This window comes from Chionomys nivalis, chromosome 5, assembly GCF_950005125.1.
Source record: "Chionomys nivalis chromosome 5, mChiNiv1.1, whole genome shotgun sequence".
In the NCBI taxonomy this organism is placed as follows: domain Eukaryota; kingdom Metazoa; phylum Chordata; class Mammalia; order Rodentia; family Cricetidae; genus Chionomys; species Chionomys nivalis.
The window spans coordinates 64,530,312-64,641,064 of NC_080090.1; the positions used below are offsets into that span (position 1 = coordinate 64,530,312).

The window sequence follows — 110,753 nt, forward strand, 5'->3', positions numbered from 1 at the left end:
TTTTCCTTATTGTTACGACGCACGACAAAGATCACACAGAAAAAGCTAGATAGTGTAGCGATTGTTCTATTTGTCTTTTCTTTTGACGGCGCCGCCGGAGGCAGCCCGGACCACACGTTGCTAGGACACGGGGTCCTGCGTTGCCATGACGACGCAGGGCGTTCCAGGAAAGGGGCTACCGACCGAGGCCTGGCGGGAAACACAGTTTGTGGGTACAGCTGCGGGAGTCAGTGTCCACAGGCCTCTGCTGAAGGAACCGTGGGAGCCCTGCCTCACTCGAGCCCGTGGAGCTGGGCCGCGCTGACCCGCCCGCCCGCCTGCCGTCTGTAGGGCAGCGGACCCTGACTTTTCGGGGCTAGGCCCTGACTCTGACCTATCCATACCCCTCTCTGTCACGTCGGGTCGTCGGAGAGAACAAAGAAGGGAAACCATGCTAGATGAATTCCGAATTCCAATCTGAGCATAAACTCTCAAGGGGTCCTCTTTGTTCATTTGCCTTGTTTTGCCTACAGAACCACGGGGAGCCTAAAGTTCCCAGCACGATTTTGATTTGTTTCTGAACTAATTTTCTGGAAAAATAGTTTATTATGTCTCTCCAAAAAGCATCCGGAACTTCGCTGAACTCCCCGTCAACATCTGAGGTCAAACAGTCAAAACTTTCTCTAGTCAAGGAGGAGACCAAAGGTAAACTTGAGCGATGCTGTGGACAGAGCCATCATGGCTACTGGCAGAATCCGCAGTCCATTCTCCCCTTCTCCTCAGACAACCTGGCCATTACCAAGTCAGAATTCTCTTTCATCTTCGTTTAAATACTAACAGCTGTCTGAAACAACGCCTGTTTGGTTCCTTGCTCTCTGACTTTAAGGGAACAATGTGGATAAGATAAACTCAGCTTAATATTGTATGTCTATTTGTAGAAGATTCAAGACTTTTTCTGAGAATTCTTAAAACTTTCATCCTTGGTGCTGGGCTTTGTGGCTGATGCCTTTAGAGGAAGGTGAATCTCTGTGAATTTGAGACCAGCCTGCCCTACAAAGTGAGTTCCACCACAGTAAGAGTTACATAGTGAGATGAGACTTTGTTTCAAAGAAAATGTGATAAATGTGGACTTGTAGTAGGACCCGGATCAAGTACAGACACCGTCCATCCTTACTCTGAGACTGAAATGTCCTCCGGTCTTCCTGTCACCGAGGGGTTTTGTTTTGTTATGTATATTTAGCTACAGTTCCATCAAACCTTTTACTATTTAGGAGGTACAGATGATTCAAGCCAGGGACTTAAACACACTAAGCAAGGACTCTGCCCTGAGCTGGCTCCCTATTCTCTTTCTACGTTGAAAACGGGAGTCTCGCTCACCTGTCCAGGCTGGCTGTATGCTCGCTCTGTAGCCCAGTCATCTTATTTGTGTCTCTCTTCACGTTCGCATACTCTGCTTCCTCTCCTTCTCCACCTTTCTGTGTACTGGATGCTCTTCTGTGCTTTAAGGACTCTGTTGCGTGCCTGCCTGCTAGAAGCGCTCCTCCTGTTAGGAACACACATGAGGTTGGTAAGGCAGGCGGGGGAGCTCTAACTCCCCAGGACACGCCACTTGAGAGTTTTTCTTTCCTCTTACTTTCTTAGGACTTCCTGAGCTAAAGGAGAGAAAAGTCATGCTGAACCATCTCAAACCCCTTCCTCCTTCCCTTCCGAATGAATTCATCCCCGAGGAAGTCCTTCTCTCTCTGAACTATGCAGCCAATGCTGGTCCATGTCCTGAAAACTTACTGCCTTCTAAGAAACTTAGAGCCCCAAAGGTGCGTACACACATGCCTAGAATGTTTGGGGTCATTATCTTTTTTTTTAAAATTCACTTTATTAAGTGTTTGGTGAGCAAAGTTATATATTTCAGATGCTCTTTTAAAATTCAGATTTAAATTTTTTAAATTATTAGTTCATGTATGAGTTTGGGCACAGGGTCAAAGGACATCTTCCAGGAGTAGTCGGTTCTCTCTTTCCACCATGGATTCTGGGGAGAAACACAGGTCATCAGATTGCCAGCTCTTTCAGCTGCTGAGACGTCTTGCCAACTAGAAAATTTAGATCTTGCTGAACATGGTGAATGGCACTGACAAATCCAATATCAGAGGCTGAAGCAGGAGGATTATCATGAGTTCCAGGTGAGACTGGACTACCCAAATGAGATCCTGTCTCAAGAAACAAAACTAAAACAACCAAACCAGAAACAACCAAAGTAAAAAAGCTTCAGAGCTTTTGAGCAAATGTTTCCATTGCTTGATTATTTCTCTTAACCTACTTTATGTAAATTTACCAAGCATATTATTGATGCTCTCTTAATATTCTAATTTGCCTTTCAACATGTTCTTGAATCAAGAGTTCCGCTCCTCAGTAAAGCATCCAAATGCCCTTGATGTAGATTTAAATTGGTAACTTTTCTTTGACTAGAGTGCCCTCTGCTGGACGTTTGTGTTTTTTCCCCACAGGGTGCTCTTCCGCGTATTGTAGACCATGTCTGGCAGCACCCTGTTCGAAGGAATAAATTAAAATATCTGATTGATCATCCTGTTTCCCTAACCGGAGCTGGAAGGTAAAGAAGGAAGAGAGTGGGATATATGCAGATAGATAGAATTATTTTCTCATTTTGAATGACAGTCTAGGGAGGGGGCAGAATGGCAGCGCTAGAATTATGGATTGTGAAACTGCAGTATCTTTGGTAAGTGATAATTCTGAAAGGATATATGTATGGTTATTATCAGTACAGTAGCTGTGAATTCTGAGTTTTTAAACATTATCTATGTATTGTATGTAAGTGTGCATATATGCCATGTCCCACGTGTAAGATCAGAGGACAGCTTGTAGGAATCGGTCCTCTCCTTCCACATCCGGGTCCTGCAGGTTAAACTCAGGTCATCAGTTTTGGTATCAAGATCCTTTATCCACTGAGACTTCTTCCACGTCTGGTTCTTTCTTTTCTTTTTTTTTTTCTTTTTTTTTTTTTTTTTTTTTTGGCTTGATTTGTGTACTTCTTCCTGCATTCACACTTAAACATCGAGTTGTGGTTTGAGATGCTCTGATCGCTGTCCTCTCGTGTCTGCTTTTCTGTACCCCTAAATGCACCTAAAACTGAGCAACTCTATCCATCCCTTTTCACCCATGAGAAAAGTAATTTCAATAAGATCAAATATCCTACACACTTAAGTGCAGATAAACCGCTGTATGATCATGGCATGTAAGCAAGGCATGCAGAGAGATTTTGGTAAATGGAAAATACTTTCAGATGAATAAGGCACAATCTTCATGGAACACAATTTGACAGAGTATTTCTGGGAATGATATAAAGCAATAAATACTAATTATATCTGCGTGTGGTAGTAAACTGGCACTTCCGAGCAGAAGTTCTTAAACTGTGGCCATCAAGTATCAGCACCTCCAAATCTCACTGTCACCCCAGAACCCGTGAATACAGATCTCAGCACCCCCATCCTCACTGTCACCCCAGAACCCATGAATACAGATCTCAGCACCCCCATTCTCACTGTCACCCCAGAACTTGTGAATAGACCTCAGCAGCAGGAAACTTTTCAGAGGAAGGTTAGAGACAGGGAAATCACGCCAGATGTGAGCCCAGCATAAGCATGGGCCCTGAAAGGAAGGGGACTGAGTGGATCAGGAGATGGACCAGACAAGAACGGAAGAACGGAAGGACACAAGTCAAGAGATGTATGGGTGACTCAACTGATGCCCATCAAGGAAACAGTCCCAGTCCTGTGACCTCCAGGAAGGAATCCTGTCAATAACCAGAAGAGGTCTCTCTTGCTGTGATAAAACACCCTAACCAAAAGCAACTCAGAGAGGAAAGGATTATTTCATCTTACAGCTCTCGGGTCACACTCCATCACTGAGGGAAGGCAGGGCAGGAAGCTGGAGACGGGAGCGGAAGTAGAAGCCATGGTTGAATACTTGCTCCCTATGGCTTGTTCAGTTTGCTTGGTTTTTCTTATGTGTGTGTGTGTGTTGAGACAGGGTTTCTTTGGCTATCCTGGAACTCACTCTGTAGACCAGACCAGGCTGGCCTCGAACACGCAGAGATCTGCCTGCCTCTGCCTTCCCTCAATCTACATCGTGCACACCCACATCACAGTCCCACATCATACACCTACATATCCACATCAAACATCCCCATCACACATCCATCACACACACTCCCACATCACACCCACCCACGTCACACCCCACACCCACCTCATACACCTGTATCACACATATTCACATCACACATCCCCATCACACACCTATTACATACACTCCCACATCACATGTCTCTCCTCACAACATTCCACATCACACACGCACCACACACCCATTTCACACAGAGTCACATTACACAAACCCACATCACAGACAGCCACATCTCCACCAATGATAAAGACATAAAATATTTTTTGAAAGCCGGGCGGTGGTGGCGCATGCCTTTAATCCCAGCACTTGGGAGGCAGAGGCAGGCAGATCTCTGTGAGTTTGAGACCAGCCTGGTCTACAAGAGCTAGTTCCAGGACAGGCTCCAAAGCCACAGAGAAACCCTGTCTCAAAAAACCAAAAAAAAAAAATATTTTTTGAGATATGGACTTATTGTATAGCCCTGGTTAACCTGGAACTTGGTATGCACACCAGGCTGGCCTTGAATTCATAGAGATCTCCCTGCTCTGCCTCCCAAATGCTGGGATTAAAGGTGTGCCCACCACATCTAAGTAAGAATATAGTAGATGTAGAATTGTGCATAATTGTATGACTATATAAAAAGGTAAGGAGAACATGAAACCTGGCGCTTTTATGAATATAGTGCCCACTGCTCCTCTCCTTGACATGAATATGACATTCACGTGACCAGCTTCACAGAGACATTATACATACTTTCTGCTAGCAAAGGAAAACATTTTTTTTAAAAATTAAGTTTCAATATGACACTTTCTCTCTCTCTCTCTCTCTCTCTCTCTCTCTCGCTCTCGCTCTCGCTCTCGCTCTCGCTCTCTCGCTCTCTGTGTGTATGTGTGTGTGTGAGACAGGGTCTCACTGACTCCTTAGCTTTGGCTGGCCTAGAACTATGTAGCCTGGGCTGACCTCAAGCAAAGATCCACCTGTCTGTCCTCAGAGCTGAGAGTAAAACGTGTGCAACCACACCGGGCTCATTAGCATGTTTTCATGTGTGTGTGCATTAGACTTGTTCTAATTTGTCCCCTTCTATAGTGCCCTCCTCCATGCTTTGGGTGTTTTTCTGTCAAATACATTTTTTAAATGTGTGCAGTAATATTTACTATTTTTCTGTTATGACCCGGGCACATGACATATTTTCAATGCAAATGACCCAGGTCACTACTATAACTTCATTTGCTTATTCTTTAATTATTTCACTTACTTATTTATTCTGTGTGTGTGCTCATACCATAGTCTGCATGTGAGGAAGCAGAGGACAACTTTCCTGCATCAGATTTCCCCTTGCGCTGTGAATTCTGGCACTCAAACTCAGCTTGTTTAGTAATTGCTCTTACCACTAAGTAATTTTGCTTTCCCTAGCTGATTTTTAAAATATTTATTTATTATGTATACAATATTCTGTCTGTGTGTATGCCTGAAGGCCAGAAGAGGGCACCAGACCTCATTACAGATGGTTGTGAGCCACCATGTGGTTGCTGGGAATTGAACTCAGGACCTTTGGAAGAGCAGGCAATGCTCTTAACCTCTAAGCCATCTCTCAGCCCCATCCCTAGCTGATTTTTAAACTGTATTTTAATATACTTTATTAGTATTGTATTGTGTATTGGTGTGAGTGTGTACGTGTGTGTGAAAGCTCACTTGTGGTTAAAGGACAATTTTTTTCCCAGTTGATTCTCCTCTTCTACCTTTATTTGGGTCCCACTGGTAAAATTCATGATTTCAGGCTTGTGTGGCAAGTGTCTTTACCCGCAGAACCGTCTTGCTGGCCCCCCAGAATCTCTTTTTGAGAACCTTCTAACAGAGGAGGAAGGCACCTGCTCGGAGGAAAACGAGAGCACTAGCACTTTGATGAGAAGGGAACGGAGAGATACCTGGTCAACAAAATTAACCAGCATCTTCTGTAGCAGCAGCAGTATGGAGGAGAGAGAATGTACAAACTAGAGGCACCTGGGAAGATGGACCGTCAGTTGAGGAACTGCCTCTGTCAATTGGCCTGTGGGCATGTCTGGGGGCTTTTTTCTTGGTGAGGGATCCTCGCACTAGAAGTCTTGCCATCCCTGGGCAGGTGCTGCTGGGTTGTATAAGAAAGCAGGCCTAGAAAGCCATGCACACAGAGCCAGTCAGCACAGCTCTCCCTAGTTCCTGTGGTCCAGAACCTGTAAGCCAGACAAGCCTTTTCCTACCCCAGGTTGGTTTTGGTCAGTATTTATCACAGCAGCACAAAGCAAACCAGGCCAGGGAGTGTCTTAGTGGGGCAGTGGAAGTTCCCTACACAGTTATCGCCGGTGGGATGAGACTGGGGGCTGTGGACCAAGATGGAGTCCTGCGCACATGTGGCAGGAATAACTGTGGGAAAAAGAACTGATTCATCCAAGGTTGGAGGGGAGGAAAGAGTTGATGATGGGAATGAGAAGTTTGGTGAAGAGGAAGAATGTGGGCAGACTCTTCTTACACGGGGTAGGCTGTGCTGGTCCAGATGTCAGCAGGTTCATCCTTCAACCTTGGACGCTGGCCATGGAGGGGCCTCCATCCAATAAGCTGGTGCTGGATGCTAAACCTAAGGTCACCATCCAGGTGAGCGAACCCCATCTCTAGAAGCTGTGGACGCTGTGGGAGTGTCCTACCCAAGCCAGGGCCTTTCTGCCTGCCTTGGTTGCTTCCTCCCCTCTGCTCCTGAGGCCATGGCCGCTGCCATTGTGATTTAAACTGTTCTGCCCAGAGAGTCCCGGCCAAGGACTGATCTATGTTTATTAGACAACCTCTATGGAAGCTTACGGGTTTCCAGAGGAATCTGGGCCTGGCTGTGGGTTCTGACATCTGTGATCTCTGAAGTGTCCATGACAGTGACACTGAAAGTGGCTGCTGGGAAAGGTGGGGAGCAGGTCCTGTGGAGAGATGGGGCTGCAGTTTCAGTTTCTCCAGTGGTGCAGGGCGTGGCTGCCATCACTGGAATCGGGAGAACCGTTTGCTTGGTAAACTGCTCTCATCATCCTAAAGTAATGGATGGACTTGTCTTCTGAAACAGAGCTGTGTGGGGATCACAGGGATGCCTTCAATGGAAATCACACTTCCTTTCCCCATGTTTTTAAATAATTCTAAATAATAAAATTCAGATAAGCAGGGGAAGAAAGAGGTAGTGAGAGCAGTTTTGCTGACCAAAGTTCCTATTTTACCCACTAGTAGAAAGTGTGTGACTGTATACAACCTTAGAAAAAGCTAATTCTAAAACGTATTTTCTTACTTTCAAGGGATATTTCTTTTCTGTATGATGTTAAATATGTAAAAGGCGAGGCCAAGGAGAAGAAACTTTGTCCCCCAAATTTAAACAAGTCACTGCAGCCACAGGACAGTGCCATGGTGCCTCACAGTGTGAGTACTGGAGGGAGGATTTCCTCTCTCAGCTTGTTCGTTTCTTCTCTAAAGCAGCCTCAGGTATAACAACAGCCTTGGGGCTCCATCGGCACCCCAGTAACCCAGTTATTTCTTTAAAACTGCATTTACTGGGAAAAGAGCAAAGACATTCTAGGCCATTTCCCAAGCCACAGTAATATTCTAATGCGTAAAGAGAAGTACAAAATCAGGGAGGAGTAGTTTCTCCGCTGGAAAGTTCACACCTAGAGTTGTGGATGATGGATGACCTCCCCCTCCTGTTCCACTCCTCCCCCTCCTCCTATTCTCCTCACCTCCCCCCTCCTGTTCTCCTCTTTCCCCCCTCCTCCCATTCTGCTCCTCCTTCCTTCTTGCTTCTCTTTCTCCTCCTCCACCTTCTTTTCTTTTGAGATAGGGTCCCTCTATGTAGCCCTGGCTATGTAAATCAGGATCAGGCTAGTCTTCAGTTCTGCCTCCCCAGTGCTAAGGGCATCCCTTATGTTCTTCCAGTGTGGGTCAGGCCACTTCTTAATCTTCTCATCCCTTTCATCATTCCCTGACCATAATGTTACATTTCCTGGCTCTCTTCTCTTCAAACTGTGCATTTTGCATCTCTCTCCACCGCACTTGATCTTTTTCATCATAGACCTGCATGAGAATAATTACTAATAACCACACGACAGAGTCAAGTAGGCTGTCTTGAAATCTCCTCCATCAAAGAAATTAGTTCATTACTTTTAAATTTAACCTCTTAGAACAAGAACAGAAAGCAAGTACAGTCTTTGCCAAAATATCACAGGAGCTCTCACGGTATCACAGTTGCTGATATTGTTTCCGCTCTGACGCCTCTTGATCTGATCCTCCACAGTCCTCATAGCTCTTAGTATTGTGGTCTTCCAAGACCTCCTGGGATGCCTCATAAACTCCCCTTAAGACGTTCAACTGGTTTGCTAATCTGATGTCGCGAAGTCTCCTACATTCCTCCAAAACAACATGGTCAAGTTTTATAGTAATAGCCCACTTCCTGGTTCTAGCTTCTGTCTTAGTAACTTTTTATTGCTGTGACAAAAATGCCATAGCCAAAGCAACCTATTAAAGAAAGTGTTCACTGGGCTTATGGTTTCGGAGGGTTAGAGTCCCTGATGGTCGAGCAGAGGCATGGTGGCAGGAACAGCTGAGAGCTCACATTTTGATTCAAGAGCAGGAGGCAGAGAGAGGCCACATTGGCATAAGTCTTTTGAAACCTCAAAGCTGACCCCAGTGATATTCTTTCTCCAATTAGGGCTGTACTTCCTAGTCCTTCCCAGTTAGTTCCACCAACTGGGAACGCCTGAGCCTTGTAAGGGATATCTCATTCAAACCACCGCAGCAAGAAAAAAAAAAGCTAAAGGATTTATGACTATAGTTGTACCTCTATATTTGAAGGTTATCCATTCATTCACCTATGCCACCAACCACAAGTTCAAAATGCCTAGAAAACATTGTATCTGCACTAAAAAAGTATAAATGCATTTTTGTTATTATTCTATAAAAAATTAGCATGGCAACAATTTACTTGTATTAGGTATTACAGTAACCCAGAGTCAACACAGCATAAATAAATGTATGTAGCTTCTATGAAAACACCAATTTGTTTTATGTAATGGACTTGAATATCTAGACCAGTGGTTTTCTACATCTGGGTTGCAACCCCTTTGGCAAATCTCTATCTCCAAAAATATTATGATTTATAACACTACCAAAATGGCAGTTATGAAATAGCAATGAAAATAATTTTATGCTTGGGTCATCATACATAAGGAACTGTATTAAAGGGTTGCAGTATTAGGAAAGTCGAGAATCACTGATCTAAATTTTGGTATCTTGAAGGATTCTAAAATTAGTCCTTCTCAAATACCAAGTAATGAGGCTGGGTGGTGGTAGCTCATGCCTCTAATCCCAGCCAGTGGGAGGTAGAGACAGTCAGATCTCTGTGAGTTTGAGGCCAGCCTGGTCTACAGAGTGAGTTCCAAGACAGTCAGGACTGTTTCACAGAGAAACCCTGTCTTGAAACCCCCACCCCAAGAAAACCCCTGAGTAATGATTATACCAAAAGAAAAATCTGTCCTCACATTCATGCTTAATTTTACAATATATGTCCAGCTTTTTCTTATATTAATATAGTCATCCTTTTTCTTTATAAGCAGAAGACATTAGCAGACACTCTGGTTCCTGAAGAATTTCATATCGTGTCAAATACAGGAGTTTCGGGTTTGGAGTGTTATGATGAGTGAGTACTGTGATGTTTTGTTGCGTATCTGACCTGCACTGTCTTCTCCTTTCCACACTTAAAGGAACCTAAGAAGATCACACTCATTTTCCTAGTGTGGTGAGGAAACATTTGGGCAAGCTGCCTTGGCAGAGTGTAAGGGTGATTGAAACAAAAACAAAACAAATAAAAACCTAGGGATGGCTCTAAGAGTTTTGGCCTCTCCCCCCCTCTTTTCTTTCCTCCTTCCCTCCCCCTTCTTCCCTTCCATCCTTCCTTCCTTCTTCCTTTCTGTTTCTATCTCCTCCTCCTCTTCTTCCTGCTCCCATTTGATTTTAGAGCAGAGTAAACATAGATTTGTTAAGGTAAAACAAGAAAGAACTCTTGATAGTTAGGGGGACTCCAAGGGAGGAATACAAGAATTTTGGGTTTTCATGATTAAATAGTTCTATAGATTTTCTTGTCATTTAATCTTTAATATTTTAAAAAGTACAATTTTTGGAGCTGGAGAGATGGCTCAGCAGTTAAGAGCACTAACTGCTCTTCCAAAGAACCCGGGTTCAGTTCTCAGCACCCACATGGCAGTTCACAACTGTCTGTAACTCCAAGATCTGACACCCTCACACAGACATACATGCAGGCAAGACACCAATGCATATAAAATAAAAATAAATAAATTATTTTTGAAAATATGTAAAACTGTGAAATTTTAGGGCTGGAGAAATGGCTCGCCACTCCAGATCAGTTGCTGCTCTTGCAGGAAACTCAGGTTTGAGCATCACATAGCAGCTCACAACTTCCTGTAACTCCAGTTCTAGGGCATGTGGTGTCCTCTCTGGCCTCTGAAGGCATCTGCAAGCATGTGGTGCATATACATACACTTGGATGTACGCACATACACATAAAAATTAAATCTTTAGAGGCTGGAGAGATGGCTCAGTGGTTAAGAGCACTGGCAGTTCTTCCAGAGGACCTGGGTTCAATTCCCCACACCCACGTGGCAGCTTACAACTGCCTGTAACTCTACCTCCAGGGGGTCTGACACCCTCACAAAATACCAAATGCACATAAATAAAAATAAATAAATCATTAAAAAAAAATTAAATCTTTAACAAAATGGAACTTCGAGTTGTGTGTAGTAGTGCGTACCTGTAATCCCAGCTCTTGGAAGCTGATGTAGGCAGATTGCAAATTCAAGGCCAGCTTGGGCTATATAGAAAGACCCTTCTCAAAACTCAAACCAACCAAACAGATAAAGCAGAACTTTCTTTCAAATTATTCTTCTCTCCCCCCCCCCCCCCCCGAGCCCCGACAGGGTTTCTCTGTGTAGCAGAAAGAACTTTCTTCTTCTTCTTCTTCTTCTTCTTCTTCTTCTTCTTCTTCTTCTTCTTCTTCTTCTTCTTCTTCTTCTTCTTCTTCTTCTTCTTCTTCTTCTTCTCTCTCCTCCTCCTCCTCCTCCTCCTCCTCCTCCTCCTCCTCCTCCTCCTCCTCCTCCTCCTCCTCCTCCTCCTCCTCCTCTTCTTCTTCTTCTTCTTCTTCTTCTTCTTCTTCTTCTTCTGAGATAGGGTTTCTCTGTGTAGTCCTACCTAGCTGTCCTGAAACTCACTTTGTAGACCAGGCTGGCCTCGAACTCACAGAGATCCTTCTGCCTCTGCCTCCCAAGTGCTGAGATTAAAGGTATTCACTATTGCAAAGTTGTTTTTCTTTTCTTTCTCCTTTTTTGGTACTGGAGTTGAACCTAGGACTTTGTTCCTGCGAGCAAGGGCTCTACCATCGAGCTACATCCCAAGCTCACCTGACCATCTTTGAAAATGCCAAAAGGCACTTTTGTTGTTATAACTGTTGATTGCATTTGTGTGTGTGTGTGCTCAGGGGGTGACACAGAGAATAGCTCTTGACAGCCAATGCTCCCCTTCCAACATGTGGGTCCCAGGCACCAAACTCAGATTGGGTTTGGTGGCACGTGCCTTTACCAGTTGAGCCATCTCAAAGGCCTTAAAAAAGTCTCGTGTGGTTCAGGTAGGAGATGAGTTTATCCTGTCTTCCTGCCTCTGCCTCCCAAGTGTTGGGAATACTGGCATGTCTTTTTTTTTCTTTTTCTTTTTTTTTTTTTAATGAATCAAGGAAATTTTTGTATTTCAATATATCAGGGAATGGAATTGAATATTCTTTACTAACAATGTTCCACATACGACCAGTGTCATTATATCTCTGTGTGGATTTTTATGGATGGTCTCGTATGCACACAAGGGACCTTTTTAAAATCACAACGAAGCTTTTAAATTCCATTCAGGTCTTTGGTTTGTCCTGTTGTAATTTCTTCCATCTCCACTCCTCGGACAACTTCCCAGCAATTTCTCCAGAGAACACGGTTTAGTGGACAATGGCTCTTAGCAACCAAGGTGCTGGGTCTGTGGTGTGCTAACTGATGAACAGGCCAGATACTGTCGGCCCTCTTCTCCCCTCCTCCCCTCCTCTCCTCCTCCCCTATCCTCCCCTCCCCTCCCCTCCCCTCCCCTCCCCTCCCTTCCCCTCCTCTCTCTGTCCCAGGGCCTGTATGCCACCACTGACCTATACTCTTTTGCCCGGAATGTTTTCTTGAAGTAGCGTTTTCTCCTCTGTTGCAGCAAATACACCACCCTGCTGACAGACAGTGAGAACAGGCTGCTGCTCTTCCCGTCCATGTGAGTACGGGGGCTTTCTAAAGTGTCTCTCGGAACGAGTAACCACATGCATGTCTTCCTTTCCTTGGTATTTTATTAGACAAAAACATTCAAGTCATAGAGAGAGTCAAGGTAATAATTGCCTGTAAGAACATAATTCATTAGTTGTAGTCCTGTGGCCATTGCATATTCAGATAGTATGCATAGCATGGCACTCACGCACTGTAATGTGTGCTTATGTTCTGTATATCAAGCATTGGCATCTCTCCGCTGCTTTTCTCTCTTGCACTTGAAGCCTAGTGTTATGGCCCCTCCTTTTTTTCTGTGTTTCTATCACATATAGTAACATATGGCTATATAGCACCTTTGGGGCTTAGAATTATTTTTCTTTTAAGAAAAAAATTACACTATTTTCATTGTTTTAAACCATGTTACTGGTAAATCACTAAATAAGTTCATCTGGGCTTACTCCTTTTAATTGCCTTAGTATTCAGTATCTCATATATTTCCTGAGACAGTTTTAAATTGCCCTTAGTATTCAGTATCTCATATATTTCCTGAGACATTTTTGCTTTCCTCCGAGGATGGCCTGATGAGATGCTCTTCTCTAAGTGTGTCCCTTTGCTATTTAGGAAACCCAATAAAAGAGTAGAAGTCATCCAGCTGGGTGATGTGATGGACACCATGCTGGAGCGGGCTGGAGTAGAAAGTGAGGAGCATGCAGGGCCAACCAAGGTAACTGCCGGTCATAATAGCCCTATGGTGTGCGCTTGGGAGGCAGTGCTTGGTTTGGAATCTGATTCGCCATTTATTGGTGGGTGGCCCTGGGCAAATCATCTCATGTGCTTGTACCTCCATTTCTAATCTATTGATTAGAAGTAATGATAGTACTTGCCTCATGGGGTTGATTGTGAGATGCAATGGCATGTTTAAGTGCTTAAAAAGGGCCTGGCTTAGAGCGAACACCACACCAACAACTGTTAGTATAGTTATGTGTTGTTTAGTTGTGGGATGTGTTCTGAGAGAGGCGTCATTAGGTGGTGTCGCTGTACAAACATGTTCGTAGGGATTTACATATATCCCAGACCCACAAGCCTAGCGGGGATAGACGCTATAACCCCACAGCAGTTGTGGCACAATGGTAAGGATCCTTGTATCAAGACAGAGAAGGTCAATAAAAATATCAGGTCATGGGGATCTTTCAGTTACACCCTAACCTTACAGAACCTTAGTTATGACCTGGCCTGTTGTTGACTGAAGTATTGTTATTTGGCATGTAACTATATTTCTCAAGACTCCATGGATTGATTTTATTATACTTGTTTTTATTTTATTTTTCCTTTTTTTTTTTTTTTTTTTTTTTGGTTTTTTTGAGACAGGGTTTCTCTGTAGCCTTGGAGCCTGTCCTGGATCTAGCTCTTGTAGACCAGACTGGCCTCAAACTCACGGAGATCTGCCTGCCTCTGCCTCCTGAGTGCTGGGATTAAAGGCATGCAGCACCACCGCCCAGCTCTTAGTTTTATTTAATGGACATATTATGCATATATATGGAATACGATGTGATGGTTCTTATACAGTGTGTAGTGATAGGTAAGCACTGATTATCTGGTTTACCTCCGGCAGATGCACCAACTCCTCCATGTATTGAAAAAGGAACAAACCATTTACAACACAGTATTTCATGAACTAATTCGACAAGTCAGCGTGGATTGTATAGATAGAGGAGAGCTACTATCCAGAATCAGGTTAGAAATGTTAACGGAATGTTTCAGGTTCCCCATTTCAAAAATCTGAATTATAAATATTAGTGTATATTAATTATACAGGTTAATAGGAGCCACTGTACTACTGCCATAATGCATCTTTTTGAACATGTTGAGGTGTGCTTGCATCTGCTTTTGAGAAAGCTACAAAAATATCTCTATGAACTAACAGTAAAATCTTCATCTTTGCTAAGATCCAAAAGTCCAAGCTTTTGTTTTCTCACTATCCATTCCTAAACCAGTGGTATTTGTTGAGTGCTTATTCTGTGTTAAGTACTGAGATGCTTGATAGGGCAGGGGAAAGAGTAAATTGATTACTAATTATTGAAAGAGTCTTATGTAGCTCAGGCTGGCCTCGAACTTGTTATATAGCCTTATAGGTATGAACCACCATGCTTGTGGTGAGATTTAAATGAGAATGCAGGGCTGGTGAGTGAAGACAGGGCCAGTGGGTAGAAGTGTTTGCCATGCATACCTGATGACCTGAAATCCACAGCGGAAGGAGAGAGCCAGCTCCGGAACATTGCCCCTGACCTCCACAAGTGCCATGTTGTCGGTGCACCTGTGAGAACACACAGCCCTATCTCAGAGTCAAACGACTCGATTAAAATTGAAATAGAAATAGGTGCTCTGTATATGTGATCATCAATGGTAAAAAGGTGATAAATACTATTGTTACTATGATTATCCTTCTTAGGACTTTGGTTCTTTCCAAAAAATTGAAAGAATACATTGGCCAAACAATATATCTGTATTTCACTCTCTATGGAACCAGGGAAAGTTGTAAGAGCTTCCTGAACATCTCTTTCTATCTTTCTTTCTTCCTTTCTTCCTTTCTTTCTTTCTTTCTTTCTTTCTTTCTTTCTTTCTTTCTTTCTTTCTTTCTTTCTTTCTCTTTTTTAATTCAGCATCTCACTATGTAGTCCTGGCAGGCTGTGTATTTGCTGTGTAGACCATATGAGTGAGTGCATATTATATGTGTAACCCCTTATGAGTGACTACATATGATTATTTATCTTTCTACGTCTGGGTTTACCTCACTCAGGATGTGTTTTTGTTTTTTGTTTTTTGTTTTTTTTTTTTTTTGGTTCTGCCCATTTGTCTGCAAATTTCAAGATGTCATTTATTTTTATCTCTGAGTAAAGTCCATTGTATAAATGTACCACATTTTCTTTATTCATTCTTCAGTTGAGAGGCATCTAGGTTGTTTTCAGGTTCTGGGTATTATGAATAATGCTGCTATTGCTGCTATGAACATAGTTGAGCAAATGTCCTTGGGATGTGATTTTGTTTCCTTTCGGTCATACCCAAAAGTGGTGTTGCTGGGTCTTGAGGTAAATTGATTCCTAATTTTTTGAGAAATCACCATACTGATTTCTAAAGTGACTGCACAAATTTGCACTTTCATCAACAGTGGGGAATGTTCCCCTTCCTCCATAGCCTCGCAAGCATAAGCTGTCATTGCTGTTTTTGATCTTAGCCGTTCTGATAGGTGTTAACTGCTATCTCAGAGTCATTTTGATTTGCATTTCTCTGATGACTAAGGATGTTGAGCATTTCCTTAAGTGTCTTTTGGCCATTTGAGATTCTTCTGTTGAGAATTCTTTGTTTAGATCTGTACCCTATTTTTTAATTGGATTATTTGGTAGTTTGATATCTAGTTTTTTGACTTCTTTATATAATTTGGAGATCAGCTCTCTGTCAGATGTAGGGTTGGTGAAGATTTTCCCATTCTGTAGGCTGTCATTTTGTCTTGTTGACTGTTGTCCTTTGCTTTACAGAAGCTTCTTAGTTTTAGAAGGTCCCATTGATTAATTGTTGCTCTCAGTGTCTGTGCTATTGGTGTTATATTTAGGAAGTAGTCTCCTGTGCCAAGGATACTCCCCATTCAAGGATACTCCCCACTTTTCTATGAGGTTTAGTAAAAATTATTATTATTTTGTGTTTATGTATTGTGTGTATGAGGGCACAGGAAGCCCTTCCCTGCTGAGCCACACCTCCAGTATGGATTTCCTCTTCCTGACCGGTTTGAGGAGGTAAAAGCAAAATCATTAGAGCCTGGTTAGGACCAGGAGAGGAGTAAATAGAGTACTGTGAGGAGTGAGACAGAGAAACAGCGGAACAGCAGCCCATGGGGTCAAACTCGGAATAAAGCCACAGGCGATGATAGAAAAGAAATACAGGACTAAGAGCAAAGAAACAACTGTTTTGGGTGAAAGCATCTGAATGTTTTTAAATAGTTGGTATCTTTTTACGTTTAGTCAGTTTGAGGAAAGTGTCACCTATGAATTCAAGTATATGAAAATCTCACTTTATTCAAGGCACCCTGGTTATTAATATATAGATCATGACATTGTTCCTCTCTCAAGAGTTTATAATTTAGAAGAACTAAAACACATTCTATTTTTGTTAATATCGCAGATATTATTTATATTCCTAGTAGCCATGTCTCCGGTTCTGTCTCATCATAGTTGACTCACTGTGTGTCTGCTGTGGGACAGGAGCCTGGGTTCCTTTTTTCTTTCTGTCCTTTTTCCCATATACAGTTTGTGTCTTCCTATTGGCCATTTATTCTCCTAACAGTACTTTCTTGCTTGCATTCCTCTTCCTGTCTCTCTTCTTTTCCTTTTCCTTTGTTTCTCCTGCAGAGAGAAATATGTGCAAATGCTTGACCAAATTGCTCGGCAGATGATTGATTTCTACAAAGACTTGGTAACTCAGCGGATGATGGACCAGCGCATCTTAGAAGAACTGTATAACTTCAAGAATGTGATTGAGGAGTTGACCAGGTGAAAACCTTAATGCTTCTCAACACAAAGCAGAAGGCAGAGTCCTGTCTTTACCCATAGTAAAAGAGAATCATGGAGTGATGTGGAATTCCCTTCTGTATGCGTGAATTCCATTGGTTAATAAAGAAGATGTTTTGGGCCTGTGAATGGGCAGAATAGAGCTAGGCAGGGAAAACTAAATGGAATGCTGGAAGAAATAAGGCGGAGTCAGGAGACCCCATGTAGCCGCCATAGGGGAAAGATGTGAGCTGTAAGGTAGAACTTTGCTGGTAGGCCACAAGCCTAGTGGTAAAATATAAATTAATGGAAATGGGTTAATTCTAGATGGAAGAGCTAGTTAGCAATATGCTTAAGTGATTGGCCAAGCAGTGATTTAAACAATATAGTTTCTGTCTGATTATTTCAGGAGTCTGGGCAGCCGGAAAATGAACAAGCAGCCTGACAACAATGGAGAGGAGTGGTTAGAGGCAAAGCTTTTGTGCCTTCAGTGCTTAACATGAAAACCGGGAGAGTTGGGTCCTGGGAGAGAGGCAGAAGGATGGCTTACTCTTTTAAACTGAAAACTAAAATTCTGCCTGTGTTTGATAGAGAAGAACCTGTTCCACATTATAGATGCTTAATCATGTTTCCGGAACACACCCAGGATTGTAGATGTTAGTGTGCAAATCCCAAAGAAAATAAATATACTATAGCATTGGCAGAGGGTACCAATTTGTTATTGAAGTGTGCTCGTTCATTCCTGGCTGCTTAGACCTGAAATAATTACACAGAAACTATATTAATTAAAACACTACTTGGCCAATCACTTAAGCATGTTGCTAGCTAGCTCTTATATTTTAAATTAACCCATTTCTATTGTTTTATATTTTACCATGAGGCTTGTGGTTTACTGGCAAAGGTTCTGACTGGTGGTTTGTGTCTGTCTCCTCCGGGGGCTACATGGCATGTCTCTGATTCTGCCTACTCTTTCTATATATCTCTTTCAGCCTGGCTTTACTCAGTTAAGCCATTGGCCGAAAGCAGCTTCTTCATTAACCAATGGCAATAAAACATATTCACAGCATACGTCACCTCCCACATCACCAGAGCAATATGGTTTGGGGCTAACCTTGTATCAAGATGACCAATGGCAAGAATGAAGAGGACAGGCAAAGCCGACCAGAGTGGGCACAGCATCTGCTCCTGCTGAGTTCTAGAAGATGCACCTGTCACATGGTTTGCTTTCCCTGTCAGCCCACGTCCATTGCCAAACCTGACGAGAGCCCACCTAGGATGTACGCTGGAGGTTTCACTTTGGTTTGAGGGTAGAAAACAAAAGGAGGGGGTGCACAGAGGTTATATGCAAGTCTGATTTCTAGGGTCAAAACTTTTTTGGAAGTTTTTGAGTTTGAAATTTCTCTCCTCCCCCTTCCTCCTTCAGGGAACTTTGTCTGGTTCGGGCCCATGACAACAAATTAACAAAGGAGGCAGAGAAGGCCCAGAAGGATTTGGCAGAAGCTATTTTGGAAGCAGAAAAAAATGCAAAGTGAGTTGCCAAAGCTTATAGTACTTGATAATGGAAAGAGGAGATGTTTAATCATCTGACTTTCCTGGGACTGCACTGGCCCATATGTAAAATCCAGGCTGCACCATCGCCTGCTTCCTAGGGTGATTTGAAGGTTAAAGGTGACAGTTAATAGAGTCCTTCAGGTGCCATCTCTGGCTCAGTGTCAGTTAATGAAGTCTTATGGGTCATGTTTGTATCCTACCCCTGACTGCTCTGGAGGAGCCACATCTGTGTCTGTTCCCTGAAGCACAGTAAAAGCACTGGTGTGGCAATGCAGTATTCTGAACTTATTGTTTGCATTTGAAGAGACTGGAGCTCCTGCCGGACCACACAGTCAGACTTCACTTAAGACTTAAGGCTGATAGCCCACTGTGTGCTCATCTGTTAGCTTAACCTGCCTTTAAGAGAACATTATAACAATGAACCTCATGGTTTTATTTAATTTTTTTTTGAGACAAGGTTTCTCTGTGTAGCTTTGGAGAGGTCCATCTGCCTCTGCCTCCCGAGTATTGGGATTAAAGGTGTGCACCACCACCACCTGGCTCCAAGTAGTAAACTTTACAACTTAAGCTACTGCATAGCTACCATCTTAAATTATGTACTCTTTCATCCCCTGGCCCAGAACAATGCATGTGTGCTATGATGTTGCCTGGAAACAGCAAATACAAACATTGAAAGCAATCTTCTAAAACGAATGTCCATTATGGATATTGGCTGATAAACAACAGTGTTTGTAGTACTGTTTGTTGTCGGAGTCACCTGGGTCAGCTGGAGTCAGGAACTTAATCCCTTGTAAAACTGTTAAAGATGTCTGTAAAGTGTCCTTTCCTTCCCCATATGATGTTTTCTGTGCTGTTCAAAGCCTTTTGTTAGGGACACACACAGACACACAACAGACAAACAACACACACACACATTCAGAGAGAGAGAGAGAGAGAGACCGAGAGACCGAGAGACCCTTTGGGCAGGCACAGATTCAGGCTCATAGCACAGACAGACAGAGAATGAAGAAACTGGTGGCATGAAGTAGAGATTTAAATCTTGATTTGCTCTTGGTTAAATGACAACAAGGGGACGTGTTTTATTTCTTTCCTTCATATGACACTGATACATTATTGGTGACTCAGTTAATCACTAATGCATTCAATCAATGTAATTAATATTAATAAATTAAGTCTAAAGACAGCAGTGTGAATGCTCTTCTCATTCTTTCTTGTAAAACTTTCAACTCATTAAATTTTAAAAAAAGTGTGTGATATGGTGCATATGTATGTGTACGTCTGTGATCACCTGGTGTGCACCAGGGGCCGAGTACCTTCTTCCTCTATTGCTCTCCACCTTAAACACATTTTATTTTATTTTATTTTATCTGTGTGGTATTTTGTCTGCACATGTCATGTACCATGTTTGTGCAATGTCTCTGGGGCCCAGCAGAAGGTGTCAGATACCCTAGAACTGGAGTTACAGATGGTTGTGAGCAACTGTTTGGGCAGTGGGAGCCAAATACAGGTCCTCTGCAAGAACAGCAAGAGTTCTTAGTGCCCGAGTCATCTTTCAGACCCCATTTTTGCTTTTTTATAAATTAGGGTATTTGTTATTTTTACAAAATTGTCGTCTGTCAGGCAGAAAGGAAACACACCATGTACCCCAGGAATTTTCCTGTGTGTGCCCACCTAGTGACTTTCCTTTCAATTATTTTGAGCACATGGAAGAAGACATAAAGTGGCAGTTCCTGACTCAAGCCAAGAATATAATTCTGTGTCACTGCACTTTAAGTCTGTTAACAAAGTTAACATTAATGAGGAAAATGCCATTTGCCTGTCTTAGTTAATGTCCAGTAGCAGTGAAGAGACACCACGACCACAGCAACTCTTATAAAGGAAAACATTTAATTGGGGCTGGCTTATGGTTCAGAGGTTTAGTCCATTATTAGCATGGTAGGGAGCATGATGGCACACAGGCAGACATGGTGCTGGAGAGGGAGCTGAGAGTTCTACATCCAAATTGGCAGGCAGTAGGAAGAGAGAGACTGGGCCTATCGTGAGCATCTGAAACCTCAAAACCCATTCCCAGTGACACACTTAATCCAACAAAACCATACCTACAACAAGACCATACCATGCCACTGCCTGGTGATTAATCATTCAAATCTGTGAGTGTATCAGGGCCATTCAAAGGACCACAGTCACTTTGTGATTTCTGTGTTTATTCTTTTCATCACATTTATCTACTCTGTGTGTGTGTGTGCACATGCATGTCCAGGCACACACCTGTGAAGGTGAGAGGACAGCTCACAAGGTCAGTTTTTGCCCTCCACCGTGTTTAAGCCAGGGTCTCTCTTGTTTCTGCCACTGTGCTTGTATACTCCAGGTAACTATTGAACAAACTTCTGGTCAGTTCTCCCATCTCTGCCTCCAGGCTCACTTTAGGAGTGCTGGGATTAGGTACGTGCTACAGCAACTGACTTTTTTATGTTGTTCCTGGGGATCTGAACTCAAGGAGGCATCGAACTTGCAAGGCAAGTGCTCCTACCCATCGAGCCACCTCTTGGGGCTTTTTCTAACTTGCTCATTAGATACAATGATATTTAGAAGGTCCATTGGGTGTATTATTTTTGTCATGACTACCATAATATTTGAAAATAAATTGTGAACTTTTTTATTTGACTCTAAAAGGTATTATCAATCTACCCAACAAGTATGCCAATTACTTGAAGAGGCTTGAAGTAACAGGTTGCTTATTTTCATAACAAAGATTTGTTAAGTATCTAAATAGATACTTCTTAACTTTCTTTCAGAATAGTAGAAGATTACCATGACTTATATACATTACAGAGAGGGAGGATGGAGAACGACATCAAACTGCTGATGTCAGAAAGAGACATTTGGAGCTCAGCCACATACGAATTGGCGCTAAAGGTTTGTTCATCTGGACTTACAACTCGTGCTCTGATATTGACTAACATTTCATTTGACAGTTTTAAATAGTACATACAAAAGGGACAAGAAGAAAGAATATATTTATTGATCAAAACATAGGTTTTGCGGGCACTGAAGATGGAAAGTTTCTTTCCTCTGTTGAGTAACTGAAATTGAAATGTATGCCCTGGCAATGCTGAAGCAGGCATGGGCAGCCTGTATATGGCAGTTCTGTTGAACTTGCTCATACTGGATTTCATGGTCTAAGTTGATGAGGACGACTGACCAGGTCTCTTCCTCAAGAGGGCACCGAATCTCATTACAAATGACTGTAAGCCATCATGTGGTTGCTGGGAATTGAACTCAGGACCTTTGGAAGGGCAGGCAGTGCTCTTAACCACTGAGCCATCTCTCCAGCCCTCTGCTGGGTAATTAGCTGCTGTGTAATTCAGGGCTGTTTTCTTCTTTAACTGGAACCTATAAACTATGACTATAAATTCTTTTTTTTTTTTTTGGTTTGGGCATATATTAACACTTTTTGATGTATGCTAATTTTTAGATATAATATACACTAATCCCTAGAGAAGGTAGTATGGCTGATGTGTACTAATTCTAATGTCTGTAAAAGGTAGCTCTTAGTTGTTCACCTCATGTAACCATAATAGGATCCTTGGCTATCATGTCATGTGGGTTATTTTACCTTGGCAAATGAATGAGGGAACCCGTAGAACATGGTGGTAATGGTTTACAGTGAGAGCAAATCCCACAGGAGTCTACATTTTAAAGACCCATATATGCTGACTCCTTGTTCTGACCCTAGAGACTGAGGTAATAACACTGAGTTCTGACCCATAGAAAATTTAAAACTGTGGCCCGGCTCGATTGGTTCAAAATTCCACTGGTGGCAGGCCACCGGGCTTTCCTTGCAGACAGCCTGCATGATAGAGCTGTGCCAAAGTACTCATTAGTACCATGTAATGGCTTGTCAGTTGCTTGGAGAACATACAGAAGGAATTCTATCAAAATGTGCAGGTGTCCTAAACCTAGAGAGAAAGCTTACGTACTGGGCAGTGGAATCAAAACTTTCTTACTTGGGAAAAATAAGTCCAAGAAAGGATTACATTTTAAAATGTAAAAACCATGATATTACAAATGTATTTGAATCAATTATGAGTATAAGCGAATATTTTATGATACATAGTGAATTCCTGGGCAACCATGGATCCATAGTGAGATTCTGTCTCAAGAAACAAAAACAAATGAACAAACAAGCAGAAAAACTAGGCTTTGTAAAATCTGTATGTATATGAGGGGGTGTAAATGTGGGAAAAGCCTGAAAAACTAGAAAGGAGAATAAAAGAGGGTAAACTAGGTGCTGAGGGAGGATGGGGGAAGGTAAAATGACGTGTGGGATATAAAGGAGGAAAAAAATGGGTGCTGTGTTCTTTAATCCCAACACTTGGGATGCAGAGGCAGGTGGATCTCTGAATTCAAGGCCAACGTGCTACGGAGTGAGTTCTAGCACAGGCCAAGCTGTACAGAGAAACTCTGTCTCTAAAATCAAAACAAAAAACAAAAACAACAAAGAAAAACAGGAAAAGAGACTGGGGTGGTAGGGAGGAGTGGGGTCAAGGCTATGGATGCGGGGAGTAGGGAGATGAGGGGGAAGGAGAATCACAAGAGCCTTGGTGCCACACCCAGCAATACCACTTTTGGGTATATATCCAAAGGATGCTTAATCGTGCCACAAGGACATATGCTCAACTATGTTCATAGCAGCATTGTTTGTCATAGCCAGAACCTGGAAACAACCTAAATGTCCCTCGACCGAAGAATGGATGAGGAAAATGTGGTACATTTACACAATGGAGTACTTACTACACAGCAGAAAAAAAAATGACATCTTGAATTTTGCAGGAAAATGTATAGAACTAGAAAACATTATTTTGAGTGAGGTAACCCAGACACAGAAAGACAATTGTCACATGTACTCACTCATAGGTGGTTTTTAAACAAAGCAAAGAAAACCAGCCTACAAATTACAATCCCAGAGAACCTAGACAACAATGAGGACGCTAAGAGAGACATACATGTATCTAATAATCTACATGGGAAGTAGAAAAAGACAAGATCTCCTGAGTAAATTGGGAGCATGGGGACCTTGGGGGAGTGTTGAAGGGGGGAGGGGAGAGACAGGTAGGGGAGCAGAGAAAAATGTAGAGATCAATAAAAATAAATAAAAAATTAAACAAAACAAAAGCCTTGGTGCCAGCATTAAATTTCCCAAGGCCTTTTCTACCTCAAACTGCACATTTAATATTTCTTTTTCTCTTACTTGCTCATTTCATAATAAACCTGAATAAGAGTGATTACTAGTAACCACATGACAGAGTCAGTATTAGGCTGTCTTAAAAATCTCCTCTATCAAATTATTTAGTTCATTACTTTTAAAATTTAGCCTCAGGCAGATTCTTTGGACAAGGGCAGAAAGAAGCCATAGTCTTTGCCAAAAAAATCACAAGAATATTCTCTACCCCAGTTCTAATAATTTTTCCCTTTAAAACTTCTGGAGCCCTGCCTCTAGTCCACATTTATCTCAGCACTACTGTCTTCCAAACTCCTACTACAATTGCCTAGTAAGCTCTGCTTATAGCATTTGACTGACCTCTTTTCTAGTCAAAAGTCTCAAAGTTTTCCACATTCCTCTAAAAAGAATCGCACGGTCAGGTCTGTCAAAGCAGTAATACACCTCTTGGTACCAACTTCTGACTTACTTGTTTTTCTATTGCTATGACAAAACACCAAGGCCATGCTAGCTTATGAAAGAAAGTGTTAGTTGTGTTTATGGTTTTAGAGGGTGAGAGTCCATGCTGGTGGAACAAAGGCATGGTGGCAGGAACAGCTGAGAGCTCACATCCTGATCCAAAACCAGGAGGCAGAGAGAGGGTGGTGTGGGGCGATGGTCTGTATTCTGTCAATTATATTTTAAATAAATGCTGATTGGCCAGTAGCCAGGCAGGAAGTATAGGAAGGAGAACCAGACAGGAAGTAGAGATGGGTCAATGAGAACAGGAGAATTCTGGGAAGAAGGAAGTCCTAGTCTGTAGTCCTGACCCAGCCACAGAGCAAGCAAGACATAACTGCCCTGCTGAATAAGGTACTGAGCCACGTGGCTAACATAGATGAGAATAATGGGCTAATATAAGTTGTAAGAGTTAATAAAAAGTCTGAGCTACTAGGTCAATCAGTTTATAGCTAACGTAGACCTCCATGTGATTTCTTTGGGAACCGGGCAAAATAGAAACCTCAGTCAACAAGAGGGTACACAGGGAATTGTGTCATTCTTTTGAAACTTCAAAATTTGCCCCCAGTGACATACCTCCTCCGACAAGGCCACATCTCCGAATCCTTCCCAAACAGTTCCACCAATTGGGGACCAACTGCTCAAACATATGAGATTGTGGGGCCATTCTCATTCAAACCACCACATCTGTCACACACAGGACTATGTCATCTGTAGCAGGGACACTTCGACTTCCTCCTGTTGGTTCTTTTCCTTCTGTTACTGCTCTAGCTAAGGCTTCAACCACTGTACTGAATAAGGGTGGTAACACTGAGCACTTTTGCCTTATTCCTGAATTTATGTTAAAATTGTGTGTGTGTGTGTGTGTGTGTGTGTGTGTAAAGGGGACATTAATGGTAGATTCCAATGAAATACAGAGGATTAGGAAATACTTTGGATACTTTAAAAATGACAAAACATGTGGGTCCTGTGTGGGCTAGGGATGTAGCTCAGTTGGTAGAGTTCCTGCCTAACATTCATGAGGTCCTGAATTTGATCCCCAGGACCCCATAAGCTGGGTATAGTGGTACGAGGACCAGGAGTTCAATGTCATCCTCAGCTACAAAGAGAGTTTGAGGCCAGCCTGGACTCCAAGAGACCTTAAAAAAACAAAACAAATGAACTGGAAAAATAAATTCCGAAATGTATACGATTTACCAAAAGTTAAATTAAGAATAAGATTAAAGCAGTACTAAAAAGATCTCTGTGACCAAGTGTGATGGTACACTCCTCTAATCTCAGCACTCACTCAGGAGACAGAGGCAGGTGGATTTCTGAGAGTTTGAGGCCAACCTTGCATAGCAAGTTCTAAGTTAGCCAGGACAACATAGTGAGACCCTATCTCAAAAAAACAAAACAACAACAACAAAAAAAAAAAACAAAAAAACCCCACAAAGATAAACCCAAAAAAGGATGGATTCACTGCCAAGCTCCCAAACATTTAAGGAAGAACTAATACCAACATTCTTCAAACTATTCCAATAATATGAAGGGAATGACACATTCCCAGACTCTCTCTACACTGCCCCTCTTATCCCAAGACAAAGGCTGGGTACGGACACAACAACAGAAAAACTGTAGACCAATTTTCTTGAAAACATAGACACATAAACTTATATTAAAATTATATTCAAGAATACACTAGGATCAAAAATCATGACTAAGTTGATTTTGTCCCCAGTGATTCAAGGTTGGTTTAAGATATACAAACCATATATATATATATATATATATATATATATATATATATATATCCTATAAATAAACAAATATCACAGTTGTCTGATTAGATACAGAAACGGCATTTTAAGAAGTTCAACATCTCTTCATGATAAAAGTCCTCAAGAGACCGAAATAAAAGGAACATATGTCAACATGATAATAGCTATATTCAATAAACCATATCAACCTTTATAAATGGGGAAAACCAGAAATGATTTCCTTTAAAATCAGAAAAGAGGGTCTGGGACAATGGCTCAGTCAGCATAGTGCCTGTCATGCAAGCATAAGGACGAGGTCAGTTCCCAGAACCCGTGTGAAACATCCAGGTGTAGACACATGTCTGTAAGCCCAACCCAGGGTGGTGGCCGAGACAGACAGCATGCTAACCAGGTTCATTGAGAGACCTGTGTCAAAAGATAAGTTGCAGGGGCTAGTGAGATCTCTAACTGGGTGGAAGTACTTGGCACATAAACCCAATGACCTAATTCAGCCCCTAAAGCCCACATAAAGGTGGAGAGGAGAACTCGTCATTCTCAGATCTGCTCGTGTGCACCATGACATGCATCCCCACTATCTTACACACTAATAATAATGTAAATACATTTTTATGAAACAATAAGGTAGAATGACCGAGGAAGATACCCAGGGTAGCCTATTTCTCAGGCACTAGGTCTCAAAATGGCACCCAGTTCCTGTCTCCCAACTCACAGAGAGAGACAGAATGAGATTCTTGTCCTGTACTGATCTGTCTGCCAGAAAAATCCCTGCCTCACCAAAACCTGCAGCAGTTTTTGAGGTTTGTGAACACTGTGGGCTTGTCCTGTGGGTGGACCTGCTGGTCTTCACCAGGGTTACTGGCTTCACCTCTTGGCCGAGTCTTCTGTTTGGGTTGGGATGCAGTGAGAGCTGTGTTCAGATTGGCTCCTTTGCTTTCTTTTAAATTTTTCTTCAGTGTGTGTGTGTGTGTGTGTGTGAGAGAGAGAGAGAGAGAGAGAGAGAGAGAGAGAGAGAGAGAGAGAGAGAGAGGAGAGAGAAGAGGAGGAGGAGGAGGAGGAGGAGGAGGAGGAGGAGGAGGAGGAGGAGGAGGAGGAGGATATAGCATCTACATGCTGCTTTGCTTAAGTGGAGGTCAGAAGACAACTTTGGGCTTTGGTCCTCATCTTCCACTTTGAGAGAGGGTCTCTGTCTCTGTCTTTGTCTCACTCTTTCTCTCTCTCTGCCACTGTAAACACTAGGCTAGCTGGCCCGAGAGCTTCCAGAGACGTTCCTGTATCCAGCTCCCATCTTGCTGTAGATGTACGGGGCACACAGAAGTGCACACTGCTGGCTTTACCTGGGTTCTGGGTATTTGCACCCAGGTCCTCAGGTTTTATCTGTTGGGTCATCTCTCTAGGCCAACTTGGCTTCCTTTGTAGTCTTTCATCATTGTCTTTGTGAAATTCTGAAGCTGTCCTCTCTGTGAGGATTAGTCTGTCTTTTCTTTATCTGGAGGGCAGTTTATGATCTTCCGTCTTACCCGGAAGTCCTGAACGCTAATGTACTTCCAGTTCAGTAGTCCTTAGAAATGTGTAAATTTGTGGTTCAGATTATTAAAGTAAGAAATTTTGATTGAAGTAATGACTGAATAAAAATCAGCATGTGAAAACATTATAAGTAAACTACAGTGTTTAAAAATGTTTTAGATTCCTGATTATAGTACATCTTTTATAGGTAATTGAAAGAAATAGAGTCATACTGGCTAAAAAACTCTACCTCAATGAAAAAGGCTGGAATAAATATGCCAAGCATTTCATTATAATGCTGTCAACTAAGGTAAATTCTGTTACATAAGTCATGGGTAAAATGACTGTGTTATGTTTTGATGCCATAGGCTTTGCTTTGCCAAACTTGTAGATTCTTAAGTACAGTTCTATAGTTATGGGTAGAATGAGTAGCTTTGTTGTGGGTAGAATGAAAATCTAAGGGAAGGAATAAAGATTCTTAATTGCATTGTCTTCCATTGTAATCAAAGCAACACATCTAAGTCTAATAACACTCCAGAGTTTCATAGAGTTATTAATTATTAGTGCTTAAAAGATAATAGAAAAATAAGAGGTGGTGGTTGGTTGTGGTGGTGCATGCCTGGAACCTCAGAACTCGGAAGTGCAGCAGGCTTGCTTTTGGGCCACCAACCAGCTCCTGAACATGACACAGAGACTTATTAATTATGAAAGCTCAGCCTTAACTTAGGCTTGTTCCCCCAGCTCTTATAACTTAAATTATCCTGTTTATCTACATTTTGCCTTGGGGCTTTTTAAAAACCTTTCTTTCATTGTGTATTTCCTACTCTGTGTCTGTCTGTCCCTCTTTATCTCCCTTGTTCTCTTCTCCTGACCCTAGATTCCCTCTCCTACTTGTTCTCTCTGCCTGGCAGCCCCACCTATCACCCTGTTGCCTCCTATTGGCCATTTAGTTTCTTATTAGACCTTAGGAAGGCAGGGTGAAACAGCAACACATGTTTACATAATTAAAAAAATGCAGCATAAACAAATGTAACATATCTTTGCCTAGTTTAAGTAATATTCCACAACACAGGAGGCTGAAACAGGAGAGCCATAAATGGAGGTCAGCCTGGGCTACAAAGAGAGGAGGAAGAAGAGGAAAAGGGGGAGGAAGGAGACATTATTGATGCATTCTTAAACAATTTTATGAGAAAATGTATTGATCACTGTGGTGGTTTGAAAGAAAATGACCCCCAAAAGGAATGGCATTATTAGGAGGTTTGGCCTTGTTGGAGGAAGTGTGTCACTGTTGGGGCAGACATTGAGGTTTCATATGCTCAGGATACCAACCAATGTGTCAGTCAACTTCCTGCTGCTTGCAAGATGCAGCACTCTCAGCTCTAGAACCATGTCTTCCTGCATGCTCACCACCATGATGATAATGGGCTGAACCTGTAAGCGAGATACCCCAATTAAATGTTTTCTTTATAAGAGCTGCTGTGGTCATGGTGTCTCTTCACAGCAATAAAAACCCTAACTAAGACAATCCCCAAGAGAGAAAATAAACTAGTGTTAGTGTGTTTTCATCAAGTCAAAGCATTTACACCAGTCATTAAGCCCCTCCCTTTTGAGCATAGCAAACATAGGTTTATTAAGAAAATGTGAGAAAGAACTGCGGAGAGTAGGGGCTGTGAGGGAGGAACACCTTCCAGTCAAAATACTTATTTTTAAATTTATGTACATGTGTGTGTGCCTGTATGAGTTTATGTGTACCCATGTGTGTGCAGTTGCCCTCAGGCCACAAGAGGGTATCAGCTTCCCTGGAGCTGTAGTTATGATTCACCAGATAAGGGTGCTGGGAATAGAACCCCAGGCCAGCCCTCTGAAGATTAGTAAGCATTCTTAACAACCAAGCCATTTCTCCAATTCTTGTCATCTTACTGTTAAAATAGTCCTCTGAGGTATATATTAGTGTCTTTATTTTATGGATAATAAAAATGAGCTTTAGACTAAATAATGTCATTGTCTAGAATTCACATTCAGTTCTGCCTGGTTTTCCAGTTTCTGTCCTTGCCAGTAAGTCATTTTGCGCCTGCAAATCCCTGTGGGAAAACTAGGTTCTTGTTGCAAAGGGAAAATTCTTGTTCCTAATAATATGTCCCACAGAAAACCCATTGCCGTGATGTCTCTGACAGTGTTCAAAAAGAGAACTATCTTTCCAACTACTTGACCCACTTCCTGTGAGTTCTTCTAGTGATTCAATGGTACATGTCGATCAATGTTTGTTATATGAATAAACTAACACCTTGATTCTGTGTATTTTAGGACACTGCAGACCTTGCAGTGCTGCAGAAGTTGACAGAAAAATGGAAAAGGTTAGTGAACAGATTTAAGCAGGAGGTGGAACGCACGGAGGAATCCACAAAGGAAAAATCTCAAACTGTGAAAGCTGGGATTCTCAAATGGCAGCAGTTCTTCAGTGCTAACATGTGGGTGTGCAAGAATCTTGCTTTTTTGATTTTATTGCATTAGGTCTGGTAATGCAGTCAGCCCCATCATTAATTACTCTAGCACCGAGTTTGCAGGGAGGTAAGAACATCCCTTACTAGGCCTTGAACACAGGGGCTTTCCAGTGCTGAACACGTGTGCAGCCCTCCTGATCGCCCTTGGAGCATCTGGGAGTGAGTTTCTAGAAAGGTGCACAAGAAGACCTGTGCTATCCCATCAGTGCATTGACACAGAGGTACATTTTAAGTACCATTTCTATTTCAAATTTAATGTAGTGGTTTCAGTTTTTCAAAGCCCTTGAAGACTTCCCAATTAGTGGAGGTGAAAATTCTGACAACTGACGTTGATACACCACGAGTGGCTTCGTGCAGCCCACTTGGCAGCGAGGGGAGCCCAGGTGTCTGCTCCCTTGTTCTTCAGGAACTTAAGCATGATGTCACCAGGCTAGCTGTGCTAGCTCTCACCTGTAAGCCCTCATAAGGTGGAGGTAAAGATCACGAGTTCAAGACCAGCCTGCTACATAGTGAGCCCCTGTTTTTATAAATATTCTTCAAGCTGTCACTTGCAGATCTTCATTGCTAAGTATACCTGCTTTTCTGATTTCTAATTTAAAAACTGAACCTTTGGCTTTTCCTCATTTCTGACTCTTTTTCCATTACTAGCCAAGAGCTTCAGGATGCTTTTCCTGACACTGGACTCTGGCACTGTCTTTCTGCACACTGTCCTGCCCTCCCCCGTTTCTAGATTTGCTTGACAACCTCCAAGTCAGCTCCAATGACTTTTTCCTCTTCTTCGTCTTCCTCCTGCCAGCACCTGTTGGGATTTTTGGCTCGCTTGCCTGTAATAAAATGGTCTTCAAGTTCCAAAAAGGGTTATTTTGTTGTTTAAAAAATTAAGCAAATCAGCCGGGCGGTGGTGGTGCACACCTTTAATCCCAGCACTCGGGAGGCAGAGGCAGGTGGATCTCTGTGAGTTCAAGGCCAGCCTGGTCTACAAGAACTAGTTCCAGGACAGGAACCAAAAGCTACGGAGAAACCCTGTCTCGAAAAATCCAAAAATAAGGGTGGGGGAGGGGAAGGGGGAGGGAGGGGGAGGGAAATGGGAGGTGGTGGCGGGGAGGAGGCAGAAATCTCTAATAAATAAATAAACAAATCAATAAAATATAAAAGAATAAAAATAAAACAGCTTTTTCCTTGTACATGTCAGAGAAATGAACGGGCACTTCTGGTAAGAGGTTGGGACTCCTTACCTGATGTTCTCATAATTGTCCATCCAGCAGGCTTCCTGTCTAGTAACTTATTGTTTGCAGGAATTCTTAGATGCCCTGGTCTCGGGTTTTCAAGATGAGAGCTTGTTCTTTAAATAGATGCCCTGAAGGCTTTAAGCCCCATAACTTGTCTAGTTAGAATCAGAGTTTCTTATTTCTAATTGTTAATTTGAAGAGGAATTCCCAGAAGAGAGGGGCTGGGCATGGAGGCTGTCCTGAAAGGTGGTGGAGTTAACAGGCAATGTCGCTGTTCATGTGTGGACTTTTGGGTTTCTTTGTGTGTGTCTTGTTCTGAGACCTCTCTCTTGTTCTTCTTCTTCCAGTGGAAAAGAGATTGTAATCCTTGGTAAGGGGAACCCTTTCACTTCAGTCCTTATCGACTTCAAGGAGTTTTATAGGGTAAGACTTCCTCAAGATAGTCTGCCATTCTACTGGCTGGTGGCAAGTGTGATGGCTGTCACCTGCAGCTGAGCCACATTTTATGAATGACAAAACAAACAAACAAACAAACAAAAAAAAAACCCCAACCTAGCTAGGCTGTATGGTGAGAGAGGCTGAGTCTCAGTTGAATTCCCAGTGTAAGTATCATTTCTGCTCTCCTCATATTGAGCTTTTGTGTAAAGGACAAGCTGCACTTTTAAAAGTAATTACATTTTTATCAATCATGGGAAAATATATATTACATAAATACTGTTTTAACCACTGAAGTGTATAGGTTATGCCATGGAGTGCATGCGCATTGCTACATGGTTGAGCTTTCCATCGGAATTGCTACTCATGAAACAGTAAATCCAGGGCTCGCTTTCCCTCAGCCCCTGAAAAGCATTATTCTACTCTCTGTGAATGCCTTATTTTCCACAATGTTGCCATCAAGGTTCAGACATGTCTCAGAATCAACTCCTTTTTAAGGTCAGACTGTATTTGATTGTGTGTGCCATACATATTACATTCCACACATTATTAGAATGGTTTTTTAAAAAAGTTTTAAGTTTTAAAAATAAATTTTACTAAGTCACCATTATGAGGCCAGAGATATGGCTCAGTGGTGTGGCTCAGTCCTATCCCACGGAGCCAAACGTGCAGGACCAACTACTATTGTGCTATAGTAGTGGGACAAAGAAAAATGTGTAATATACGACATTGAGTTAAGAGGGAATATCAATGAAATCTCATACAAAGCTCAAGAATTGATTTTTTGTGTATGCTTTTGAGACTAGGTTTCCAATAACCCATTCTGATCCTGAGCTCATGATGTAGCCGAGACCAGACTGGAGTTCCTTCCCACCCCTTGCCTCTCAGGGCCGGGACTACAGGTGTGCACTGGCCACGGTGCCCACCACTTCCTCGTCTTCAGACCAAGGATGTTTGCCTTTCTACATAGAGTGTATTTTCTTTAGTGATTTCTTTTTTTTTTTTGGTAGTTTTGACACATATGGATAAAATTGAAAAATACTTAATTAGGGATAATCATTCTTATTTAGTTTATTAAATACCTGTCAGGCTGAAAATGCAATTCATACATTATTGCATTCTTTCTGACAGCTCATAATAGAGGTGTTATGATTCCCATCTTACACTTTTCCAAATCGAAGCTTAGGAAGATAATTAACTGAGTTTTCTGTCAGTAGCAAATGGCAGAATAAGAATTTGAGCCTGAGTATCTTTAACCCCAGAATCTTACAAGAAGAAATGTACAGACAATGACAATAGTGTGATTTTCAGAATCATTAAGAATCACAGGGATGGAGGCTGGGGGCAGACTTGGAATAATAGTGTGCTATTCTCCCCTCTGCTTCCCTTCCTAGCTGATGAGTGAGGAGAAAGAAAATTTTTCAGGGGATTCTCTGTTGGCCAAATACGACTCTCTCAAGATCATTAGGCGCTTACAGGAGAACTGGACAGACATTGGGTTTGCGATATTTAGTCGCCATAAGAACATGGATGGGGTGTTGCCCCCAGAGCACGAGTACATGGAGGAAATGATAAAAAACATTGGCAGGCTCTACAAAGAGTACGAAATAAGAATAAATGGTGACAATGGTAAGCAAACAAGCAAAATGAGATTTCTTGGCATCGTAAAGAATCTTAACAGTAATTACAGTGTTGAATACCATTAAAACCCAAATAGTTCATTAGAAATTAAAATCTTAGAAAAAGACAAGATCTCCTGAGTAAATTGGGAGCATGGGGATCATGGGAGAGAGTAGAAGGGGGTGGGGTAAGAAGGGAGGGGAGCAGAGAAAAATAAAGCCCAATAAAAACAATTAATAAAAACAAAAAAATAAATCTTTAATATATATATATATAAAATTAAAATCTAAGAAATAAGTACAAACCATCTCAGTTTTAAAAATCAAGCAGAAAGGGCACCGAGAAATGGCTCAGAGGTTAAGAGCACTGACTGTTCTTCCAGAGGTCCTGAGTTCAATTACCAGTAATCACATGGTGTCTCACAACCATCTATAATGAGATCTGGTGCCTTCTTCTGGCCTTCAGAAATACATGTAGGCAGAATACTGAGACTAATAATAAATAAATATTTAAAAAAAGATGAAAAAAATCAAGCAGAAAAAGTATTGAGTATCATTTTGCTCAGATATAATTTAAGATATAATACCACCACCTGTTTAAAGTGTGAATACAATGTACACATGTGTGTGCATCCATTTCCACAGGTGAATTTGTAATATTTAGAACACTTCACTAGGAGTCCTGAGTCCTGTATCCTTCAGGTCTTAACCTTCATCACCCTCACCCTATCCTATTCCTCAACCACTTTCTATCCCTATTCCTAAACACTTTCTACAGTTCCATCGGGGCTTTTCATATGAATGAGACATGTGCTTTGTGCCTTTTTCGTTCTTTACATAGCATCATGTCCTTAAGCATCATCTATATTCACAGCATGTACTAATCTTTCAAGCCTTGTCTACCCCCTTATTTTGAGACGGGTCTCTCTATGTCCTGAGATCACTGTATAGACCAGATTGGCCCCAAACCCCTGTCTTTTAAATTTTTTTTATTGTTTTAAAGACATGACTTATCCTCAAACTTGGTCTTCATGCTTCAGCCTCCCATGTGCTGGGGTTACAGTCATTTGCCACCATGGCTGGCCCTCCATCATTTTTATGACCAATAAACTGTCATGTATACACCTAACATTGTATATAGTTTCAGCTGTTGATAGACATTTGGGTTTATCCCTCTTTGCTGTTTTCATTTCTTTTGGACAGAAGTCCTAGCTGTTTGACAGGCTGGTCTGTGTTTAGCTTTCTGGAGACTGCAACAGTGTTTCTGAGGTGGATACAGTTTTACATCCTCAGGAACAGTTACTAGGCTCTGATGTTTCTGCTTCCTTGGTACCACCATGGCCATCTCACCATGACAGTGGGTGTGAGATACTGTTTCTCTGTGGTCTTGATTTGTATGCACCTGATAATAAGTATAGCAAAAATTCTTGTCTATCTTCTTTGGGAAAGTTCCCGTTCAGATTGTGCATGCCTGTGTGTGTGTGCACGTGTGTGCGTGTGTATGCATGCATATGTGCATGAGTGTGTGTGTGTGTGCGTGTGTGCATGCATGCATGTGTGTGTTGTCCTTTTATTGTAGCTACACATCACTTTTCAGACATGTGACCTACAAATATTTTCTCCCGTTCCGTTGGTTGCCTTTTCAAGTTTCCTCTGGTACTGCCTAGATGTATGTCTGTGTAGCACATGTATATGGGGACTGCAGAGACCAGAAGAGGGCATCTGATCCCTTGGACAGGAGTTACAGATGGTTGTCAGTTGCCATATGACTGCTGGGAACTGACTCTGGGTCCTCTGGAGCCATTCCACAGCCCCAGCCCCCTATTTCTTTGTTGAGTCATTTTGTACAATAAGAAACTGGAGTCGGGCTGGAGAGATGGCTCAGTGGTTAAGAGCATTGCCTGCTCTTCCAAAGGTCCTGAGTTCAATTCCCAGCAACCACATGGTGGCTCACAACCATCTGTAATAAGCTCTGGTGGACTTTTCTGGCCTGCAGACATACACACAGACAGAACACTGTATACATAATAAATAAATAAATAAAAAAGAAACTGGAGTAATCTACTGTTGCTTTGGATTGGACTCCTCTGTATGTTGTGGTACTCTGTTAGTCTCCAGTGGTGGCTCCATGGTATCTCTGACTTCACCTTCTTTCTCCCAACATTCAATTTAGTTTCCCCCACCTACCTAAGTTCTGCCCTGTACAGGCCTAAGACAGTTTCTTTATTAACCAATGGTATTCACAGCATACTGAGAGAAATCCCATATCACCTCCCCTTTTCTGTTTAAATAAAAAGGAAAGTTTTAACTTTAACATAGTAAAATTACATAGAACAAAACAGGTATCAAGCAAGAATTACAGTTACAATATTTATATCTACTTTATCTTTTATCATAACTAAGGAAAACTATAATTATAAGTATCTATTCTTCAACTCTATCAAAGACTCCAGAAGGATATAATACCTTAGTTAACAGGAAGTGCATTGTAAGCAACTTCCAAAACTCTGGAATTGACAGAGACATCTCACTGCCTGGACAGTCACCCAAAGTTCTTCTATATCATTGGAGCATCCATCTTCAGCCTGCAGGCCCATAGTATCCAACAGACTTTTCCACAAAGCAGGAAATTTGAAGATCTGTTCTGCCTTGTAATGGCAAAGTCCATCAGTTATTTTCTTCTGTGTCCTGCAGAATGTCTGACAGACTCTTTCACGTAGCAGGAACCCCGAAGGAGTGTCTCATCTTTAGGCAACTTCAGCAGTCATTTCTCTGTGGATCCTGCATGTCTAGTTCATACAACATAGCATCAAGCAGTCCAGGCAAGAACAGTTTCTTGCCCAAATGGCTAGCAAACTCTATAAGTAGCCTCTTCGGTGCCCATCATCCTCTTGAAGTAGATTGGTGCTGCCAGGAGCAGATGGGTCTCATTGTCATGAAAAGTCCTAACTTATTAAAACACTTTAAATGCCATATTCTGTAGTTTTTGAAAGATTGGAAGAATACCTATCCATCTGAAATACATCTCTGTACATCTAGAAAATCTAACTAACATGACTACAAGCTTGACTATTGTAGATGATTATCTATTAACTTATATTTCTTAATTATACATTACATTTTTAAATGAGCTGAACAAACACAATACCTTAATCAAGATCAGAAATACATATACACAGTATAACAAAATTGACCTTAAATTTGTATCAATAAGCCAAGATCTGTACTAATGCAAATCTCTTTGGCACTACTTGTTCCAATACTTTAATTATTGTTCATGTGACAATAATTGTTTGTATCTATCTATCTATCTATCTATCTATCTATATATATATATATCTTCCTTCTTGTAACTAGTGCCTGTTAGATGGCATGCTCTCAAGAAATATGATTAACTTTTAACCCTTAATTAAGCCAAAAGTAGTAGATGAAAGGTGTTGTGGAATATTCATTTAACTATGTAAAGTTATGTTACATTAGTTTATGTTGTAGAATATTACTTTAACTATGTAAAGATATGTTGCTGTTTCACCTAACCTGCCTAAGGCACCTGATTGGTCTAATAAAAAGCTGAATGGCTAATAACTAGACAGTAGAGGGATAGGCATAGTTGGTAGGGAGAGAGAATAAGTAGGAGGAAGAATCTAGGCTCAGGAGAGAACAAGGGAGAAAGAGAGGGAGACTCCTGGGGCCAGTCTGGCAGCTGCCAGCCAACCAGACACCAAGGAAGCAGGAAAGTAGGACATATAGAATGCAAGAAAGGTAAAAAGCCCCAAGGCAAAACAAAGACAAAGATAAACAGGTTAAATTAAGTTATAAGAGCTACTGGAACAAGCATAAGATAGAGCTGAGCATTCATAACTAATAGTAAGTTTGAATCATGATTTGGGGGCTGGCAGTCCGAGAAAGCCTGCTACAGAAAGGGACTCCAAAAGTGGGGTATATCCACACTCATTGGATTAGGTATTTTATAAAAGGTGGTGATGAATCTTTTCCCTTAAGAAAATGTAGAGGCTGAGGAGATAGCTCAGCATGGAAAGTGCTTGCTGCACTGCAGGAATATCTGAGTTCACATCCCCAGCACCTGTGTTACAAAGCTAGCTCTGGTGATGCTTTTAATCCCAGTGCCAGGCACTGGCTCTTACCTCTACCTCAGTCCGAAATGGTGATCCTGCCTCCAGGAATCTCGAATGAGACTGAGCTGAGAGCTGTCTCCTCCTATCTTATATTCCTCTCTAATTCTGGGATTAAAGGCGTGCATCACCACCGTCCGGCCTCTATAGCTAAATAGTGTGGCTACTGGAATTAAAGGTGTGTGCCACTACTGCCTGGTTTATATGGCTGGCCAGTGTGGCTGTTTCACACTCTGATCTTCAGGCAAGCTTTATTCATTAAAATATAAATGATATATCACTACAGGGTTTTCTCTTCATGTTTTAAAAATGAAATGAGACAGAGAAGGTATTTTTCTGTGACCTCACTGTGAAATAGTCCACTGTGTTAACAGTGGGATCCAGGCTCTATCCTTCAGGCATTTAGAGTATAGTAGTTGCCACGACTAGAAACTGTGGATTTCATGAAGACCCAGTCAAGGACCAAGAAATACCTGCAGACCCACATCTACTCCCCTGTCATTGACTGTCTCAGGAGGAAGCATGCTCATCACTCCTCTCTTCAGAGAGTGACAGAAAACTGTAACTGGTATTTCTGGATTTAATGCATTTGGTTCTCTACAGAGAAAGCAAGGAAATTAGAACACAAGCTCACCAAAGAAGCACCCACTGGGTACAGAGGCACTTACTGCAGTGTTCACTTGCTGTTTAGTTAGAAATCTATGAGTTCTAGTAGGCTGGAGCATGGCAAACAGGGCTCTGGTCAGCCTTGCCCTTCTCCCCCATCCCTTCAGCCTTGATAAAAAACCATTGGGCCACATTCCTAAAGCTAGCCACCAAGGCTTATTCCCTTATTTGATTACTTCCTCCTCCTGAAGCTGACTACCAAGATCCAGCTGTCAAACTATTGAAACCCAGCAATCAAAAGCTCCCTTTTGGCTGCCCTGATTAACATGCCCATTCAAAACAAACCAACTCATCCTAACAGTGTTTCCCATTTAACCTTTATAAACTGTCATTTGCCCATGGGCCACATCTCTCTTCTCTCAATCCAGAGGCAGTCTTTTGTCCCCCAGGGACAAATACCCTTCCCCTCTCCCAAGTTCCCTTTCCTCTCTCCTTTGTCCTCTAACTCCTGTCTTTGTCTCTTATTCCCTGTCCTCACTCCCTCTGGGGCAATCACATCTCCTCTGTGCTGAGAACTTGGTTTTGGAATGTTTTGTGCCAATTCCGGTTCTTTCAGGGATGAGTCTTTCAAGGGCATCTGTCCTTGCCTAGATTTTATAATCTAGTATTGAAACAGTGATGTTACAAACAATTTGTTATGTTTCCTTCCCTCACTTTTCTAGGTATCTCCAAAGTTCTTCCGAACTTGATTATTTCTCTGGACATGTGTTCTTTCAAGTTAGAAAACCTCCTAGAAGTTTCTGCTATGCCCCCTGAAGAATGGGCTGAAATTGATGAGAAAATCAATGAAATGAAGTTTCAGTTGGACACACTGTTAAACATTATTGGTACCGTTCCACAGTACCTGGACATGGATTCTGGCGCGTAAGTTCCCAGGCTCTTCTTTTTGGGGTGGATGTGTCTAAAGCTCTAATCTAATAATTCAATAGTCTCAGTGTATTTATAGATTTTAAAACCTTTTTTTTATTTTTCTAAAAAAGAAGCTTTGTATGTTATGGTGAAATAAGATTTCTGTTACTGTCATGAAATACGGTGGCTGGGCTCTTTCTTCAGAAAAGAGACTTATTTTTACTTACGGTTTCACAAATTGAAAGTCTAAATAGCATGGTGCTGGCTCTGTCAAGGGCTCATGACAAATGACATCATGGAGGGAATGTAGGAGAAGGGAGGGAATCACATGGCAAGTCAGGGGATCTAGTTCATTCTTCTCCAACAATTCCTTCTTGTAGGAACTACCCAGAATCTCATGGAGTACCCCAGTGACCTAATTACCACTTAGTAGGCCATACCCTTAAAAGATTCATGACCATGCAAAAAGCCTAGCTTTCCAAAACATGAACCCCTGGAAAAATAAAAACACAGCCAAACCATATAACCCACCTAGCCTATACCCCTTCCCCCTCCTATGGCCCTAATCCACCACTAATATGCTTTCTTTCTCTCTGCTTTTCCCATCATAAACAGTTCACATGAAAGGAAGGCTGTCTGAAAAATAATCACTGTTAAATGTAGGCCCATATCAAAATATACTTTGGGAGGAAGCATTAATAGTATTGTGTGGCATTGATTAACATTAGTTACATTTGGGAAGGAAAAAAGAAAGAAAGAAAGAAAGAAAGAAAGAAAGAAAGAAAGAAAGAAAGAAAGAAAGAAAGAAAGAAAGAAAGAAAAGGAACTCCTCTCAGGGTAAGACCAGTAGCTAGTATTGGAGAGAGAGAGAGAAAAAGGGAGAGAAAGGAGACTTGGAGGGGCTGAGGAGGGCCATGAGGCCCATGAGGCCATTTTGGATGAGGATTGGTTGACTAGAGAGATAAGGCAGTACAATGAGGTAAGGATATTCCCAGCTCTAGGAAGTCTGAGAAACAGGGGTACCACAGACTGGGCAGCTGGTGTTCTCTGGGAGAGGGCAATAAAAAAGAATAATAAAGGGTGTCTTCTTGATCAGTCTCCTGCTGCTGTGAAGACACGGACCCCAACAACTCTTATAAAAGGAAGCATTTAATTGAGGCTGGCTTGCTGTTTCAAAGGTTTAGTCCATTGTCAGTTTGGTGTGGAGCATGGCGGCCGGCGTGGTGCTGGAGCATTTGAGAGCTACATATAGATCTGCAGGAGGGGATAGAGACATCAGGCTTGTCATGGGCCTTTGAGACCTCAGCGCCCACCTCCAGTGGCATGCTTCCTCCAACAAGGCCGCACCTCCTGATCCTTTCACTCTCTGGTGACTAAGCATTCAGATAAATGAGCCTGTGGGACCCCTTCTTACGCAAACCCCTTGGGGGGGGGGCAGCTCAAGAACAGAGGAAGGACCGGGCGATGGTGGCGCATGCCTTTAATCCCAGCACTCGGGAGGCAGAGGCAGGCGGATCTCTGTGAGTTCGAGACCAGCCTGGTCTACAGAGCTAGTGCCAGGACAGGACAGGCTCCAAAGCCACAGAGAAACCCTGTCTCAAAAAAAAAAAGAAAAAAAAGAAAAAGAACAGAGGAAGGCAGAGTTGGCTAGCTTTACTGATACTAGGTATAACTAAAGAAGGGACACCTGCGATGGTGCGGAGACGGGTGGGAGTAGACGCTATAAAGGCAATCTGGCCTAGTGGAGGTCTGCTGGGCTCACTTTCCTGTCTGAGCCTCCTGGTCGTCCTTCCCAGGCCCCCAGAAGCCTGCCATACCTCTGAACACTTCTCACCTGAGCTCTTCCTTCGGGAGATAAGATTACTGTGTAGTCTGGTCAGTGAGATGTCCTTCAGGAGACCTGTTGCAAGTGCCCTGTGCGACCATTCTGTCCTCAGACACCTGTGTTGAAGCTGCCCTGCAGGATCTGACTCTGGCCCAGTTCCCACCTTGCCGATTACCAACTCAAAGAAAGACCTTTCTTTACCTAGTAGTGTCTGTTGTGTTTGCAGAGAGGGCAGTTCACAGAGGGTCCCAGGCTGCTGGATGACAGCTCAGCGAGGGCTTTGTGAAATGGCATTCCTCAGCTGTACCAGCCCTAGGAAACCCTGGCATCTCCTTCTTCAGGTGTCCTGTGTGCAACCTCTCTCCGAAGTCTCTCTCCTCTGTACCCATGGCTGGCAGTGCTTGCACAGTTTCTGAGCTGATATTGAGCCATCTCTCCCTCCTCTGGGTTAGCACTGCTCACTGACAGCCAGTCCCTCCAGGACAGATTCTCATATTTCTCTCTTACTTTGTAAAGTTCTCGACTTCATCTTGCTGTTAAAGCTAGCAGTGCGCAGACATGGGCTACTCCGTCTAGTAACGACCACACATCTTTTTCTGGTGTGCTCCCTGCACGGTCTGGCGGCCCCTCCCTGCATGGTCTGGCTGCCTCCGGCCTGCATAGCTGAATCCTAAAGACTCCACTACTTTTTTTAGAAATGATTTGATTTTAACTTTATATGTATGGGTGTTTTGCCTTCATGTTTGTCTGTGTACCTGGTACCTACAGAGGTCAGAAGAGTGGATCAACCCCCAGGAACTGGAGTTGCAGATGGTTGTGAGCCATCGTGTGGGTTCTGGGAATTGAACCTGGGTCCCTGGGAGAGCAGCAAGTAAGAGTGGAGCCACCTCTCCAGCCCCAGGTTCTGCTGTCTTTTAATGTCACTGTGTGGAGAACTAGCTTTTGATACCGTGATCACTAAGGGACACATTCAAACCACATCTGAGCTACAGCCATATCCCATTGTTTGTTTCCAGGTCAACACTGTGTCCTCCTCTCATTTCTGAATGCGGTCATTGGACCTCACCTCAGCTTTTCTTGGCAATTCTAGATAAATACTTATTGTGTTGGTTAATTTTCTGTCAGGTGACATAAACTGGAGTCGTTTTGGAAGAGGGACCCTCAATTGAGAAAATGCCTCATAAGATTGGCCTGTAGCAAGTCTGTGTAATGCATTTTCTTGATTAGTGATTGACATGGCCCAAGGAAACAAGCCAGTGGCCTCTGCTTCAGTTTCTGCCTCCAGAGCTGAAATAAACTTTTCTCCCCAAGTTGCTTTTGGTCATGATGTTTTATTACAGCAATAGAAAGCTTTAGCTTTTCAAAGAGCTGCCTTGCATTTTGATTGATTTTCTCCAAAGTCTTTCTGTGCTCTAGGGTATTGATTTTTATTACAGTTATGGCTTCCTTCATCCTGCTTTTTATTTTATTATTTGTAGTGCTTCACCACTTCCTCCGTCCATAGCATGGCACACACTGACCACGCATTTTGTCTGTCACTTAGGGAACCCTCTCAGCCCTTCCCATGGTCTTAAGGTGAACCGTTAGGTCATGGAATTGAGACCCTTGTTTAATATTAGAAGCTATCAATTCCCATCTAAGGATGTCTGAGTTACACTATGGTCTCCTTACTTACATTAACCTCAAAGTACCTGGTGATTAATCTTGAATTAATATTTGCTGACCCATTTGTCATTTAAATTTCACATGTTTGAGTTTCCCAGTTCCTTCCATTTGTTGACTGTAACTTCATTCATTGCGTGACTTTGACTTTTGAATGAGTTGAGGTTTGCTTTGAGAAGCAGTGTCTCCGTCCTGGAGACTTCTGGCATTTTCACTTTGATGTCTCTGTTAACGAATCTCTGTGATTATTCTGCTTGGAAATTGTTGAACTTTCTGTTAATTATTATTTTTCCATAAACTTATGTCATTTTCAGCATTGTTTTTTGAAATTGTTTTCTTTCTTATCATTTCTGGAAGTTTTCAATAGTTTAGTTTTTCAAAGTTAACTTATTGTTTTCATTGGGGAGTAGGCTGTGCTGACTCTGTACAGTCATGCCAGAAGCCAATCGCTGAGAGGATTTTTAAAGTTAGTTAGCATTCCACAAGAAGGTCCTCCTAGCGCAGGAGTGAACAGCATGTGTGTTTACAGTGGAGACAAAATTTTGCAGGTTGACTGTACAGTGTCCCAAGGGCATCATGCTAGTTGACATCTGTCTAGTAGTTAGGATGGTTGACTCAACCTAACCAACCTATCAGGAGCTCAAGGCTTTGAGTCACTTTTGCCTAAGTTCTTAAATCTTCTCAATACCCACACTTACCATGTCCCTCTTTCTTTCGTCTCACTGACAGTGACTTGTATATTTGACTCACGTTTCTTGTGTTTATTTTGCCTGCTTTTTTTCCCTACAGGACACTCCAAGGACATATATTTGATATGATTCACCAATGGCTTTTGAAGATAAACAATGAAATCACCAATGGTAACATTGAACTTCTTCGACATGTATGTATTTGTATGACTTTGCAGGGTTCGATTGTGCTTTGTTTGGGGGATTTTCTTTAAGGAAAAACAGGGCCCCACTGAAGTAGATAGTTTGAAGTGTAAACTGGAAGCTTATATAATAATTATTCAAATTATTCAGTGGGGAATTTAAAAAATTATCCGAGTGGGCATCACATGGTAGGACTCAATATTTGTCTTGTGACACAAGGAAGAACATTCTAGCACTGTTAGAATCTCATGACATTGCTATAGCAACCCTCGTCAAAAAGTGCTCCATTTCCTGTCAGGAGTTTAGATCCATGGAGTCATGTATTTATTTCCTTTGTATTCTAGATTCACCCTTTGTCATAGGAGCACTTGGAAATGCCCTTATGTGCTCCTTTGTTAACACTGAAATATTGTCGTGTAGTTAGTCCACGGAGTAGATGGGAGAGACTGGCAATGCCTTCGGGGAGTGGGGGAGTTTGTCTTTCTGCCCGTCAGCTGTGCTTTCTTTTCCTTTTCCCAACCGCCAGTTTTGGCTGTTGTCCCTTTGCCCCTGTGTTCCATTTGCTCTGTGCTATTTGCCTGTGGGCGACATTTGTCTGTAAACCTTTTCTTTTCTTTTATCTCCTTCCTTCCTTCCTTCCTTCCTTCCTTCCTTCCTTCCTTCCTTCCTTCCTTCCTTCCTTCCTTCTTTTCCTTCTTTCTTACCCATGTGTGTGGTGTGTGCCTGTCTGTATGTGTGTATGCATGGTTGCAAGTATATATATGAGCATGTGTGTAGAGGTCACAGGTTGATAGTCGATGTCTTCCTTAGTCTCTGTTTGCTGAGGAGCACTCACAGAACCAGGGCCTCAAGGATTCGGTCACTAACTCAGCTAGTCTTCTTAAGCGTTTGTAACTGCAGGTGGAGTTCACCATAAAGCCTCTGGGGTCGCTCCAGAGCTTAGCTTACTTTGACGCCTTTTGGCAGACACCACAGCTCACACACACAGATCTGAAGTGATGCTCATCATTAGCTGTATTTGTTACATGATTGCGCCTATTTCTGAGTCTGTGAACTATGCAGTGGGTTCTTTTCCACCTGCCACCATGTCCATTTGTTCTTCATGCAAACAGTAGCCAGAGTAGCCTTTTCACAGTTTATGAATGCTTCTCAGTTCGTTGAATCATTTTCTATTTGTAAGACTTTATAACAGATTAGAAAGTCACTTTCAGGCTGTTGTGTAAAGAAGTAACTCAGGGGGGTGTGGTAGTCCCGGCACTTGGAAAGCTCAGACAGGAAGATGATCATCATCAGTTCAAAACCAACCTGTGCTACTCAGTGGGTTCCAGGAAAGCCTGGGCTACAAAGTAAGACCTTGTCTTGACACACACACACACACGTGCACACACACACACGTGCACACACACACACGTTTCAGGAAAGCCTGGGCTACAAAGTAAGACCTTGTCTCAACACACACACACACACACACACACACACGTTCCAGGAAAGCCTGGGCTACAAAGTAAGACCTTGTCTTGACACACACACAGACACACACACAGACACACACACACACAGAGACACACACGTTCCAGGAAAGCCTGGGCTACAAAGTAAGACCTTGTCTCAACACTCACACACACACACGCACACACAGACACGCACACACACAGAGACACACACGTTCCAGGAAAGCCTGGGCTACAAAGAAAGACCTTCTCTTAATACACACACCTAACACATACATGTAAATAAGTAAGGCTGGTCTATTGCTCTATGATCCTTTCCACCAACTAATTCACACTGAGATGGAGCTGCAAACAGCTGTGGATTAACAAAATAACTTCTCTTTAGCATATTTCATTTACTTGCTATTACACTACACACACACACACACACACACACACACACACACAATTTTGTTTTTCCGTGCTGGGAACTAAACCGAGATCTTGCATGTGCACCAAGCTCTCACTTATATTCTGAAGGGGCAAATTAAGTATCCTTTTAAAAATGAGGTAATTAACTATTATTATTTTTGAATTGGGGTCTTGTTACATAGCACATGCTGGCCTTTAGTTCATTGTGTAGCCCAGGCTTGCCTCTAGCTCCTGATCCTACTTCTATAGTCTTCAGACTGTTACCATTTCAGGCCTGTCCCACCCCATCCTGCTTCCTTTCTCTCCCTTCCTTGTCCCTCCCTCCCTTCCTTTTACTTTTAAACATCAGCTAAGTCCCCAAGTAGCTGCTTGCCCTTGAAGAGATGAGTGTACCTGGAACAAGTTGGTTCTGTAGTTGGATTTTTTTCACTTTGGGGGTCTGCCACCCAGTTCCCAAATAAATGCAGAGGCTTATTCTTATTTATGAATGCCAAGCCTTAGCTGGGCTTGTTTCTAACCATATTTTCTAACTTAAATTATCTGGTTTCTCGTTAACTACATTTTGCCTCTACACTTTTTACCTTTCTTCATTTATTTTTCTTCCCTTCTTACTCCATGGCTGGTAGTGTGGCTGGGTGACTGGCCCCTGGCATCTCCCTCTCTTTCTCCTTTCCTCCCTCCCCTTTCCTCTTTCAGAGCCTAGATTTCAACTCCTATTTATTTTCTCTGCCTGCCAACCCTGTCTATCGCTCTCCTGTCCTGCTATTGGCCATTCAACTCTTTATTACACCAATCAGGTGTCTTAGACAGGCAAAGTAACACTTCACAGAGTTAATTAAATGCAACATAAAATAATGCAATGCATCTTTACATCATTAAACAAATAGTCCACAGGATACACAAATGTAACATATCTTAAACTAATATTCCACAACATGATTCATAAAAGAGAAACACTCTTCAGTGACCTCTGCCTTTAGAGCTCTGGATCAGTATTGCAGCCAATCTGTTTCAGTATAACAATGATAATATTCATTTTCTATTTGTTAAAAATCATGGAAATAAATGACAATCTTTTGATTTTCTGTTTTAATTTTAAATTCACTATGGTTACTTGCATGACCGTGATTCTGCCATTTAATGTCTATCATATAACTTGGAAATGAAGATAATAGTATCTATTTATGTTGATTTCCAAGGAAGGTTCAAGGATAGATTGATATTTTAGGTAAGCAAAAATGAGTTATTTCCATGGCAGTAAAACCCAGGCGATTGGCATGTGACAGAACTGTTAGGAATGGTGGGAGCAGATAGAATGGGGTAAGAGAGGAAGCAGTCTCTTAACTCTTCCTCAGGCGAGATCAGCCCTTGTCCTGATGCATTAAGTGTGAAATACACATTAACCAACACTGCTTTAGGTCATTCACAACCTTTTCCCTCTTATTGAGAGGAAGGCATCATGTTTTTTGTACTTACTTTTTTTTTTTTTTTGAGACAAGGTTTCTCTGTGTATCTCTGGCTGTCCTGAAACTCAGTCTCTACTGTTGAAGGAGCTGCGGGCTGCGTTCCTGCCACCCAGCTCCGGCCGCCTAGCTAGCTTATGCCCCGAAATAACAACACACAAACTGTATTCTTTTAAACACTGCTTGGCCCATTATATCTAGCCTCTTCTTGGCTAATTCTCACGTATTAATTTATCCCATTTCTAATAATCTGTGTAGCACCCCAAGGTGCACTTACCGGGAAGATTCTAGCCTACGTCCATCCTGGGTCAGAGCTTCATCGCGTCTGCCCCAGAGAGCAGAGCTAAGGCATATGAGCTCACTTCCTCTTCCTCCCAGCATTCTGTTCTATTTACTCCACCCACCTAAAGGCTGGCCATTCAAATGGGCCAAGGCAGTTTCTTTATTAGCCAACGAACTTCCTCCATCATTTCGCCTTTTTCTGTTTAAACAAAAAAAGGAAGACTTTAACTTTAACAGCAAAATTACATATAACAAAACAGTTATCAAGCAAGAATTACAGTTACAATATTTACATCTACTTTATCTTTTATCATAACAAAGGAAAACTATAACTATAACTAACTATTCTTCAACTCCATCAAAGACTCCAGAAAGATACAATATTACCTAAGCAAACAAGAAATAAGCAACTTTCAAAACTCTAGAAATGACAGAGACATCTCGCTTTCTGGATAGTCACCCAAAGTTCCTCTGTACCGTTGGGGCATCCGTCTTTAGCCTACAGGCCCATAGTACCAGAGACATTTCCATGAAGCAGGAAATTTCAAAGGCAGTTCAGTCACTATCTGCTGTGTCCTGCAGAATGTCTTGCAGACTCCTTCATGAATCAGGAACTCCAAAAGATCATCTCACCTTTAGGCAAGTTCAGCAGTCCTCTTTCTGCAGGTTCTTTGTGTCCAGTTCATGCAATAGTCCAGGCAAGAGCAGTTTCTTGTCCAAATGGCTAACAAACTCCATAAGGATCCTCTTCGATGCCCATCTTCTTCTTGAAGTAGATTGGTGCTGCCAGGAGCAGAGTGTCTCATTGTCATGAAAAACCCTAAGTTATTAAAACGCTTAAAATGCCATATTTTATAATCTTTGAAAGATATGAAGAATGCCTATCTAAAATAGATCCATGTACATCTAGAAAATCTAACTAACATGACTACAAACTTGACTATTATAGATGATTATCTATTAACAACCTATATACATTACATTTTACATGAACTACACAATCACAATACCTTAATCAAGATCAGAAATACATATACATATAACAAAATTGACCTTAAGTTTATATCAATAAAGCAAAATCTATAATAATGCAAATTACTCATATCTATATCATATCCCCCTTTAAATGTAAAAGAACATTTATAAACAATATTTGGGAATATGGGCACAGTTTTTTCTCTCCAAACTGCTTCCTGCTGAATGGGGGCGCTGTTATTCAGATCTTTCATGGTGTAACCTGTGTGCCAGGGTCATCTCAGTTGGCAGTTGAGTGAAATAATTTTCTGAAGGTGTTCACAGCAACCTTTCAGGAGGGCGTGGTCTATCATACCATATTGGGATAGACGCAATCCACAGAGTGTCATCCTCTGTGAAAACAAAAGAATTTCTTTTCCAAAGTATCATATCTTTAGATCCAAATTCTAAAGTCAAGGTATTTTCAAATATCTATGTTGGATTAGTTCAGCAGCATTTATAAACATATATCTTTTAGCAGCTTTTGCTCCTTCCTCAGCATTCAAACAATTCAAAGAGAGCATAATAGCGTACAGTATCAAGATTCTCTGTGTATTTTCCATCTTTGTACAGCTTTATTTTAACTCTATTTCGTTTATTTTTACTTTTACTTTTTTTGAGACAGGTTTTCTGTATATCTTTGACCTGGAATAACTCTGTCGACCAGGCTGTCCTTGAACTCTCAGAAATCCTTCTGTCTCTGCCTCCCAGGCATTGGGATTAAAGGCGTGTGCTACCACACCTTGAAGTCACAGAGGTAAATCTCCCTCTGCCTCCCAAGTGTTGGGATTAAAGGTGTGTACTACCACACCCAACTACTCTCTTTCTTCCTTTTTTTACTTTTAAGAACTTTAACTTTTAGCCTGCATTTATTTTTAACACACTGTAAATCATTTAGAAGTTTTCTTTGTTTTTGACGTTCTCTTTACTGTATCTCTCTCTGTTTTTCTGACCATATGAGTCTTTAATTTACCAAGCAATCTCAGTAAGACTAAAGCCATGGCTTTGACGGCTGGATCCAGCCCATTCCTTAGGTTTCCAGTCTCATGGCGGAGGTACCAGCGCTGTAGCCATGTTTATAGCCACAACTCTGTGGCGTTTCAAGGTCCTTGCCAGCAAACAAGCTGCAACAGACAACTCTCAAGTCCTCCCTCTGCAGCTGGCCCTTCTGCCTCAAAGAATCAGAGTTTGCCCTGGCAGTTTGCCCAGAAAACCGGCATTTTAAAACAGCACATTTTTTTTCCTGCTACGGCTGAAAACAAACAAGCATTCGGTCAATTTTTTATCAGCACTATTTAAGTGTTTCTTGACAGAACCTCTTTTTTTTTTAAATTTTTTTTCTCATTTTTTATTATTCTTTTTTAATTAAAATTTCCAACTGCTCCCCGTTTCCCATTTCCCTCCCCCTCCTCCCACATATTGCCCCCTCCCCCCGCTCCCCTCCCCTTATCCCCACTCCTCTTCTCCTCCCCCCAGTCCATTCCCCCTCCCTCTCGATACTGAAGAGCAGTCCAAATTCCCTGCCCTACAGGAAGACCAAGGTCCTCCCACTTCTATCTAGGTCCAGGAAGGTGAGCATCCAAACAGGCTAAGCTCCCACAAAGCCAGTTCATGTATTAGGATCGAAACCTAGTGCCATTGTCCTTGGCTTCTCATCAGCCTTCATTGTCCGCCATGTTCAGAGAGTCCAGTTTCAACCCATGCTTATTCAGTCCCAGTCCAGCTGGCCTTGGAGAGCTCCCAATAGATCAGTTCCACTGTCACAGTGGGTGGGTGCACGCCTCGTGGTCCTGATTTCCTTGCTCATGTTCTCCCTCCTTCTGCTCCTCATTTGGACCTTAAGAGCTCAGACCGTTGCTCCAAATTGGGTCTCTGTCTCTCTCTCGATCCATCGCCAGATGAAAGTTCCCGTGCCATTCTCCTTGGCCTCTTGTCAGCTCTCATTGTCCGCCACATTCAGAGAGTCCGGTTTTATCCCATGTTTTTTCAGTAGCAGTCCAGCTGGCCTTGGTGAGCTCCCAATAGATCGGCCCCACTGTCTCAGTGGTCCTGACTTCCTTGTTCATGTTCTCTCTCCTTCTGCTCCTCATTATAACCTTGGGAGCTCAGTCCCGTGCTCCAGTGTGGGTCTCTGTCTCTATCTCCATCCATCGCTAGATGAAGGTTCTATGGCGATATGCAAGATATTCATCAGTATGATTATAGGATAGGTTCATTTCAGGTTCCCTATCCTCAGGTGCCCCAATGAACTAACTGGGGACATTGCCCTGGGCATCTGGTAGCCATTCCAAGTTCAAGTCTCTTGCCAACCCTTAGGTGGCTCCCTTAACTAAGGTATGAGTTTCCCTGCTCCCCTATCCAACCTTCCTTTATCCCCAATCACCCCAATTCCCCCAGTTCCCCTCATCCTCTCCTTCACACTTTTCTCTCCCCATCACCCCTCATCCCCATCCCACCCCACCCCCAAGATTCCAATTTTTTGCCCATCAATCTTGTCTATTTCCCATAGCTGGGAGGATATCTATATGTTTTTCCTTGGGTTTACCCTCTTGTTTAGCTTCTTTAGGATCACAAATTATAGACTCAGTGGCCCCTATCCATGGCTAGAAACCAATTATGAGTGAGTACATTCCATGATCTTCTTTTTGGGTCTGGGTTACCTCACTCAGGATCGTATTTTCTGTTTCCATCCATTTGCATGCAAAATTCGAGAAGTCATTGTTTTTTACCGCAGAGTAGTACTCTAATGTGTATATATTCCACACTTTCTTCATCCATTCTTCCATTGAAGGGCATCTAGGTTGCTTCCAGGTTCTGGCTATTACAAATAATGCTGCTATGAACATAGTTGGACAAATGCTTTTGTCATATGATAGGGCATCTCTTGGGTATATTCCCAAGAGTGCTATTGCTGGGTCCAGGGGTAGGTTGATCCCAATTTTTCTGAGAAACCGCCACACTGATTTCCAAAGTGGTTGCACAAGTTTGCAGTCCCACCAGCAATGGATGAGGGTACCCCTTTCTCCACAACCTCTCCAGCAAAGGCTATCCTTGGTGTTTTTGATTTTAGCCATTCTGACAGGTGTAAGATGATATCTCAAAGTTGTTTTGATTTGCATTTCTCTGATCGCTAAGGAGGTTGAGCATGACCTTAAGTATCTTTTGGCCATTTTAACTTCTTCTGTTGAGAATTCTCTGTTCAGTTCAGTGCCCCATTTTTTAATTGGGTTAATTATCCTTTTAAAGTCTAGTTTCTTGAGTTCTTTATATATTTTGGAGATCAGACCTTTGTCTGTTGCGGGGTTGGTGAAGATCTTCTCCCAGTCAGTAGGCTGCCTTTTTGTCTTAATGACAGTGTCCTTTGCTTTACAGAAGCTTCTCAGTTTCAGGAGGTCCCATTTATTCAATGTTGCCCTTAATGTCTGTGCTGCTGGGGTTATACATAGGAAGCGATCTCCTGTGCCCATATGTTGTAGGGTACTTCCCATTTTCTCTTCTATCAGGTTCAGTGTGTTCAGATTGATATTGAGGTCTTTGATCCATTTGGACTTGAGTTTTGTGCATGGTGATAGATATGGGTCTATTTTCATTCTTCTACAGGTTGACATCCAATTGTGCCAGCACCATTTGTTGAAGATGCTTTCTTTCTTCCATTGTATACTTTTAGCTCCTTTATCGAAAATCAGTTGTTCATAGGTTTGTGGGTTAAAATCCGGGTCTTCTATATGATTCCATTGGTCGACTTCTCTGTTTTTATGCCAGTACCACGCTGTTTTCATTACTGTAGCTCTGTAATAGAGTTTGAAGTCAGGGATGGTAATGCCTCCAGAAGTTCCTTTATTGTATAAGATTGTTTTGGCTATCCTGGGTTTTTTGTTTCTCCATATAAAGTTGATTATTGTCCTTTCAAGATCTGTGAAGAATTTTGATGGGATTTTAATGGGGATTGCATTGAATCTATAAATTGCCCTTGGTAGAATTGCCATTTTTACTATGTTGATCCTCCCAATCCAAGAGCAAGGGAGATCCTTCCATTTTCTGGTATCCTCTTCAATTTCTTTCTTCAATGCCTTAAAGTTCTTGTCAAATAGATCTTTCACTTCCTTGGTTAGAGTTACCCCAAGATATTTTATGCTTTTTGTGGCTATCATGAAAGGTGATGATTCTCTTATTTCCCTCTCTGCTTCCATATCCTTTGTATATAAGAGGGCGACTGATTTTTTGGAGTTGATCTTGTATCCTGCCACATTACTAAAGGCATTTATCAGCTGTAGGAGTTCTTTGGTGGAGTTTTTGGGGTCGCTCATGTACACTATCATATCATCTGCAAATAATGCAAGTTTAACTTCTTCCTTTCCAATTTGAATCCCCTTTATCCCCTTATGTTGTCTTATTGCTATTGCTAAAACTTCGAGAACTATATTGAAGAGGTATGGAGAGAGTGGACAGCCTTGGCGTGTTCCTGATTTTAGTGGGATGGCTTTAAGTTTCTCTCCATTTAATTTGATATTAGCTGTCGGCTTGCTGTATATGGCTTTAATTAAATTTAGGTATGACCCTTGTATCCCTAATCTCTCCAAGACTTTTATCATAAAGGGATGTTGAATTTTGTCAAATGCTTTTTCAACATCTAATGAAACGATCATATGGTTTTTTTCTTTCAGTTTATTTATATGATGGATTACATTGATAGATTTGCGTATGTTAAACCAGCCCTGCATCTCTGGTATGAAGCCTACTTGATCATAATGGATAATTTTTCTGATGTGTTCTTGGATTCGGTTTGCCAGAATTTTGTTGAGGATTTTTGCGTCGATGTTCATGAGTGAGATTGGCCTGTAATTTTCTTTCTTGGTTGGGTCTTTGTGTGGTTTTGGTATCAGAGTTACTGTAGCTTCATAAAAGGAATTTGGCAATGACTTTTCTGTTTCTATATTGTGAAATACATTAAGGAGTATACATATTAGGTCTTCTTGGAAGTTCTGGTAGAATTCCGCATTGAAACCATCTGGTCCTGGACTTTTTTTGGAAGGGAGGTTTTTGATAACAGCTTCTAATTCTTCACGACTAACAGGTCTATTTAGGTTGTTCACCTGGTCCTGGTTTAACTTTGGTATATGGTATTTATCTAAAAAAGTGTCCATTTCTTTTACATTTTCCAGTTTTGTGGCATACAGGCTTTTGTAGTAAGATCTAATGATTCTCTGAATTTCCTCTGTGTCTGTGGTTATGTCCCCCTTTTCATTTCTGATCTTATTAATTTGCAAATTCTCTCTCTGCCGTTTGATTAGTTTGGATAGGGGTTTATCAATCTTGTTGATTTTCTCCAGGAACCAGCTTTTTGATTCATTGATTCTTTCATTTGTTTTCTGTGTTTCTATTTTGTTGATTTCAGCCCTCAGTTTGATTATTTCCAGTCTTCTACCCCTTCTAGGTGAGTCTGCTTCTTTTTTTTCTAGAGCTTTCAGGTGGGCTGTTAAGTCTCCAATGTGTGCTTTCTCTGTTTTCTTTAAGTGGGCAGTTAGTGCTATGAACTTTCCTCTCAGGACTGCTTTCATAGTGTCCCATAGGTTTGAGTATGTTGTTTCTTTATTTTTATTGTCTTCAAGGAAGACTTTAATTTCTTTCTTTATTTCTTCCTTAATCCAGGTATGGTTCAGTAGTTGACTATTCAGTTTCCATGAGTTTGTAGGCTTTCTGGGGGTAGCATTGTTGCTGAATTCTAGCTTTAATCCATGGTGATCTGATAAGATACAGGTGGTTATTAATATTTTTTGTAACTGTGGATGTTTGCTTTGTTACCGAGTATGTGGTCGATTTTTGAGAAGGTTCCATGAGCTGCAGAGAAGAAGGTATATTCTTTCCTATTTGGGTGGAATATTCTATAGATGTCTGTTAAGTCCATTTGATTCATTACCTCCATTAATTCTCTTATTTCTCTGTTAGGTTTCTGTCTAATTGACCTGTCCATTGGTGAGAGAGGAGTATTAAAGTCTCCTACTATTAATGTGTGCGGTTTGATGACTGCCTTGAGTTTTAACAATGTTTCTTTTATGTACGTGGGTGCTTTTATATTAGGGGCATAGATATTCAGGATTGAGACTTCATCCTGATGAATTGTTCCTGTTATGAGTAGAAAATGTCCTCTCCATCTCTTCTGATTGATTTAAGTTTGAAGTCAACTTTGTTAGAAATTAGTATGGCCACACCTGCTTGTTTCTTAGGTCCATTTACTTGATAAGCCTTATCCCAACCCTTTACTCTGAGTAGGTGCCTTGACAGAACCTCTTAAGAGCTGCAGAGTTTTGCAGCTAAAGCTGAGTCAGGAAGCCTCTCTTAGATGACAGTGCTTGCTTGCCTTTAGCAAGCAGAGCAGACCCGAGAAATTGCTGCTACCAAGAAGCCAGGTGCAATGCTTTCATTTTGTTCTGGAATTACTTCCCAAGCTTTCTCAGGCTTCCTGTGGATTCAGTTATCCACACGTTGGGGGCCATTCTGTTGAAGGAGCTGCAGGCTGCATTCCTGCCACCCAGCTCCCGGCCGCCTGGCTAGCTTATGCCCCGAAATAACAACACACAAACTGTATTCTTTGAACACTGCTTGGCCCATTATATCTAGCCTCTTCTTGGCTAATTCTCATGTATTAATTTATCCCATTTCTAATAATCTGTGTAGCACCCCAAGGTGCACTTACCGGGAAGATTCTAGCCTACGTCCATCCTGGGTCAGAGCTTCATCGCGTCTGCCCCAGAGAGCAGAGCTAAGGCATATGAGCTCACTTCCTCTTCCTCCCAGCATTCTGTTCTGTTTACTCCACCCACCTAAAGGCTGGCCATTCAAATGGGCCAAGGCAGTTTCTTTATTAGCCAATGGCCTTCCTCCATCACTCTACACCAGACTGACCTCAAACTCACAGGAATCTGCTTGCCTCTGCCTCTATGAGTGATGTATTTGCTTTTTATCCATTCAACAAGCATGGAGTACCTACTTAGTCCCTGCTAAAGACTTTAAGGTATTAAGGGATAAACACAATGGTTTATGCCTCAAAGAGACATCCAGATCAATTGAGAAGATAGAAGTATAAGTGAATAATAGTTGAGATATTTAGAAAGTACTATAGCATCTTGGGAAAGGGGACAACCTAAAGTCAGTGGAAACTAAAATCTTAGGAGCTGGGGAGATGGCTTAGTGGCAAAGAGAGCTTGCATCTTTTGCAGAGGATCAGAGTTGAATTCCCAGCACCTATATTGGTCAGCTCACAATGGCCTATAACTCCAAATGGGGGGGGCGTGTCCAAAGATGGCTTCTGATCTCCAAGGGCACCTCACACCTCTGTGCACATGCATGTATATACACACATGCACACACACACACAAATAAAAATAAAATAAATCTTTAAAAAAGAAAGTAGAGTCCAGATAGATGCTATGTAAGCCTAGAGAAAACTGGGAACTTGGTAAACAGAGCAAGAAGCAGGTATCTGAGGAGTATGTTGCCTTGGCTGTGCACCTTAGAAAGTTCCTTGTTTCCTATTTTTGAGACTCAGCCTCCACCAGGACTATGTGATACAGAGGTTCTCAGACTTGTTCACAATGTACTTTGTGTAAACAGAAAATCTGCTTTGTTTTCCTGGCTGCCCAGATCCAAATAATCACAAAGAAACTATATTAATTACAACACTACTTGGCTTATTAGCTCAGGCTTCTTATTAACTAATTCTTACATCTTAAATTAACTCATTTCTATTAATCTGTGTGTCAGCATGAGGTTGTGGCTTACTGGTAAGCATTTGGTGTCTGTCTCCTTTGGAGGCTATATAGCATATCTCTGACTCTGCCTATTCTCTCTCTACATCTCTAGCAGCCCGGCTTTATTCTGCCCTAACATAGGCCAAAGCAGCTTTATTCATTAACTGATAAAAGCAATACATACAGAGGGACAATCCACATCATCTCCCCTTTCTGTCTAAATAAAAGGAAGGTTTTAACTTTAACATAACAAAACAAGTATCAAACAAAAATTACAGTTACAATATTTTTTTGTGAGTCTAAAGTTTCATGTCTAATTTATCTTTTATAACAACTAAGGAAAACTATAACTATCAGTCTTCAACTCTTCAAAGTCTCCAGAAGGATAAAATACTACCTAAGTAAATGGGAGGTGCACTGTGAGCAACTTCCAAAACTCTGGAATTGACAGAGACATTTTGCTGCTTAGACAGTTACCCAAAGTTCTTCTGTAATATTAGGGCATCCATCTTTGGCCTACAGGCCCATAGTATCCATCAGACTTTTCAATGAAACAGGAAATTTGAAGTTTTTTTTTTGTTTGTTTGTTTTGTTTTTTTTTTTTTTGCCTTGTAATGGCAAAGTTCATCAGTTTCTTTCTTTTGTGTCCTGCAGAATGTCTGGCAGTTTCTTCTGTGAAGCAGGAACTCTGAAGGAATCCCATCTTTTGGAAAGATCAGCAGTCACTTTTCTGTGGGTCCTGTGTGTCCAGTTCATATAGCATACCATAAAGCAGTCCAGGCAAGAGCAGTTTCTCTCCCAAATGGCTAGCCTTGTCACATTGAAGGCAAATTCCATAAGGAGTTTATTCAATGCCTGTCAACCTCTCTGAAGTAATTGGTGCTTCCAGAAGCAGATATGTCTCACTGTCAAGAAAAGTCAAAGTTCTTAAAACATTTTAAGTCCCATATTCTGTAGATCTTTGAAGTGCTGAAGATTATCTACCTAACTGAAATATATCTTTGTATATTTAGAAAACCTAACTAACATCATTACAAGTTTGATTATTACAGATGTCTATCTATTAATCTGAATTTCTTAACTATACATTACATTTTAAATGAGCTGCACAAACACAATACCTTAAATAAGAGCAGAAATACATATACAAAATGTAACAAAATCGACCTTAAATTTATATCAATAGGCTAAGAACCATACCAATGCAAAATATTCATCTCTATATCATACCCCCCTTTAAATGAAAACAAACATTTATAGTTAATCATTTTGGGAATTGGGGCATATTTTTTCTCCAAACTATTTCCTGCTATTTGTTGGGAAAAATTATTTTTAGGGTTCACAGAGACCTTTTGGGGGAACTTGTTACATCAAACCATATTAGCCTGGAAGGAATCCACAGGTTCCCATCCTCTGTGGAAACAAAAGCAGAATCTCTTTTCCAAAGCTTTATGTCCTTAGACTCAAATTTTGAAGTAAAGATACCTTTAAAATATATATGTTGGTTTAACTTAGCATCCTGTATAATGAAATGTCTCTCTGTACTTAGCTCATTCATAGTAAAAAAAATTTCAAAGAAAATACAATAATATATATAATTCAGACTCTCTGTGCATATTCCATCTTTATGTGTCTTATTTTTAACTCTATTACTTTTTAATATTTAATTATCTTACCCCTTTAATCTATGGCTTTCTGTACTCTTTCTTCTCTTTCATAAGCCCATGTACATTTATACAACACTGTGACCCATTTAGAGATCTTTTTCATCTGTATCTGTCTTTATTGCATATCTGTAATCATTTTTTGACCAGGAGCACATTTTTGTAAAAAAATGTTAAATAGGCATGGCTAGAACCAACTCCTGCCTGTTGGCTCTACCCTGTCCCCCATGGTAGAGGTATGTTCACCACTTCTGCAAGGCATTCTTACAGCACCAACTCCAGATTCAGAGATGCAGCAGGTCTATATCACCATTAAGCAACTAGTAGCATGCAGCTCACAAACCCCATTTAAGAGCAGGGTCTCCTGAAAGAGCCAGAGTTTGTGCTCCATCATGAACCATGAAGCTGTCTCTTAAAGAAGTCATACAGTTTTTGCTGCTAATGTTGAGTCAGGAAGCCTTCTCTTAAAGCAGCCATGCCTCTGTTCACTATCAGCAAACAGAGTCTATCTGAAAAATGTGGCTACCAAGAAACTGCAATTGACTCCCATTTTTATAGTTCTAGAAGCCCTCTTTTTTTCTGTCTTTTTTCGTTGTTGTTGTTTCTTTGGTTGTTGTTTTTTTGCTTTTGAGACAGGGTTTCTCTGTGTAGCTTTGGTACCTGTCCTGGAACTAGCTCTTGTAGGCCAAGCTGGCCTCAAACTCACAAAGATCTATCTGCCTCTGCCTCCTGAGGATTAAAGGCATGTGCCACCACTGTCTGGCGCTCTCTCTCTCTCTCTCTCTCTCTCTCTCTCTCTCTCTCTCTCTCTCTCTCTTTCTTAAGCTTTTTTAGGTCTTATGTGGATCCATTCCCCAGATGGTAGGGCCTTGTAAGTGGAGACTGCTCGTTTGTTTCTCAGCTGCCCAGTCCCAAATAATCGCTCAGAAACTCTATTAATTACAACACTGCTTGGCCTATTAGCTCAGGATTCTTATTAACTAACTCTTACATCTTAAATTAACCCATTTCTATTAATCTGTGTTTAGGCACAGGCTGTGGCTTACTGGTAAGGATCTGGTGTTTGTCTCTTTGGCAGCTACATGGTATCTCTCTGATTCTGCCTACTCTCTCTCTCTTTATCTCTTCCAGCCCTGCTATATTCTGCCTTGCCATAGGCCACAGCAGCTTTATTCATAACCAATCAAAGCAACACATGTAGAAGGACATCACACATCATCTTTGCAACTCAGTATTACCAAATTCAGAAGCCAAAAGAAACACCTGACAATTAAGAATACTAAGTAGATAGATTTACACACTTTTTTAAACACTTGCTGTCCTAACAAGTAATATTTTAGAAAAACTAGTATGCATATTTTGTAAGCAAAATTCCTTTCATTTTAAAAGATTCATTCTAGCTGGGTGGTAGTAGTGCATGCCTTTAATCCCAGCACTTGGAAAGCAGAGGCAGGTGAATCTCTGTGAGTTCAAGGTCATCCTGTTCTATAGAGAGAGTTCAAAGATGACCAGGGCTACACAGTGAAACCCTGTCTCAACCCCCACAAAAGGTTTATTCTGTTTTATATCCCTGTCTGTCTCTCTGTCTCTATTTCTCTGCACAGGTTTGTGGGTGCTGGTAGAGTCCAGCAGCATTGGATTCTCTAAACTAGTCATAGAAGATTGTCAGTCACCTGACATGGGTGCTAGGAACTGAATTTGGACTCTCTGCGGGAATAGCACATACTCTTAACTGTTGTGCCATCTTCCCTGTCCCCTTTGTTCTTGTTTGATTAAAATGATTCCCTAACGTGATGCATGTGCTTGACCCAGAGGGGGCATAACTGCTGGGGGCTCTGCGATCTCCACAGCCAACAAAGTAAAAATCTGCAGGAAGCAAGAAGACAGTCGGGTTCAATAAAGTATTGGTTCAAACCTCAGGAGTCTAATCCTGACTGGTTTGTTTTAAGCATATTTCAACACAGAACAATCCTTAGCTTTCTGAGATTCCAGCCTCATAGCAGAGGTACCGGCTGGAGCCATGTTTATTGCACAACTCTATGGTGTTTCAAGTTCTCTGCCAGCAAGCAAGCTGCAGCAGTGTGCTTATAAACCACACTCAAATGCTCTGTAGCTGAACCTCCTCCCTGAAAGAGTCAGAGTTTGCACTGGCAGGACAGCCCAGAAAGCAGGCATTTTAAAATGGCACAGCTTTTTCCTGCTACAGCTGAAAACCAAAAAACATGCAGTCAGCTTTTCATCAAAATCATTTAAGTGTTTTGTGGCAGAACCTCTTAAAAGAGCTACAAGGCTTTGCAGCTAAAGCTGAGTCAGAAAGCCTCTCTTAAATGGGACACATTTGCCTCTAGCAAACAAAGTCCACTTAAAAAATGCTGCTACTAAGAAGCCGTGTTTAACTCTATTCTTTTCTGTCTAAAATTACTTCCCAAGCTTTCTCAGGCTTTATGTGGATGCAGTTGCCCCACGTTGGGTGACATTTGTTGTCTGAGTTTTTTGTTTTGTTTTGTTTTTGGTTTCTTTGTTTGTTTGTTTTTTCCCTGTCTTTCCCAGTTCCTGCAATCATTAAGTCTCAAAGAAATCACACAGAGGTTTACATTAGTTATAAACTGATTGGTTCACTAGCTCAGGCTTCTTATTATTCTTACAACTTATATTAGCCCATTATACTTGTCTTTGTTAACCATGTGGCTTAGTACCTTTTTTGGTGAGGCAGTCACATCTTTCTTGTTCTGTGGCTGGATCAGGACAGCTGACCAAGCTTGCCTCTTCCCAGAATTCTCCTGTTCTCATTTCCCTCCTCTACCTCCTGTCTGGTTGTCCCACCTATACTACCTGCCTGGCTACTGATTATTAAAATACAATTGACAGGCTACAGACCATTGTCCCACAGCAACAAGATAGTGAAAAAATAAGATTACAGTAGCTAATTATGATTTGCTGAAAATTGGACATAGGTAAGACCATTCCTCATTTTTTGTCTTCTTTTCACGTGTATGTGACTGGTATGTGTGTTTCATGCATATATGTGTGCAGGTACATGTGAGTATGTGTGTGAAGTCCTGAGATTGATGCCAAATATCTTCCTCAATGGCTCTTCTACCTTATTCATTGAGGCAAGGTCTCTCAACAAAATTTAGAGCAGGTCTATATGGCTAGTCTTGCTAGCCCACTTGCTCTGGGGAATCCCCTGTCTCTGTTTCCCAGATATGTGGTTACAGGCTTGGAGGCATGCCCATCCAGCATTTATTTGAACTCTTTTGCCTGTAAGTGTTGTAAAGGCTGAGTCATCTTCCCTAGCCCTTCTCGTTTATTAACTTTAATGTTTAAATTAAATGTGATGTAGCTTTTGTGTTTTAAAATGGCTATTTGGATTGTAATCATTTTAACAGATGGATGAATTGCATATAGCTATGATCCAGTGGATGGTAAATTTGCTGACCGTAATGCTTCCTGACTTTTCTGACCAAGAGACTCTCCCAAAGCTGAAGGAGGAGGATCTAGAGACCAAAGAGGAACATGAAGTAGGAGTCGCAGAATTAGAGTTAAATGCAATTTCACTGGCCAAGCGTTTGGCACGCTACTCCGCCTACTTATACAGGTGACACCTGCTGTTTTCTGCATTGCTGTCTACTTGAAGGTTAATGCATGGCAGGTAAACAAACAGTGCAGGAACAAGAGGTGGATGTTAAGGCCTTGAAGGAAATACTAGACTGAGGCAAGAAGGTTGTGAGTCAAGGCTAGGCTGGCTATGTAATGAAATCCTGTCTCAGAAAAAGAAAAGAAATTCTAGTTCAGGTTTCCATCTCGCTTCAACACTGTGCCCAGTGGCAGTGAAGGGTTCTTTTGGAAACAGCACTGGCAAAGGGAGGATAGGAAGTGTGCTATGCGGACCCAAGTGCCAGTTTTTATATATCTTTCGCCTTATGTCCTGGGAGACTTTTAAGACACTTGTAGTCTTGGGGCTTGGAAGATGGCTCAGTGGGCAAAGTGCTTGCCATGTAAGCATGAGAACCTGGGACCTATCACCAGCACCCACATAAAAGACAAGCATTATTTGTCCATAGTGCTGGGCCTGGGAGAAGTGGAGATAGACAGATTCCTGAAACCTGCTGGCCAGTCTAGTCTAGCAAAACAGTAAGCTCCAAGTTTAGCAAGATTCTCTCTTCCTCTCTGTTCCCCCTCTTCCCCCCCCCACACCATATATAGAGAGAAAGCAGAATAAAACAAGATATTTCCAATTCCATGAAAAATTGAATATATAACTTTTGTGTTTCACTAAATACTAATCAATTATCTTTTATAAAACTGAAAAGCAAAAACAAACAAAAAAGCAAAAACCTGAGCTGGGTGTGATGGCTTACACCTTTAATCCCAGTACTTAGGAGGCAGAGCCAGGCAGATCTTTGGTCTAATAGTGAGCTCTAGGACAGCTAGGGCTGTTGGACTCTGAAGTCCAATCACCGAGGAGGAGTTGCCCCAAGAGACCACTCTCACACTGCAGTTGAAGTAAGTGCATGAGGATTTTTATTTATTGCTGCAACAGGGCCCTTCAGCCTTGAGAGGAGAAGGACCCTGAATAGCTGTAACAGGCTATTTTTATAGAAATCGAAGGGGAAATAAAAGGGGTCCGGGAACCTGGGGATTATTTTTCAACTATTATGATTGGCTTATTCAAAGGGCTACTGAACTGAGCCAGGGCGGGAAAGTGGTTGCCAGATCAGGCGGGGTAAAGGGAAACATCTGTGGGTCATTGTGACCCTATTTCAGGGACTGAGTCAACACATCAGGAACTGAGTCAACATCTAAGGGTTATCTTGCCCCAATTCCAATAACTGAGTTCTATCTGGAGAACATCCACAAGGACACAGGAAGATGGAAAATCTCCAACATTCCAGTACATGCATGTGTAGTTGTTAGGTTTCCAGGGGAGGGGGAAGCACTAAGGCTGAGAGGCCTCGGGAATGACCTTAGAGTTGTTCAGGGCTACATGGAGAGACCTTGTCTCACAAAATCAAAAACCAAACCATTCAACCAAACAACAACAACAAAAACAAAGACAACAACAACAAAATGTGGATTTAGTGGTGCACACCTTTAATCCCAGCATTTAGGACACAGAAGCAGGAGAATCAAGAGTCCAGCCTAACTATATAGTTAAGTCTAAGATTAGTTTGGGCTACCTGAGATACGGTTTCAAAATAAAAAAAATTGGAAGATTCAAATCAAGTAAAGATGGGACAAGAAAATCATAACCTGTGGATTAAATTGAGAGCTGCCTGTGTTTACTTGTAGTTTTGGAAGTAACTCATACAATTGGAGCACTGTCAAATTGAATCTGTCCTTTATTTCAATTCAAGTCACAAATGTTCAAAGGTGAGGAATTAAGGGCAGGAAGGTGATAAAAGGGAGAAATTTAGCAAGGACAAATTATTGTCCTGGTGAAGCCGTACTGTATTACTACATGAAGCTGTCATGGTTTGCGCTGTCAGGATTGTAAGCACTGAAAAGACCAGTGATGAGTCAGCCATGCTGGGAATGTTCGTCAGTATCTCATTACTATAATGGAATGCCTGAGATAATTAATTTATAAAGAGGAAGGTTTTATCTTGGTCTACAGTTTGAAATGCCCCAGTCTGTGACTTCTTGGCCCCAGTGTTTTGGGCCTGAGGCCAGGCAGCACATCATTGTCACTGCAGGAGTCCATGAGAGAACAGCTTCCTCATCTCATAGCAAGGAAGCAAAAGGGGAAAAGAAAGAGCTAACACAGTCCACTCCAGGGCACACCTCCAATGGACCCACCTCCTGCAGCTTCACTTCCTCCCCATAGTGCCATCTTGGAAGGAGGAGACCAAGTCCAAATGATTGGACTGAGCTTACATGAGTTCACTCTCTCTGCTTATCTCCATCTCTGTCTCTCTCCAGTTGCTGCATAGGCATGGTGAGAGCGATGGTTCTGACTAGAGCTGCTCACTTACAGAAGAATCCTGCTAAGGACCTTCAGGAGCTAGATAAGATGAGGGTAAGAGTTTTTATCTTGCTCCTTTTAGAAAAAGATTTATTTATCATATATATAGTGTTCTTCATGCATGCATACTTGCATGCCAGAAGAAGGCACCAGATCTCATTATAGATGGTTGTGAGTCATCATGTAGTTGCTGGGAACTGAACTCAGGACCAAAGATGTGATCTTCAAAGACAGAAACCCCACTTCTCCAACCATGTCCCACCTTCTGTTAGTCCGTTCTTCAAAAATTCTCAATGGACTAACCTATCCATGAAGTTGGTACCCTCTTGTATACCTCTCAATAGGACTACCAGGTGTGGGCCAAACAGTCAACTTAGGAGCCATTTAAGGGGATGTGTCCTACCCAAACAACAACACAAGTATTTTATTATCTCTTGATGGACACCTGAATTATTTCCAACTTTTGATTATTATAGGTAAAACTTCAATGTACTGTCTTTGAACAGACATTGGCTTTCTTCTCTTGGAATAGAATTTGTGTGTTTCTAAGGTGATCAAGCCATTTTATACTACTGCCATTTGTTTCACATCCTCACTGACAGTTGATATAGTCCATGTTTTACTTACGTATTTTATGTATATGGTGTTTTATCTACATGTACATATGCATACCAGAAGAGGGCATTGGATCCTATGGGACTACAGTTATAGATGGTGTATGATATGCATGTCTGTATATGTGTTCTCATGTGTGTGGACACATGTGTTTGTGTGTGTGTGTGTGTGTGTGTGTGTGTGTGTGTGTGGAGAGTCCAGAAGTGGACATCTGGTGTCTTTCTTGAGCACTCTTCCACTTATTGAGACAGATTCTTTCATTGAACCTAGACATCACTGATTCAATAAATATTTGATTGATACCAATATATACACAATACTTTAAAAAGTTTAGTATACGGAGATGGAGAGGTTAAGGTCGCTGGTTGCGATTCCAGAGGTCCTGAGTTCGATTCCCAGTAACTGTTGTAATACGAGCGGCAGGGCTGCTTCCCGCCACCCGGCTAGCTTTACCCGAAACAATTACATGGAAACTGTATTCTTTTGAACACTGCCTGGCCCATTAGTTCCAGCCTCTTATTGGCTAGCTCTTACATATTGATCTAACCCATTTCTAATATTCTGTGTAGCACCACAAGCTGGCTTACCAGGGAAGATCTTAACCTGCGTCTGTCTGGAGTGGGAGAATCATGGCGACTGCCTGACTCGGCTTCTTTCTCCCAGCATTCTGTTCTGTTTACTCCACCCACCTAAGGGTTGACCTATCAAATGGGCCTAGGCAGTTTCTTTATTAATTAACCAATGAAAGCAACAGATTAGAAAGAAATCACTCCCACATCAAGTAACCACATGGTGGCTCACAACTTGTAATAAGATATGGTGCCCTCTTCTGGCATACAGACAGAATACTGTGTATATGATAATTAAATCTTTAAAAAAAATAAAATAAAAAATAAAAAAAGTTTGGTGTAGAACTAAAAAACATCCATGTGTTTGCTATTTCAATTTGTTGTGTGACTGGCTTTTCCTAAGGAGACACAACACAAACATGTCTACTAACTCCAGATAGGGAGCCCGTGGCAGACCAAAGTAACGATTGTATCAGTGTCCAATGTGGTGAATCAATGAGTTATATTGGGATTACTTATAAGAATACAAATGAGAGTTACTTACAGGAAAGAAAAAAAACACTCAGAGACAGTTGTATCACCAAAGCTCCAGCATGGTGACAGCACACAAGCTGGGAACCTGGGGCACACTGTACAACTCACAGACAGGTCAAGAGGCTGGAGAGTGTCCTTTCCAGGTGTGTCAGCTGATGGGAGCCTTTATCATTTGCTCTCTGCTACTGGGTTTGTCTGATAGTAACCCTCAACAGTCTTTACTACTTGTATCCTCTTGGGGAAGAAGGGAGGTCTAGTGAATCTGGTCGGTTCAGGGACTTCCTGAAGCTATTTTGAGTTGTTTATTTCAAATGTTAAGAGGGCTTCCCTGCAAGATGGATCATTTCAATCTCAGAAGTAACTCTCATCCAACACTACTGTTATTAGCAAACAATCATGTTGATATGATCAATTGAATAAAACTTATTAGGACAGATCATTTAAATGTTAGTAAACCCAGGAATCTGTCTGCATCTGGTTTTATAGGACCTTACCATATTTTATCCTATTCCAACCCAAATCACAAACCCTGTTAGTGAGAGATAATGTGATGGAGGCCTGTGTTTGTAGTAAGACCCTCTGTGCAAATCTTTGAATTAACTGAACAAAAAGGAACTGCAGTTAGAGGAATTGTGCTTCGCAGGTCAGTGGGAGAGTCAAGGAGTGAACTGGTATGGTTCATTTTCTCCCCGCAGTAATTACTCTGTGTCTCTTCCCAGAGAGAATGCTACGACTGGATCAGCACCTGTTCGCACCTCCTTTCTGACATCAAAGGCAGGAAAATACGATTACTGACATACCAGGAAGCAGAGCAGCTGCTTGGGGAAGAGGTATTTACCACATGATGGCATTAGTTCGTTGGTAAGGAAAGGGGTGGAACAGTCATTAGTAAAATCATATTCAGGTTCTTCCTGCATCTCAGAGGGTAAGCTGCAGCATCTTTCTGGGATTGCTGTTCTGCATCCTCAGTGTAGGCTCCACCAGAAGAGCATTTGCTTGTGATCGAGAGCATCAGCAGCTCTTCTTCCTTCTAAGGAAGAGACTCCTCTATGTAGACAGCATTTAAAATAAATTTAAAATTTGTTTTTATGTCCCCCTCTGCTCTGTGTGTGTGTGTGTGTGTGTGTGTGTGTGTGTGTGTGTGCACCTATGGAGCCTGGACGAGTGCTTTGGATCCACTGGAACTGGAGTTGTATACAGGTGTGTGCTGCCTGGTATGGATGCTGAAAACTGAACCTGGTTCCCTGCATGAGCAGTAAGCCCTCTTAGCTGTTGAGCCATTTTTTTTTTTTTTTTGTTTTGCTTTTATTTTCGTTTTTAAAGGACAGGGTCTTACTATATAGCTCTTGCTGTCCTTGAAGTCACTATGTGGTCCAGCCTGGCCTGAAAGTCACAGATCTGCCAGTCTTGTGCACTGTCACGCCCGTCTTGAATCTACGTCTTAAGGGAAGATGACTTTCAGAATTCTTAAATCTTCCTTGGACCATCTGCTTCTATGCTCACCCTCCTTGCAGCCACCAGGGTTTCGTCTTCTTCTGAGTGTTTAGTCTATGGAATATCCCCTCTCCTTTGTATCTTCAACATCTTCCCAGCAGTTCCATCTGCCAATCTGAGAATATTTTATAAATGCGGCGATTCCTTCCGTATTAGAAAGTATGTCCTTTGATTCTTGCCTCATTTCTCTCTCTCCTTCAATCATAGTCACTTTTTGTAATGGTGCTGATCTTAGCCAGGACCCAACGAATGCTGAGCCGCATCCTGGCCCACAGTGGGTTCTGTTAAAATTCTAAATCTACTGTGAGTCACTGGGGGCTTTATTGCCTGCTCTAGAACCTTCAGTCCCCCATTTAACCCGGTTTCCCTTTAGCATTTGTCTCGTAGCTGTTGATTCCTTTGATAAATTTCCCTTACAAGATGGACGTTCCTGGGCTTTACCCTTGTGTTAGTTTCGACCTCTGCCTGTAGGTGGCGCTGAAACTCTGGCCTTAGATGTGCTCACTCCCCTTTCTGCATGGTATTGTATTCATCCAGTTTCTTGTGTGTGTTTGAGATGGGCTCACTTGTAGCACAGATTGGTTTGAACTGTTTGAGATAGGTTGGCCTTTGCCTTGAACTTGTGACAATCTTCCTTCATTGGCTCCTAAGTGCTGAGATTACAGGTATGAGTCATCAGACCTGGCTAATCCTGTGGTTTTTAACTGCCCCCTGCTCACCAGTGATCCCAGATCAATGCAAATGATTATTTAACGGCAGTCGCATAGTCTTCCAGTCTCTGACTAAAGAGCATTTACCTCCAATTAATTCTGAAGAAGTTTCTGTTGCTATGACAGCCATACCTCACAAGTATGATCTGATAGCATACATATTAATGTCCCTGGGTCTGAGAAGGAAGGAGACATTTCTATGTAAACATTTGTAGGACTTTAAGCATTACCTTGAAAAATGCATCTTCAACAAAACCTTTTCTGTGTTGCCCACATCTTGTTCAAAATTATTTAAAGTCTATTTCTGGATTTTCTATTATTTTTCTTTGATCTATCTATTCATGAATTATTACCACAACATTCTACTTTCTAAGATTTATTTCATTTCCAAAATTGTGTGTGTGTGTGTGTGTGTGTGTGTGTGTGAGAGAGAGAGAGAGAGAGAGAGAGAGAGAGAGAGAGAGAGAGCAGGAGCCAGTGGAGTCTAAAAGAGGCCATTGGTTCCCTGGAGCTGGAGTTACGGGCAGTTGTGAGCATGGGTGCTGCAAACCAATCCCGGTTCTCTGAGAGAGCAATAGTGTTCATCTGAAGATCTCCTGAGTAAACAGGGAGCATGGGGACCTTGGGAGGGCTGAAGGGGGGAGGGGAGAGGCAGGGAGGGGAGCAGGGAAAAATGTAGAGCTCAATAAATATTGATAAGAAAAGAAAAGAAATGAAATAGCGTTTGGTCTTAACTTGTGAGTCATCTCTCCAGCCCTGCATCACAGTGTTCTATCACAGATGTTTTAGTATCCAATAGGACGAAGCCTTCCTCACTTATTTTTTCAGCATTTCTCTATAATCTAGCTCTAGGAAAAAATGATATTTTAAAAAACTAGGATAGTGTTAAATTTATATATTAACTCAGAAAGGCAACTTTATAATGTTGAATTGTCCTTTCCAAGAACATGGGTATAATGTGTACTTTTATGCTTGTAAATGTTAATAATTTTCTCATCTTGCATATAAGTTTATATCTGAATGTTTTATTTTGCTATTTTATATATTATAAACTTTTTATTTTAGTCTTATATATGGTGTGAATTTACTAAATTATATAAGCTTTTCATCAGTTGGTCCTTTTGTTATCTATATATTAATAATGTCATCTACAAAAATAGTTTTATATTTTTCTATCAATTTTGATAATTTCTAAAGGCATCTTAATGGTTAAATTGTGTTGAATTCTTCTTATTCAATGTTAAATAATAGAGATAGCTAGCATCCTTTTTTTGAAGAGAGTTTTTTTTTGTGTGTATACATGTGTTATGTACATGTGTATATGTATATATGTGTGTATAGTCATGCAGGAAGCTTTGAAAGCCAGAGGAGGGCAATGGAGCCTCTGGAGCTGGAGACAGGCAACAGTGAGCTGCCTGATCAGGTCCTGGGAACTGAATTTGAGTCCTCTCGAAGAGCAGCAAGTGTTCTAAACCCCTGAGCTTTCTCTCCAGCCCTGTTGTTCTTGTTTCTGATTTTAGCAGGAATGCTTTTAATGATTTGCCGTTAAAAACTATGTTGGAGGGTGGGTGGGTCTGGTGGTGCTTGCTTTTAATACCAGGACTCAGGAGCTAAGTGAATCTCTCTAAGTTCTACAGTGAGTCCTGAGCCAGTCAGAACTGTATTGTGAGACACTGTCTCAAAAAAAACCAAAAAAACAAAAAACAAAAAAACAAACAAAAGTTAGAAATACACACACACACACACACACACACACAGGAAAATGGAAACACCAGTAAAAATTAAAAGCAGTAGACTGACCCACCATTTAATATCTTTATTGTTCCCTCGGAAATTTCAGCTCTTCTGTATGGAGATATTTTTTCTTCTGCTTTAGCCTTTAAAATTCTTTTTTAAAGAAATAAACTGAGGATCTATCTACTTGTGGCAAACCAAGTTTTTGCTTGTCTGAAATATCTTTGTTTCAACTTCATTCTTCAAAATTTTATCTGTGCATACAATCAACTCTATAACGGCTTTCTTTTCCCTCCATGAGACTGTCACAAAGCTAATGATGGAGAATGCAGCTGCCAGTTTGAAGATAACCCATCTTTATACCCTGGCTACTTTTAAGACCTTCTTTTTGCCTTTGGCATTCCGCACCCTCACTCTGATGTATGGTTCACATACATGAGTTTTTGTCGGGATTTGAATAGGCCCCTTTAAGGCATGGGGCACCATTATTCCTTTTCTCTTGGGGCTTTCCTGGTGGCCCTCAGACTTCTCAGGCTACTTTGGGATCCCTTTTCTTCTCTACAGTTTTATGTAACTAGTTTCTGTCTTAAGTTCTTGCACTGCTCCACAAGTTTATGTGGAAATGTGATTTATTTTTCTTGCTTTAACTACATGCACACAACTATTAAATATTTAGCCCAAATTGTTCTCTCTAGACTCCAGATCCATAGATTTCCACTTGGCTCTCTCAGTAGTGCCTTGAATGCACACAACCTTCAAGGATCCTGTTTTACTTCCCAAACCTGCCTCCTCAGCCTTGTCCATTACCTCCGTGAATGGCACCACCATGTTAGTGGCATGAGCCATCAACCAGGCTCACTTAAGATGTGCCTTTCCCCTAACCGTTTGCTTCCTCATTCAGTGTCTCCTGGATCACCCTTTTCTCTATGGCTATAGACTCTGTGTTCATTCTCTCCTTGAATTTTTCTCTTTTCCTTTTTTCTGATCTATTTTGAGAAAGATTGTTTTAAAATGAAAATCGGATTAATAATTTTTGCCATCTTGTGGATGTTTTTCATCTTTCTGATATAATGAAGTCTCTTGACATGACAGTTAAGTCCTGGCTTACAGTTGTGTGTCTTTGGTCCATTTGTCTCAAAGGTTCTGTCTTATGAAACCACTTTTCTTCTTGGAGCTAATAGTGTACACTTAAGTGCTTCTGTGCCTTTCTCTATGCCCTTTTCATACTACAAGGAAAAGCTGCCTCCTCCTTAACCAGCCTTCTACCCCCCTGTCCTCTACCTGGTGTAGATTGGATGTCCTGTTCCATGCTTCATCCATAAGACTGTACTGTCTGCAAAATGGTAAGCTTTGTGAGGACAGAAATCATTCTTACCACCATTTGTGGTTTTTTTATTTTAAAAGATTTTACTTTTTATCTTATTATGCGTAGGTTTGTGCACATGAGTGCAGGTACCTGGAGGACCAGCAGATCTCCCTGGAGCTGGAGCTCCTTCTGGTGATGAACTACCTGACATGGTGCCAGGAGTAGTGTGTGTTGCCAGCCACTGAGCCATCTCTTTACTCCCTCCATTCCTTTGTGTTCCTATTGATAGCAGAATACTCAGTTGTGGGATCAGTGCTCATTTACTATGAAACTGCTAATATCTATCTATCTATCTATCTATCTATCTATCTGAATTACAATTATAATACTGTTACATTGCACAGGAAGCTACAAAAATTTATCTTGACCCAGATAAACCTTTTATTGGTGATGATGATGATGATGATGAAATTGAGATTAAGGAGCCTGAAATTCAAGAAAAGGAGGAAGAAGTAGAAGTAACAAAACAGGTAAGATTATTTGCTGGGCATAGTAATGGGTGCCTACCATCTCAGCTGCCTGGGAGGCTGACACAGGAGATCACTTGAGCCTAGGAGTTCAATACTTGGCAACACAGCGAGACCTTGTCTCAAAACAAAACAAAGTCAAACAGACAAGTGGCCGGGAAGCCAAGCGAAAATGATGTGTGATTCTTCAGCATTGGCTTTCCCTCCCCTTTATCAGACACAGAAGGTGGAAGCAGGTTTCCTGGGGTGACCGAGTCAACCTCCATCTTTCCCCATCCAGATGCAGCCACACCTCCAGCGATACTGATCCTGGTGACTTTCTTTTTCCTAAATCCCAGTGTTCCCATCAGCTTCATTCATTGCCTCTTGCCGGCATTCACACCACCGTCCACCTTACTCCCTGCTGCTGCTTCTTTCTCCTTGCATCGCTAGGTCTCCCTTTGCCTCTGCTTCAGCTTCCCTGCTGCCCTTTCCTTCTTCCCCATCTCTAACTTTTCTTATTGCTCGGACTCTCTCTACTCCTGCTGACAAATCTGTGGCAGTAAAAACCCAGCTGGACATTTACAGTAGTGATAATACAATGACATTACTAGTAACTGAGTGTAGATTATGAGTTCTAAGTTGTGCATGTTGCCCAGGATAACAACTTAGGGTATACATTATCTCATTTTACAGATAGGAAACTTAAGTTCTGAAATGTTGACAAATTTACCTAAAATCATATAGTTTCTAATGGCAGAATCAGCACTCAAACACAGACGATTGTGGCAGAAGAGCCCTTACCAATGCCTGGACTGATTGCTACTGTCTCTGATTTAGAGTCCGTGCTTGCCTGATGGTCTCCACATATCTTGGTGTATGCCTCTGCACATGGTTTAAGTGTTGTCATAGGGCCTTGCAAGACGGTGGTCGACCTGAGCTGGATCCCCAGAACCCACATAAAGGTGGAAGGAAAGAACTGACTCCGTGAAGTTGTTCTTCCTTCACGCATGCACGCTCCCATACATGAATAATAATAAGCAAAGTTTTTAAAAAAAATGTTGCTTTGACCCTGAACTCTATTCTAGGTCTTTAGTCACAATAAAGCAAAACTACAGAACAAAATTATGTATAGCGCCCAGCCCTCTGTCTTTAAGCATTTTCTGTTTCATTTTTTGACAAAGTGCTTGGTATATGGAAGACCATATAATTTTCCTTTTCCATTTATTTACAGAGAATATTAAAGTTATCACTATCTGTGAATTTACTTCAGGCCCTTTCTTCTCTATTTCATAAGTATTGATTCAATTGTCAAATATATTTTTTTCTGTGATCAGGGCCCCTTTGTGTGAACATACAGCCCTTCGAATACATCTTTATGCTAACAGTCATGATATACCATGACTGTTCATCTTATTATCTGCCTTTGCCTTTCCTGCTGTGCTAAGTTTCTGTGTTAGTCAGGGGTTCTATATCAGGGGTTCTATAGGAACAGAGCTTATAAAATGTATATATATATATATATGCTTTTTTATAAAGATGGAAAAATAGGAGTCATATATATTCTATGGTTAAGAGTTAGGATTAGGGATATATGTATACACACACACACACACACATATATATCCTATTTTTCCATCTTGACTTTATAAAGAAAAAAAACCTTCTCATTCTCTTCTCTATGTCTCCATAGAAAGTTCATTCTAGGGCATGGTAGACTTAGGTCAGTCCTTGATGGGCTTCTATTTCGCTGCAGAACACATTACTTAGGAGTCTATGGTGGGCTCATCCCATCAGCCTTCTGAAATTTGCTGCTACACTTTATGTGTATGTTCATATATATATATGAGACTTATTAGAATGATTTATCGTTGTGTTCCAACAATGGCCATCTACCAGTGGGAGATCCAAGAGTTCAGTAGTAGTCCAGTTATGTCTCAACTGGTCTTCAGTATTCCCTGGAATCCTGAAGAAGGAGACTCTAATACTGGCCAAGGAATGGACTTGCTAGCAAGAGCAAGAGCAAACAGGCAAAGAGAGAAACTTGCTTCTTCCATGTCCTTTATATAGGCTACCTGAGAAGGTGTGGCCCAGATTAGAGCAGGCTCTGAAGGCTTAAGAATAGGAGAGCAGATTGTGGCCTTTTTGTGTTCCATGTGCTGGTGTGAGTGAGGGAAGGATACCTCCCCTCCTCCCCTCGCCACCTGTAGCAGGTGGGGGACCTGACCCAGCCCCTCACCAGCTGCTGTGCTCAGGAGAACAGGCCCTGCACCTTGCCTAGATAGCATGGTAGAGATGACACTGTAGATAGGGTGTGGGTGAGCCAGCCCTGAGGGGTGAGAGGGGTGTAGTTGGTACCTCCTCCCCTTCACCCCTACCACCTCCAGTTGGCCAAGGAGCTGACCCTCCCCTTCATTAGCTACAACACTTGTCTTGGCAGCACAGTAGAGTTGACCCTGTTTATGGGGGGTGGTGGGGGGTGCGGGTGAACTACCCCCGAACATGACCATGAGATATCTGGTCCTGCCGCTCATCTGCCATATGGCGGCATGGGCAGAGGAGAGATGCCCTGCTCTCTGCCCCTCTGTTCCTGAGGCAGGTGGGAGAGCTGCTCCTGCCTGTCACCAGCTGCAGCCCTTGAGAGAACAGGCCCTGTATCTACCTGGGCAGCACAGTAGAGTTGCCCCTATTGCCAGGGTACCAGTGAAACATCTGGAGAACGTACATGAGTGCAGGAGATCTGGCCCCGCCCCTCATCTGCCATGTGGTGGTATGGGAAGGGGAGAGATGCCTCACCAGACCCTGCCTCCTGTGGTGGGTAGAAGACATTGCCTAGTGGTCATAAGAGTGGGAGAGCTACCATGCCCCCTCACCAGCTGCAGCACTCAAGAGGCCCAGTGAGGATCCATCATCAATACTGTAGCAAAAACCACAGGCCTTGAACCAGACCAATGACTCTTTGCAATGAACATTTGCAAGTAAAGATGTATAAATAAAAGGGTTTACTGTGTGACTCAGTGTATCACATTACAGCTTCTGTGATGAGATTTCTCCCTTTTTTTCTTTTCTTTTTTCTTCTTTTCTCTTAAATTTTATTCTATTTTGGGAGTGTGTTTCAAGGGCAGAGGGTAGATATGAAGGGACAGGGAAATGAATGGGATCGAGATGCATGATATAAAAGATACAAAAAATAAATAAAAAATGTTAAAAAAAACCTGGGTCTTCCTACTTCAAATGATTTAATCAACAAAATCCCATCACAGATGTATTGGGTATTAGCTGATTCCAGATGGGGTCAAGTTGACAACCAAGAATAGCCGTCACAGTTCTCAAGGGCTGGGTGCAGCTCTTTGTTTTGATCATAACCATTTTCTCCTGTCCCCACCCCCATCCCCACTTTGCCTATGTTTGGAGCAGGCCTTCAAACATTGTCTATGCGATGGAGACAAATGGAAACCTAAGGTTGAGACAGGTCTCTGGGTGGCTTGCTCTGCTGTGTGACACATGTCAGCTGACTAACAAGTCCTTGGTTTTTCCATGCTCTAGGAACCTTCAGTTTCTACGGAAAATGAACAAACCATTCGATACATTGGGAGAGATGAAAATATTCATTGCAAACCTCTGCTTGAAGAAGATATATTTTCATCCTGGGTACGTAACTAAAACTCAACTAGGAAATCTTAAAAGCTACTCCTTAATGTTCATTGAAAACATTATGGGTCTAACTTTTAGTGCTTTTATTTCCTCTCAAGTGGCTCCGGCTTAGTATATTTTGCAGAGTTTTTTTTTCTTTTTCTAGCACAAGCTTTAGAAGACTCTTATTTTTCCATATTGACTTTACAAAAACAAAACAAAACAACAACAACAACAAAAAAAACCAACCCCACTCATTCCCTTCTCTGTGTCTCCATAGAAAACTCATTCTAGAACCGTGGTAGACTGAGGTCAGCTCTTGATGGGCTTCTATGGCACTGCAGAACACATTGCTTAGGAGTCTATGGGGGGCTCATCCCATCAGTCTCCTGAAATTTGCTGCTACACTTTATGTGCATGTCCGTGTGTGTATTTTTCTGGGTTGGGAGAGAGGAATCAACATATGTTGTCAAATTTCTCAACCCTCAAATCAGGAGTCTTTCAGTTGTTAGGATGTGAGTCATACGCCTAGGTGGCTGTACCTGGGACTGAGGGGCTATGTCAGCCTGGTGGAGGATGGTACTTAGAGCATGTAGGTGGAGGTCAGGCCTAGAGTAGAGAGGATTCACAGTGAGTTTATCCAAGGACCTTGTAGGCAATAAACCCCACCAGTGGTGGAAAGAACTCAGAGAAGTCGTTGTAGGGCACAGTCGGGGTGAGGAGTACATGGGGGGATTATAAGCACATTTTCCTAAGTGGAGTCCTGTAAGAAGTTTTTGAAATAATTCTTGGCATCTGTCATCACCACTGCGGCAGATTTAAGAAGTGGCAGTACAAACACAATAGAGATATAAGGCAAGTTCTTTAAAAAGAAAATACAGAACTGCCAGTCCCAGGCAAAGCTGTTCTTCCTTGAACTTGTTTCCCCGAAGTAAAAACCCTGCTGTTCCATCCAGAGGAAATGTCGGGATCCAGCTTTGGAGATGGGCAGGAAGCAGAGGGGAGCTAGAAATCTGTAGCTTGTGGGCAAAGCAGAAAACCAGTTAGGATGGACCTCATGGCTCTGAGATGCTACCTGTCTTAGTCAGCTTTTATCCCTGTGACACAATGCCTGAGAAGGCCAACTGAAAGGAAGAAAGATTTAATTGGCTCCTGGCTTCAGCCCATTGTCACTCAGCTTCAATGTGCCAGTGCTGTGGTGGTGTGACAGAGAGGGCGGGGGGAGAGCAGGTGGGAGAGAGGAAAGAAAAGGAGGATAAGGAAAGATGCTTAAGTATACCCTGTAAGGCATGCCACCGGTGAGACCGGCCCTACAGTCTCCATGTCCTATACTTCATCACGTGGGAAGGAGGCCTTTAGCGTATGCTCTTTGGGGGACATTTCAGACCCACTGAGCAGCACTACCTGCTTCTCCTCCCTGGGAAAGGTTATTCCTGCCTCCAGGGATGGTTCAGTTCCATCAATTCCGAGAGCCTTTAGCAGCATCCGGGACCCTCACCGTGTCACAATCATTCCAGCATCTCATTACAGAGCAATCAGCTCAGACTCTGAGATTGCAGTTATGGGGAAGAGATGGACGCTTTAAATTCAGCAGGCACTACCAGACAGATATGCTGCCTTAATGCATGTGCTCAGCTGTGGGTACAGGGCTGCGTGGAGCACAGCTACTCTAGCCAGCAAGCAGCACACTAGAAACAGGCTGCCGAACAGTCATCTTAAATTCTTGGGTCCTGACTGCCCATAGAGCTACAAGCATATCATGAGTTTTGCTGGATCGTATGAGTACCCTTAGAAAGGCAAATCGGAGACAGACTTGGGCTCAGCAATATTCTCAACCCAAGATTAAAATTCTCCCCTTGTTCATTATTTGGGCTCAAGGACTGGTATAAATTTTCATATTGTAATACTATATACCCCAGGAATAAATATTAAAAACAGTGAGTTGCAGGGCGGTGGTGGTACACACCTTTAATTCTAGCACTTGGGAGGCAGAGGTAGGCAGATCTCTGTGAGTTCAAGGCCAGCCTGGTCTACACTGGAGTTCCAGGACAGCCAGGGCTTCACTGAGAAATCCTGTCTCCAAAAACAGACAAACGAAAAAAACCAAACCAAAACAAAAGAAAAGAAAGATACTAATTTGTAGATTTATAACAATGATAGGAAAGGGCCCTTAAAGTACCTGGCTCCAGAAAGGTATTTCCTAAACAGACAGGGCACAAAATCGAGCAGGGAGTCGGGTGCAGAAAGCTGCATCCATAGGAGGCAGGTCTGGACCCGCACCTTTTCAGAGGCTCTTTCAGGCCTGAAGTTCAGTCCAAATCCCCTTTGGAAAGCTGGGAAGAGTGAGCCCAAATGCTGAAGGTAGAAGGTCTCAGACAGAGACCGGCCTTAAGGTACAGTGTACGGGCACAGGCAAGAAGAGTCCAATGCACCTTTACGAGCCATGCGTCCATGTTTATCTCTGTCATACACTTGGGTGGAAGAGCAAAAGGAAGCACGGATACGACGTGCTCCAGGCAGTGGCCTGCTTTGCTGCTTCTAAATCAGTATTCAAACCCTAAGCCCAGCATGATTTATACTTTTAAGCAATTATGTCATCCCTAAGGAATGACAATGATGTATGTGAAGTGAAATTATTAGCAGCAAATTATTAATAACTGTGAGTTACTTTCTTTAATTTGATTCATTAGAGAAACATGTTTACTTAAAGCATTTCCACATTTCCTTTTATTACTGTTTCTCCTACCTTTTTCTACACTAATGTCTTTCACATCTACATGCAGTATGACTAATTTAGAGTTTGCTGTGCTATTTGGTTGCAGGCAATGTCTGGTCTTTTGGATGTTACGCTTATGTATAATCATCTACTAGATAAATATGAGCAATAGAAAAGAATATTCTAGATAGTTCTTGAAAACAGACAATTAACTATTGGAACTCTCAGTTCAGTCACTCAGATATTTTCTTTGTCAGCGAGAACCAGCTAGCAAAGGTGTATTGGAGCCGAAGTACCTTGAAGTAATGACTATAATTGAGCACATGCAGGAGAAGCTTATGTAAGTATGAGGTACCATGACGGTAAGAGGATGAAGACTGTAGGCCAGGAGCTTGGCTGACAACCCACATGTTCTAGCTTTCCTTTGTCCTGCTGATTTTGGTCTCACTAGTCGGATGAACAACTGAAAATTTTTGTCTAGAGGCAGTGAACTCCGCTGCTGTAGAAAGAAAGCCCCTCCTTAAGCCACCATGGAGATGGGAGCTGGTGTGGAGATCTGCAATGTGTACATTTGTCAGGAGCGGAGCGAGTGGTGATCCAAGTCAGTGGGTTCTTGGGAAAAGACTTAAGGAAAAGAATGGAACTTGGAGAAAGCATTGTGCTTGAGAAAGAAGGTTCTACCACCCAGGGTTGGGAAGAGAACAGCTAACGTGGCTGATGATTGTGTGTATGTGTGCTTGTGTCTACATCTGTGTGGGTTCAGGGACTAAACTCGGGTAGTCAGGCTTGGCAGCAGTACTTTCACCCCCTGAGCCCTCTCCCCAGTCCTAAATGTGCTCTCGTAAGTATAAAGCACAATGTCAAACTGCTTTTCTTGATTGTAAATTCTGTTTTCAGAGGTGTTAGAAAAGAAGGGACATTATCAGGTTTTGCTGAGTTCTATCAATAATGTGGAATGAAAATGAACTACTGATGAAGATTCTCTGGCTATCAGTAGGGAATTCAAATATAGCAAAGTCAGATCTCATTCAGAAATGAGAACTACATTCCATTTTTTTTTGACAGGGTTTCTCTGGGTAACAGCCCTGACTGGTCCAGGAATTTGCTTTGTAGACCAGGGTGGTCTTGAGATCCACTGAGATCCATCTGCCTCTGCCTTCCAAGTGTTAGGATTAAAGGCATGTGTCACCACCATCCAGTGCTATGTTGTATTCTTAAGTGACAGTGTAACTTCAGCTGTCACCTGGAGTAACCCCTAGGCCCTTGATTCTCCATTCACCACCGATGTCCCCGTTTCTCTTGATTTTATCTTCTCCCATGGCAGTTTTCACACGAGTTTCTGTGTAAAGGAAGGATATATTTTCACCCTTCTCCATTCTGTTGTGTTTCCCTGGACTTCGTCCTCATCAGACAGATTGACAGCAGAGCTAGACAGGCAGAGGAGAAGTTTGACGAGGTGAATGAGAAGCTTCATCACACTCTCATAAAAAACAGAGATCTGGAGAAGGAATTAGAAGAAATGACCAAGAAAGCCAGAAAGGACTCACGTGTAAGAATAAAAAGCCACAAGGAGGGAGAAGAGGAGGAGGAGGAAGAGGAAGAGGAATCTGAACAAAAAGAGGGGAGCCAAGAAGGAGAGGAACACAGACAAGGGAGAAAATCCCCAAAGCATGCAAAGAAAGGTGAGATGGCCTTCTGCATTTTCTGAAGAAGACTTGATTGCACCACAGCATTTTAGAAGAGCACAAGTTCTCTATATTTATTCATTTATCATGGGAAAGTTCCACACACAAACACAATACACGTGTGTGCATCCCACCATGTGGGCATGTGCACACGACATACACACAAAATACTAACGTTTGGAAAAATAAATGGAGAGTGACAGAGGATGACACCTGGTATCAGCCTCTGGCCTCCACACCTGGTATCAGCCTCTGGCCTCCACACATGCACAGGTGAGTGCTCCCTACGCATGTACCCGCAAACATGCATGCTTGCACCCTACACATATACAGATACCGCACAAACATGTATATACCACTCACATACAAAGAAGTAGCAATAGAGTTTTATAAATATACTTATGAGAAAATATCTGTAAAATCTGATAGTACATATAGCCATTCCTTTAAAGCTTGCATTTGCTTCTAATAATTTCATTCTGAAGAAGTGATTTGGACATTGTGGTGTGTACCTGTGTCCCAGATACTCAGGAGGCTGAGGCTAGAACATGGCTTTGATATCATGAATTTGACACCTGTCTGGGCAAAAGCAAGACACCATCTTAAAAATAAGTAACTATGACAGGCAAGATGGCTCAGTGTCTAAAACCACTCAGGCACAATACTAATGACTCAATTTCAGTCCCTAGAACTCATGATAAGGTGAGAGAGAGAGAGAGAGAGAGAGAGAGAGAGAGAGAGAGAGAGAGAGAGAGAGCAGACTGTACAAAACTGTCTTCTTCCTCCCACAAGTACACCATAGCCTCTGTCACCTTCCCTTCACAGTTGGTCACCCTTTAATGGCCATTCTAGGGAGAGCAGGCTCGATGACCAGAGGCCTCCTTGTCCCCATCCCTGAGGCGCATCTCATATGGTGTGTGGAGGAGGCTGGAGAGCAAGGGCAGGAGATGACAGAGGGATGTGGGAGTGAACAGAGGAGAATACGGAACTCACTCTGTTTGAACGTTCTCTTCTTCGTTACTTGCCTGTAGAATCCTTTATCCCAGGACCTAGCTGGCAACACATAAATGTTGGGAAACTTTCTGAATCTCAATAATCAGTTTAGGGTGACTAGTTGGATTGGACTTACCCAGGTCAAATTGAATTAAAAACCAGCTTTTAGAGTTAAGAGCCGTTAGTGCATATAAGACACCAGTAACTAACAATATTCTGTTTTTGTCTTTTTAGAAGCACAGTCCAAGGATGATCCTTCTAGACCCGGAAGCCGAACTAAACCCAAGCCCAAACCCAAATAGCTTCTTTAAGAGCCTAGGGGTCACAGTGGCCATGCCCCTGAGCATGCGAAGATACTGCTGAGCTGTGCAGTTGGCAACACAGCTCACATGAACAGACTCCCTAGCAACAGCCATTAGAAAAGCCATGCTATCCAAGCCAAGAAGGTATTTCTTTAGAAGCATGGCAGAGGCCATAAGGATTCATATGTGAGTTTACTTGCCAGATTAAAAACAGTCTATGCAAAAGTGTGCAGGCCTCTTCAGTTGCTTTCCCGAGAGTTCTGTGAAAAGTGATCGTCTCTATGAAGAAAATGCTGCAGCAACTCAGCTCAGGTGGAAGGAAGCAGGAAGTGTTTGACTCAGCAGAGAGGGTCCTGCTCAGCCACTTAGATTGCAGCCACAGATTTGTTTCCTGATTTCAGGCGCCCTATGATCTCTCTGGTCCTAACAATCCTCCAGCTAGGTGGGGGGAGATGCTCTTAATCCCATTTCTCAGCAAATGAGACTGAGCCCTAGGAAGGTTATCAGCCTTCTGATTCCACAGATCTGGATGGTGTCAGAATCCGTGCCTGACTGCCCAGCCATGGCTTTCATGGCTTCCATGGCTTCCACGGCTTTCTGTGTTGCTGGAGGCTCCCCAGAGTCTCTGTGTTCTTTCTTTGACAACCTCATCCATTTGTACTTTCTATGTCCCCGAGTCTATATAGGCATGGAAGATGATCTTTCCTGTAAAATCACGCTGTGAATGACAAATGGGTGCTGAGGCTGTCACTCTGTAGGGCTCCTTACTACACAGCCTCCGGCCTGCTTGGCTTTGCATATCTCTCGGGCTTGGTCATTGCTGGGAAGATGGCTGTACTGTTTTGTTCCATATGACTGCTTTGGCTTTCTCTCCTAGACTTTCAGACTTTTGTCTGATTGTTCATCCTCAGAAACCCACTGACTCCAGAGTCCCCAATCTGGTCACCAGAAGAGTATGACGAATGGGTTCAACATTGCTTAGGAGTTACCCATGCCTACTGGAAAGGGTCAATTATACTTTGTGCTTATAAGAAAGAATACATGAAATTCTTCAGACAGTTGAGTGTGTTCATGGCCCAACTGATGGCCAAAGCCAAATCTGTTGCTTATAGCTTCCACCTGCTGGTCCAGAACCCTGCTTTTCTTCTTCTGAAAGACATCCCTTGACGACACTGGCAAATGAATAATTTTTATTAATTTTCTATTCCATAGGAATGAATGGGCATTCCCATACAAATTAGTAGATCCTATCTTTGAACACAAGAACCTTGTCCTAACCAGGAAGTGGTGGCACACACCTTTAATCCCAGCACTTGGGAGGCAGAAGCAGGTGGATCTCTGTGAGTTTGAGGCCAGCCTGGTCTACAGAATGAGTTCCAGAATAGGCAAACAGACCCAAAAGCTACAGAGAAACCCTGTCTTGAATAAACCAAAACCAAAACAAAACAACCCCAAAACAGCACCAACAAGGCTGGCCCTTAGAATGTGTCAAATCATATCAACCCCATCAGATATATCTACTGCCACCCTGATTATAATGGGATCCAGAACTTTATGAGTTGATTATAAGTCACAGAAGTCTACTTTTGCAGGATAATTTATTGATAGGATTTGGGGGAGCTCAAGTAATTGAAATCTTTAAAAACTAGGATGAGACTGGTGACGACAGCACCTTTGGGAGATCTCTGGTGTAATCATTGTTTTACCCTCTCACCCCAGATTACTGTGTAACAAATTCCAGTCATTTCTTCCATCTTTGCCTTATTCTTCCAACGTCTCGGGTTCCCAAAAGAGAGGGTGTCTACCTCATGGTCAAAGACTGTACCACAGATGCTGTCTGGATTCCTTTCTGTTGTGATAAAACACTGACTAAAAGGGGGAGGGTGGGGTGGAGCAGGGATTATTTCAGCTTTCACTCCCATTTCAGAGTCTAGCATTGAGGGAAATTATGGCAGGAAGCCAGGCAAGAATTTGAAGCAGAAACCATGGAGGTATGCTGCTTGCTGGCTCTCATTGACTTTTATGCTTAGCTAGCTTTCTTCTCTAGCAAAGGGCCACCTGCCCGCAGTGGACTGGGCAATGAAGTTATATACACAGATATATACGCAGGCCAGTCTGATCTGGGTAATCTCTTGGTGTAGACTTCTTGGGAAACTCCAGATGTGTCAAGTTGACAGCTAAATGTTTTGTGGGAAGTTTTGCGGCCTTTCAGACCTTGCTGTACTTTCTTGGGTCTCTCACGCATTGTAGAGGGAAGAACTCTTTGTTGTCCATCCCTGGCGTCGGGCTGTTGAGGCCCCTTGTGTAAAGGCAGACAGTCAGATGGGCAGACACAGCCAGGCTGATCTCATCTCTAGTAGAGAAGAAACTGATTGGCTGCCTTGTGGCTATAACAAATGATTGAGAAAAATGTCTTAACAGGAAGAAAGGTTTTGTTTGTTTTTTGGCTCATGGTTTCAGTCCAGGGCTGGCTGGTCTACTTGGGCTTGAGGTGAGGTAGAATACCATGGTGGTGGAAGCATATGGTAGAAACTATTCATATCAAGGTGAATAGGTTCTGGGAGTAACTGGAAGGGGCCAGGGATAAAATATACCTCTCAAAGGCATGACCTCACCTACCCACTTCCTCCAGGTAGGCTTAGCCTTCCATAGCTCACCACTTCCTAGGGGAAAAATGGAAATTGGTTTATGTTGCCTGTCATGGAAGTCAACAGAGAAACAAGATTTAAGCTGTAAAACTGTACTTTATTCAGTGAACAAGCAATCTGAGATGAGAGCAGACTGAAATCTCAGACCCATCTTCAATCTTCTCTCTAACAGATTATACAGGGAGAAGAGGACATGGTGGGGTGGGGACAGAGGCGGTCAGCCAGTCATACCAGACTCAGTCTCACCCCTCTGGTCAGGAGGTCAGTGACATTTTTGAGACTCATGGTAGATGTCTGTGCTCCTCTTGCTGCCATTCCTTGTGTTTTCCCTCATTCTGTAGATATTTGGGCTCCCACGCTTCTTGAAACTCTAGGTTAGTGTGTTGGTGTCGACAGTGCTCTCCAGGAGCACCTGGGCTGTGGAGGGGTGGTTAACTGAACAGACTGGTAGCAGGGTACATGTGCTACCAGTGCTATGCATGTCCAGATTCCTTTCTACAGTATCGGGTACAGTGTGTCTTTATAATGAGAAGTATGAAAGTGCCCATAGCTGTCCTTTCTGTGCCTACCATTCCCTACTGTCAGCAGTGACTCTGATATCCACAAGATCTGTATCACACCAAGGATAGCATCCTGACACACGCCCCTGGCTGATTATCAGCATAACTTCTTACCAGTAAGGGAATTCTCCAACCCATAGTTGTATATATTGAAGTACACTGTACATGACAGGACTTGATATAAAAATGTCTAAAGTATGCCTGTGTCTGAAACAAGTGTCACAAACAAAATACAAGTAGGAGCTAAAGTTGGAAGGCATTAGGGTTAGGTAACCATACATAAGAACCATTTCTCTATAACCTCTATAACCTGTGGGTCATGACCAAATCGGGGTCTAATGACCCTTTCACAGAGGTCACCTAAGACCATTAGAAAACAGTTATTGACATTATAATTCATAACAGCAAAATTACAGTTATGAATAACAAAAATAATTTTATGGCTGGGGGTCACCACTACATGAGGAACTGTATTAAAGGGCTGTAGCATTAGGAAGATGAGAACCATGCTCTAGGCCTTAGTTACTTTTTGAAACGTTGGCACAAGTGACTATTTTTGTTGTTGGCTTTGAGACAGGGTATTACTATGTAGATATGATGGATAGCTTTGTTTTCCAACTTGAAATAACCTAGAATAATCCAAGAAAAATTAATAAGGAATTATCTTCATTAGATTGTTTTGTGGGCATGACTATAAGGGACTGTTTTAAGGGGATCTGTCGGGAGCCGTGCAGCCTTAGTTTCGGATCAGCATATGACTACCTGTTCAGTGGGTTTCTGTGGAGCAAGGTATGTGTGGAAACTGACTCATACTTGACAAGGACCAGTAGTCCACGAGACGGCATAGGAATTTGCAAAATTCATGCAGCTTGCAGGCTCTTTTCTCTCTCATTATACTGATGATTCTTTGGGTGGTTTTAGTTTTACTTTTTCTCAGTCACACATACAATAACTGTAATTTTCCCTGAAAATTCTCTTCTTTCTCAAATATGTTCCCCTAAGATTCAAAAGAGAACTAATGCTTTTCCAATCTCTTATCTGGAATTTCTAACCACAACTCCCAATCCTAGGAACTTTTCTGACTCAACAGAGATAGTTAACAGTTCTGGAAAGGAGAGTAAGGCATGCATATACACAATAGGGACAAGACCTTGGAAATATACATAGTGCCACCTGTTGAGAGTAAGGTCCCTGGACACCAAGCATAGAATCAATGGCAGGATGTGGTATGCTCCAATGGGAAGAATACAGTGCAAAATGTGGCGTGATAGATCCATCTTTACCACACACAGGAAGAAGTACGGTGTAGTGAGAAGGGGAAAGAGTGCTTGCCAAAGTCTGCCTTTACAGGGAGAGTCATCAGACCCTCTTGGAGAAAAAGGAGCTGCATAAAGATATATCTTGCAGACATGAAAGAGTTGTCTAGTTTGAATACTGTTGTCCTTAAAGCATTGCACCTATGTCTATTACTTTTTAACTTTGTAACTGCAAGTAGCTGCCAGCTGGCATAAGTGCTGGGAGAACCGGATGTGTCTGGCTCCATATTTAGTTAAGCCTGGAAAACGCTGAACTCCATGTCTAGAATAAGGTTATGCAGGGTGGGAAGGTGTATCTGGTGCAGCATAAAGGGGAACAATGGGGGCTTTCAGAATGCGCATGATGCATTCCTTAAATTGTGATGTATTTCTTAAAGTCAAAAGTAGAAGCCGATAATAAAGCTGTTCATGTAACCCAGGTAAGAAAAACTCGTTTAAGTATAAACAAAGAAGGCCTGAGCTATTCTGGACCACTTGAGAGCAATCCACCTGGTGGTCAGAAGTTTTCCTTGTGCCGATGTCCCTTCCCCACTTCAGGTCCTGAACCCAAGCAGAGGCTGGACCCTGGCATTAATCAGTGTAGGAAGATCCAGCCCGCAGCAGGTGACACCATTCCCTAGGAAGGAAGCCCTGAACTGGATGAGTGGATAAATTGAGCTGAACTCAAGCAACTAAGCATCCTGTACTCATTTCTTTTTGCACATGAGTGGGATATGACCAGTTGCTTCAGGTTCCTGCCTGCATCTCCACCTATGATATGACTAAGAGCTGCTTCAGGTTCCTGCCTTAATTTCCCTACAGTGACAGACGGTAACCTGGACTCGTGAGCTAAAAGAAACCTTTTCTCCGTGAAGTTTCTGTTGTTGGAATATTTATCATAAATACAAATTAAACTAGAAGAGAGTTGGGACTGAGGAAATAGGGCTGTTGCCATGACAGGCCTGCCATGGAGCTTTTATGCCTTTGGACTATTTTCTGGGAGAGTTTGGAATTGTAGGCTTGACAGGTTAAGTGGCGGCAGCAGGGCTTCACAGGCTGACTGGGAGTTCTGAGGGGTGCCGGAAGGGGGAAGAGCTGCACTGAAGGCCCAGCTCAGCTCTCGGTGTGATGAGCACATTGACAGGGGCTCACAGAAAGGGTGTGGGGCCTGCAGAGAGCCAGTGACGGGACAGGTAAGACACGGGAAGATGTCTGATCTAGCTCTTCAGAGATCAAACTTGAACCACACAGTCAAAAGTCAACGTCTCTTTCCTGTAATTATGACGACGAGCGAGATGCCTTCTCAGCCACCGCCATCACACTGTGTTCTCATCCATGTGGCCATCTTGTGACACACACAAAATGCCTTCTATTTGGCCACCAAACAAGGGCAGGAAGGACTGAATGCCTCACTCGGGGATTTGGTTTTCTATGGCAGATTCACATTGCATTTTGCCCATTCACCCCTATAACATAGGAGAGTCCTTCTTTTTGGGGTTTAGTGGTTCAACAGGTCTGGAAGAACTTGGGTAGTTGATGCTCCCTTGTGTTCTGTTGCTGGGAGAAGACAGGAGGTTTAGCATGTCAAACGGTAAGGGTAGAACCACAGTGGATGGCTTCTCTGTGGACAGTGACTGGAGAGTGTGCAGGTATCGAAGCTGAGCAGCAGCTGGGGTGCCCGACAGAATCTCAGCCGCCATCCTCAGGGACTCCGAAGCAGCCCTTTCCCCTTCTGCAGCAATCATCTACAGAACATATACGAAGAAAAGCAACGTGATTGTGCTTCTTTATTCCATGAGGTTTTAAGTGCTCGCCATTCAGTGTGACCCAGAAAGCAAGTACCACACATCTCCATGGCAGGCATTGTTAAACTTGGGGCACTAGACTCAGTCTTTCTCTGACGGACTGTGACGTAGAGGGAACAGATTAAACTAGCAATCAAAATTGAAGGTGGATTTTTTTACAGGTCACGACAAGTATACATGAAGTGTAGGGTATTGTTAATGGGTAGGAGGCTTGAAAACTAAGGAGGCTCTTGCTTGCTGTGTGGAGGACAAGTTGGTCTGAGTTCTGGTGACAGACATGGAATTATAACTCCGCCACAAAAGAATTGGTAAGCATTTCAGAAGAGAAAGCCCTGGACCCATCTCACAGATTCCTCTAAATGTTAGGCACTGGTAACTGGCTCAGAGACCCAGATGCCACTGTGCCCCAAAAGGCCACCTTCCTCTTTCCCCCTCCCTCTCTTGGAGTCTTTTATTATTGATTCTTCTATGTGATTAGAGTCTTTTTCTTCATCCACTCAGTTAGTTGGAAGGAATCTGCCTCTTTTCATCCCTCCATTATCCTAGGGGTGACGGGGACCTCAGCCATCCAGGGACAATCCCAGCACAAGAGAGGAAGGATGGCAAGGGGAGATTTTAAGGAGAGAGGGTGGAAGAAGAGGAGAGGGACATGTTAGCAGGAAATTTGGGGGGAGGTTGAGATGCTACAAGATCAGTCCTGTGTACACTCTGTCAACAGAGGTGGGGTACAGCCAGATTCTGTTCAGTTTCCAGACCAATGTGGGAGGGCACAGGGGAGACATTCTCCACCAACAGGCCTTTGCTGGGTTTGCTCTTCATCTGAAGATGCTCTTCAGAGGCAGGGGTGGGAGGATGGAGTGCTCAGGAATGGCTCACCCGCACTTTGGCCTGTCTTTGAGCCTCAGCTTCCACAGCCAGAGAGTGCTGAAGACCAGCCGGCAGCCTCACATCCTTACTGAAAAAGAAGACAGCATAGGTGTGCGCCCTGACCGTGCACCAGGGCATTCTCACAGACTTTCCTACTGTTGTTCCATGAATAGCAACTTTTTTTTAAATTTAAAGACATAGTTTATGGGTATTGGTATTTTGCCTACATGTATGTCTGTGCACCACATGCATGCCTATCACTCATGGAGGCCAGAGAGGGCAACTGGAGGTATAGACAGTTGTGATCTGACTGGTGGGGGCTGAGAATCGAACCCAGGTCCTCTGGAAGAGCAGACAATTCTCAAAACCACCAAGCCGTCTCTCCAGCCCTGAATAGTAAATTCTAGATGAGAAGATAGAGCTGTCCCTAGAGTTGTGACGTGGAAGATAAGCAGGGAAGAGCACATTCGGGGTGTGTGTCGAGTGCAGGTACGGCCACTGCGGAGGCTGCATGGGGCCATGACACTCGAGCTACACAGGACATAGTTTCTACTCACAATTTGTCGTCATCTTTCTCACTTAAGATTTCATGTAAATTCAAATAATGAAAAACAACCTGGAAGAGCCATACAATTAAAAACAAAAGCCAGAAAAATTCATCTAAGTTTATCAAAGAAAATTGATTTTGAGGAGAAGGAATGAACTAATAAGAACAATTCTAATATAGTGCGTAAAAGACACAGAAGTAAAATTTCATTATAGCACTTTCCATCACAGTGGCTGGGGGAGGAATGTAAAAACAAAATTTTGTATGATCATAAAGTAGAATATTATTTGAGCATAATAGAGAATGGAGTACTGATGGGTGCCATGCCATGAAAGGAAGCCAGATGTGAAAGTCTATGCTGTGACTCCATTTCTGTGAGATATCCAGAAATAGGCATGGCTACCGAAGCAGAACTGGGGGCTAAGGTGAGGGGGTTAGAGAGTTCTTGCTTGTGGGTTTGGGGGAGTCATGGAAATGTGAAGTTAGGACTAAAACCACTAAGCTAATTCCAAAACATGATTAAATGTTGAGTTTTATGTAAAAAGACCCCAATGTGTAATTAAAAACTACAGTACAGTTCTCTCAAAGGTCATAGCAATTTCATCTTGGCAATAAGATGTCAGGTCAGTTTTCTCTAGTATTAATGTGGTTGCAGAATTTGACTGTTCTTTCTGGTTATTTTCCTACCTACATTTCAGTTCTTTCCACTTTGATGCCCCAAATACAGGTCACTGAATCCAAGGCAACCTGTGGAGGGAAGAGTTGAGACACCGGTGAGACCTGCTCCCCAGGTGGAAATAGTAGCCTGTCCCCGCTGTGCTCAGAACAGGTGCTTCCACAGGGCTCTGCTTTCCAATGTCACAGCGTCTGAAACAGAGTTATTTAACTTGCACAGTGCTATTAAATAATCACTGGATCTAAAGACAATGTAGGAACCTGAATAACGGCTCTCAAAGACGTTTATGTCACTAGTGCCCATGACTGCCACCCAAGAGAACTGTAGGATGTGACTAGATCAAAGATTCTTGAAGGATATAATCACAAGTGTCTTCATCTGAGAGAAGTGTTGTGATGAAGGGATTGGGGCGGGGCTGGTGCTCTGTGATGTCAGGAGGCAGGGGCAGAGGAGGAACGCAGGTGGATCTAGATGCTGAGAGAGGCAAAGTATTGGATTCTGTCTGAACCTCCAGAAGGAAATTGCCTGGTGATGCCTGGACTTAAGCCCAGTGAAGCTGATTCTGTACTCTGGTCTTCAGGACCACGAAAGAGTTCAGGAAGCTGTGCTGTTTCGAGCCACCAGGTTTGGGAACATTTGTCATATGAACAGATAGGGAACTAGTACAGATGGCACATCTTTTTTTCCAGTTTGTTTTAAAATTCACTCCTTAAATAACCCGCGTGTCTGGCTCAGAGCCTGCCAAACGGCTAACATTTCTAGGGTCCTGTGCTGGTGGTATTAGGATCCCCCTGATTCTTAGTCCTCTCTGCCTCTCGCGACGAAAGTTGGAAGTGTAGCTAAGAAAAAATGAACTGGGTTCTGAAATGGATGAGGGGCAGGGTTTGGAGCCCTTCGTATTGGGTCATGTTCATTTCAAACTTAGCTTCCGACCGTTTCTTAGTGGATAAACACTAATCTCAGTACACTGCAAACCCGGAGAGGACCAACTAATTAGAGGAAGCAGGTGTGCGTAAGAAATGTGAAGAAATACATCGTAGATGAGCTGGCATCGTAAGGAACAAATAAGGTTTGTCCTGGGGGAGAAGGCAGGAATTCCAGGCAGAGCAAAGAGCTGAGAGGAAGCCAGAGGAGCGGAAGCTGCAGGATGGGCGAATGCTAAGCAGGTGGGGGTGCTGGACTGTGGAGAAAGTGTGGGGGGAGTGAGGCCACAACAGATGGGCCAGTCTCGATTTATCCATCCCAATATTCTGCACTGTGGCAAGTCCACGGAATTCATAATCTGGGGAGACAGGTATATTACATGCCTAAATTACAACTCGCTGCAACAGAACAGAGCTTGGATCGCAGCACCTGGCCTTTCTCCTTGAGAGGAGAGAGATGAACGAAGAGATTGAAGGGAACAGGGGGGACATGCAGTGTGGCTCAGATGTCGATGGCGGAGCTCCTGCACGTGTCACCCATCTATACCTCTTTTGGCTTCTCTGCATTTTCCAGCTCCTTCACTTTCCCTCAAGATAGGAATGAATACTAGTTATTAGTGACACTCTGGGCAAGACAGACATCTGGACACTGCATGTTTTTTCCAGGTTCTATAAAGCAGTCATTTCAGTGTCTTTGGTTCTCCTGGTTCCTTCATTTCACATTTTTCTTCCTACAACCTCCCAATCCAATTTTGTTGTCTCCATGACTTCAATACTGAGCTGGGTCCCTGGTGGTAATTGTCACCTGAGTCGGCCAGCTGCCTGCAGCCCTGCTTTGTTCCCTGTCTTAATCTCTCTCTCTCTCTCTCTCTCTCTCTCTCTCTCTCTCTCTCTCTCTCTCTCTCCCCCCGTATTGGTATTTTTCCCATGGGTGTCAGGTCCCCTGGAACTGGAGTTACAGACAGTTGTTAGCTTCCATGTGGGTGCTGGAACTTGAACCTGGGTCCTCTGGAAGAGCAGTCAGTGCTTTTAACCACTGAGTCATCTCTCTGGCCTGTCTTAATATCGCTTGCCACCATGTCATGGTAATAGAGGCATCTACCCTGGCTGTGGACGAGACTGCAGAGCTGGCTGCCTGTGGACTCAGTAAGACTGCTTATAAGGGACTTTCCTTTTTCGTTTTGGTGTGCAGTGTGCACGCGCACGCCCATGTTTATGAATGGTCAACACTGAGTGTCTTTCTCTATTGTTATCCACTTTATTTCCTGAGATAGGGTCTCTCTTTGAACTGGAAACACATTAATTGGCTGGACTAGTTGGCTAAAGGCCCCATCCCCACCCGGCTCTGCCTTTTTGAACGGGGCCACATTGCTACGCCCACTCTTTGCATGGTTTCTGGGGATCTAGATTCAGGACCTCATGCCTGCACAGCAAGCTCTTTACCCACTGAGCCATCTCTCCAGTGGCAGTTTTTACTTTATTTTATTTTTCTTTTTTGTTTTTGGTTTTTCGAGACAGGGTTTCTCTGTAGCTTTAGAGCCTGTCCTGGAACTAGCTCTTGTAGACCAGGCTGGCCTCGAACTCACAGAGATCTGCCTACTTCTACCTCCCAAGTGCTGGGATTAAAGGTGTGCGCCTTTAACCACTGCCTGGTGGCCGTTTTTACTTTTATTCCCCCCTCTGTATGAACAAATTGGCAATTAATCATGAAAGGGTGTGTGATATCTGGACTCTGAAAGTATTCCTTGAATTTACTATTGTGTACCTTTGAGCACACTATGCTTATCTCCCCAGGTAGACTCAGCGTCTGGGAACCATGCTTGCTCATCTTAGTACATCGCCATCAACCATCCTGCTCACCCTCACCAGACCTACGCTTCCTGCCTATGGCTGCTTCCAATACCTGGTACTATGCTGGAATTTCACTTGTGCTTAAGGTCACTGGGGCGTGACCTTGGGGAAGGGAGGGAAGTGAATCTGTACCCAGACTGATGATGTCATTGATTGCTCAGGGCATCTTCTATGGCCAAATGCCTTGCACGTGGCAAACTCAGCAAATGACCAATTCACCATTAAACTCATCTTGGTACCTTTACATCTTGGGCAATGCTCTTCCTCTCCAGGAGAATTTCGGTGAGGGTTCGATGTGCCAAGAGGCGCTTCATGGTGGTTTGCACCAGGAACTGTATGGCTTTGGGCACATGAGCGAGACTGCTCAGGAGAAGGGAGGCGTTTTCCATGCGGTAGTAGCAGACGGCATCTATCTCCATTATGAACATGTCTTTGGTTACCACCTAAGCAGAAGAAAGTTGGAATACAGGCTAGATTCCTGGACTCCTTCCTGTGTGGGAGACAGGAACTAAGTGCATTTAAAATGCCCTTTCTAGGAGTAAGACTATCGTAGGGAAAAACAAAAGCGTAGTGGGAAAATTGACTCTTTATTCAAAATGACATTTTTTTAATGCATGAAGGTTTTACCAAGTACACTAAAGAGTCAGGCCTAATGATGTTTGCCTCTGGGAGGAAGAAGAAGAGGGAGGAGGGAAGAGGACTGGGGAGAGCATGAACACAATCTAGGCTCAGAAGAAATACATGAAAAAACTCATACTTTAAAGAAATCTTGTTAGAGATCTTTTTAGAAAAAAAGAAACCAAGAATAATTTTCTCATATGAAAACATTCAATTGATTTTATGTCAAGGCCTTCCTAGACTGATGCCCAATGGGTTTCCTGGAAGGGAGCCATGTTCTAGGACAGAAAGACTCCCACATACACTTATTGGGGTGACATCAGAGGACAAGCTGGGGATTCCCATCAAAAGCCCCATCTGCTCTGTGGTTTTTATGTCAACCTGACACACACTAAGGTCATCTGGGAAGAAGGAATGTTAATGGAGAAAATGCCTCCACAGGACTGGTCTGGGTTCATTTTCTTGAGAGATGATTGATGTGGGGAGGGCTCAGCCCATTGTGGGTGGCGCCACCTCGGGAAGGTGGTCCTGCGGTGTGTAAGAAAAGAGAACAGACTGGGAGGAGCAAGCCAGTGAGCAGCATTCCTCCTTGGCTCCTGCTCTAGTTCCTGCTCCCAGGCTCCTGGGTTGACTACCTTTCCCTGTGCTGACTACACACTTTGCTAATGATGCTTTCGATTCTGATGTAGTCCGCATCTTTGCTTCTCTTTCCAACCTTTGATCATAGTTACTCTGCCTAGGGATTGAGTTGGACGGTTGACCATGGATATGTCACGAGAAAAGCAAGCATACTGTGCATCTCACCTCATGGAAAGGTATCTCCAAGGTCTGGAGACGGAGGTCAACCTTGTGGTAGGTGTCCAGGCATGGCAAATAAAAGAACAGGCCTACAAGAAGGCACGAGGAAAGTAAGAGGTGAACAGCAAGTGTGAAGACTGCTGGGGACGGTCTTTTCGGCGCCAGGCTGCTTTGCTCCTCTTAGCCCCCATTACCCAGAGATCACTGGGCAGCTCACTATAACTAAATATTGTATAATTCATTATTCGACTATGACACTTTTGAAAGTAAAAGCAGGGTACATTATTAAAGCTAAGTTCAGCATATCAGGTATAAACAGACTATTTCAGAAAACTAGACCACTTGGTCACTCGGGCATCACACGGACCCTTCCGGATCTCTGGCACATTCTCTCTCCTCTAGACTCAAGCTCTGTGAGTGAGTATAGTGTCGTACGCATGAACATTGACCTAATGTTCATGAACATTAACCTTAGTGGAACCTTGTAGGTGCTGTGTACGATTGTTTTACTATGACTGTACTAGCGCTTCAGCATGGATCTGACAACTTCTGTGCTATTTCTGAAAATGTGAGCCCCAGGATCTCAGAATAGCAATATCATGCCAGCAGCTTTGTGGTGGTCAGTTAGCCCTCATTACCCCAGACAGTATATAGATTCAATACACAGTGTCTGTAGACTGGATAATTGAAAGTTTCCTAAAGCCCCTTGGATGATTTGGGACTGTGGTGGTTTGGATTGGATAAGAATGGCCCCCATAGGCTAATATATTCAAATGCTTAGTCACCGGGGAGTGGCACTATTTGAAATGATTAGAAGGATTAGGAGGTGTGGCCTTGTTGGAGGAAGTATGTTGCTGGGGGTGGACTTTGAGATTTCAAAAGTCCATTCCAGGCCTGGTCTCTCTCTCTCTCTCTCTCTCTCTCTCTCTCTCTCTCTCTCTCTCTCTCTCTCTCTCTCTCTTCTATAGCTCTCAGCTACTGCTCCAGCATCTGCTGCATGATGCCACTCTCCCCAGCACGATGATAATGAACCAAGCCCTTGACTAAATGCTTTCTTTTATAAGGGTTGTGTGGTCATGGTGTCTCTTCACAGCAATAGAACGGTGACTAAGACAGTCACCCTTCAAGAGCCCCAGCTTTGTGGAAACTGGTAGCAGCGCTCAGTGCCCAGGGTGTATGGGCAAGCAGCTGCCCCAACAAGAGAAGGTTCCTGAAAACAGGGCCATAGAAAGATGGTGTGCCCTGGAGCTCTGGAGTCTGGGTCTGTTTTGTGTGGACTTATATACTGAGAATCCCGAAACTCTGATTCGTGTCTCCTGGACGGCTCTCCATTTTAACTTGTTCTTTCAGGCGCAGTTGAGAGCTCAGACTCACTCAGCATATGTGTAGTGGGACTTTGTTCTTTCTTATGCTCTCTCGGCTGTCTCGGATCTCCAGATCCAAACTTCTCAGACTACCATACTTCTTGCGATATGCCCCCCTGCCAGGTTGGACCTCCTCTGGATTTTCAGGCCCTAGAGATCAGAGACCACCTTATTCCTCTAGTCCCTGCTAGTCAGAGCTCAGTCTAAAACACTGGAAGGGTTCAATATATGTCTCTTCTACCAGCTAAAGACATATTTGTTCCTAGATGCTGAATTTTGCTTGACTTCCAAGATCTAATCTGCCTCAGTCCCCAATTCAGAACCAGCTCAGATTTTCTCTGAGAAGTCACTGGATTCTGACTACACATACACCGTACTGGGAACACCCATTAGCCACAGGTCTGTAGTTGCCTTGCTGCTCCAATTAGACTAGCCCTGGTGTGGGGCTCGCTGCACGTGCCTTCTCTTGGTCACCTGTTACCTATTAGTAATGCTTTTCAGAGAATTTCATGACAATCTGCCCTATAATGAACAGATTGGAAATACAGATCTCGTGACTCAAATAACTTCATGTAATCTAAGATAAGGATCACGACTATGTATGGACTAAAGAAATCAACAAATCCTGGGGTAGGATGAGAATTTAAAAATCATGGAGGGTAATTCTTACCAGGGCCTTTGGCTCTTCCAGGGAGCAGATGTCCCAGTCGGAATATAATCACTCTTTCATACTCTTGTACAACCTAAAGGGAAAAGCAATACTTTGAAATGATTTTTTTAAAAAAAGATTCAAAAGACCTTTGCATAGGAGTGATTTTAGTTACAGAAATTTTTGTTAGTCAGGTGTGGTGTCACACGGCAGAGGCAGAGGCAGGTGGATCTCTGCGAGTTTGAGGCCAGCCTGGTCTACATAGTGAGTTCCAAGACAGCCTGGAATACATAATGAGACCCTGTCTCAAAAAATTCTTTTGTTTTGAGAACTAAGAACAATGCTGGGCATGGTGGTTCATACCTAATATCTCATCACTAGGGGGAGGCAGGGCAGGAGGTCTACATAGCATGTTCCAGGACAACCAATGTTACACAGACTTTGTCTCAGTAGGCAGGTAGGAGCTAGAGAGACTGCCCAGTGGGTAAAGCACTTTCTGTACAACTGTAGTAAGGACCTGAGTTTGAAAGAGCCATTCATTTGTTATACATACAGTGTCCTGTCTACATGTATGTCTGCAGGCCAGAAGAGGGACCCAGACATTATTGCAGATGGTTGTGAGCCACCGTGTGGTTGCTGGGAATTGAACTCAGAACCTCAGGAAGGGCAGACAGTGCTCTTAACTGCTGAGCCATCTCTCCAGCTCAGGATCTGAGTTTGAATCCCTAGAACCCAAGTAGAGCTGGACATGGTAATGCATGTCTGTAACCCAAGTGCTCCTACAGTGAGACTGCAGGCAGAGACAGAAAAAGCCGGAGAAGCCTGTGGGCCAGCCAGCCTGATGCAGACAACAAACAACAAGAGACCTGTCGTAAACAACGTGGAAGGTGAGAACGCCTGAGGTTGTCCTCTGCCCTCCACCTGTACACTGAGGCATGTGCCCCCCTCTCTCATACACACACTCACACACCGTGGGAGGGCATACAGGGAGATGGTCTTTAACTTTAGAGAAAAAGGAGAGGCAATTGCGTTAAGTGAAATGAACCAGGAAAAGTCAAATACTGCACAGTTTTGCTTTTACGTGGAAGCAAAGAGCATATGATGGTTATCAGAATCTGGGGATGGGGAAACGGGAGCTGTAGAGCAAGGGGTAAAGGTTCCACTATGCAGGATGCATGCATCCTGGGATCTACTGTAGGGTACAGTGACTACGGTGACTCTGTTGTATTTGTATAGTATAATACTATATTTGAAATTTACTAGGAGAATCAACTGGTCTGAAGTGTTTTGCCACACAAAAATCTTAACTGAAAGGGATGCCCATGTTAGTGTGATTGTGGTAATATTTTGAAATATATATGCATATCAAAACATCACACTGTGACTGGGATATATGTTGGTGCTAGAGTACTTTCCTGGCATACCTTCAGGCCTGGGTTTGATTCCTAACGACTATCAAATCTTCACAAATTCTTCCAAAATACAGAACACTGAGGAAAATCTCAATATATTATCTGTGGCTAGTATGACTATGCTCCATGAAGGTGAATGACAGACACACAAAAAAATTACACAACCATCTCTCTTATAAATATAGATTGAAAACCCAAACAAATGACCAGTAGCCTAAATCCAATAACATTCAAAAGATTTTACATTATGACCAAGTGGTGTGTGTGTGTGCATGTGTGTGTGTGTGTGAAAAAGTGTGGATGTGGAGGCCAGAGGGCAATGGGAAGCCTTGGCTGTGGTTATTCAATCCCAACTGCCTTGTTTTTTGATAGAGTCTCTTATTAGCCTGGAGTTCATAAAGCTTGGCTGGTCAGCTGTCGAGCCCCAGGGACTGACCTGTCTTCATCTCATGTGCTGGCTAGTTTCACATCAACCTGACATAAGGCAGAGTTGTTGGACAAGAGGGAACTTCAGCTGAGAAAATGACCTTGCCAGACTGTCCTGTGCACAAGCCTGTGGTACATTTTCTTGATTGATGACTGATGGGAGAAGGTGCAGCTCACTGTGGGCAGTGCCATCCCTGGATTAGTGGTCCTGGTGCTATAAGAAAGCAGGCTGAGCAAGCCATGAGGAGCAAGCTAGTAAGCAGCACCCTCCATGGCCTCTGCATCAGCTCCTGCCTCCAGGTTCCTGACTGCCTTCAAAGACGAACTGTGATATGGAAGCCTAAGTGAGAGCAAGTCCTTTCCTCCCCAAGTTGCTTTTGGTCATGGTGTTTCATCACAATAGAAAACCCAACTAAGACACCTTCCTAGTGCAAGGTACAATTACAAGAGTGCACTACAAGGCCTGGTTTTTGTTTGTTTGTCTGTTTGTTGCTGTTTCAAGACAGGGTTTCTTTGTGTAGCCCTGGCTGTCTTGAAACTTGTTCTGTAGACCAGGCTGGCCTTGAACTCACAGAGATCCACCTGCCTCTGCCTCCCAAGTGCTGAGATAAAAGGCATGCACCATCACTGCCCCATGTTTATCTGTTTGTTTGTTTTCTATGTGGGTTCTGTGACTCAATCTCAGGTCTGCAGCAAGCACCTTACCAACTGATCTATCACCACAGCCCCCAAGTTGAATTTTTAACATTCTAGAATGAACAAGCATAATACATTCTATCAGTATAGAATAGACTAAATACCACATGAAAATTTAAATAGATCCAAAATAATTGTGGGCTACAATCCAGAGCAGTCTAGTGGGAAGAGTGGGAGGAGGGGCTGGGAAGAGTCACAGCTGTGAGGACTAGGACAAACACCAGCACTAATTGCATCTGTGCGTCCAGCCTCAGTCTCACTCTTCCTTGGCAGCTCCAGCCAATGAAGAAAAATGATTGGCAGGAAGCAACCTCTGCTTTGGGTTCCCTTTCAAGTGGGCGGTGGCTGTCTGAGAGCTGCAGCATACACTGTCTAGCATGCTTTCTGTCCAGGTCTCCCACTTCTGAACCAACTGTCAAACTATGTCATCAAAGGTGTCTCCTCTCTGTCTTTCTTCCTTTCTTTCTGACAGCTCTGGCTGTCCTGAAACTCACTCTATAGACCAGGCTGACCTGGAACCCACAGAGACCTGCCTGCCTTCCCCTGCTTATTCTTGTTCTCTCTCTCTCTAAATGCCTCGAGCTTCTAATTCACCTCAGCAAGTGCTTTCTGAGCTACCTAGGTCTTCATTTAACTCTGGGATTAGTGTAAGTAAAACACTGGGGACCAAAGAAATTGTCTCTCCTGGTCTGTACAAGTTGCCTGAGTTGTTTCTCTGTGGGGTCAGTGTGCATGATACTTTCTGGGATGCTCTTTAAGTCACTGAGCATGGATGAACTAGATAGAGCTTCTGAAGGATCTCTCAGGCTAACAGGGATACATTATATTATATATAATCTATTATATGTTACACATAATCTATCTATAGATCCAAATGTGTCACCCTTACACACACACACACACACACACACACACACACACACACACTCGATTTGCTGACATATTATCCTAGCCACGACAGAAGAAGATCGGGAGAATGAAGGAAGCTTCAGAGTTACACTGAGCCAGGTTTTGAAGGAAGCAGTGCTCTTCTGGAAGGTAGGAGGGCATCAACCACAGAGAGTGGCCTAGTTGGCCTATGAGAGACAACAGAAGACCTCTTGGATCCATGTAGACACTCACCTTTATGCAGAACCAGATGGAGAAAGGGAAAGTTAGGATGATGAAGAGCAGGGAGGCGAGGACAAGCAGCCACTCACAGGCCCCGAACCCAGAGGACTTGACACCTAGGAAAACAATTACATCAATCATTACCATGTTTACTGAGCAGTATTTATCAGTCTAGTGCTAGCACTGCAGTCGGAACAGTTTGGAGATATGTCTGGAGAAACTTGTATGAGCCAGATATCAGAATGATCAGAGTTCCCAGGGCTGTGGAAGGTGGGATAAACTTCTGGACAGGCAGAGGACCTGGGAGGTCAGGAGGCTGGCGGGGGCAGTTGGTTTCATCATTTCATGTCCATTGATGACCTTTAAGCAGAGCACAGAACCTCTTTAAAGCCCAATTCCCTCACAATACAATGGGATGTCGGTTAATTCCAATCCCACAAGAGCCAGCTCCTGAGCTATAGCCGACATGCCTGGCACACACATAAAGATGCCTGCTCATGCTCGACAGGTCTCAGGTTTCGCTGTGTGAAGTGTCTAGAAGTTCCTGGCACTGTCTGTCTTTGTGTCTGAAATTCTCCCATTAGAGTCCCTTTACTGGAGTAGGGTGTTTCTTAGTCCTTGGAAACCACCTATTTGGCATAATATTAGTCTGTGTCTGTTCACAGGTTTTATGGAACTGGGGCTCCACATCCAGGATGGTCTGACTCTCCAGAGAATGGCTGGCTTTCAGGGCTTTCAGTGGCAGTTAAGGTGTCCCACTTTCTGGAATGGGAACCTGTTTCTCTGCCTTTCTAGCATTACCCGGACCATCATGTAAGCCAACCCACTACACCCTCTTCTGTTGATTCTGTTCTTCTAGAAAGTTCTGCCCAATACTAGCAAGTTGATTAATTTCTCTAAGCATTTTCCCTCATCTGTGATGGTATGCAACTAAATAATTCAAAAATAAAACGCCCAGCGTGAGCCTGTCACATAGAAAAGACTCCACAAACAGGACTCCCTCCCTTGCCCCCTTCCCTGCTGTGGTCTGGCACAAACTAACTTGCATTTTTATAGCATTGAAGCCAACAACTTCTAAGGACCAAAGGGTTATCAGGCAAAAAGTACACGCATGGTTCATTTACACTGTAGCTCAACTGCATGAGGCTTCCGTAAATAGTTGCTTTCTATGATCCAGCATATATCACACTGCTGGTAATTAGAAACCTTAAATCTCCATATGCCAGTAGACAGCAATGTAACATGCTGTTTCTTAATTTCGTCAAACATCCACTATTCTTTGAGTATAATGTTTTTTTTTCTTAAATTTGCTATGAAAAGGACCAGAAGTAGATACATTTCTCCCTAAGAGTTGTGGCACCCACGGAGGTGAAAAGGACCCCTTTCTTTGCATTCTCCCCCGTGATATGGTGGTGTTCTCTTTTAGCTGACATTGTGCAAGGTGCATTGGAGGACTTACTTTATGCTCACATCTACCATATGAACATACATTGTGGCCACATGGCTGACAGAGAACGCTCTTTCTGCGGTTACACCGCTGGCAAGTGGCTAGGCTGAAATTTAAACTCAGGTTTGGTTCTTTGGGCTCTGCTGCCTGGGCGGAGTGGGGGAGGCTGGGCGAGGTTGAGAAGAGCCACACAGTTGTTGCTCAGAGCCTCCACATTGTATCCACAGGTCCTTACATGACCACAAATGTCACCACCGTGGTTCCTTTGCATGTTGACTGGGCCCGCCCTGAATCACTCTCTCTTCCAACTCCCATCCATTGGGCAAAAGGGACAAACTATTTGGCTGATATTGCTATTTGTACTTCGACTAATGCGCTTTGGTCTCTGCCACTGAGTAACTGCCTTAACTCACGCCTTTCTTTTCGCAGACACTGGAATCTTGGACGCAGTCTGACTTTGCCACAGTGGGGTAACTCACTACACTTGTCTGATCTCTCTCTCTCCACACCTTCCTCTGGTCGGACCTGCCCTCCATACCTTCCTCTGGTCGCTCGCTCTCCAGCAGCGCCACCACTTCGGTGCCCTCCTCACCGGAGCCTCGAACCTCGTCCACGTCCACTATGGTGGCGGTGGCGGTGGCGGTGGCGGCTGCAGCGGCGGGGACTCGGGGTTCTCCCCGGGTCCCGGTCCGCCCGGCGCTCCGCCGCTCCGACCCAGCATCCAGGCGCGTGCGGCCTCCGCTGCCCCTCCTGGCCTTCGCCCTCTTGTCCTCCCTAGAAGAGGATCTGCCACCTCGCCCGTGGGCCTCTCTGGAAGAACTCCGCGCCCTGCTGTCCATTCTCAGCACGGAGTGCGGGGGGCGGCCCTGGAGCCAGGTGCTGGCAGAGTGGCAGCCTCAGCTTTCTGAGCCGCTAGGGAGCGACCCCAGGACCCTAAGTAGGACCGTGGGGTCGGGAGGGAGGGGCGAGGGGCGGGGCTGGGGTGGCCATCACCCTCCCTTCTTCCCCCCCTAACTAAACCCAAGGGCTGTTCCTTAGGTCTGGACAGAGCTCACCAATCCGCAAGACAGGGCGGGATGCTCTCCGAGGACCTGGGTGGGAGAACCCTGGTGCCACCGCACCAGGCAGCTTCGAGGATCAGGTCCGCGAACTAGAAAGGGAAGGTAGTTCTGCTTTGCTGGTTAACAGTGGTGTGAAATAGGACAAGGGGTCCTGGGGGGTCTGCTTTAATTTCTGTTTACAAAGGTTTGCTTTTCTCTCCTAGGTCCTGTTCCTATGCTTTCTTGAAGGCAGGAGTTCGGGGGTTTCAAAGTTCAGTGGCCAAACAGCTTCTAGTAGCAAACCCAGGAGTTGTCTTACCTTTTTCTGGGAAACTTGACAGGGCTATAGATGTCTTTGTATTCCGTTGTTTCTCTCTGAAACGGAAGTGTGTCTAAATAACTTTTAAAGCAAACTTCACAATTCTACTCCAGTAGAATTAGCCCGTGTTGAATAAAATGTTCATTTATTTAGTGTTTTATATTGATTTCACACATGCCTTTTTTCCTCTTAAAAACTTTTATTTAGAAAATTTTAGTAGCTGGGCAGTGGTGGCACATGCCTTTAATCCCAACACTTAGGAGGCAGAGGCGGGTGACTCTCCAAGTTCGAGGTCAGCATGGTCTACTGAGTGAGTTCCAGGACAGCCAGGGTTGTACAGAGAAACTCTGTCTCAAAAAACCAAAATAAACAAATAAAAACTCAAGTAATGAGAACTTGAAATAAATTAATTCTAAAAACTATTGGGTTTTTTCATGTGTTTCAGATAGCCACGGGAATACAACAAATATTTAGTAACCAAGTAACTTGAAATTAAACTAAACCCTGACCCTAATTTTTTGAAATATTTCAAAAATTATTTTATGTACAGATGTTTTGATTGCATGTATGTCTGTGTACCTTGAGTATGCCCGACACCTGTAGAGGCCAGAAAAGGGCAATAGATCCCCTGGAACAGAAGTTATAGACAACTCTGTCCTGCCATGTGGATGCCGGGTATCGAACCTGGGTGCTCAGGACAACAGCCATGCGCTTAACTGCTTAACACCTATCCAACCCTTGACACTGATTCTTGTAAGCTGTAAGAGAGGGCAAATATTTCAAAAATCTGGCTCATTGAATACTTCCTGCCTAGAACAGCACAGTGAGAAAAATTCTGAAGTTGCCTTTGATTCACAGAGAAAAGCACTATGAATTTCTTGTCCACTTTGAAAGCAATATAAGTACCTGTTTTCTAGTTGGCTGGGGTGACGAATGAGTGAAAGTATCTGGAAAAAAAATGCATGATGGTACCTGATAAAACGGCCAACTTAGCATTCTGGAGGTGGAGGAGTTGGGAGGCAGAGCAGAGTCAGCAGTGAGCGCTGCTGGTCAGCCTCCTCTATGATTACAACGACGCTGATATTTTCCTTCAGATTCCTTCTTAATTGAAAATGCTGTTCATGCCTTTGTTGACACTAGTCTACATAGTCATAAGACTTTAATACTTTACTCCTTCTTTGGTGAGACTGACGTCTATAGAAATAGGGCAGCTAGAAAGAGGAGGAACTCATTGTTGACTTGAGTGCAAGATGAAAGAGCCGGGAAGATTGTAAGGTGTTATACTTACTCCCATTTAGTGCTTTCAGATTTGATATCCAGAGAAAAGAAGGAGTGGACATATATCTATACAGATTATTTCGTGGAACATAAACAGAATTTATTGTCATTAGATAAAAGTTCAGATGTTATCGTTTGGGACCTGGCAGCTACAAAGATGTGTTAAATTGGACTTTTTCAATTTTCAGATGTCAGATTGACCAACTCTGGGAGAACAACAGTGTCCAGGGTAGTGATCCAAGGCTTTGGGATGGGGATGGTGTGAATTTAGGAAATATTTCTGGTGGAAGATGATCATACAATATTCTCTATCCATATGGAAAGCGATATAAGTACCTGGCAGTCTCTTGAGGTTATGACTTGACAAAGGATGAGAGGAGATTTATTACTGAGCAATTGTTATTTTTTTTTAGTTTTTTTTTGAGACAGGGTTTCTCTATGTAGCCCTGGCTGTCCTGGAACACACGCTATACACCAGACTGACTTCGAACCCAGACAGCCTCCTGCTTCTGCCTCCTGAGAGCTGAGTACTCAGCACAATTGGTCCTTACTGCGGCTTTTCTGGCAAACCCTCCTCCTAGAGTAGGGATTGTTAAATCACTACTGAAATCAGCTTCCTCTTTTTGATTTGGTGCAGCTGGGTTAGAGCCCGAGGCTCTACATTTTTAACGTGTCCCTCGGTCAGCAAAAGACAGGATGCTTTAGTGAGTGGTAAACAGTGGAAGAAAAGGCAGAAAAAAAATCTAATGTGGACTGTTTATTCAAGGAGTTGGCTGTGAAGGAGATGCAAGAGAGGGATGTAGGTCAAGGGAAGTTTTTTCCCCTCCTAAGCTTGCTCTCTCTCTCTATGTAAGATAAAAATCAGAACATAATTTTATGTTATAGGAGTCTATAAGGAGATGGAAACAGAATTGTACAAGGATAGCCAAAGAGCAAAATCGTGGTCCAACAGATGCTATGGGGATAGAATAAAGGGGAAGGGACCACACACACACACACACACACACAGAGAGAGAGAGAGAGAGAGAGAGAGAGAGAGAGAGAGAGAGAGATGTCTGAAGGAAAGCTATAGGGAGGCTAATGCAGAGGCCTGGACTGGAACTGAGGAGGTTTATATATGAAAACTTACATTTTTAATGGGGTTAGAGCATAGTCATTCTCCAGTAGTGGTGAAATGGTAGATTAAGATGTCTGAGCTGAAAAAAAAAAAAAAAAGATGTCTAAGCTGGAGTCAAAGGTTTGGAGTCATTTCTATGACAACAGACTTGAACTGAGTATCAAACGGCCCAAACGGGGCCTTAATGTTCAAAAGACTGGGGGTGGGGTGGGGAACAGGAATAATGTATTGATTCCTTCCTGACCTTCCAAATCACCACGCCTTCACCATGCTCTTAAAAAGCTCCCCTAAAGGAAATGGGATGAGAAATATGAGAAGGGGAGGATGGGAGGAGCTCGGAGGATTGGGATGGTTGGGATATAGGAAGGATGGATACGGGAGCAGCGAAGTATATATCCTATCTAAGGGAGCCATCTTAGGGTTGGCAAGAGACTTGACTCTTGAGGGGTTCGCAGGTGTCCAGGAATATGTCCCCAGCTGGTACCTTGGGCAACTAAGGAGAGGGAACCTGAAATGACCCTATCCTATACTGATGAATATCTTGCATATCACCTTAGAATCTTCATCTGGCGATGGATCGAGGTAGAGACAGAGTCTCAATTTGGAGCAACGGTCTGAGCTCTTAAGGTCCAAATGAGGAGCAGAAGGAGGGAGAACATGAGCAAAAAATCAGGACCACGAGGGATGCACCCACCCACTGTGACAGTGGAACTGATTTATTGGGAGCCCACCAAGGCCAGCTGGTCTGGGACTGAATAAGCATGGGTTGATTCCGGACTCTCTGAGCATGGCGGTCAATGAAGACTGATGAGAAGCCAAGGACAATGGCACTAGGTTTCGATCCTAATACATGAACTGGCTTTGTGGGAGCTTAGCCTGTTTGGACGCTCACCTTTCTGGACGTAGATAGAAGGACCTTGGTCTTCCCGCAGGGCAGGGAATTTGGACTGCTCTTCAGTATCGAGAGGGAGGGGGAATGGAGTGGGGGGAGGAGAAGAGGAGTGGGGATAGGGGGAGGGAAGTGGGGGGAGGGCAATATTTGGGAGGAGGGGAGGGAAATGGGTAATGGGGAGCAGGTGGAAATTTTAATTAAAAAAGAATAAAAATAAATAAATAAGAAAAAAAAAAAAAAAAAAAAAAAAAAAAAAAAAAAAAAAAGCTCCCCTAAGGCTGAGACTGTAGCTCCCAGTGCTGTGCTTGCCCAGCGGGCACAGAAGCCCTGGGGTCAGCTGCCAGCTCTGTCAAAAAGCTTCCCTATCTTTTCCTGACTTTCCCAAGGCAAGAACGCTTGTAGGAGCAGCTGCAATTGAAATTTACTGCCAGCTTGGAAGTGGTGCTGGGAGGAGACCAGGTGAGGCAGTTGGGCTATGGTCTTCATAACAGACAGAGGGGGCAAGTAGAGGCCTGACGTGCACATTTCTCTGGTTCTCTGGTGACAGATGTAGGGTCTGAGGAATGAACTCCTCAAACAATTCAATTACACTTGTGTGTGTGTGTGTGTGTAGCAACAAAAACTGGCAAAACACAGGCTCTATGTTTTGACAGCAAAGACTTCCCACATCCTACAAAGACAAGACTTATTACCCTATTTTGAGCACCAACCCCAGGTTCCAGATCCACAACCTTAAAATTAATTCCTTCAAGATTGAAACACTCCAGCCTGAAGGGAAGCTCTTCAGACAGGAAGGTAAACAACCTATATAGTTTCCAGGAAGTCCCCGAAACTGACCAGATTCATCAGGACACCCCCCCACCCAGAGTATCAATAAAAGTTGAAAATCCCTCTCTGATCTTACTAAGCCAAGCTGCAAAGAAGACCCTGAAACTAGAGCAGCTTCCTGGAAGAAGCAGAAACCAACAAAGCTGCCTGCGAAAGGTTTAGACCAACTGAGTCCCTTGGAAAGGATACTCTAACTTGTTGAGCAGCCTGAAGACTGTGCAGTGTGTTCCAGGTTCCCAGCTTTTGCGAGCTGTCACTCATGTTGAGATAGGCTTTGGTTATGCAGCTGTCCTGTTTCTGTAAGTGACCCCTCACCCATATTTCTATAAGAAACCCCAATAAAACTCTTTGGTTCACCAAGGTGGTCATTGGTGGTGTTTGTACTTTGGTCTGTCGTGGGCTTCCTATCTGGGGTGAGTAGATGTGTGTGCTGTATCTCCCCAAGAAAAGTTTTGTTACTCAACCATGGCAAACATTCATCTCAGGCTTTCCTCAAAGATCTTGAGAGCTCTTATGGATATTATAGGGAAGAGAAAATACCCAAACTTTTCAATGACCACCATTTGCCAGCTCCAAAACTGATCATTTTATTTATTGTATGCCGTCACTATCTTAAGGTCATATGGCTTAGGCGATAAATGGCATCTTGGTCCAGGTTCACCTTTCATAGGCATAGTGGGACTGAATTTATCATCTAGTTATGAGTCTTAGTTGCCAGGTGAATTGTTGGAATAGCAATTTTAGCAGTGGGTAGAATTCCTACAATGGCATATTCAGTCACGGAGTAAGGTACTTTTGTGATAGGGAACAAAGTGGTGTGGGAAAAGGTACATTGAAAGCAGTATCCCTGGAGCTCTGCAGAGGCATCGTCATAAAGGAAAGACTCCAGTGAGGTGGTCCCCATGCTGTTCCCAACTATAGCTCTTTCCAATGAAGCAAGTGCATCCCGCCCATGCTGTCTTCCAGCTCTTCCCTCCAGTAACCTTTTAAAAATTCAATCACATTTTGGTTTTGCTACCTGTTATGATTAGTTTGTCAGCTCAACACGTAGAGAATCAATGAAAGAGTGTCTAGATCAGGTTGGCCTGTGGGAGACTCTCTCAGTGTTCCTGTAGGAGACATTCTCACTTTGGCTAATTGAGCTGGCATGCCCCATCCTGAATGTGAATGCCATCAACCTCTGGGCTCAAGCCCTGGACCATGTGAGAATAAAGAAAATTAGTTGATCACTAGACCTGCATGTGTTTAATTCTCTCTACACTCTTGACTGCAGATGTTACTGTTGGGAGCTATTGGGGGCTGGGGACCCCCGGACCCTGAATTCCCTGTGAGCTGCTTGTTTTTCCTGTGCTTGCAGCTCCTCTGAGCATGAGACCTTGATGGCAGGCTGGGGGGAGGGGGGGTCTGCCACTGAAAGACACAGAGTTGGGGCATGGCCAGAGCCCTATATAAACTTCCTCTGAGCACAATAAATTTGGTACTCTTGTATCAAGAGTGACCCATGTCTCTGTCTCTCTGTTTGTGTGTCTTTGTATGTTTTTAAGTCTCTGGCATAGTTCCTGGCTAGCGTACTGACCTGTAGTGGCACGGGCACTATAGGCATAGTAGTACAGCAAGATCAGGAACTATGGATCCCTGAGAAATCACCCATAATTATATAGAAAAGAGGCATTCTTGACACTCTTGTCTCAGCGATATCCCCGTGGCCCATTCTGTCTGTCTGTCTCTGTCTCTGTGTGTATGTTTTTAAATTTTCAGCCTAGTTCCCATAGAGTGTAGCCAGTAGAGCACAGGAATGGAACCAGTGGAGTTTTACAAATGGAGGCCCTCAGGGAGATTGCCCTCTGGAATGGTGAGGGTGGATTAAAGATGGGTATGTGTGTTATGTGTGTTAGAGCAAGTCTTTAAAGAGACAGAGTATAGACAGTCAGATTATAAGTCACAAAAGGATGGTGTGTTACTGTGTTGTGTTGTCTTTTCTGTTCTTGACTGAAGAAAGACATTTGATTCTGGGAACTGCAGAGAAAGGTATCTTGACTCTGGGATGTGGATATAAGGATTTGTTGCTTGGAAAAGAGGTTCTGCTTTTGTCTCCACAGAGGGTGAGAACCTGTGGATTCATTCCAGGCTAACGTGGTTTGATTCACCGAAACCCCCTGAAGTGTCACTGTGAATACCTCAAACGATACTTCACCCAACTAAGTGCAGGAAGTAGTACCCTAAATGATTGTTTGCTGAACAATGTTGGCCTGAAGAGCAGAGGGAGCTCGGGCCCCTTCCTTGGTTCTGGAGTGGCGAGCCTTCTTTCCAGAGTCCCGCTCCACTCCCTGCATTAGTCTGGATCCAGAGCAAGCGAGGCTCAGGCCAGAAGGTGGCTGGAGCAGAGCTTTGCAAGAAAGCAGTGGTCTCTGACTCTGCACACCCAAGATGCAGCACAAGTGGCAGGACCTGAGGGACCCGTGCAGCTACAGCCCAGGAGAAGGTTCCCGAGTGCGCCTGCTGTTCCAGCACCCAGTCTCCCCCATGACAACTGGAAGTAATTCTAGAAGACGATGTCCCCTCTCCCAACAAAGTTTTTCCTCAGGGTTAGGGACATCACTTAGGGGTTGGTTGGGGGAAAATTATGTAAGCTCAGGAATCTCTTTGGAAAAAAATGGGAGAAATTGGATGGGATAAAAGATTAGTGTGAACTAATAATAATAGTGAGTAATGGAGTGAATAGTTGTGAGCTATTATTTACATTGCTATAGATTCTTGTATATTGATACAAACTTAAATTATACATTGTTTACATTTTGAGGTCATTGTCCTCATTTGTTTCACAGTTGTTTAAAGATTGTTTAATATGAAGTCCTAGTCTTTAAGTTATATAGGTATTAAGAATTATAGGTCAATAGTCATTCATGTTTGTCATAGTTATGCTAATCCGGTTCTTTAGATACAAAGATTGTATTCTGCATTGATAGGTAATCTTCAAAGAGCTGGAGAATATGGCACTTAAATAACTTAGGATTCTGTTGACGTGAGACATGATTGCTCCTGGCAGCACCCGTCTATTCCCAGGAAGAGTGTTGAGCACCAAAGACACTCCACTTGGAGCTTGTTTTCTTCTTGGCAAAACTGGCCTTTGGGCAAGGAACTGCCCATGCATTGACCACTGACAAAATGTACGATGTATGGACAGGACAAGCAGGATACAAGAAAAAAGACTGTCAAATCTTGCCAAGACAGGGTAAGATGGTTTTGAAAATTTTCCTGCCTCTGAAAATGGTCTGTCAGTTACTCTAGGCCTTAGCCAAAGTTGGTTGCTCCAACGTTGCAAATAAGACTTTGGGTGATTGCCTAGGTAGCCAGTTGTCTCTGTCATTTGTTGCACATTTTTGGAGTTGCTTGATTGCTCTTCCTGATTACTCAAGTAGTACTATTTCCCTTCTTGGGTCTTTGATGGGGTTGAAGACTAGATAGTTGTAGTTACTTTCCTCTTATGACTTGGCCAAGTTATTTATTATACAAGATGTAAACTCTTTAGAATAGGATAATCATTGAAACATTTATCACATGTTTCTTGCTTGATATTGTTTATGCTGTTGTAATTCTAATTTTTATACCTGATATTTGTTCTTATTATATATAATTTTGTATTAGGCTTAGAACTTTATTTAAGCAAAAGGGGGAGGTGCTGCAGGAATTTCTACAGCCAGCAGCCTTTAAGTTACTCACCCACTTGGGCATGGCCTCTTATACTATAAATGCCTATGTAAAGCACACATCTGGCCTCTCTTCCAGCTGTGGGATTCGGTTGCTGTTCCCTGTTCAAGCAGAGGACTGTAATCTGTGAGTCTACCCCTAAATAAATAACCGTCTATTATACTCAATTCTGAGCTAGTGTGGGATTTCTTTTAAGCGTCCATCTTCATTCATTGATCATTTTTAGGAGTCATTCAGAGAGTTATTTTCTGAATCTTTTATGAAAACATTTTAGTTTCATTCTTAATGTTGATTAGCCAAGGTAAAAGTGGGTAGATTTTGCTTGAATGGCAGTCTAATTTCCATTGACCTGTAGCTGTAAGCAGTCTAATTTCCATTGACCTATAACTGTAAGCAGTCTAATTTCCATTGACCTGTAGCTGTAAGCAGTCTAATTTCCATTGACCTATAGCTGTGAGCAGTCTAATTTCCATTGACCTATAGCTGTGAGCAGTCTAATTTCCATTGACCTATAGCTGTAAGCAGTCTAATTTCCATTGACCTATAGCTGTGAGCAGTCTAATTTCCATTTTCTTACAGCTGTTTCTACCTAAAAATCTCGATTCTTTTTCTCCTAGGCTTTGTCTAAGAAGAGATATTTTTCTTATTCTGAGGACTTGATGGGCCCTTAAAATATGAAGATATGTTCCTTCTAAGACTCGTCTGGAAATGTTGCAATATTTATATCCATTTCTTTTTCTTTAGGTTTTTTTGAGACAGGGTTTCTCTGCGTAACGGCCCTGGCTGTCCTGGAACTATCTCCAGTAGACCAGGCTGGCCTCCACTCACAGAGATCCGCCTGCCCCTGCCTCCTGAGTGCTGGGATTAAAGGTGTGCATCATTACTGCCCAGTTAGGGTCCATTTTTCGAATTTTCTGTTAATTTACTAATCAGCCACTTCTCTACTGTCAACCGAATATATAAATCTTTCCTACTTTGTTTTTAAGAGATTCTTTAATATTCCTCATTCATTGATGGCACATTTTGTTCTCTTGGAATAATCCCTTAGGAGCTTTGGGCAGAAGGTGTGTGTGTACTTCCCTATCACACTCCTTTTGTACAACCAAGTCGGTCTCCAACTGGGATTTTTTCTCTCTCCATTGCCCAAGTGCTAGGTGTGCGACACTTCATCCAGCTTCTGGTCTCTTAATTTGAATTCTTTGACTCTTTTAGTTTGTCCATTTACGATTGCATATTGTTAAGGGAAAGGTATTCATACCCTACGTTGCTACTTTTTTGGGTTTGTTTTTTGTTGCTTTGGTTTCTGTTTTTTCGAGACAGGGTTTCTCTAATTAACAGTCCTGGCTGTCCTGGAACTAGCTCTGTAGACCAGGCTGGCCTCGAACTCAGAGATTCACCTGTGTCTGCCTGTGCTGGGATTAAAGGTAAGCACCACCAACCACTACCGCCAGGCTACTTGCTAGGTTTTTGGGTTTTTTGGTTTTTTTTTGTTTTGTTTTGTTTTGTTTTTGAGTCCGTCAATTTGGCTTATTCTACCAATGAACAAATCTATCTTCTTTAGTCTCCCAGTTCTCTTATTTCCATTGCACCGGGAATGTTCTTCATTCCAGAAGCCCTCCCACTCATCCATTTCACTCTTCTAGGAGTCAAGGTCGCATCCAGCTCAGCAGTGATTTTCAAGTCAGAACCAGACTCGCTCTTAATTAATTTTCCGTCAAATAC

The 110,753-nt window shown here is 42.8% G+C and overlaps 2 protein-coding genes across 3 annotated transcripts; one reads left to right on the forward strand and one right to left on the reverse strand.

Annotated features, from left to right (window-relative positions):
- Nucleotides 1-555: 555 nt before the first annotated feature.
- Nucleotides 556-80,157, forward strand: Axdnd1 (axonemal dynein light chain domain containing 1). Its single transcript, XM_057769134.1, has 25 exons — nt 556-684; nt 1,621-1,793; nt 2,481-2,584; nt 7,458-7,578; nt 9,762-9,847; nt 12,454-12,510; nt 13,122-13,224; nt 14,113-14,234; nt 16,901-17,041; nt 18,462-18,566; nt 21,385-21,505; nt 27,780-27,881; nt 29,876-30,039; nt 31,649-31,724; nt 33,131-33,365; nt 38,817-39,018; nt 43,280-43,373; nt 60,785-60,993; nt 63,318-63,414; nt 65,798-65,908; nt 70,727-70,852; nt 74,375-74,479; nt 77,435-77,517; nt 78,588-78,859; nt 80,090-80,157. The coding sequence occupies exons 1-25, from the start codon at nt 588-590 to the stop codon at nt 80,155-80,157; spliced, it is 3,174 nt and encodes a 1,057-aa protein (XP_057625117.1). The 5' UTR covers nt 556-587.
- A 5,969-nt stretch (nt 80,158-86,126) lies between these two features.
- On the reverse strand, nt 86,127-100,688 carry Nphs2 (NPHS2 stomatin family member, podocin). 2 transcript variants are annotated; one of them, XM_057770576.1, is made up of 8 exons: nt 100,388-100,688; nt 98,415-98,518; nt 94,780-94,852; nt 92,752-92,834; nt 91,569-91,772; nt 88,571-88,626; nt 87,342-87,420; nt 86,127-86,405 (listed from the first exon to the last, which is right to left on the reverse strand). In XM_057770576.1, exons 1-8 carry the CDS (start codon nt 100,686-100,688, stop codon nt 86,127-86,129), a joined length of 1,179 nt encoding a protein of 392 aa, XP_057626559.1. The 2 variants fall into 2 exon arrangements, with proteins under 2 accessions (XP_057626559.1, XP_057626560.1); XM_057770577.1 differs by lacking the exon at nt 91,569-91,772.
- Nucleotides 100,689-110,753: the final 10,065 nt, after the last annotated feature.

Bases quoted from the DNA above. Each gene is read 5' to 3' on its own strand.
- Axdnd1 (XM_057769134.1), top strand. From the start codon at position 588: ATGTCTCTCCAAAAAGCATCCGGAACTTCGCTGAACTCCCCGTCAACA. The intron at 14,235-16,900 runs GTTAGAAATGTT...TTTCTCCTGCAG, and splicing joins GAGCTACTATCCAGAATCAG to AGAGAAATATGTGCAAATGC. The intron at 43,374-60,784 runs GTATGTATTTGT...TCATTTTAACAG, and splicing joins ACATTGAACTTCTTCGACAT to ATGGATGAATTGCATATAGC.
- Nphs2 (XM_057770576.1), bottom strand. From the start codon at position 100,688: ATGGACAGCAGGGCGCGGAGTTCTTCCAGAGAGGCCCACGGGCGAGGT. The intron at 88,627-91,568 runs GTACCAAGATGA...TTCCCTCCACAG, and splicing joins GCATTGCCCAAGATGTAAAG to GTTGCCTTGGATTCAGTGAC. The intron at 87,421-88,570 runs GTAGGTAGGAAA...CTTCTTTTTCAG, and splicing joins AAAGTGGAAAGAACTGAAAT to TAAGGATGTGAGGCTGCCGG.